The following is a 137,951-nucleotide window of genomic DNA, read 5'->3' on the forward strand; positions in this document are numbered from 1 at the left end:
AGCAGCCGGGACTTGAACTGGTGTCCATGTAGGATGCTGGCACTGCAGGCGGAGGCTTAGCCTACTACGCCAGAATGACGGATTTGTGTTGCCTCCCCTTCTAATTTCTTCCATCCTGAGCCTTTTGGTTCATTCTGGTACTGAGTTGAAGGGGGAGGGGGCCCTAGAAGCGGCCCTGGGCTTGCTCCCTCAAATCCAGGTGTCGGGTCGCTCTCCTGCCCAGAGCTGACCCCCGCCTGCCTCCCCACCGACAGGAGGTCCTGACCTCCACCCCCACACCCTGTCCTGCTCCTGCAGCCTCACCTCTGACCCTGCATCTGACGCCTGGTGGGCTTTGAGTCTAGTTTGAGGCGGGGCTCCTGGTATGCACTCAATAAATATGGAATAAACAAATGAGTGCAAAGGGCCTTGGACTGAGAGCTGGCGGTGAACGGCAGACATGGCCTCCCACCTCTGCTCTGACCCTGACCTTTAACCTCTCTGGCCTCAGTGTCTTCCTCTCTTATTATTTTTTAAATTTTTATTTATTTAATTTTTTAATTTTTATTTTGTTGACAGGCAGAGTGGACAGTGAGAGAGAGAGAGACAGAGAGAAAGGTCTTCCTTTTGCCGTTGGTTCACCCTCCAATGGCCGCTGCGGCCGGCGAGCAGGGGCTGGCGTATCATGCTGATCCGAAGGCAGGAGCCAGGTGCTTCTCCTGGTCTCCCATGGGGTGCAGGACCCAAGCACTTGGGCCATCCTCCACTGCACTCCCTGGCCACAGCAGAGAGCTGGCCTGGAAGAGGGGCAACCGGGACAGAATCCGGTACCCCGAGTGGGACTAGAACCCGGTGTGCCGGCGCCGCAGGCGGAGGATTAGCCTGTTGAGCCACGGCGCCGGCCAGTGTCCTCCTCTCTAACGGGGACTCTCCACGCTTGCACTGCCCACCTCACACACGGGTTGTGTGAACCCAAGGAGACCATGAGCTGTTACTGCCAAGCAGCGCAATTTGCTTGTGTTTTCAAGCAGGAGGAAGTGGTGCCCAAGGGACAAGGTGTGCACAGGTGGGGAGAAATCTAACATAAGTGGCTGCTTTGTACCTGCAGTGTGGAGCTGGAACCCAGCAGCTGAGCTGCCTTTGGAGCTTGGCCAGTGCGGCCAGCCAGAGGCCATCTGGGCCTTGACAGGGCAAGTGACTGGCTCAGCTCACCCACAAGGCCAGGGAAGAGCTGCAGGGGGGCCCACGTCTCCTGGTTGGAGGTCCAGGCCACCTTGCACTGGGAGGAGTGGCGCCCCGGGGAGCAGGGGAGGCAATGGCTGCTGGGTGGCCACCAGCTCATGTGATTTCTTGTGGACAGAGCCCAGGACTGGCCACAGCGATCACCACTCCCTAGACTCCCAAGGCTGAGACACAAGGGGTCCTATGCTGGCCCTGTGGCCCAGCCAGAAGTGCCCTGGGAAGATGTGAGTGAGGGGCAGGTGTGGGAGGCTCATGACGGGTGGCTGGGATGCCTGCAACTCCCCGCTGGCTCAGCCTCGCAGCCTCTGCCCAGGCTTCGACAGGCAGCCTTTCTGTCCCACTGATACTGCTGTGCCGTATCTCGCAGGACCCCAAACCCCTCCTGGGTGTTTGTGAGCAAGGGTTGAAGCTGGACCCATGTTTTGGGCCCGGAGCTGGCTGCTTTGCACACAATTTCAAATAGACAAGGATGGCATCTTCTACATTTCATTCCAAGACTTTTGCCATCATCACCTAACCCAAGAAACACACGAATAAAAGAGTATTTACTTGATACTTGGACTCGCTTCTTCAAAACAAAAACTTAATTCAAAAGGGAAACTTCATATCAATCCTGTAAATAAACACTGTCAATTACTTTAAAAATGCAAGAAGAAATAAAAATAAGAGGCTGATGTGGTACAGCAGGTTAAGCCACTGCCTGCAGTGCCGGCATCCTGTATGGGCACCCGTCCGAGTCCCAGCTGTTCCACTTTCAGTCCAGCTCCCTGCAAGGCCTGGGAAAGCAGCGAGGATGCCCAAGTCCTTGGGCCCCTGCACCCACGTGGGAAACCTGGATGCAACTCCTGGCTCCTGGCTTTGACCTGGCCCAGCCTTGGCTGCTGTGGTCATTTGGGGAGTGAACCAGTAGATGGAAGATCCTTCTCTCTCTCTGCCTCTCCTTTCTCTCTGTAACATTGCCTTTCAAATAAATAAATCTTTTTTAAAAAAAAAAAAAAGAAATAAAAATAAACACAAAGACATTCTTGGGGCCGGCGCCGTGGCTCAACAGGCTAATCCTCTGCCTTGCGGTGCCGGCACACCGGGTTCTAGTCCTGGTCGGGGCACCGGATTCTGTCCCAGTTCCCCTCTTCCAGGCCAGCTCTCTGCTATGGCCCGGGAAGGCAGTGGAGGATGGCCCAAGTGCTTGGGCCCTGCACCCGCATGGGAGACCAGGAGAAGCACCTGGCTCCTGCCTTCGGATCAGCGTGGTGTGCCGGCCGCGTCGGCCATTGGAGGGTGAACCAACGGTAAAGGAAGACCTTTCTCTCTGTCTCTCTCTCTCTCTCACTGTCCACTCCGCTTGTCAAAAAAAAAAAAAAAAAAAAAAAGACATTCTTGGTTTTCAGCTCTGGACCCGAGTTCTGGCTCCAGCCTAACAAGTCACGTGTGCTCTCTGCCTCAGTTTCCCCCTCTGTAAAACAGAGTTGTTGGGAGATAATGTATGCATGATGCCTGGCATGGAGTGCATAGAAAAGAGAATTCTAGAATTGGTTCTGTAGCCTGATCTCCTCCTCTCTGCTCTGGCCTGCACCTCCTCCTTCCAACCGTCAGGAAAACCGTGGCTATGAGACCGGGGCACAGGGCTTGGAGGAGCCCTCACTCCCAGTCCTCAGGTTTCTGCCTGGCTGGCGTGGTTTAGAAGCTCACATTGTCCAGGCAGCTCCGAGGGGCAGTTCCTCTTAGGAGGCAGTGCGCTCCCTGTCACGGGAGGCATTCAGGCAGAGCTGGGGGACTTCTTGGTTGTCACAGGAATTCAAACTCAGCCTGTTTCTCAGAGAAAAAGGGGTGGTTGTCCCATTGAGGTTGGTCCCTAGCGAGTGGGGCCATGGCCATGCACTCAGCATCACCTCCCCCCATTTATTTAGGATGTTAGGGTTTCCTGTGCACTTGGCGCTCTTACAGGACTCTTCCACCAAGTGGCAAGGGAGCCCACGGTGATGCACCTGCTTGCCTGTCCCCTGGGGGCCAGTGCGGTGACTTAGCCAAGATCACCAGAGAAGACCCTGGAACCCCGACTGTGGCTCCGCTACCCGGGCAGAGGCTGTCCCTTATCTGGCACCCAGGAGGCAAGTCCTGGGCTCTGGCTGGGCCCACTCCCCAGAGGGGGGGGAAGGGTCCCCGATTCCAGGAAGGTTTCCCTTCGGAGGCCGCCTCCCCCGGGCCTTCCTGTGGCATCTTCTGGCCAAGGCCCGGGAAGAGGAGATGGAGAGGAGACAGAGGCAGGGACACGTGGACGACATGGATGGAGGCTGAGGCAGAGACAGCCAGACGGGTAGCCAGACGGGTAGCCAGACGCAGGCGCTCAGACAGACGGCGAGAGGCAGGCAGCACACACGGGGGCCGGAGCTAAAGGCGAGCGGGGCACGCGCAGACAGCGGGCGGGGTGCGGGACGCGGGGTAGCGGCTCCGGTCCACCCCCAGCCTCGGCCGAGGGCCCGCGGAGCCCGGGAGTGTGCCCCCGCTGCCCGGCAGGGGGCGCCCTGGCCGCGTGGCGCTCGGGCCGGCGGGGCGCGGGGCTCGGGCCGGGGGCGGGGCGCAGCGGGGGCGGGGAGGGCGCCGGGCCGCGCCGGGGCCCCGCGGTCGCCTTTATAAACCCGCGGGGGAGGTGGCCCCGGCAGCGTCGCGCTCCCGCCACTGTGAGCCCTCGGCCCCAGCTCGCCGGCCCCGCGCCCCCCGTGCCGGGGCAGACCCTCGTCCGCGAGTTCCGCGCAGGTAAGGTCGTGGTCGATCCCCGGCGAGGCGGAAGCCCAAGTGTCTGGGCGGGGGTCCCCGCAGAGCCCTTGCAGGACCCGGGGCCCCTGCACGCGCCCGCGTGCTCGCGCGCATCCGAGGCGCTGCTCCAGCTGGAGGTTGGACGTGGCGCCCGCGGCGCCTGCGAGACGAGGGACGCGCTCGGGGCCGCCTTGTTCTCCTGCACTTTCCCACCTGCCGGGCTGCTGCGTGGGGCTCCAGCCTCGGTTAGACACCTGTCCCCGCTGCCCCCGTAACCCCCCGGCCCGTGCGCCCTCTCCTGCCCACCACTCAGCCACCACCGGGTTACCCCGGGGCTGACCGCAGCCACCAGGGGAAGCGGCTGCTCTGTCAGTGCGGGGTCTGGGAAGTTTAGGTCCGAGCTGGGAAGAGCAGAGGGAGGGAGCGTGGGGGAGGGAAAAAGAGCGAGATCCGCCTGTAGGTGTGTGTGTGGGAGGGGGGTGGCCCGGCAGCTCTGGGGCAAAGCTGTGGAGCCCATGACCCCACCCCCGGATGTGCACAGGTGAGGTGGGCTGCCCAGGGCTGGTCCCCCCCCACCCCGGTCTTGGCAAGAAAGGGTTAAACGCAGGAGAAAACCGTCTCCCACTCACATTGTCCCTTCCGATCCTTTTGCAACACATAATGGGGTGGGGGAGGGGGCCTCTACAAAGGCGGCTGAATGGAGGGGGGTGGCCCTTGAGATCAAAAGAGGGAGTGATTCAGGCCAGAAGGGGCCTATGGGCTGGGGGGAGGACTCAGACACCCCTCAGGGAGGCAGATGGGGAGGCAGGTGGGCGAAGCATCTCCCATGCATCATCACGTTTTACAGAACAGAGACTGAGCCTCAGAGAGTTTACAAAAGTGCTGTGGTCAGGATTTGAACCCAGGCTCTGAACTCCTGGTCCCACTCTGCTGCCCAAGGGATGAGACGCCAAGCCTGTTTTCCCCTCCGCCCTTCCTTGGTTCAGCGCTGCCTGCCTCCACCTGCCACCTGCGACCTGCGTGCTCCAAATCTTCCCACCTGGGGCTGCCCCCCCACCCCGCCCCGTGCTCATCCTGACCCTCTGCCTCCTTTTTCCTTCCTGAACTCTGCGCTTCCGAATTCCGGAGCAGAAGCCCGTGGACACGGGCTGCCCATGTGCCAAGTGATGGAGGGAGGCAGGGCTGTGGCTCCACCTGTGCAGAGGGGTACGCGCCTCTGGTGAGGAAGTGAGGCCGGAGGAAAGAATGCTGTCTTCATTCACCAAATATTTATGAAGCTTCCGTTTTGTGCCAGGCTCTGTTCTAGGTGCTAGGAATGAGGCCATAAATTAAAGAGACAAAAACCTTCTCGGTGGAGACTTGCAGAGCAGAACTTCTGCAGGCTCCGAAGCTGGGTGTCCAAACTGGGAGGTTCCCTGGGAAGCCGACTGCAGGTGCAGTAACCTGTCAGGTCGATGGCCTAACACTGGCTCTCCCTCACGGACGCCTGGCTGTGTGACAAGGGCTGAGTTCGGGCCCTCTCTGTGCCTTATCTCCTCTTTCAGCCATGGAGATCAGGTGACCCTTCGGTTAGTGAGCTGTGGAAATGATGATCACTTGCAAAAGTTTGAGCCCGTGCCCATGCCAGAGAGAGTCTTGGCCATCAGCAGCCCTCGCCTCAGCAGAAAATGCAGCCCTGCCTCTGGACCCTGTGCACCTGCCCCCCAGCTTTACTCAGCTCCTCCCCGTTGGCCTTCGGCTGTGCCTGTGGGATGCTGCAGTGCCCTCTTGCTCCCTTAGATGCCACTTCTCAGCCTTCTAGACACAGCCCGGGCCAGGAGCCCGGCACTGCACGCAGGGAACAGCCCTGGGACTGTGTCCGCAGAGCCTCCTGCCCTGTACCCACTCCCATGCCCACTGTGTCTGGCTCAGGCCCAGGCCCAGCCCTGCGCTGTCCTGTGACTTGCGTACTGCACGTCCTCTGCGAGCTGCAGGCCGTGCCTGGGAGAGGGGAAGGCGCTCTCCCCGGGACACCCAGATGCCCTTGGGGGGCTGGGGGCCGGCTGTGTAGAACCCCAGGTCTCACGATGCTCTCTGTGTTGTCTCACGGAGGGGTGGGATCCAGAGGCAGAGGCTAGAGGTCTCACCTTGAAGTCAGTCCGACTGGCCTTATTAATATAAAACCGGGAGCTCCAGGGGGGTGATGGGGAGAGTGAGCAGGCTGGGCCGAGGACCAGCACAGAAGTCCGCGTGGCCGCAAGAATGCTGACTCCGCTTCCCAGCGTGACAGCGTTGGCAGCTCCAGGCTACCTTTTCTTTTTTTTTTTTTTCCTTCTTCGTCTTCGGGAGCTGTCCTAACTTCTGGAAGGCAGCTGGGGGCAGCAGACGGCAGGTTCATTCCCAGTGTTGCTTTGTGACCCTGGGCAAGTCAGTTTCTCTCTCTGGGTCTCCGTCTCTTCATCTGTCACTTGGGTTAATAAGAAGCATTTTTGCAGGGTTGCTACGAGGGGCCAGCAGCAGCAGCAAGGATTTTCCAGCTTTGGGCTGGGCCAGCTGTGATTGCTCTTGACAAGTTAGCACTCACTGTGGGGCGACTTTCTTTGCCCCGCTCGGCCGTTCCGAGGGCCACAGGGAAGTTCCTAGTTTGGTCTCAGAGACCTGGACTGCAGGGAAAACAGTGGCCTGGGTCAGCATCTTGGATGCCTGGCCCCAGCTGTGTGCCTGAGTATCAAGTCCTCTTGGGTGCCATCATTCTGTGGTGCTCAGTGGCCAAAGAACATTCAAGAACACTCTCCATATTTTTCCACCTCCCAGAAAAACACACACACACACACACACCATGTTTCAAGTTTTCCATGCTTAAATTCGCAGCCTCACTGTGGCATGAAATCAATTGTTTGCATTTAATTTGACTTCTTAAATGAAGGGGTAACATTTGAGATGAGGGCAGGGGGCTGGAGGAGGAGAGGAGGAAGAAGTTAAACCAGATGTGTTTTTGTTCGCTGTAGGATGGTGGTTAAACTGCCCGCGTGTGAGCATCCTCCTCTCTGGATTCCAGTAACCCAGAGTCGGGTTTCGCTGAAAATTGTAGTGTTCTTTCCTGGCTGCCGCGGACTCGCCCTGCCGTTAGTATTATTATTATTACTATTTTGTGTTCGTTGGAGGCCGCAGAGCCCTGGCTGGAGAGGAGACCTCTAGCTGCGGGGTGTTCAGGGGCTGGCACCGGCCACTGCCCTTGGAGACCGGGGAGAGTGAGGCCCAGGCAGGAGGCAGGGCAAGGGGCTTGCCCCGGCGTCACCAGGCTGCTTAGGGCAGTGGACTGGGAACGAAGCCTCCCGGCTCTTAAGTGCCACGGCCTGTCCCCAGAGGCGCACCCTCCCCACCCCGTGTGGCATGAACCATTTCTACAGGTTGCCCTGGGTCTGTTTTTAGAATCGTGCGAGGGAGACCACAGAAGGTGTGGGTTAGTGGGCAAGGAGCTTATGCCCAGAGAGCAGAATCTGGGGTCCTTGGTGGAGGGGTAAAGGACCTGTGTGACCGTGGACAAGTCCCCCCCCCCCAGCCTCAGCTTCCTCCCGTGGAAAACCCAGGTGGCTGAGGAGTGGGCGGGATTTCCCTAAGGCTTAGAATGGGTCTGATTTCAGCAGTTGCTCCTGGGATATTTATGGCCTGTGGCGTGCAGGGTTGTGGTGAGTCAGTCCCAAAGTGGGCTCTCCAAGCTGCAGGGCGTGGGGGGGGTGGTGGTGGTTGTTGACTTCTGCAGTGATCTGAAAGCTTTAATTTAGTTGCTGGTGTTGTTAAGCCAGGCGATTTCGTTTTACATAAAAATAGGGGTTTCTGGCTTCGCTTGAAAGATCAGAAGATGTGGCCACACTGGGCTGTGTCCCTGGCTGGCCACAGTGGCTGGAACTGATTAGCAGCTGCTCTGTCCACTTCACCACAGTCTCCACCGCGCCCTGCTGCCTCACCCCGGCTCACATGCCTCACTGCCATTACCTGCTGGCTCACTGAGCTTGTAATTTCTGGGCTAGAAGCTGTGGGGCCATGTGAGGTTGGTGGAGGCTCAGACCTCATTCCAATGACTGTGGGAAGCTTGGGCCAGCTCTCTCAGGGGGCACAAGGTAGGATGTGGGACACACGGACGCCGGCCCCTCCTCCGTGGTCTGGCAGAGTCTCCAGAATGCGGATTTGGTCCTGCTTTGATGGTCCTCAGGAGGTCTGAAGGTGTGGGGCTTGGGGGTGACAGTCAGCCTGTCCAGGCTTAGTGAACTGACCCTGGGGTCTGCTCCCATGCAAACAGGCAGCCCTGGGTGCCACATCCCAATGATTGCCCAGCTCCCCCAGGAAGGGGGCTCTCTTGCCATCTGCTCCCAATAGCCCTGTGCTCAGTGCCCACCACCAGCCTTGCACACTGAGCCCATAGCTCCCCGGTTCTACCCTCTGCACTGGCAGCAAGGCCTGGGTCACGGGAGGCACCCAGGGGCTGCAGCATCTCAGAACTGCTGTGTCTGAACAGGGGCTGCGTGAGGGGCCCTGAAGCCTGATGGGTAGATCTGGGGGCTCTGGAGGCAGCTGCCCAGATGGGAGCTTCTGGAAGGTCCCTGTGAGGACATAGCACAGCGTCATCACCCTGCTTAGCAGGTCAGAGCTGGGCTGTGCAGGGACTCGGGGGAACAAGGGGAGCCCCACTCCCGATGGTGGCCACGGGGCCAGGCTTTGCACCTGCGGAGCAGCTCAGAAGCAGCCCCAGGAGAGAAGCAGTGCTCCGGGAGCACCGCCCCTGCCGCTTGGCAGGTGGTGAGACTGAGGCTCAGCCGGTGGGCGCTGGGCCCAGATTCCTCTCCCGGCCTCCGTCGCCCTGCCCTGGGCCGGGGAGAGGAGCAGAGGGAAGGTGGGGCTTGTGGCTGGAACTAAGGTCTCAGAGACCCTCTGGTGAGACTCCCTGAGCCCCGCTTCCTCACCCGGCCAGGTCTGCCAGCTGCCCGGCAGAGCCCAGAGAACAGCCTGTGTCCTTCCGAAAGTGTAGGGCTGGCAAACACTTGCCTTATTTGGCTTTTCAAAGGACCTCCTCGTGACTTGCTGCCCTCAAGGTCTGCCCTCTTGGGGCCGCCTTTCCCACAGAGGAAAGCAGTAGCACGGCCCCAGCTCCCAGGCGGAGCCCTCGGGGCCCATCGCCGGCATCCTCTAGGCCTCTGGTGGCCATCGCTGAGCTGTCTCCGGCTTGGCCTTTCTGAGTGTTGTCTCTCTTTTTTTAAAGATTTATTTATTTGAAAGACAAAGCTCAACAGGCTAATCCTCCGCCTTGCGGCGCCGGCACACCGGGTTCTAGTCCCGGTCGGGGCACCGATCCTGTCCCGGTTGCCCCTCTTCCAGGCCAGCTCTCTGCTGTGGCCAGGGAGTGCAGTGGAGGATAGCCCAAGTGTTTGGGCTCTGCACCCCATGGGAGACCAGGATAAGCACCTGGCTCCTGCCATCGGAGCAGCGCGGTGCGCCGGCCGCAGCGCGCTACCGCGGCGGCCATCGGAGGGTGATCCAACGGCAAAAAGGAAGACCTTTCTCTCTGTCTCTCTCTCACTGTCCACTCTGCCTGTCAAAAATAAAAAAAAAAAAAAAAAAAAAAAAAAAAGATTTATTTATTTGAAAGACAAAGTGACAGAGAAGGAGGGAGAGGGAAGGAAGGAGGGAGAAAGGGAGAGAGAGAGAGAGAGGGATCTTGCATCCATTGATTTACTCCCCAAGTGGCCACAACAGCTGGGGCTGGGCCCAGCAGAAGCCAGGAGCCAGGAGCTCCATCAGAGTCTCCCATGTGGGTGGCCGGGACTCAGGCACGTGAGCTGCCATCTGTGGCCTTCCCAGGCCCGTGAGTAGGAAGCTGGATCAGAAGCAGAGATGGGACTTGACCCCAGGCACTCAGATGTGGGATGTAGGTGACCAAGTGGTGGCTTAGCCGGCTGTGCCCCAGCGCCAGCCCCGGTGCTGTCCCACCAAGACTCACCTGCCTCTTAGCACGCAGTAGGTAATAGCATCATTTGCTACCATTCTGGTGCAGTGTCTCATTTGATCCTGAGTCCCGCTTCCCCTCCCCTGCCCCTTCTAGATCCTTCTGCAGCTGCTCGGTTTGCTCTGCCTCCCCTGTAGACTCTGACCGCTAACGTGGACAAGCCAGGCAAGGTGCCACCTGCACGTTACAGACGAGGAAACTGAGGCAGCCACTCCCCGACACGGGGAAGCGGGAGCGGGGCCGCTGGCGGCCTCCCATTGCCGGTCTGTTTCCTCCTCTGTGATGTGAGCCATGTGACCTGTTTTCCTGGAAGAGTCAGTTCCTTGTTTAGAAGTCGTCAGATGCCTCGGTGCGCATTTCAGATCAGGTTGCCGGAGTTCACCCTGGGCCTCTCACCTGAGCAGGTTTTGTGAAAATGGGATGTTTGGGTTTGTGTTTTCCCCTTGCCCCGTCCTTGTAATTGCCATGGAAGGGCTTACCCTGTGTCGGAAGCTGAGCTGATGCCTTCGAATGGCCTTGTTGTGCTCCGCTCTTAGTCTCTCCATGTACCAAGCAGGAGGCCGACGCTCAGAGAAGCTAGTAGCTTCCTCAGGTCCCCCACTGGGAAGTGGAAGGCAGACCCAGTCCCGGCCTGGCGCCCTCCTGCCCCATCGGAGTAGCATCCTGGTTCAGAGGCTTCTGTTTGGATACAGGTGCTCAGGGGACCTTGGTGTCTCCGGAGGGGGTGGCAGGTGGCGGAGGGAGGGGACCAGCACAGCACTCCTGGTGGGGCAGCAGCTTCTCTTTGCCCCTGGACACACCCAGGAGAAGGAAATGATAGTCCTAGCAGGAGGTTTCCATCCCAGCCCTGCCAGTTCAAGCTGTGTGACCTTGGCCAAGTCCCTTTCCCTCTTGGCTTCTGATTGCCCTGCCTGACACCCGTGGCTTCTGTGGGTAAGGTGAAGACTTGGGACTCTGCTAGTTCACGGGTGGTAGATGAGTGGCATGAGTGCCGCCACTCCCTGTCCTACACCCATGTCAGACATCATTAATCAATCACTGCTCTCTTTCCTTCTCAAGTTCCTTCTAAATATAGTATAATAACCAGTCATAGTGGGCGCTCACAACCAACTGTGAAGATGGGAGGTGGGGAGGGAGAGGCCCAGGTGGCCCCCGTTCAGTGTCTTCTCTCCCTTGTCCGGGAAAGTAGGAGGAACCTGAGCTGCTTGTCAGGGCTCACCTCTGGCCTGGGTGTGGGAGGGAGCCTTTTGGGGGGCACACAGCTGTGCCCCTTGTTCAGTGCTGAAAGGGCTTCAAGTCCCTGTGACAAGGAAGAGGCTGCTTAAAAACCTGATAAAGTGTTTCCTTTGTTTGCAAAAGGGGACAGGAGTTTCAGGATGTCAAATCGATTGCTAACCCGGCCGCCCTCAGGGCTCAGGTCTCGGGTCGGGAGTGTCAGGCTGAAGGCCGTTCCCTTCCCGCATCTTTGCCTGGGTACCTGCTGTCCCCTCCCCAGGGCGCCCTCTTGTGTTGTCAGCAGGCATCGTGACCGATTTTTTAGATCTTGCTCTCGATCCTGCACAAAATGCCTGGCTCCAGGTTCCTGGAAGGCAGGACCCCGTCTCTGAATCCCGGCCAGTCCCAGCATCCAGCCAGGGCGGGCGGTCAGTGACCTTGCCGTTCCTGAAAGGTGGCCACACCGGGCAGGGGTTTCCACGGCCCGGCCTGCTTGATCGTCATGGGGAAAGCAAACCCGTGAGGGCTGTCCCCTGGGGTGGACACGTGAGCCCTGGCCACCGTCCCACTCCGTCAGAGGCATCTCCTCCATCGGTGACAGTGGCTCACGCGTGGCTGGTTGGTGACTGGCAGCAGGACAAGCCAGTTTCTCCGAGTGACAGTTTCTCTGTTGGTGGAGCAAGCCTTTAGTCAGGCGTGAGTTCACTGGGTGTCATACTCGGGTCTGCCTTCTTGTCTGTGTGCTTCCCAGATATGTCCCCAGTCCCAAACAGCCTTAATGTCGTTAATAATAATAGTCATAGCCACCTTTTGCTGCATCTGTATGTGTCAAGCTGCCTTGGTACACAGTAGGCACTTAAAACACATACTTTCTGAATGAATGAATACTTGCAGGGATTAAGCTGTCTTGGGACAGAGTTGGGTGACTTCTGTGTGTCAACAGCTCCATAGACGGACTCAGAGGCGTGCCACATATATCAACATACGATTACGTTTTACAATTAAAAATTTATTTTCACTTTATTTGAAAGGTAGAGAGAGAGAGGGAGGGACAGACAGACAGACAGACAGACACACCCAGAGATCTCCTTTCCACCGGTTTAATCCCCAAAAGGCCACATTGGCTAGCACTGGGCCAGGTCACAGCCAGGAGCCCAGAACTCCAGCCAGGTCTCCTGAGTGGGTCCCGGGGCCCGGGGACTTGAGCCGTCACCTGCTGTCTCCCAAGCGGCACGTTAGCAGGAAGCTGGAATTAGAAGGGAGCCTGGACTCACACTGGACACTGCGATAGGGTGCAGGGGTTCCAAGCAGAGGCTCCACCGCTGAGCCAAATGCGAGTCCTGTGTTTAAGGTTTACATCCAGTGTACCGTGAACCCGGCGTGGTCCTAAGCTCCCCACATAGGTGTGTATTCACTTGGTCCTTGCAACTGGGGCTCAGAAAGATAACGGACATGTCACCCAGGTCGACAGTGTTGGCGAGGAGGCTCGTGTTCTAAGTAACAACATGGAAGCCAGTCCTCCTACCAAGTCCTTCCCTTAACGCAGACCCTGGGCCCAGATCCTAGGGGTGGGACAGAAGCAGGTGAGTGACGTGCTGCCTCCCGACTACGAATTCGCCTCTTCACAAGTGTGGAATGCCTGCTCCCGGGCCGAGCACACGGAAGGTCCTGCAGTGGGCCCCTGTGGGGCAGGTGGCCATCTTGCCGTCTGCAGAGGCCAGCAAGGGGGCAGACCGAGTGTGCCGGAGGCAACCAGGAGCGACTTCAGGGAAGCCTTCACACCGCAGCTGTGAGGCGGTGTAGCAGTGACGGCTCTTGGGAGTCGAGTGGCAGGACTGTTCAGGGGCGTTGGGGCCACTGGGTCCTTTCAGACCCCTGTCAGCCCTACTAGGAGGTGCTGCTGACGTCGGTCCTGCTCAGGGACGAGGGACCGGGCTCAGAAATGCGCTCGTTTACCCAATAAGTGGTTAGGAGCTGACGGCTCCGGAGCATGACATAGTCAAAATTCATCACTCACTCACTGACTGGTCCGTGCCGTGTGGCCCACAGGGTGCTTGACAAATGGGCCCTTTGTCATCGGCGTCTGAGCCTCCCCCAGCTGCAGGCACTCGGATCCCTGGGCTGACAGGTGAGGAAAGGAAGAGACCCATCCAAGGCCGTGCAGCTCCCAAGTGGTTAATCCAGAACTGGACCCCGGCAGCTTGGCCCCGGGCCGGGGCCATCGTCGCTTATAAATAATAGCTAGATCTCTGCAGGCCACGTGTGTAAACTCTTCCTGAACCTGTTGCTTCTTCCGGAGCCAGACTAGAGGAAGGACGGGTGCAAGGCCAGAGGTGAGCGAATGGCAGGAACACTGTGGGGGTGGACTGTGTGACGCTCGGGGCCGTCTGTCCCCTGTGTGATTCCTTGGGGAAGGTAGGGTTGGAGTGGGGGGCATAGCCAGGCAGCCCCATTGTCTCCAGCCAGGGTCAGGGGGAGGCCAGAGCAGTTAGGCTGGCCGCTGCTGCTGCTAAGTCACAACCCTCAGCGGGGATCTGCAGCCCTCGCCCCGAGCTCTGGCCCCAGACCTCACCCCCTGGGTTTCTGTCTCCGGCTTCCAGAATCTTCCTGGGGTGGGCAGCCTCCCTGCTGGCTTGCGCAAGAACTTTGCTCTGAGACTTCCCCCTGCCTGGGCTGCAGGAAATGGGTCCTTTCCTCTTGGGGAACTATGTGATTTGAATAATCAAGTGTTTCCCCGTGGCTCCCGGCCAGCGGAGCTCTGCGCCAGCCTCTGCTGGGGCTCCGCCGTGGGCCTGCAGCCTCTTCCCCTGCCACGCTCTCCTGCCCCCGGGCACGACAGGGAAGGCCCCTGTTTCTTTGGCTTTGCCAGACCAGGCCCCGCATGACTCCTGTGATGGGGCAGCGCCTGCCCTGGATGCCGCCCCTTCTTGCCTGGAGTGGCTGCGGGTTGGGGGGAGGAAAAGACTGTGCCCCAGGAAGTGCCTGCCCAGTGGCCTTTCTCCTCAGCTCACCTGGGTGCCTGGCAGGGAGGAGGGAGCAGGAAGGAGGAAAGATACGCCGCAGGAGGGCGCGCATTCATTCAACAAACCTTTCCTTAGCCCAGCTGTGTGCCAGGCCCAGGCCAGGTGCTGAGTTCACAGATGAATGTGGCCCAGTTCTTGCCGACAAGGAGCTTCCGGGATTGTGGGAGATGGTCAGGCCTGCGACCCCAGCAGGGTCCCAGGTGGCACAGGACACAGCCTTGGGCAGAGCGGCCACCAGGTGGGCCTGGAGCAGGCAGCGTCCGCTCGTTCTTCCCCAGCAGGTCCTCCCTGAGCACCTGTCAGGGCAGGTGTGGCTGTCGGTGCCGGGGAGGCTTGTGAAGGAGTAAGGCAGTGCATGGGCCGGCAGCACCCAGAGCTGGAGGGTGAGAAGGAGGGAGCCACCAGAAGACCTGGAGGAAGAATGTTCCAGGCAGGGCAACAGCAAAGGCAAAAATCCTTGGGCAGAGAGAGAGGAGCTCAGGTGTGAGTGGGGAGTGGGTGGGGCCAGGAGATGATGTCAGAAAGGTGGGCAGTGCCCAGGGTTTGCGGACGGGTGGGCAGAGAGCGGGACCGGGGGATGAACAGGGGTCTGCCCGGAGAAGTGAGCAGCTGGGGGACTTCCTGTTTGTTGAACGGCTCCTTAGAGGCGAGGTTGGCCTTGGGCACTTGCAGGTACACGGGGGACGTCAGAGGCCCAGAGAGGTCAATGCTCCTGCCAGGGTCCCAGAGGGAGGTGACAGGGACTGGATCTAGGTCCCCTCCCCCACACTGTCTCTTTCCAGTGTATACGGCCCTTCTGGATTCAGGTGGACATTTGTTAAGCACTTACTGTTTGCTGAGAAAGTTCTGTAGCTTGCCTGGCATGTCAGGAGGAAGGTGAGCCTCAGAGAGGCACAGTGACCTGGGCAGGGTCATTCAGATCTATGCCAATGACCTTGGCCAAGGGACTGAACTAAAAAAAGGGGACAGTCTTCTTGGCCCAGTAGAGTGTTGAGGATTGGCCGAGATAGGTTGCATCTGCTAGGGTGTTTGGCACAGTGTGAGTATTTTTAAGTTATTTGATGGACCCTGGGGTCTGTCCTTGGATTTACCATGAACTTTGTTTCAATCATCTCATTGTTAGTTTATAAATGACCTCTTGTCCATTTCATTATTAGAAATACATTTAGGGGCCGGCGCCCTGGCTCACTTGGTTAATCCTCTGCCTGTGGCGCCAGCATCCCAAGTGGGTACCGGGTTCTAGTCCCGGTTGCTCCTCTTCCAGTCCAGCTCTCTGCTGTGGCCCTGGAGGGCAGTGGAGGATGGCCCAAGTCTTTGGGCTCCTGTACCTGCATGGGAGACCAGGAGGAAGCGCCTGGCTCCTGGCTTCAGATCAGCGCAGTGCCGGCCATAGCGGCCATTTTGGGAATGAATCAATGGAAGGAAGACCTTTCTCTCTGTCTCTCCCTCCCATTGTCTATAACTCTACCTGTCAAATAAAAAAAAAAGAGAAATACATTTAAAACATTCAAGAACCAGTGCCCAATCACACCAGGACTAGAAACTGACAGTAATTCACCCCTCCCCACCCCACTTCCCAAATCAGAGCCTTCCCAACCCCTGCCTTTTTGGAGTTAGGTATTTTTTCATTGATTTTTGACTAATTTTTTTCTTAATGTATCATTTACATAGACCTATATCACATACAGTTGGGATTTCTCATTCCCCTTTTTGTAAGTATTTAAAATCATATGTACACACATTACTTATGTATAATCTGCATTTTTAACTTTATGAAGGGGTGTCATCATTTACTTAACAGCCTGGAGTTTGCTTATTTCCTCTCAATGTTCTTTGTGATAGAGAGGGAGAGACAGACAAAGAAAAAGATCTTCCATCCAGTGAGTGATTCACTTCCCAAGTGGCTACAATAGCAAGGCTGAAGCCAGGAGCCTGGAACTCCACCTGGGTCTCCCACATGGGTGGCAGGAACCCAAATACCTGGACCATCTTCTGCTGCTTTCTCAGGTGCATTAGCAGGGAGCTGGATCAGAAGTGGAGCAGCAGATGGGGCTGGTGATGTGGCATAGCGGGTAAAGCCGCCACCTGCAGTGCCGGTATCTCATATGAGCACCAGTTCAAGTCCTGGCTGCTCCACTTCCAATCCAGCTCTCTGCTATGGCCTGGTGGTCCAAGTCCTTGGGCCCCTGCACCTGCATGGGAGACCAGGAGGAAGCTCCTGGCTCCTGGCTTCAGACCGGCTCAGCTCCAGCCATTGCGGCCATTTGAGGAGTGAACCAGTGGATGGAAGATGTCAGGCAAAATGAAGAGCTAGATAAAGAGAAACAGATCCTCCATCTGTTGTTCCACTCCGCAAACGCCCACAACAGTTGGGACTGGGCCCGGCCAAAGCCAAGAGCTTATAACTCTATCCAGGTCCCCCACGTGGGTGGCAGGGGCCCATCTTCCACTGCTTTCCCAAGAGCATTAGCTGGGAGCATGGTCAGAAGCAGAGCGGCCAGGACTGGAACCAGTGCTCTGATACAGGATGCTGGCACTGCAGGTGGTGGCTTAAGCAGCCATGCCACAGCACTGGCCCCTCTGCAATAATTGTATTGTAGATTGTTATATATTGCTTTTATTTTCAGTCTAAGGAAACTTCAGTTCATAACTGAGGGCCTTTAAAAGATTTTTAAATTGCATTGAGTTGTATTAAAAAAGCATCTTGAAATAGTTTTTTTTCTTTCAATCTATGAGTGTAGTTTTCTTTTCTTTTTTTTTTTTTTTTTGACAGGCAGAGTTAGTGAGAGAGAGAGAGAGACAGAGAGAAAGGTCTTCCTTCCGTTGGTTCACCCCCAAATGGCTGCTGCGGCTGGCGCGCTGCACCACTCTGAAGCCAGGAGCCAGGTGCTTCCTCCTGGTCTCCCATGCAGGTGCAGGGCCCAAGCACTTGGGCCATCCTCCACTGCCTTCCCGGGCCATAGCAGAGAGCTAGCCTGGAAGAGGAGCAACCGGGACAGAATCCTGCACCCCAACCGGAACTAGTACCCGGGGTGCTGGCGCCGCAGGCGGAGGATTAGCCTAGTGAGCCGCGGTGCCAGCCTGAGTGTAGTTAGTTTTCTAATGTTAAACCATCCTTGCATTCCTAGGACAGCCCTAACCTGTTCACGATGTGTATGTTTGGTTATGCTCTGGTGATATCTCGTATAGAATTATTATATCAATTTTGTTTTCCTGGCTTTGGAATTGTAGATTTGATGGCCTCAGAATTAGAAAAATTGCTCGTCTACTGTTCTGACAAAGGTTTGGATAAATCGAGATAATTTGTTTCCTAAAGTTTGGTAGAACTCACCTGTTAAATCACCTTGTCTTACTTGCTTTTCTTTGTGGTTTTAATGTCTTCCTGTGTCTGTTTTGGTGTTGTATTTTCAGGAGCGTGTGCATGTAGTCTATATTTTCAAGCATATTGGCATAAGCTTGTTTATAGCATTTTCTTACTCTCCTTTTTTCCCCATAATGTCGTATTCCCTCCCTCCTTCTGACTCTGCCTCCTTATCTTTGATTAAAGTCACCATGGGTTTGTTGACCTTTTTAAAGGACCAACTTGTGGTTTTGACCTTCTCAATTGAATCTCTTGCTCTTTTGTTTGTTTGTTTTGTTCATTTCTGCTCTTCATAATCTCCATTTACTTTCTTTGGGTTTCTGTTTTTTCTAACTTCCTAAATTGGGTACTTAGCTCATTTAAAAAAAAAAAAGATTATTTATTTGAAAGGCAAAGTGACAGAAAGAAAGGGAGGGAGAGACACAAAGGGGAAGGGAGAGATACAAAGGGGGAAGGAGGGGGAGAGAGAGAGAGAGAGAGAGAGAGAGAGAGAGAGAGAGACCCCTTCCGTCCACTAATCATTTACTTTCGACCAGGGCTGGGCAGTCCAAATCCAGGAGCCTGGAACTCGGTCCAGATCTCCCATGTGAGTGACAGGGGCCCAGGTGTTTTCTCATTCCCATCAGCGGGCGGCTGGATGGGAAGTGGAGCAGCTGGGACTCAAACTGCTGCTCTGACGCAGGATGCTGGCGTGGCCAATGGCAGCTTAACCTGATTTACCGCACCACCAGCCCCGAGCTCATTGACTTTTAGCTTTTGCTGTGTTGCACAGTTTTTACTATGTAGTGGTTTTTTTGTTTTTTTTTTGACAGGCAGAGTGGACTGGACAGTGAGAGAGAGAGACAGAGAAAGGTCTTCCTTCCGTTGGTTCACCCCACAATAGCCACTGCGGCCGGCACGCTGCAGTCGGCGCACCACACTGATCTGAAGCCAGGAGCCAGGTGCTTCTCCTGGTCTCGCATGTGGGTGCAGGGCCCAAGGTCTTAGGCCATCCTCCACTGCCTTCCTGGGCCACAGCAGAGAGCTGGACAAGAAGAGGAGTGACTGGGACAGAATCTGGTGCCCCGACTAGGACTAGAACCCCGTGTGCCGGTGCCACAGGTGGAGGATTAGCCTATTGAGCCGAGGCGCCAGCCACAATGTAGTGTTTTTATCATCCAGTTCTTAGTAACTTTTTTTTAAATTTCTCCTCTGGCTTCTCTTTGATCCATGAGTTCTCTAGGGATGTTTTTAATTTCTAAGGGTATGAGTAATTATTTGTCCTAAGTTCTAACTGAATTGCACTGTGGCCACAGCATGTGGCTATGTGAAATCCTCATATTTGAAATGAGAGCCTTGCTTTATGGCTTGGTGTGGAAACAAATTTTAAAATGTTTGCGTGTTCCTGAAAAGAATGTGTGCGTGTGCACTGTGTTTATGCTGTGCTCCATTTTTATTTCAGACTTGTCCTGCTTTTTCTGCTGTAATTTGCTGTTTTATCGCCTTATTCCCACAGAGGCAGAACTGGCATTTTCTCATATCCCTTGGTCTGCTCTTCCGATCAGTTTCCGTACCCTTCCCCCACATGCCCTCTGGCTCCTGACATCATGGGAGTGATTGTCCAGATCTTTTAGTTCTGAGTTATTAGAGATACAGTCTACATACTACTTGTTCTTTTCTTTGATCTTGGAGTTACTTGCTCAATCTTCAGACATCTTTGTCTGTGGTCCTTGTTTATATTATGTTGTTCCTTCAAGAACAAATCATTTTGGAGCGAATGGAGGGTGTCTTTTTGTTCAAACCTGAATCTTTGAATGCTGTGACTTTTATTAGCCTTTAACATTTGAAGGTAAGTTTAGCTGGATATAAAATTCTTGCTTTAAGTTTTTTTTCCTTTTGGACAGGTCAATTCAATTTTTTAAAAGATTTATTGGTTTTTATTTGAAAGGCAGAGTTACAGAGAGAAAGGGGGAAAGAGAAAAGAGAGGGAGAGGGAGAGATGTTGATCTTCCATCTGCTGGTTCACTCCCCAAATGGGCACAACAGCCAGGGCTGGGCCAGGTCAATGCTAGGAGCCAGGAACTGTCCAGGGCTCCTACATGGACAGCTGAGACCCAAGCACTTGAGCCACCACCTGCTACCTCCCAGGATGTGCATTAGCAGGAAATGGAATTGAAAGGAGAGGAGCCAAGACTAGAACCAGGAGCCTGGAGCTCCATCTGGGTTTCCCACTTGGGTGTCAGAGGCCCAAGTACTTGGCCATCTTGTGCTGCGTTCCTAGGCACATTATCAGGGAGCTGGATCGGAGGTGGTGGTAGCCAGGACTTGAACTGGTGCCCACATGGGATGCTGGCACTTTGAAACTTAGTCCTTCTGCAAATGATTTGTTTTTCATTAGACTTTTAGAATTTTTTTTTTATATTTTGACATTCACATCAATGTATCTAAGTGTGAGTTTTTAATTTTCCTGTCCTGTTTGGTATATTTTCCACCCTTTCAAGCTGAGATCTTTCATTTTTGTTTAGTTCCAAAATTATTGTCATTATTTCTTCAAATATTGCCTCCCTTAATTTTTATCTTCTTGGTCTCCAATTTTTTAAAAAAGATTTATTTATTTGCAAGGCAGAGTTACAGAGAGAGAGAAGCAGAAGCAGAAAGCTAGGTCTTCCATCCACCAGTGGCTGCAATGGCCAAGGCTGTGCTGGGCTAAAACCAGGAGCCAAGGCCTCCATCCAGGTCTCTTGTCTGGGTGGCAGGGGCCTAAGTACTTGGAGCAACCTCTCCTGTTTTCCCAGGCACATTAGTGGAGCAGCTGGGACACGAACTGGGGCCCATGTGGGATGCCAGCCTTGCAGGCGGTGGCCTGACCCACTGCCCCACAACACCGGCCTCCTGGGATTCCTGTGATCTCCACATCGGCGTGTGGTTTTTGTTGTTGCTGTCTTTTTTTGGCTAAGGTATAATTTCAGACAGATCTTAAGTGTTCAATGCACTTTCACGAATGTTTGTATATCACCTTTGCCTCCCCCAAGTCAGGGCTCTCATATTTCTTCCCAGCCAATTTTGCCTCCCAAGAGTAACCATTATTCTGAATTTTTTTTGCCATAGATGAGATGATTTTTCTGTAGTTTCATATAGATGGAATCATGTAGCGTGAACTGTTTTATGTCCGGCTTCTCTCACAGAGCACATCTGTGTTTGCTGTGCTAGAAGTTCACTCCTTTTTGTCGCTGAGTTGTAGTCCATAGACCAGTAGTCACGACTGTGTGCTTATTCACCTGTCGCTGGTTATTCTAAATAAAAATCCTTTATTTCCATTTCATTTTAAAATGTATTAATTTAAACCGGAAAGGCAGAGAGACAGAAATAAGACCGAGATAGTCCATCTGCTGATTCCCTCCCTAAACGTCTGTGACAGCCAGGTGTGGATCACATTGGAGCCAGGAGCCCAGAACTCCATCTGGGTCTCCCGTGTGGGTGGCAGGGACCCAAGTACCTGAGCCGTCACCTGCTGCGTCCCAGGGTGTGCGTTAGCAGGAGACTGGCGTTTGAGCAGAGCCAGCCAGGTCTTGAACCCAGGCACTCTGATAGGAGAGGTGGGCATCCCGAGGGCCTTTTTAACCAGTGTGCCAAACGCCTGCCCATGTATTTGCATTTCTTTTGAGCGAGTACTTAGGATTAGAATTATTGTATCACACGAGTCTGTAAATGTTATCTTTATCAGAAACTGCTAAATTCCTTTCCAAAGTGGCTTTATTATTTTATACTCTCATGGCCGATTTAGGAGACTTCCAAGTTTTTCTGCATCTTGCTGTTTTGTCTTGCTCTTCTTTTGATGTATGTATGTGTGCATGTACGTATGTACGTATATTATTTGAGAGACAGAGACAACCAGGATCGCCTGTCTTCTGGCTTACTCCTCACATGCCTATAGTAGCCGGAGCTGGGCCAGGCTGAAGCCAGGAGCCAAGAAGCCCCTCAGGTCTCGCAGAGGGGTGGCCGGGATCCAGCCACTGGAGCCATCACCTGTTCCCTCCTCAGGGTGCAGTAGCAGGAAGCTGGAACTGGGAGTGGAGCCAGGGCTCTAACCCAGGCACTTGGGCACGGGATGTGGGTGTTCACCTCGGTCTCTTGATTGGATGCTGTCGTGCCGATGAGCGTGCGGTGGGTTTGATCTCCCTTTCCCTGGTAGGTGAGGATGCTGATCGCGTTTCCCGGCAGTCTGGGTCACGTGCGCGTTTTCTTTTTGGGGTCTTTTGCCCTCGGAAAGGGAGGAGTGTGCCTGACTCTGCTGTCACCCTAGGGAGCACTTTCTTTGCCGGGTGTGGGTCTTTGTGCGCTGTGAGCATTTGTGTCTTGCTGTGGGTCTGCTCTGTTCGGCTTCTTCATGGTCTCTCGAGGAGAAGCTGTGTCCAGCTTTGGTGCAGACCGGCTGAGCATCTTTGTCACCTGTGAAATGAGTACTGTGTGCCCTGAAGTCACACAGGTGCCCTTTTGTTTTGTTCTAGAACCTTCATGGTCGCGACTTTGACAGTGAGCCTGATGATCCTTGTCAAATTAATTAAGATTGAGCGAGACGTTCCATTCACTTTTCTTTCCTGCTTCCCGTTTCTCACCCGCCGCCTGCTCCCCCCCCAGAAGAGTTCCCCCAGCTGACGTCCGGCTTCCCTGTCGGGTTCTCCCACGGCTGCACCCACTCTGTGTTTTCTTCTCCCCCTTACTGCTGCTATTTCATTTATGGACGTATTTTTTTCATTTATTTTAGGACACTTGCACACTTTGTTGTCCTGGTGGCTGGTGCCTTCTTTTGCGTGTTCCTAATGCTTATTTGAAATTCTCAGTCCACCTGTTGTAAATCGGCCAAGCCCAGGGCCATCTCTGTCAGGCTGCTTTTCCCTAGAAGGAAACTCTGCTTTGTGAACTCCTCACTGTCTTGGCCATCACCCCTCCCCCTCTCCACTCTGCAGGCCTGGGCTTCCCTCTGGCACCCCAGGGGCAGACAGCTGGGGCCTGCGAGGAAAGTGGGGACAGAGCCCCCTGGAGACCCATCAGCCCCTCCTGATTCCTGCAACCCCACGTTTCCTGCGGAGCTGCCCAGATTCGGCCCCAGTGCGCGCTTGTGCCACCTGCCGGCCTGCGGATGTCCAAGTGAGGACCCTGGTCCCAGGGTGCCAGGACAGTGGGTATGCGCATAGGGCCGGGGAGGCGATGAAAGTGTCCAGACCCTGTTTTCTTTTCTCCACCCTGAGGGACAACGCCCCGCCTTCCCTCCCTGCTGCCCCGACACCAGTCTGAAACGCCCATTTCCCAGGGAAATGCTGTTTTCCTCACAAGTGCCTGGGTTTTGTGAGGTTTTCTATCATTACTCCAAGATTGATTTGAGTCTTCCCTCACTGTTGGTATTTTGTTTTTAAAGATTTTTTTTTTTTTTTTACTTGAAAGGCAGAGTGTGAGAGAGCGAGGGAGAGACAGAGAGAAATGCCTTCCAATATCTGGCTCACTTTCCAAATTCCTGCAAAAGCTAGGGCTGGGCCCGACAGAGACAGGAGCCAGGAACTCCACTCGGGTCGCCCATGTGGGTTACAGGGGTCCAAGTACTTGAACCATCATCACTGCCTCCCGGGGTGCACATTGGCAGGAAGCTGGATCGGAAGCCGAGCAGCTGGGATGCAAACTGGCACTCAGATGTGGGATGTCAGCATTGCAAGCGGCAGCTTAACCCGCTGCACCAGGGCACCACTGCTCGTTCTAAGGGCCAGGTGTGCACACCTCAGCCCATCACCAGCTGGACTTCAAAAGAACCACAGCCTGGGACCGGTACTGTGGCCTAATGGGTTAAGCTGCCGCCTGTAGCGCCGACATACCATTTGGGTGCTGGTTTGAGTCCTGGCTGCTCCACTTCTGATCCAGCTCCCTGCTAATGGCCTGGGAAAGCAGCAGAAGATGGCCCAAGTGCTTGGACCCCTGCAGCCATGTGGGAGACCTGGGAGAAGCTCCTGGCTGCTGGCAAGAACCCCAGCCTGGTTAGCGATGCACCCGAGTCAGCGGCCTTAGAAGAATTCTGGCCAAGGGTTTTAAATAAGTGTTTGAAATGGGCCAAAGAGGTTCACAGCACACAACGGGATAAAGAAGTGTCAGCAACAAAGCACGGGTGGAAATAGGTGAAAAGCGAGGCCCCTCCCCCAGCCTGTGCACACACCTGTGACTCACAGGGCTCCAACGAAGACTGCTGTGGCCTCCAGACCCTCGCATGCGCAGTTCCTTCTGCTTATACTGCCTTCCTCTGCTTCCTGCAGAGAGGTTTCCAGTACACCCAGAAGATCTGGGGGATACTCGGTGCTGACGTGGGTTTTGGAGCCAGAAAACCGGGGTGCTTGTCCCGATTCCTCAGCTCCAGGCTGTGTGGCTTTGGGCAGGTCTTGCTACCTCTCTGGACCACAGGCTCCTCCAGGGAAGAAAATGAGAGTGTTGTCCCTGGAGTCCCTCTGAGCTAGAAGAGTGGGCAAACTGACTCCGGACTGGGCCACCACCCCCTTCCCCTCCAGGGTCAGAGCTGCGTGGCTCGGTCACCGAGCCATGAGCTACCGAAACCTCCGTTGACTTGCCCTCGGCCACAGCAGTTGAGAGCTTGTACTTTGCAGCTTATCTGTTTGGACTCAGAATCCCAGCCCTGCTGCCAACCTGCTGTGTGGCCTCAGGCAAGCAGCTGAGCCTCTCTGTGCCTTTCTCCCTCCCCTGTCGGAATAGAGATGATAGTAAGCGTGCCTCCCTGTGAGGGGGGGAGCACATGACTGCAGTTGCTTCTCTTCCAGGCTCTGCTTTGAGTTTTTGCTGTAGCCGCACTCGATCTTACGACAACTCGGCAAGCAGCTAAGGTGACTGGACCTGTTTTACTGATCGGGAAGCTGTAGCTCCAGGCAGCCACTGTCCGAGGTCTGTGGCTGGGCGGGAACCCCGGGCCCATCTCCTCCAAGGCCAAGGTCTTCCTGCTGTGCCCAGTGTTCAGAAAGATGAGACTGCCGGTTGAGGGATTCTGGAACAAATCCAGATGGGAAGACACCCGGCCTCCGTGATGTGTCTCTTCCAGCTGTTGGCTGGGACCACACACGATGTCTTTTGTAGGTTTCCTGCAAATGTGGGTTTCCTAACGGCCAGGGGCTAATGGAGGAGGCTGAACCTGGGTGGGTGGGGCCAGCTGGGTCTCATGGTGACCTGGGAATGCCAGCCAGGGGTGCTGGAAAGGGAGGTGGATTCCGGCAGGACGTGGAGTTAGCCAAGAGGAGGACGGGATTTTCCCCAGCCCAGAGAAGGAGCTGGGGGGGTGGGGGGCTGGGTGACAGATGGGGGCCTAGGGCACTTGCAGAGGGCGGGCTGCAGCTTCCCACCCCGCCTACGCTGTCCGTCTGGGCGTGCTTCGCCTCCATGAGCCTGTTTTCTCACCTGCAAATGGGCTGCTAGGACCTTTCGGTCAGGGCTGGGGAGAGGGTACGTGGGAGACGGGGTGGGGGTGCGGCTGTGCAGCGGCTGCGGTGGCCCGTGCGGGGCTTGCGATTCATCCCAGCCCGTGGTCGTGTTCTTGGCTTCGGCGGGTGTTGCATGGTTGCGTGAGACGATTTCTTGGCAGGACCTTCTCTGGCCATTCGATTTGTATTTATTGTCATTTTATTTGAAAGACACACAGAGAAACATAAAAACAGCGAGATCTTCCATTTGCTTGTTCACTCCCCAAATGCCCACAATAGCTGGGGCTGGTCCAGGCCACACGCAGGAGCCCTGGAACTCCCTCTGGGCCTCCAAAGTGGGCAGCAGGGACCCAGGGACTTGCGCCATCACCTGCTTCCTCCCAGTAGCTGCCCAGTGAACAGGCGTCCGAGCACTGCTGGCTGAATGACTTCTGGGGCAGGGCCCAGGGCACGGAGGTTGTTCCATCCACCCCAGCTGGGAGGTAGGGCAGGGGCATGGGAGAGAGGCGGGCACAGGTCGCTTGGGTGACAGGGCTGCCCAAGAAAGCACTGGTGCCTAGAACTGGGGGGGGGGGGGTGTCCCAGACTCCTCTGCTGTGGCCTGCAAACAGTGAAGCCCTTGAGGAGAGCAAAGCTGGGTGGGCCGGAGCACGGGGGCTTCCTAGGAAGTCAGGACCCTCGGGCAAGCAGGAAGCCGTGGTTGGCTTTCCTGTTCTCTCTAGCTTGACATATGATTAATTTATTGACTTATTTTCCATTTTATTTGTAAGGCAGAGAGGCAGAGAGAGAGAGAGAGACCTTCCGTCTGTTGGCTCGTTCCCCAAATGGCCACAACAGCTAAGGCTGGGCCAGGCCAATGGAGCTCCCTCCAGGTCTCCCCCGTGGGTGGCGGGGACCAAGTGTCTGAGCCACCACCTGCTGCCTCCCAGGGTGTGCATTAGCGGGAAGCTGGATCGGGAGCAGAGGAGCCAAGACTGGAACCAAGTGTCCGGTAAGGGCTGTGGCCGTCCCAGCTGGTGACGTAACCACCCTACCAAATGCCTGCCCCCTCTTTAGCTTTTGAAACCACCCGGACTGGTCCTAAGCGGAACAGACTGTCTCAAAGAAATGGCAGGCTCAGCCCCATTCCTTCCACTCCAGCGGCCACGAGAGAAAGCGCTGGGCTCGGAGCCAGGCAGATCTGCGGCCTTGGCCTGGCCCTGCCCCTCTGTAGCCAAGAGACCTGGAGCAAATTGCTTCCCTCGCTGAGGGTCGGTTCCTGCCTCTGAAGTGGGGACAGAGATAACGCCTCCTCCACGCCGCCTCCTGGGGCTCTGTGCGGACCGGGAATGAGGACTGATCCGGGCTACACTGAAGGGCCTCCGAGACCCGGATGGAGTTCCAGGCTTTGGTCCTGGGGCTGTTGCAGCCATCTGGGGAGGGAACCAGTGCATGGAAGATCTCTCTCTCTCTCTCTCTCTCTCTTCTCTGTCACTTTGCCTTTCAAATAAATGAAAAACTCTTTTTTAAAAACAGACACTTGGAACCCATGGGTCGGAAGTTGAACTAAGCTGATGGTGGCCTGGCGGCAGGTGAGGGTCCGACCCCTCCCCCGGAGGCCCTCCTCTAAGCCACATGTTTATAGCGTCCAGGTGGAAGCCCACTTGCCTTGCCATGGACTCTTCGCACATTGCTGGAGTGCGTCAGCTCCCTTAGCTCGTTTGCAGGATTCGCCGTGGGGGCAGACACAGTTGAGGCTGAGTGACGGGGGTGGGGTGGGGGGGTGGGGTTGCTGGCAGTATAAGGGGCAGGGGAGAGCTGAGTTCAGTCTCTGTAATCAAGGAACAGAGACGCCAAGGCAAACGGTAAGAGGAGTTAGTGGGCTCGTGTAACCGGGATGCTCAGAGGCAGGCTTCAGGCATGGCTGCATCCAGGGGTCCAGGTGCTCTCACCCAAGGCTCAGAGTCCCTGTCTTTCTCCATCTGCCTTCCTCCTGTGGGGCCTGGACATTGGCCCTGCCCACCGAGTGTCAGGGTCGCCATGAATTTCAAATATAGTTGCAGCCAGTGGGCTGGCTGGGGAGCCCGCGCAGTGCCCCTCCCCACCACTTCACAGCCCACGACCGCACTGTCCAGGTGGAGGCTGTGTCTTGCATTTGTGTCGATTGGGAGCCACCTGGAGCTGGGGACAGGCCCAGGCCCAGTCCAGCCAGAAAGGGAGAGGTTGCTTCCCGAGCAACTATGGTACTGTCAGGCCGTGGATGGCCAACAGGGCAGCAGGTGTCACGGCAGTCATCAGAGAGGCACTGAGGACTTGGCCTTGAGAGCCCGCCCTGGAGGCCCAGCTCCAGCGAGGAGACAGCCCGGGGGTGTTAGACCTGGACTCGGACTTGTGACCCTGAACAGCCCCTACCTGTCTCACTCTGTGCAGAATCACAGCCCCGGGGAGCGGACCAGGGAGGGAGGGACTCACACACTCGCAGCCCCTCCCATTATGGAGCAAGTCAGAGGTCCCCAGGAGGCTGCAGTCACACGAAGGGACCTGTCCCAGGCAGCGGCGGCCTCGGTGTCCTGCAGCTCACCGCCCACACACGCACTCACACACACACGCTCACGCAGGCTGAGTGAGGGCCTGCGTGGTCCCGGGGGCGGGGGGGTGGCCGAGGTGCCGGGTCTGCGCCCATGCTGGAGGTTGTCCTGGCAGACGCTGGGATCAGGGTGGCAGAGACACTGGTGCGGACAGGCCTGGCTCCTGCGAGGCTGCGCGTGACCCTGAGCCGCTCTCCCGTCGGCTCCCTCTGACCTTAGTGGAGCAGCCCCTTCCACCCTGCACTGGGCTCTGGGAAGACCAGGCGAGCAGCTCCTAGCTCTTCCTTCCTCGTTGTGGCCTGGGGGTTGCTGTGTGACCGTGGCTGGGTTCCTTAACTGCTCGGCATGCCCGCAGGCATGATAGCCTTTACCCTGCAGTGACGTCATGTGGGCTGGGCCAATGAATGTGTCAGAAGCGCCGCTGGGCACTCCCCCGAGCCACTGCTACCGCCAACTGATGCTTCCTGTTGCACACCCCCCTGCCCGGGCCTTTCTCTCACCTTGTGCAACAGCGTCTTCTTGCAGTAGGACAGTGGCACAAGCACTGTTGGCCGTCACCCCCAGAGCAAACAGGTCCAGACAGGTGAGGCGTTGTGCCCGAGATCACATGGCCCATGAGCAATGGCTTCCTTGCGGGGAGCCCGCCGGGTGCCAGGGTCGCCATGGATTTCGAATGCAGTGGTGGCCAGGAGCCTGGTGGGCGGCTGGGGAGCCCACAGGAAGTGCGAAGGCTGCTGTGTTCAGGTGCGGCTGCACGGAGCCTTCTGGAAACATCTTCAGACTTCGTGCGCGCCCGTGAGCCCCCTGCCGGTACCACTAGAGGGTCAGCTTGTGTTGGCCTTGCCTGCAGGTTCCAAGTGCGCAGCCTCCTTGTCCAGGGCCTGTGCGGGGCCATCTGTGGCCTGGACGCATCCTCTCCTGGGGCAGGGGCGGGGTGGGGGCTGCCAGGAGGTCGGGGCAGGGAGTGGGCTGGGTCTGCTGGGCCAGTGTCCTGCCTTGAACTGAAGCAGGGGTTGGGAGAGGGGAGGCGCTTTACAGGGCCACGCCCCCGGCCAGGTGCCCTCCTCCCCCACTGCCCATCCCTGGAGGTTTGCCCTGCAGAGCGGCCTCTGGGCTAAGCACAGCGACTCAGACCCAGGCAGTTCTGGATGTGGCCCCCGGCCACTGGTCACTGTGTGACTCAGGCAGGTGGCCTCACCTCTGTTCCGTAAAGGGGGCGGAGAAGCCCTCCCCAGGGGCTGTGATAGAGACTGAGGGAGTGCCGTGGGCCTGAGCCCCAGAGCAGGTGTGTGGAACCCACTTCCCGACGTGTTCGACCACTGTGCGGACTGTGTGCAGGGTGCAGGGAGGGTCATCGCCAGTCCTGCCCGCTGCTGTAGGAGTCTACACTTGGTCCTGGGAGACAGAGACATCGGCTTGGCCTCATACATGCTCTGTGACCTTGGGTAAGTGCCTTAACCTCTCTGTGCCTCTGTTTTGTCATCCGTAACATGAAGACAGTCATAATGCCTGCCTCATAGGTTGTGGGGATTAAGTGAATTAGCCTGGCGCCGAGTGAGAGCTGGCAAAGGTTTGTTTTCTTCAGAAGCAATTTAGTGATTGTAAAGCAGGGATTTTTCTGGAAGAATTTCACATTGAGCTCTTCTCTTTAGTTGGTGCAAATCATCACCGTATAGAATTCCAGGCACTGGCATCCATGTTTTGCCTTACAGATGGCCTCAAACTTCCAGGAACTGCCCCCAAAATCCTTCACTGGTCACTGGGGAGATCTCTCTCTGCCTCTGCTGTGTGACCTTGGGGAGGTTGTGTACCCTCTCTGTGCTCTGCTTTGCATGTTCTCGAGTATGCGAGCAAGGGTGGATCAGCGGTGTCTCCTGGTACCGCAGAGGTTCCTACTGCTGGACGCTGGTGACACCATGAGTGGGGAGGGTGGCAGGTGCCTCAGAGACACCCGGCACCCGCTCCCTGCCAAGTCCTCTCTCACCAGCACCCTCCCACCCCCGCGGTCCTGCTCGGCTTCAGGCTCTGTCAGAGCCAGGTGCCCTGGGGCAGAACACGCACCCCTGCAGCATGGCATGGCTGAAGGTCTCTGGCCCCTCCCCGTGGGGCTGCCTCTCCTCCCACAGCCTGAACTTTGGCTGGCTTCAGGCCTCTGCCCACAGAGCTGCTCTGAGCTGGTCCTGGTGCCCCAGGGACTCAGAAAGGCCTGGACTCAGGAGCCCAGACCCTTAGGGTGGCTGACTCCGGCTCTGCTGTGTGGCCGTGGGCAGGTGGCAGCCCAGCTGTGCCTCCCTGTCCTTGCCTGTGATAGGGGGCTGGCAGTGAGGTGCGGGAGTGAGACGGGGTGAGCAGCTCGGGAACACAGCCCTCCTGGGGCACCCCACTGCCCTTCCTCCGTCTTCCTCCCGGACGCTGGCCTTTGCGCACCGGCGCCTTGCTGTCGGGAGCACCTGCTCGCTCTTCCGGTGCTCAGCCTGGCCTCCCCCCTGCTCCTCGGAACCCTCCTGGCTGCCCCTCCCTCTGAGAAGGAAAGAAAGCGTCGGACTGGTGGGTTGTTACTGGCTGCCCGTGTGCGTGTGCGTGTGTGCGAGGGAGACCTGGCGGCCCTTCTGGAAGACAGGCGAGATCTTGGTGTCCGGAGTCTTGGGCCCACCAGGGGTGAGCAGGCCTGGGGAGAGCCGGGGAGTCAAAGGCAGCTCGGCTGAGCGGGTCCGTTCCCAGCTCCAGCCCCTCTTCGGCCCTCGTCCCTGACTCCAGCCGCCCTATTTGCCCTTCCCCCGTAGCCATCACTCTTGGCCAACATCGACTCAGGGCGACCCCATGCTCTGCGTGGGCCTTGGCTCATAGGAACTCGTAACCCTTGCAGCAGCCCCGTGGTCCCTGTGAGTCTCCCACTTTGCCGGTGAGAGGCCCGAGTCCCTTGGGCTGAGTCCCTTGTCCTGACTGCGCAGCCAGTGAGAGGCGGAGGCAGCACCTGCACCCAGCACTGACGGAGCCAGCCTCCCACCGCCCGCCGCCCACCGCCTGCCACCCACCGTCCCTGCCCGCCTTGGGGCCGCTCCAGGAGCTCTCGCGGTGGTGAGGACTGGACAGCAGTGATCCTCAAAGCCTCAGGCCTTCAGGCCTCAGTTCTGGGACCTCGGGAGGGCTGGGCTGGAGGTGCGGGGCAGCCTGGCAGAGCTGAGGCCCCTGTGGAAGGCAAGGAATGTTCCAGACCAGGGAACGCTGTGTGCAGAGGTGTTGAGACCGGGGTGCTCGGGCACAGCGCGTGTCTTGGCCTCAAGCCTCCCGGGCACTCCCCCGTTTCCTGCGTGAACGGCGTGTCCCCCTCCGTGGGGGTCTGAGCTTTCCAGCATCCCTAGCACCTCCAGGGAAGTCCCTCCTTAAATCTAGCCTGGGGCCCACTCTGACCCCCGCGCATTCCTTTCTGAGAGGCAGCAGCAGCCAGCGGGTGGATCAAGCCCTGGCCTGCAAGGCTCTCCGGAGATGCTGGGCTTAGATGAGCGGGGGCGTGCATGTGACCCCCGCCACTGCCACCTTCCCGGGCCAGCCTCCAGCAGGCCCCCTCCCTCCCCGGGCAGCAGCTATGGCTCCCACCCCGTTCCCCAGGCTGGCCGGCTCAGGCGTCTCTCTGCGGCTACGGCACCTAGGAGCCGCGAAGGTGCACTGGGGACAGCCCTGGGGACACTGGGTGTTCCCTGTGCGCGTGGGAAGGAGGAGCTGGGAGACAGGAGATCTACTCCCAGTGCTGCTTCTCAGCAGGCAAGACGCTCCTCCTCTTTGGGCCTCAGCCTTTCGCTCTGGGAAATGGGTTGATTATTTTCCACACTAATGTGTTCCTGAGATGGCTTGTAAAATACAGGCTCCAGGCCCTGCCCTGGGGGATTCTGACCAAGGGGGTCTGGGGTGGGAGGGACAGAGGCTTCCTTGGGGAGTGTCATGTCTCTTTCACTGGCCTCACATCCCTCTATTAGACCTGTTTCTTTCCCAGCTCTTCCTATATTCAAATCTCAGTGCAGTGGTACAGATAGGGTGGTGGTGACCGCTCACGCACCTCGTCGGTCCTCCCAGGTCGGTGATAAGGACACTGCCGTGGGCCCAGAGTGTTCCCTCCTGCAGGCCTGCCCGCCGGGACCGCTGGTCTGTGCAGTGAGGATCAGCCCACAGACTGAGCCGCGGGCTGGACACTGGGCACTCCCTAAGGGCGAGTTCCACCAGGTCCAGGCTGGACGCAGGGTGACGGACATGCCGCCGGCCTCACGTCAACTCCCTGGGTTCGCTGGGTGGGGCCCCCGAGGGTGTCCTGGGAGCTGGGTAGGACAGAGAGTGTTCCTGGGTGAGCTGAGTGGAGAGCGCCCAGGGCGGAGTGGCCCTGGGGCTTGTGTGACCCCAGGCCGTCCTCACAGGCCCTGACCTGCAAAGGGGAGTGTGTGTCAGCTTTCGGTCCCTGTCACCTAACCTCCGAGGCAGCTACCCAGCCAGGAGAGAGGTTCACTTAGCTCAGGGTTCCGGCCGCAGGAGGCTGACTCTGGTGGGGGCCCCATGGCAGGTGGCGGGAGCGGGCACAGGAGGAAGAAGTCACACCTTGAAACAGGACGGCAGATTCGGGGCCCAGCGCAGGATTTTTAAATACTTTACAAATGCTCTTTAAGTACTTGCCACCCTGAGACTCACTCCGGCAGACCCGAATTCCCCGCTGAGGCCCGCACCCCTGTGAGTAAGGACCTCCCCTGGGGACCAAGCCCCCAATACAGGTTCCCCACTATGGGGGAAGCCCCTGCACACAGCAGCAGGTGACAGCACTGGTGGTCGGGGTGCTGACTGGGGGCGCTGCGCGGTGAGGTGTGTCAGCCTCTGTGCCCAGTGCTCCGTTGCCTGGGAAACGGTTGCAGAGGTGCGGGGCTGACCGCTGGCCACCGCCACACGCCATGGGGCTGAGGCTTGGGCCGGACTTGCTGGCTGTGTGATGGCCAGCCCACTGGCCCCGCTGCGAGGCCTCAGTTTCCCTGTCTGTCAGTGGTGCTGATCACCCCACCCTGCCCGCTGGGTCCCTACGAGAACCGGATGCAGCTCAGATTAAAGGAGCGGTGAGAAAGAAAAGAGGTGTGCTGAGGTCAGGAGCCTGGTTTCCTGCTGCCCTGGTGGGTGGGGTTGGTGGCCTTTCTGGGGTCAGGAAGGGATGCCCTCCCTTGGCACCCAGAGGGTGACCTTGGGTGCTTTGTGCCATGGGATCTGGGATGTATCAGGAGGCAGGAAACTTGACCACAGAAGGGCTGGCCTGAGAGGCACAGCTGTGTGTGTGTGTGTGTGTAGTGATGTCACCTCTCGGAGCCTGTTTCTGAATCTATGCAGTTGGGAACCATAATCGCCATCCTGACTTCATGGGATTCTGAGGGGGGCACCCAAAAGATACTGAGTATGGGGAGAGGGGGGGAGCAGCTTTGAAAGCGAGAAGTGTTCCTCCCTGAGGCGGCCGCCGTCCTCCTCCACTCTGTGGGTGCTGACTCTCGGGGGGCTGCTGGCCTCGGGCTGATGCCTGGCCGCACTGGCGTGACGTCTCCGGAGGCCGCCCTGCAGCCTGGTGCTGTCCCAGGTGCGAGGCCGTGCGAGGGCAGGGAGAGGCGCTCCAATCTGCAAACCAGGCTCTGAGCACGGCACTCAAGCGGAGCCTGCACACAACAGGTGCCCGATACGAACAGCTCAGCTCCTCCCCCGTGGGCCAGGGCTGCCGTGGCTCTGAGCACGGCACTCAAGCGGAGCCTGCACACAACAGGTGCCCGATACGAACAGCTCAGCTCCTCCCCCGTGGGCCAGGGCTGCCGTGGCTCTGAGCACGGCACTCAAGCGGAGCCTGCACACAACAGGTGCCCGATACGAACAGCTCAGCTCCTCCCCTGTGGGCCAGGGCTGCCGTGGCTCTGGCTCGTCCCTGGGCTGGGGCAGCGACTGCTGTTAGGGAGACACCTACGTGGCCCCGGCCAGGGCTTCTTCCTTGTGAGCACTTGCCCCCTGGTGCCTGGCAGGTGCTTTTCCGGGCTGGACGGCGCTCACCAAGCAGACACCGTGTCTGCCCTGTTTCTGCTTCCCTCATACTTGGAGCAGAGCCAGGTACACAGTAGGTGCTCAGTAAATGTTTGGAAGGGAGCAATGAATGAACAAAGTAGAATGAGAGCCTGTCGGGCCCTTCCTGGGGCTGACGTGGGGGAGGGGAGCTTTGGTCTCTGCACCCCCTCTCCCCCACCCCATTTCATCCCTTCTCACTGATCCGCCAGGCTTAACCCAGGGGATAAAGCCAGGTGACAGCCACTGACCCAGGGCTTAGGAGCCACAATCCACAGCCAGTTTGCCTGGGTGTGTCCAGGGTCGGTGGCCACTTCTGAGGGCCTTGCTTGCCCCAAGATGGCCCTCCTGTCTCGCACCCTGGACTTGGTCCTCACTTCAGTCCTCAGCTGCCTCCTCTTTGCGCTGGCCCTGGGCCTGCTTTGCTTCTTCACCTGCCGCCTGGCCAGGCCGCTCAGGTAGGGGTCCTCACCCTGGCTCCTTCCCTCCCCTGCCCGATGTCCTGCCCTCAACACATGCGACCTCTCTGTCTTCTGCGGGGTACAGAAAGGGCGGCCAGGAGCCCCTCTTCCTGTTGGTGGTGGGGAGGGTGAGGCCCAGGGAATCAGCCTGCTTTGGACCACTCTGGGTCACAGCCCAGCCGGGAGCACCTGTTCGGTTTCCTGAACTGTGAACCCGGGAGCAGGAACCTTGGTTGCTGTGACCCGGTGAGGTCGCGGGTGTAAATGCGCAGTCTGTCCTGCATGGGTGATTTGTGTCTGTCCTGTTACTTTGTTACTTGCCCTGGATCTTTCCAGACCCAGCCCAAGGTTAGCTTTTTGCTCCCTCCACTGCCTGCCAAGTGGCTGCTCTTTTTCCTAGGACCAGGGCCCCGCCAGACTTCTGCACACTTGTCATAAATAATCAGGCCACGTAGCTAGCAGCCTGGCAGAGAAGGTCCGGCTGCGAGGTGCGGGGGTGGCAACGGGGCTGGCACACACCCGGAGCCCTGTTCCAAGCCAGTAGCGCACAGGCAGAGGGCAGTGGGAGGCCGGGGCCCCTGCAGCCCCAGACTGGGCCCCGAAGAGTCCATCCCCCAGCGCCGCGAGAGGCCAATGTGGAGCCTCTGGAAGAATGGGGGAGGGCCCCAGAGGCAGGGCCAGCTTTGGAGGGGTTTCCCAGCTCCCTGCTCCCTGGCTGTCCTGGGCAGAGGCCATGGGAGAAGGCACCTGCCTCTGGGCTAAACCCATCTCACTGCAGGTTCCTGGGGACCAAAATTTAGAGCCTCCCTTCCAAACTGAGGGGCCTGGCATTGTGCAAGTATTTCACAGCGCTGCCGCTCTGCACGGGCCGGGCCTCAGAGCTGGGTAAGGAGATCGTCCCTGTCGCAGAGCTTCCTGGCATCAGGGAAGACAGATAATCAATCAGTGTCAAAGCAGCAGGCACAGCCGGAAGGGCTCTTGAGGTCTGCCAAGGCCACGTGTCACTTTTCTTGGTCCTTATTCGTCATTGCTCTTGGACCCCAGGTGCAGTCGATTGTATTTCTCAGTGTTAGACATGCTACCTCGAGCTCTCGGCTCTTGTTTTATTCATTCAGTTTCTGCTTCCTCCCAGCCCCAGCGCCCCGCTGTCATTCCCAGGCTCCCCAGAGGCCGATGAATTTTTTATCCTGTTCCTTTGTGGCCTCCTTGTACATGGTAGTTGCCCCACCCGGGTGTTCTCACATCCTCTGTTGTCCAGCTCCGTCTTCGCTGAGATTTTGACATCTGGTTTTGTTTGGTTTTGTTGAAAGATTTATTTCTTTCTTTGAAAGAGTTACCAAGGGGAAAGAGATAGAGATGTCTTCTGTCTGCTTGTCTATTCCCCAGATGGCCACAACGGCCAGGGCTAAGCCAGGCCCAAGCCAGGAGCCTGGAGCTTCATCTGGGTGGGTGGCAGGGGCCCAAGCACTTGGGCCATCTGCTGCTGCCTTTCCCAGATTCCCAGCAGGGAGCAGCCAGGACCAGAACCAGTGCCCACATGGAATGCTGGTGCTGCGGGCAGAGGCTTAGCCCACTGTGCCACAGCGCCGGCCCCTCAAGGGCTTTTGTTACACAGGTATCAGTGATGCTCCCGTTCTCCTGGAGTTCCAGCAAGGCTTTGGCCACCCCCTAGATGCTCAGGACTCCCGAGGTTAGCCCTCTAACCAGCACCTGTCTCCCGAGGTTAGCCCTCTAACCAGCACCTGTCTCCCGAGGTTAGCCCTCTAGCCAACACCTGTCTCCTGAGGTTTGTCCTCTAACCAACACCTGTCTCCCAAATGCCAGACTCGTGTATCCAACTGCTCCTTTGATGTCTCCACTGTAAGACATCTCAAGATGTCCAAAGCCAGGTTCCCAGTGTTCCCCACCAAACCGACTCCACCTTACACCTCAGAATGCCACCCCTAGCACCAAAAGGCTGGATGATTTTTCCTAAGGTCAGAAACAAGGCAAGGATGTCTACGCTTGCATCTCCTGTTCCACAAGGTGTAATCAGGCCAGAAAAATAAAGGTCAGACAGATTGGGAGGAAGATCTAAAACTATCCCTCTTTGTGAATGTCGTAACCGCCTACGTCCAGAACGCCGAGGGGTTCCCATGTTATAGATGCAGAATTCCCAGAATGTGTGAGTTTAGCAAAATCACACATTCACACAAAATTCCCGGGACCAAGGAAGTTTAGCAGGATCTCAGGATACCATTTGTACTTCTGTGCACGAGCAGTGAGCAATTTCAGAAACAGCGCCGTTTATAGTAGCAAAATACACAGGTGTAAATCTCAGAAAGCTCATCCAGGATCCAGATGTTAAAAGCTACAGCATGCTGATAAAGTCAAAAAACTAAATGAATATTCATGAATGAGAAACTCACCATTGCAGAAACACGAACCCGCCCCACGCCGATCAATACAATGCCCATCAGAGCTGTGCTGATGGAGAACGCATCAGGGGTCCCAGGTTTCAGAATGGGGCTCAGCGCAAGAATCGAGGGGGTGGTAGCACTGTCCTGGATCCTGACTGTGGCAGTGGGTAGGTGACTAACCATGCGTCAACGCCAGAAACTTCCTTTAATGCATGGTGAAACAGAAGCCCCGTGGGGGGTTTGGGATCACCTCACTACTAATCCTGAAATCAGAAGCCTTGTGGTCAGAGTTCTGTGCTGACACCTGCTCCGTGTGCAACCACCGGGAAGTCACGTCTCTTTCCGGATTCCTGGTTTCCCATCTGTCAAGAGACACAGGAAGTCCCTCTCTGTCTACTGCTGAGGTTTTTAGGGAGAAATCACGGTGAAAGGCTTTATAAACTGTTTCCATGTGGTCTGCGTCCTTGCCAGATTGTCGCATAGCTCCCAAAGAGTGGTTTTTATTATCGAAATGCACACATGTGCAGAAAAATGTCCGTGGCGCACATGGGCAGCCTGCTGGATTTTCACCCTGAACCCACCTGTAGATCAGGCACCCAGGCCTTCTCCACGTCCTCCAAAGCCCCTTTGGGCCTCCACACCTTGCCGAGGGGACCCTTAATCCTGACGGCTAACGCCTTAGCTTACTTTCTATGCTTTGTGTCACTGGAACCGCACCGTGCATGCTCTTGAGCCCAGCCTGCCTCGCCCAGCCTTCCTTTGTGAGCTCCATCCATGCTGCTGTGTGGACTTGGAGCAGTCACCCGTTCTCCCTGTTGTGTGTTCAGCCACCAGCGGCAGATAAGCATGGTTTGAAGCCGCTGTGGACAGGGCTGATGGGAATTTTCTGTTGGAGATAAATGGATCGTGGGACATGCAAGGGGGTCTTCGAAAGGTTCGTGAAGATGTGTATTATGACAAGACTGCCCAGATTTTAAAAATTTGGGACACTAAAAAAACTTTCAAAAAACAGATTTGTTTGAAAGGCAGAGTAACAGAGAGAGAGGGAGACAAAGAGAGAAAGCTCTTCCATCCACTGGTTCACTCCCCAAATGGCTGCAATGGCTGGGGCTTGGCCAGGCTGAAGCCAGGATCCTGGAACTCCATTTGGGTCTCCCACATGGGTGGCAGGGGCCCAGGTGGGAGACCCAAATGATGGCCCAGGCACATCAGTAGGGAGCTGGATCGGGAGTGGAGCAGCGGAGACTCGAATGGGATGGCAGCGTCGCAAGCAGTGGCTTAACCCACTGTGCCACAGTGCCAGCCCCAAAATAAACGCTTTTAATTCCATTTTCCCATGAACCTTTTGAAGTCTCCTCTCTTGTGTGAGGCGCTCAGCTTCGACAGGTGCCAGTTCTCCAAAGTGGTTGCACCTGTCAGCGCTCTGCCTGTGGCCCGTGGCTCTCCACTGCCCCACAGCCTCACCAACCCTGGGCCTTTCCTGCAAACACAGAGTGGTAGAGGGGAAGTTCTTCCTGTTCCCCAGCCTCCCTCTTTAGCTCGATTTCAAGTGATGTCAGTGTTGACTGTGCACCAGCGCTAGGAGTGCAGAGGCAAACAAAGCCAAGTGTTAGATGAGAGTGGAGAGGCTGGGCTGGAGCAGGGGAGCGCGAAGTGGCCCAGGGCTGAGGCGGCGACCTGCAGGAGGGCCTGGCTGCAGAGAGGGGACTTTGCTGTTGAAGGACTCTGAATAAGCCGCTGCTGCATCAGTATTTTATCTCAATTTAATTGCATGTATCTGATCTTAGGATTTGTCATAGAAACACTTGGAAACTAAAGTAGAATGAAAAAATTTAGCTGCTGTCTGGCATTCCCCCACTCAGAGTTCGGTGCTGTTAGAAGTTGGGTTAAGCTATTTGCTTTCAACTCCACCTTGCCCGCCAAGTTCCTCTCTTCCCCCTGCCCCCAGTCCCAGCCAGCCCTGGCCCCACTTACACGGTGGAGTCAAGATCCCTGGCTCCCAGGGTGGAGTGACTGCTTATCTAACGCAGCCCCTCCTGACGGCAGAGGGAGTCTCTCTGCCATTGCCCACAGCCAGCGGCATAATCATTTCCATCTTGGTTTGGGTTGAAGTAACATTATTTCCCAGTGAAACCGGCCACTGAAAATTACACATCTTCCAGTTACATTGGTGCACAGCGCGGCTAGGACGTCTCAGCTACCGGCGGAATCGTCCCCTGTGATCCCAGCAGGGTGACCACAGCCTAGAAACATTCTCACGCCCTCAATACACGCTCCTTTTCAACAACTTGGAAAATCCGAAAGAATTCAAAGAGGAAATAATTGTTCACAGTCCTACCGCCCAGGGAAAAGTACAGTTCATCTTTTGATGTGTTTCCTTCCAGTCTTTTAAAATGATATTTTAAAAAATGTATTTACTTATTTATTTGAGAGGAGGAGAGAGAGTGAGCGAGTGCTCCCATCCGCTGATTAACTCCCCAGATGCTTACAGTGGCGGAGGCTGGGCAAGGCTGAAGCCAGGAGCCAGCAAATCAATGCAGGTCTCCCAAGTGCTTGAGCCACCCCCTGCTGCCTCCCAAGGTACATGTTAGTGGGGAGCAGGATCTGGGAGCAGGGCCAGAACTCAAACACAGGCATTTTGATATGGGATGCAGGTGTCTGCCCTAATTAACATCTCATTAACATTGCTCCCAAATTCTCCTGGAGATTTGGGAAATGCAGAAAAGACCGTGTGGCCACCCAGGAACAGGCGCAGTCCCCAGCCAGGCTTTCCTGTGTGTTCCTCCTGCTGTTTCTATGCCTGAACGTCAGTGACAAGCTCCAGAAGCCAATGTAGCAGGTGCAGGTGTCCTGTGACAGCACTCGGCCAGCCAAGAAAGGCGGGGCTCCTCACCTGTGTCCTCGCAGTGCGGGCCAGGCTGGTAAATTGCAGGGCCTGACGACGTGTGTTTTGGAATGGTGTGTCTTAGGCTGCAGTCCCTGGGCTGGCAGCACCAGCATCACCTAGGAGCATGTTAGAAATGCACTCGGGGGGCAGGCGTCGGGCAGCAGGTTAAGCCACCACTTGGGATGCCTGCATCCCATATCAGAGTGCCTGGGATCGAATCCTGCCTCTTCTTTGGATCCAGCTTCCTGCTAATGTGCATGCTGGGGGTGGGGGCGGGGGGACAGCAGAAGATGGCTCAAGTTCCTAGGCTTCTATCACCTACATGGAGCTCCTGGCTCAGCCCTGGCTGTTTGGGGAATTTGCTGAATGAACCAGCAGGTGGAAGATTGCTCTCTCTGTCACACTTCCTTTGAAGTAAATAAATTTAAATTCTTAAAGATTGATTTTTAAAATGTTTTTAAAGATTTATTTATTTATTTGAAAGTGTCACAGAGAGGCAGAGAGAGAGAGAAAGAGGGGTGTTCTGTCTACTGGTTCACTCCCCAAATGGCTGCAATGGTCGGAGCTGGGCTGATCCAAAGCCAGGAACTAGGAGATTTTTCCAGGTCTCCCTTTTGGGTGCAAGGGCACAAGGACTTGGACCATCTTCTACTACTTTCCCAGGTCATAGCAGAGAGCTGGATTGGAAGAGGAGCAGCCAGGACTTGAACCAGCACGCATATGGGATGTTGGCACTGCAGGTGGTGGCTTTACCCGCTATGCCACAGTGCCAGCCCCTATTTATTTTTTTGAAAGTCAGAGTACAGAGAGATATTCCATCCACTGGTTTCACTCCCCAGATGGCTGCAAGGCCAAAGCCAGGAGCCAAGAGCTTCATTTGGGTCTCCCCCGTGGGTGGCGAGACCCGAACACTGGGGCCATCTTCTGCTGCCTGTCCGAGGACATTAGCATGGAGCTGGATTGGAAGTGGAGCCGCCTGGGCAAAATTCACAAACTGTAGCCCATATGGGATGCCAGCATTGCAGGCGGTGGGTGGCTTGACCGTCTCCATCTCCGAAATGCACTCGGAGCCTCTGCATGGGGCCTGGGAATGTGTGTTGGCAAACCCCAGGAGACTCCTGAGCACTCAGCACCTATTGTTAAATCAAGGGAATGAAGAGCTGAACTCTGTGCCCCACATGTCTGTGTTCTTTCTTGTCGTTTTCTAGGATTGGGACATCAGCCAACGGCTGACCTCCGCCAGCCCAGCCCTCCCACCGACGCCCACTGCACCGCAGCTCCGGAGAAGCAGCAGGTCCTGGTGCACCATGATTTCACCATTCTTAGTACTGGCCATTGGCGTCTGTCTTTCCAACGCCCTGGTGCCAGGTAGGATGGAGGGATGCACAAGGGGAGGAATGGGAAGACCTGGTGCAGGGGGCGCGGCCTGAGGGCAGTGTCTGTGGTCAAGGTCGGACAATCACCGAGGAATTTAAGAGATGGAAGCGAAGTGTCCTGGGTAGGAAAGCTCAGCTCTGCTCCTGTGTGCATCAGCATCGGGGTGCTCGTTCTTTTTGTAAGACCTATGTATTTATTTGAAAGGCAGAGGGATACAAAAAGGGAGAGACAGAGACAGAGATCTTCCATCTACTGGTTCACTTCCCAAATGGCTGCAATGGCTGGGGCTGGTCCACCCCAAAGCCAGGAGCCTGGAACTGCATCTGGGTCACCCATTTGGGTGGCAGGGACCCAAGCACTTGGGCCACCTTCTGCTGCTTTCCCAGGTGCACTAGCAAGGAGCTGGATCAGAAGTGGAGCAGCTGGGACTCGAACCAGCACTTCCATACGAGACGCCAGCACTGGAAGTGACGGCTTTCCCCACTGCACCATCACACCAGCTCTCCGGATTGCTCCTTCTTTTTCCCTTTATATTATTATGTTCTTGAGTTGGGATTTTTATTCTCTCTTTCCCTTCTAGTATTCTGAAATATACCTCATTCTATAGCTGCTTACAGGTCTGGCCCACGGACCCTCCTCTGGCTCTCTTTCGTGGTGTCAGTTTCCCTGCGTTTACCATTTTGTGTCTTGATTTTCTGCCGGGGACTCAGGTAGAAGTGTGTGATTCCTGGAGGGCGCTGGGGGTTTAGCTCATTCCAGGCAAGTCCGTAGGTTCATTCCTCCGTCCGTGCTTCTTGTTGCTGTGGAGTCAGTTCCCCTCTCAGACCCGGCTCGGACTCGGAGTGGAGTTCATGTTTCTCGTGAATGACCGTCCTTGTCCCTCCCTGCCATGGCTCCCAGGCAGACCTGTTCATTAACCCAGCTTCTGCCCTCACGTGCCCCTGTGCTGACACGCGGGGCTCCCCCGACACAGACCATGCCCGCTCCTCTGATCTGAATTCCCGCTGAAATCCCGCCCCCCGGGGATTTTCTTTCCTTTTCTTCCTGTTTTAAGCCAGCGCTTGTTTTGACTGTTAAATTTTTTCCAGCGTCTCGCAGCTCCACTGTGGCTGCGGAAGGCAGCTGTGCTCAGCTCTCTGTGTGGCTGGAAGTCCCCGTGGTCTCCCCTACGCCTCAGTTTTCCTATCCATCCATCCATCCATCCAGTAGACGTAATAATTCCTCCTCTTCCCATCCAGTGGGAATTACGGCGGCCACAGTCTGACAGGGACTGACGTCACTCAGGAGGGTGAAGAGACGCAGGTGCTGTCAGCAGCATGGCTGGGCCGCACCTGGCTGTGGGGTCCCCAGGCCCACGCTCCCTCTGAGAGCCAGTGATGCCTTGCTGTGTGTGACCCTGGGGACACAAGATCATGGGATGGGGTCCCTGCTTGCTTTTGTTGTTGTTGTTGTTGTTTAACATTTATTTTTATTTATTTGAAAGGCAGAAAGAGAGAGAGAAATCTTCCATCCACTGTTTCACTCCCCAGATGGCTGCAACAGCCAAGGCTCGCATGTGGGTGGCGGGGACCCAAGCACTTGGGCCGTCCTCTGCTGCTTCCCGGGTGCACTAACAGGGAGCTAGACTGGAAGCAGAGCAGCCTGGACTTGAGCTTGAGCTCTGATCCAGGCTGCCAGCATCCCGAGAGGCAGCTTAACCCACAGCACTACAATGCCAGCCTTCCCCCCCCCCCACGCCCAGTTCCTGCCTTCTTAGCTCTCACACCCACCTGGGTGAAAAAGAGAAAAAAGACAAAATGGAAAATCTTCAGATGTTCATTCATTTAATTCTTCGTATCTGTTTTATTTCAACCATTTTGATTGATGTGTAGTGGTACTACATTGCGTTTTCTTTTTAAATTTTTAAAAATTTACTTGAGGGGCTGGCGCTGCGTCATAGCAGGTAAAACTGCCACCTGCAGTGCCGGCATCCCATATGGGCACCGGTTTGAGTCCCGGCTACTCCAGTTTCGATCCAGCTCTCTGCTCTTTGGGCTCCTTGGGCCCCTGCACCCACATGGGAGACCCAGAAGAAGCTCCTGGCTCCTGGCTTCAGATCAGTGCAGTTCCGGCTTTTGTGGCCATCTGGGGAGTGAACCAGCAGATGGAAGACCCCTCTCTCTCTCTGCCTCTCCTTCTCTCTCTGTGTAACTCTGACTTTCAAATAAATCTTTAAAAAATTTCACTTGAAAGAATAGGACCAAGAGAGAAAGAGAGACAGGACAGAGACAGACTCCCGTCCACTGGGTCACTACCCAGATGTCCAAGAGTCAGGGCCGGGGCCAGGCTCGGAACTCCTCCTGGGTCTCCCACGTGGTGGCGGGGGCCCAACTTCTTGCTGCCTTCCAGGGTGTGCATTAGCAGGAAGCTGGCATCTGGAGCGGAGCCCAGACTTGAACCCAGGCGCTCCGGTGTGGGTTGGGGGCATCCCCAGTGACCAGACATGGTGCCAAATGCCCCTACATCGTGTTTCCTTTCTTCTCCTTTTTAAACTTAGGTTTGACTTACAGTAAATGGCCTGGACTTCGATGTGTACCGCGCGATGAAATGTACATGTATTTCTTCCCCTGTGGCCACCGTCTAGATCAAGAGAGTGCCTCTGTGCCCCTCCCATAGCAGAGGGCACGACCAGGCTTACCCCTGCCAAACTGGACACAGAATGCCGGTTTTGAACAGCGTGTGTGTGGCAGCTCACGGCGTGCACTGACCGTGCTCTCCCGGCCACCCTGTCTCTGCCCTGTCATTGCACAGTCCCCAGAAACAGTAGCTGCGGGGCACTCAGCTGTCCAAACTTTCGTTGCTTTAAACTGGTTCTGAGGAGGAGGTCAGCTTGTCCCCTCCTAAATCCTCCTCAGGGACAACCCTGGGTGGTTCTGGTGACAGAGACATGGGTTCTGCCCTTGCCCACCTCCCCGTCCAGCAGGGACAGAGGGGAGCTGACGTCCACCCAGCCCCGGGATGTGCCAGGCCACAGGTGGACAGCCGGCAGGGGTGGGGGGAGTGTGTGCCTTCTCCAGCTTGGTGGAGAGGGAGGCCGTGTGACCAAAGGCTTTGTGGTGTGGTGTGTTCGCGGAGGAAGGCAGGAACCGGGAGGGCCAGCCGAAGACGGGGGAGCCTCTGATCCAAACCACTGGCCTGGGACGCTGGCCTGCAGCCGCCTGCGGTTGCTACTGTTCCCCGGTTTCCCGGGGCAGACGCGGGGGTGAGAGGGACTTGCCTGAGGGCACCTGGCTGGACAGAATGGGAGGGGGGCCTCCAGGTTCCCAGCTGGAGACTCTGCCTGCGAGGTCTGGCCTGGGGGACCTCAGCAGACATCTGCGGACAGAGTTGGATCCTGGGCTGTCTGGTGAAGGTGCAGGTGATATGCGGAAGCTAGGTGGGGGGTTACATAGAAATACGTGAGCTGGAATGTTTGCCAGCCCTGCCTGGTGACTCACCTGTCAGTCTAATACAGCCATCTTTCCGGGATACACCTGGGTCTCCCCTGCACCAGGAGGGAGGAGATACCATGATGGCCACAAGGAAGTTAAACTCCATGTGGAGGGGCTGTAAAATCCCAGAAATCCACCATGCAAGCTAAGACCCTACCCCATTTGTTGAGTTAAGGCGCCACCCTGTATCTCATAAGAGACTGATAACAAGGAAGGGTCCTCTTTCGCCCATGACTGTGTGTGGGGACCCTTGTTGGGCCTCCTCTCCCTCTCTCTCCTCAGAGGCAACTCCCTGGCCCACTCATGATGGGCGTGTCCTGTGGAGTGCCCCACACTCACGCATGAATGTCCTTTCTCCTTTAAATAAATCCTGCCCTCGCATGTGTACTGAATGGATGCCTCTGCTTTGAATTCTTTTTTTTTTTATTATTATTTTTGACAGGCAGAGTGGACAGTGAGAGAGAGAGACAGAGAGAAAGGTCTTCCTTTACCGTTGGTTCACCCTCCAATGGCCGCCGCGGCCGGCGCACCGCGCTGATCCAAAGACAGGAGCCAAGCCCTTATCCTGGTCTCCCATGGGGTACAGGGCCCAAGCATTTGGGCCATCCTCCACTGCACTCCTGGGCCATAGCAGAGAGCTGGCCTGGAAGAGGGGCAACCGGGACAGAATCCGGCGCCCCAACCAGGTCTAGAACCCGGTGTGCCAGTGCCGCAGGTGGAGGATTAGCCTGTTGAGCCGCGCCTATTGAATTCTTATCTCTGTGGAGGCAACAACTTGGGATAAAGATCAAGATGCCGAGGCCCATAACAGAGGGACCGGGTGGGTGTGGCCTAAGGGGAGGCTTTGTGGGGCAGGGCCGTGGAGGGTGCCTGGCCCCCCTGGCTCCCCGGGGCAGGGGCATTGCTGCGTGGGCATGAGGGTCTCCAGTTCCCTGGGTCCCAGGTCGGTTCTTCCTCTCCTTTTTTTTTTTTTTTTTTTTTTTTTTTTTTTGACAGGCAGAGTGGATAGTGAGAGAGAGACAGAGAGAAAGGTCTTCCTTTTTGCCGTTGGTTCACCCTCCAATGGCCGCCGCGGCCAGCGCATCGCGCTGATCCGAAGCCAGGAGCCAGGTGCTTCTCCTGGTCTCCCATGCGGGTGCAGGGCCCAAGCACTTGGGCCATCCTCCACTGCCTTCCCGGGCCATAGCAGAGAGCTGGCCTGGAAGAGGGGCAACCGGGATAGAATCCGGCGCCCCGACCAGGACTAGAACCCGGTGTGCCGGCGCCGCAAGGCGGAGGATTAGCCTGTTGAGCCACGGCACCAGCCTCTTCCTCTCCTAATGTGGAGGCGGTGGTGGCACCACTCGCTCAGGCTGCTGGGAGGATGCACGGGGCTGGCGCTGCGTGAGAAGCAGAAACTGCGTGTGCGCAGAGGGAGCGCTGCTCTGCCCCCGTCCCAGGAAGCGAGCATGGGCCCCGGGGGAGCCAGAGGAGAGGGTTCTGGCCCCAGCTCTCAGCCCCCAGTGCCTCTCAGGGAGCTGACAACCACATGCCAGGGACTTGGCACAGCTGTGGTTTGGGGTTTTTCTTTAGATACTTTTTAAGTTACTGATTTATTTGAGAGGCAGAGAGATAGCGAGAGTGAGCTCCTATCAGCCGGTTCATTCCCCAGGTCTCCCATGTGGGGGGCAGGAACCCAAATACTGGAGCCGTCTCAGCTGGCTTCCGGGGTCTGGAGCCCAGCCTCAGAGGCAGGACTCGAACCCAGGCACCTTGGTGTGGGCCTTGATTGCTGAACGCATGCACGAGAGACAGGGAGAGAGCAGAGGACTTTGTAGTTCTCACTTGATCTCAGAACCACGGAGCACCGTGCAATGCTTGAGTGACAGGTGCTGGGCCAGGGGCGCAGCAGTGAGGCTGGGCAGTTATCTTAAACCCTGTTCATTAAACTGAAGGCAGGTCTTGCTGTCCCGCGCTGCTATTAACGCTGCCACCAACGAGGTTCCGGGTGAACGTCCTTTCATGAAAAGCCGAGCAGAGCGGATCGTGCCGGTGGAGGCATCTGGGGTCTCCTGCATCGGAAGGGGTTTGTTCCAGGAGGAGGTTGAGCATCACCTGTTCAGTGGCTGTCACAGCGGGGCTGCAAGGAGACGGCGTGGGCTTTGGAGGAAAGCTTGGTTTTGCCCACATCTGCCCGTGCTGTGCAGCCTTGGGCGAGTCCCTCAGTGTCTCTGAGCCTCATGAAACATGGGGAGGAGACGCTGGGTCCGCACGCTGGTCTGCGGGCGTTGACTGGCGTGTGTTTGCGGTCACGAGGTGTGTCTGAGGTGAGCCGCTGGCGCTCTCTCCTCCGAGTTCAGGCCTCCCGGCCCTCAGCAGTGAGATGTGGGGGATCTGCGACCCGGGGCTGGACTGATTCTGCCCCTCCCTCTGCACAGAGAAGGAGAAGGACCCCAAGTACTGGCGGGACCAAGCCCAGCAGACCCTGAAAAATGCCCTGGGGCTCCAGAAGCTCAACACCAAGGTGGCCAAGAACGTCATCATGTTCCTGGGAGACGGTGCGGCCTGGGGCCTGGGGAGGGGCCCAGGGAGGCAGGCTGGGGGAGGCGCTCTGGGCGAGGGGCGGTCAGGCTGCAGGCCCAAGAGGTCTGGGTCTGGGGAGGGGAGAGGGGGAAGGAGAGCCGTGCTCCAGTGCCCCCTGCCCCAGCCTGCCTTGGCACCAAACTGGGGAGCTCTGGGTGCCAGGAGGCTGAAGCCCCCACTGCCCGCCGCCCACAGGGATGGGTGTGTCCACGGTGACAGCCGCCCGCATCCTAAAGGGTCAGCTCCACCACAACCCTGGGGAGGAGACCAGGCTGGAGATGGACAAGTTCCCCTTCGTTGCCCTCTCCAAGGTGAGCTGCAGCCCCGAGCCCCCCGCCCCAGCCTGAGCCTCCCAGGGCTCACGTCGGCCCCGCTGGGTCCCCCGGCCACTGTGAAGGAAGCAGAGCAGTGGCACTTCTGGGGCTCTTAACTCTTGGAGGTCAAAAATCTGTTTATTGACGTGAAACGTACAGTTTAAAAAAAAAAAAAAAAAAAAAAGGATGTGCAAGCCGCGGCGGTAATTTCCCAAGCATCCAGGGCAAGCCATAGCACCTCTGCCGCCAGCAGAGGTCCCCTCGCCCTAGCCCCCTCCCCTTGCTGACCTCTGACCCCGCAGATTGGCTGCACCTGCTGTTGTGTCTGGTGGCAACAGAATCCTGCCGAGCGGTCTCTGCACGCAGTTCAGGTTCTCTCCCGGCGTGTTCGGCACCTTGTTACTGGCAGGGGTTACATAACGTCTCCCAGACACTGGGTCACAGCGACCGCGGGGCTTCCTGTGCCTTCCAGGAGTTCTCAGGCTGCTGGGGAAGGGGACGGGCAGATGGCTTCAAGGGCTCTGTGAGAGAGGCCCTCCCTCTCCTGCGCCCCCCCCCCCTTTCTCCAGGACTCACCTGCTGGCCCCGCTCTGTGTTGGCTCCTGCAGCCCCACAGCCTGAGAGAGGCCGCGCTGACCTGCTCTGACCCCCGCTCTGCCACCAAACACTTCTCCATATGTTGGAGAGTCAGACCCACCCTTCCTGCCGCCCGAACCAAGGCCTGGGTTATGGGTACAGGAAGCAGCAGCAGGGTTCAGCCAGGCCTGCAGGGGCCTCCCCGTGTGCCGTCCCCTTGGAGGTGAGCAGAGGGAGGGGTGAGGCCGGCCCTCTCCTGACCCTTGCTTCCCACCCGCAGACCTACAACACCAACGCGCAGGTCCCCGACAGTGCGGGCACCGCCACCGCCTACCTGTGTGGCGTGAAGGCCAATGAGGGCACCGTGGGGGTGAGCGCGGCGACCCAGCGCTCCCAGTGCAACACCACGCAGGGCAATGAGGTCACCTCCATCCTGCGCTGGGCCAAGGATGCCGGTGAGTGGCAGGAGCAGCTTGGCTGCCTACCCGTCTGACCTCAGCCTCTCCACCTGGATGGTGGGGAGAGGGTGGAGAAAGAAGCCCTCCCAGCTTCCAGCTCTGATGTGCCGGGCATCTGGGACACGGTCCTGGGATCCCCGCCACGCCAGGGGCGGCTCCTAGGCTCTGAGCTCAGGTCATGTCCCCGAGTCTCTCATCTTGACCGTGAGATGGCCATGAACATAACGTGGCTGCCCCACCCCCCACCCCCCACCCCAGAGCCCTGGAGGGGCCCCTGCGGAACGGGTTCTGTATGATCCCAGGTGGAAGGGAGGACTCCGGCCCGAGTGCTCACAGTTCTGGGTGTGGGGAGGGGCTCACGGCAGCAGCCACCCCCTGCCTTGTGCACACATGGGAAGGCCGAGGCCCAGGCGGTCAGCGGAACTGACAAAGGCCAGCAGTCAGCTGGGGTGGGAGAGAGAGCAGCCAGGCCACCCCATGGCATATGAAGCCAACCCCTCCCCGTCCTGAACCCCAGGGAAAGCCGTGGGCATTGTGACCACCACGAGAGTGAACCACGCCACTCCCAGTGCCGCCTATGCCCACTCAGCTGACCGGGACTGGTACTCGGACAACGAGATGCCCCCGGAGGCCCTGAGCCAGGGTTGCAAGGACATCGCCTATCAGCTCATGCACAACATCAGGAACATTGACGTGAGTGTGGTGCGGCCGGGGCGGGCGCGGGCGACGTGAGGTGGGGCCTGTGGTGGGCAGGAGACCTCAGGCCTAGGCTGGCCCGGCTCCCCACACACCTGGGAGGGCTCCCAGCCCATTAGGGGATTTGTGGTTGGGGCAGGCAGGCACTGGAGGGTTTCTCTGCGGTGTGGCTGTGGAGTGACCCCTCACGTGCCCACCGCACCCCAGAAACCGGGCGCCTGGGGATTATTCCATAAATTGGAACTTGGCGCTATGCCCCCCACCCCCCAGGAGATGGGCTGCACAGTGGCTGAGCAAGGGGAGTGCCTGCCCTGCGTGTTCACGCGTGCACAGAAAGGCATGCGTCTGTACGTTCAGCAGCAGGTTCAAAGAGAGCTGGCAGGTGCAGTGGTTAGCGCAGGCTCACTGGATGAAAATTCCTGGGTTCCTGCCCTCGCCCAGGCTTTTGCTAGCTGTGTGACCTCGGGTCAGCTGCTTAGCCTCTCTGAGTCCTCCCTCTGTGGACTGTGTCTCCCTCACAGAGCTCAGATTGCAAGAAGCAAATAAAGTAATCCCTGTAGGGAAGTGCCCAGAAAAACGGTAGCGTTTCCGTGTGAACTCCACGTCCTATGGCCCAGAACACGCACTTCCCCCTGAGCAGGCCTGGGGTGCAGACAGCACGTCTCTGTGCTCCTCAGTGAGAGCTCTGGCTTCTGTCATCTACTGGGGGGAGGGGCTGAGCCTGGGATGGGGGTTCAGCGAGGCTCAGAGAAAGCCCCCCGTCCCAGCCACCCTTCACCTGTTTCTCCTGGCTCCTGGACAGACTCACCTGTCTGCTGTCCCCCTGAGTTTCCAGGTGCCACTGGTGCCTCTGCGAACCCCTTTTCCAAGCAGTGGCCGCAGCACCCCACTTCAGGACAAGTGGACCTGCGGACCCTTCTTCGGGGGCAGCCACCAGCCTGGGGCCAGTCCCCTCCCTGGGCCTCGGTTTCCCCAGCTGCCTCGGCCCAGGCTGTTGGAGGCCGTGCTGAGGTCATGGATGGGGAAACATTTGTGCACACACAGTCTGTAATTACGGGCTGTGCTTGCCGAGCTTGGCGGGGCCAGCCCGAGACGGGGTCAGGCGCTTCAGGGACAGAGGGACCACAGTTCAGGCTGGGGGAGGGTGTCCACGGGGGGCGTGGGGAGCGCGAGCTGAGCAGGGAGAGGGTAGACCCGGGTGGGACCATCCCACTCCTCCCTGCTCTCTCTTCCTCTTCTCTCCCAGCTCCCTCTGCCTCTCCAGCCCACCGCCCCACAAGCCCCCAGCCCCCCAACTGTACATGAAAGAGAAATCTTGATGCCCCTAAAAATAAATATCTTTTGCTTAAAAAAAGAAGAAAGACACAAACCCAAAGCCCAAAGCCCGATGCCAGTCTGTTATTTGGAAGTTTAATGAGCCCGGGTGCAGGTCCTGCTAGGGGCGGGAAGCCTGGGGCCTTCGTTTTCCACTGGAAAATGCCCAGGGGTCAGGTTCTGTGGGAATGCTGGGAGACACGGTCCCGTGGCCTGGGGTCTCTCGCGCCTTCCCCTCACAGCCTGCCCCGCCCCCAGAGCGCCTGGTTGTGGCTGGGAGTGAGGCCTGGCAGCACGAGTACCGCCCCCTGGAAGCCTTCCCCGGGGGTGCTGGGGACCACGCTGGACCCTGCAGCGACTCCTGTGACAGGCCTGGCCTGGGGCAGGGGGAGGGGCAGCTCCCATTTTATAGATCAGAACATTGAGGTTCAGCATGGTTGGGTGACATGGCCTTGGCCAATGAGCACCGGAATCAGGACTCAAACCCATGTCTCATCTGTAAGGCTTCCCAGGGGCCCAGCGTCCAGGCTAGTGCTAAGGCACCTGCCGCCCCCCCGACCGTGGGCCTGGCCACCTGGCTCCCCATCTTCCCCATACAACCTAGGCTCCAAGAGAGCAAAGTAGAAAAGGGGTCTGGGAATGGAATGGGGAATCCGGGCCAGCCTCAGATGGGCTCTGCTTTCCCAAGGTGTCAGCCAGGGGCAGTGGCCTGGGCTGGCGCCCGCGGTGACAGAAGGACACCGGTGTGGTGCTCACCACGGGCGGCGTCTGTTATGCTCTTGGCCCCCATTTTAAAAATAGTCAGGACTTCAAACATGGGCTCCCAAGGAAAACAAACAGTCCCGCGTCCGTCTGCCGCACACAGCAGCCGCGCTGGGTAAAATTAGCCCGGCAGTGACTACACAGCCGTGGGGCCAGCCCCACTGTTTGCCCAGGCTGCGGCCGGCTGGCTCCCAGCTGGGCTGCCCCAGAGACCTCCCGGCTGGGGCCTCTCCCAGTGCATCCTGCCTTTCTCTGTGGGAGACGAGGCTCCTGGAGCCCCCGTCCTGGCACCTTGGATGCAGCAGGCCCTGGAGCCAGATTCCAAGTAGCCAAGGGCTCAGATGCTGGCTCTGCCCTCACTGACAGTGCAGCCTTGGGGGCATGAAGTCACGATTCTGTGTCATTTCTGTATCTGGGACCCACGTGGCACACATGGCCCTGTGGTTCCAGTACCAGGTCGCGTGGGCTCGTGCATCTTAAGTGCTCAGTGCCTGGCAGCCTCTAAGTGTCTTGTTCCTCTCCAGGGGGGACTTAGGGGTCAGGCTCCCAGAAAGCCAGGGAGGGCAGGTGAGCAGCAGCTTGGATGTTTCACCCAGAAGCCCTAGTCCACGGTCCCCTTAGACCCGATCTCACGTCCCCCAGCTGAACACTGGAGGCTGAGAGAGGCCTGAGCCCAGGACCCAGCCAGCTGGGACAGTATCCGTGGAGCACTCTGGGTGCCCAAGTCCAGGGGCCCAGGCTTCGGCCACCGAGCCAGAGGATGGCCTGGAACCCTGGTGTCCTGATGGCTCTGTCCCCTACAGGTGATCATGGGTGGCGGCCGCAAATATATGTATCCCAAAAATAGAACCGACGTGGAGTATGAGGTCGACGAGAAGGCCAGGGGCACGAGACTGGATGGCCTGGACCTCGTGGACATCTGGAGGAGCTTCAAGCCCAGGCACAAGGTAGCAGGCTCAGGTCCAGAGGTGGCCTGCAGTGCGGTGGGGCTGCGTGATGCTCTCTGGGCCTTCATGTTCCCCTCTGTCAAATGGGAGCCTTGAGTGGTCCAACAGAGGGATGAATGGCACCAGGTAGGGAATCCAGGAGTTCCCTACCCTGGGAGGCCGCTGGGCCCAGGAAGACCCTCGTGGAAACAGCCACACTGCGCGCCCACGTGTGTGGGCCCCAGGAGGGGCCTGCGGCACAAAGCATGAGTCAGATGGTCAAGGACCAGAGAACGCTACGGACTCGATGGTGGGAAACTTGGGACCTGCAGGCACCCAGAGGGGACAGACCACAGGGAGGGGCCGAAGAGCTCCCAGCTCCGAAGGAGTAGAGGAGGGCGTGGGGCGGCCACACGGAGGGGTCCCAGAAGGCCTGGGAGCAAAGGAGCCAGGTGAGAAGCCCCACAGGGCGTCCCCCTTGGCCTGGGGAAGCGAGAGGGCTGGGGATGAGAGGAGGGGGCTTGGGAAGGGCCCCAAGCTGTGGCTCTCTGGAGCAGCCTCTGGCCCTTTAAATCTGCGCTGCGGCCGGGCCCGGGGCCGCTGGGGTCTGGAAATGACTGTGGTCTGCTGAAGACAGTGGGGAGCAGCCTGGCAGCCACTTTGATGTCACTCTGGGCTTGGGTTTCTCAGGGTTCCAGGGCGGCCCCCCCCCCCCCCCCCAGGCCTTGTGGGATGAGGCTGGGCCAAGAGGGAGGCGGGGGCCGGGGTCGGGGGAGGCGTGGGACTGGGCGGCTCTGAACCCACTCCATTCCCTGTGAGTCAGCTCAGGCCAGCCCAGGGCCCCTTCCCGGCCTGGGCAGAGACAGTCCCTGCCCGGCCTCAGTTTCTCCTCGTGGAACGTGAGGCCAGAGCCTGGCCCTTTCTACCTAGGCAGGGTGCTTACCCTGGGAGTCAGGTCGGGAGAAGGGGCCCAGTCCACAGCCCTGAGCCGGCCAGGTGGTGTAGCGCCTTTGGGCCCACCTAGATCGCACATTCCTAGAAAAGGTGCCCCAAGAGTAGGATCTGGGGTCGGTTCCCTCTTTACCGCGTGGGAGTGGCTGTGCCTCACACGCGCCTCAGTGCCCTCATCTGTAAAATGGGCTGGGGAATAGGAAAGCTGCCTCAGGGAACCAGGGCTGGGGGTGGACCCCACTTGCTTAGCTCCCCCTGCCCCTTCTCCAGCAGCCCCTGATGTGTGTAAACCTCTGATGCCAAGGCCTTTGCCAGAGAGGACGAGGGGCTCCCTAGAGGACACACAGTTGGTTCATGGCAGTGCTGGGACCTGCAGTCCAGCGCCGGGCGGGATGGCCTGCCCGCCAGCCTCGCCCCTGATGGTCCTGCCTCGGGGGAAGCAGCTCCTCCTTTATCCCCCCTCCTAGATGGAGCCGCCAAGCCAGAGCTGGGGCTTTGCTCCTTCCCCGGCTCCCCACAGCCCGACTCACGGCTCGCACCCACAGCGGGCAGCCCTGGACACCTGCACCTGCCTCTTCGCCCCGCAGTCCACCTGCCTGGCACCCTCCTCCCTGACCCCGGGCAGCTCAGGCCCTGGCTGCGTTAGGCCTCGTAACTGCCCTTGTTTTTGTCATTTCTGAAGGTCAGGCATGTCGGCGGGAGTGGGGGGAGCATCTGAAATGGCAGGAGGAAACAGTCGAGCGCCCCAGCCTCGGAGTCCGCGGGGGCGGGTCCCCCGGCCCCTACAGGTGCTGACACAGGCCCTTCCTCCTAGCACTCCCACTTTGTCTGGAACCGCACCGAACTCCTGGCCCTTGACCCCTACACTGTGGACTACCTCTTGGGTAAGTGAAGGGGGTGGAGTGCCCAGTGGCCATGTAGGGGCCTTTGCTCTCAGACTCCAAGGGCCTGGGAAGGGCGAGGAGGGGGGTTCTGGTTCATGGGATGAGGCTGGCATGGGCCCCAGCCCCAGCCCAGCCCCATCAGGCACGAGGAGAAACCCAAGAACCGGAAGCTCAGAGGGGTGTGGCCTGCAGCTTGGGACACAGCCCAAAATGGCCTGACCCGGGCAAGCCTCACCCTGCCTGGGATCTGGGACTTACAGGCTCCTGTGCTATAGAGTGGGGACCTGGAGTCGGCTCTGCTGTGTGGCCCCCAGGCTGGAACCAGCTGGGTTGTCGCTATCAGTCCCAACAGGCGGTCGTCCCTCCTGGGGGAAGGTGAAGCAGGCAGGCCCCCAGACCAAGTCTGGACCCAGGAGGCTTGGTGGAGCAGGATCCTGAACGCTGCCACCAGGTGGAGGGCCAGGGCCTCTCCCACCTGCCACTGTGAGCAGAATCTGCCAAGGGCACAGCTCTGGGTCCTGGCGGGGTCAGTGGAGCAGGAGGGGACCCCCACACACACACACCCAGCTCTCTGCTCACCTGGGTGGCCTGGCGCACCCTCGGCACCAGCTGTGGGCCAAGTGGGGCTGTGCAGGTGCCCATGCAGCCCGAGTGCCACATGTGGGTCAGATGACCCAAGGCCGGGTTTGGTCCCGCTCGGCCACCCTACGCCATGTGACCTTGGGCAAGGGCCTCCCCTGCGGGTGCCTCAGTTTCTTCTTCTAGGAAGGGGGGTGACGTGTCTTATCAACGGGCGTGGTGGCAGCGTCTGCCTGGGGCTGTCGTGCCCATTCAGTGGTCCGTTATTAAGATCGCTGTGGAACGAGGCGTCTGGAAGCAGTTTAAGCAAGAGGAAATGTTTATCAGTCGGCGTTTCTCGGGTCAGGAGGTGGCTGGGTCTCACAAGGTCGCAATCATCTATAGACCTGCCCGGGGCTGCGGCTCGGCTGCTCCCGTGGCCAGCAGGGTGGCCTCTGTTGTTGGCTGGCTTCCCCCAGAGACCCCAGAGGGTGCCAGGCCCGAGCCAGAGCCCTGGCCCTGGAAACCTCCTGGCACCCTTCTGGGCCGTCTTCCCCAGGAGTAGCAGGGCTCCCCTCGCCCCTGTGGGCGTGACTTCCGGGAGGTGTGGCTATTGGTGCCGTCTTGGAGGCTGGCTCCTCGTGACTCCTGAGCGCTCAGGACTGTGCGTGGCCCTCTGTTTGCTGGAGCTGCTGTCTGGCTGCACGCCCACTCGCTCATGGGAGGGCGAGGTGTTCTGGGAAGATGCCCAGAGCCCGAAACACCGAGACACAGAGCTGATGACAGGGGCAGGGGCTACGTCGCTCTGCTATGCACGAGGGAGAAACCCGAGATCAGGAGGCAGAAGGGGCTTGACGCCAACCCCCGGCTGCTTCACCGTGCAGCCCGCCGTGCCCTCCAGCTGCAACCTGTGATGGTACACATGCCCCAGCTGCCCCGTGGAGTCCAGGCCACAGTGCCATGTCCTGGGCCCTCCATGCTCCAGGTATAGTCACGGACTTGAATCCTAATTAAGAATGGCAAGGTTATCGAGCCCTAAGGAGCCTCGGTTTTCCTGGTCTGAAAAATGGGCATAGTGATCCCCCTCCCCCATTGTGGTTCTGGTTGTGAAGATGAAAGGAATTGTGGGCCCCAAAGAGCCACCAGATAGGCCCCACTCCACCCCTGAGTTGGAGGTGGTGAACCTGTGTTCACGGGGGTGCCTCGGGGCCATCAGCAGGCCTGTCGCCTGGTGCCGCCCTCAGGTCTCTTTGAGCCGGGGGACATGCAGTACGAGCTGAACAGGAACAACGTCACCGACCCGTCGCTCTCCGAGATGGTGGAGGTGGCCATCAAGATCCTGAAGAAGAACCCCCGAGGCTTCTTCCTGCTGGTGGAAGGTAGGGCGCCCATGCTGGGAAGGAGCTTCGGGAAACCATCCCCTTGGAGAGGATGGGTTTGGGGGTTGGGGGAGGGCGCTGTGGCAGGTCAGCAATGCAGTCCAGGAAGGCTTCCTGAGAGAGGAGGCAGCTTCCTCCTTCCGGGGAGTCTCTGAGACCTCTCTCCTCAGAGGGTCCTGGCCTACCTGGCCTGCCCGGCACAGCCTGCATTCCCAGTTGTTCTCAGTGCTGTCTGGGCTTGCAGCCCGGCTTCCGTTCTTGTCCTGGTGCTGCCCCCTGCTGGCCGTGTGACCGTACCTGTACATTTCTGTAAAAAACGAGGCCAAAAATCATCCCCTCCCGGGGGAGGGCGATCAGCCTGCAGTGCGTTCAGAGACACGAAGTACTTGGACCAGGACCCAGCAGAGAATACATCCTCCGTGTTTCTCTGCTTATCATTCTTATGATTACACAATGGCCCGGCAGTCACAGGAAGGATGAGGAAGCCATCAGGGTTCTGAGTTGCAATGCCGGGCCTCCGTGGTCCCTCGTGCTGCCTTGCTGAGATCTGCGTGTACACGCACACATGTGGGCACACCTGCACATGCACCCTCACCGCGTGCACTTATGTACTTGGGCCCCTCCACCTTCCGGGGGCCAGCAGCCACCAGCCCAGCTTGGCTGCTTTCTTGCCAAACAAGCTGCGTGGTCTCGGCCTGGCCCTAAACAGGCCTGTGCTGCCGAGGAACCAGCCAGGAACCAGCGGCGGTGAGCATGGGCTCCCCTGGGAGCAGGGCCAGGCCGGGCCCACCAGGCCAGCTGCTCCCGCAGCCACAACAAAGGGAGGCCCCGCCCGGCCGGGCGGCCGTCGGCCAGACACAGGCTGGTGGGAAGACAGGCGGCCTGGCGCCCAGGCTCAGGACCCTTGGAGCTGGGCGTGTCCAGCCAGGCAGCATTCCCTAAGGTCACCCTGCCCCAGCCACTAGGCCAAGCTTGAAGCCAGGCCCCTGCCCTCACCACGGGGGAGGTGGCATGGCACTTGCAGAAGCCTGCAGACCCCACCCAGGCACTGAGGGCTCATGGAAAACCAGGGGCTTCCGAGGGAGTCACACCTGCCTTCCAGTCCGCCTCCCACGCGTGTGCTTTGGCCCTGACTGCTCCCTCTCTGGTCCCTGTGGCGGCTGTGTGGCTGCCGGAGGGTGGCAGGTGTGGGGCGGGCCCAGAGCAGCTCCTGGCAGAGGGTACCATCCTTCTCTGTCACAGAACGGTTAGCCCAGGGAGGGCCATGGGGCTGGGGGATGCACGGCTCCCCCTCCCCCGCTCACCGAGGCCTTGGTGTCCCAAGGAGGCAGGATTGACCACGGACACCATGAGGGCAAGGCCAAGCAGGCACTACATGAGGCCGTGGAGATGGACCGGGCCATCGGAAAGGCCGGCACCATGACCTCTCTGGAAGACACCCTGACCGTGGTCACCGCTGACCACTCCCACGTGTTCACCTTCGGAGGATACACGCCCCGTGGCAACTCCATCTTTGGTAAGCGGGCTTCCTTTGGCAGGGACACGGGGCATGCCCAGGGTCTCTGTCTGCCCATCTGGGTGCATGAGTGGGTGGGAGGAGCAAGCCCCAGGCACCTGCTCAGTAACAGAGCAGGGGGGGAAAGGTGCTGGCAATGGGTGGGTGGGAGGACACGGGATGAGGGATGGAGTGAGCTGTGTGCATGGGCGTGGGGGGCTGGCCCCATGGACAGTGGGTGGGAGAAGAGATGAGGGGTAGAGTGAGCTGTGGGCAGGGGGGGCTGGCTCCATGGACAGTGGGTGGGAGAAGAGATGAGGGATGGAGTGAGCTGTGGGCAGAGGGGGCTGGCTCCATGGACAGTGGGTGGGAGAAGAGATGAGGGGTAGAGTGAGCTGTGGGCAGAGGGGGCTGGCTCCATGGACAGTGGGTGGGAGGAAGAGAAGATAAGGGGATGAAGTGAGTGTGTGTGCAGGGGTGGGGGGCGGCTGGCTCAGTGGGTGGAAGAGAAGAGAAGAGGAGTGGGTGGTGGGAGGGAGGGGGAAGCACAGCGAGTGCCCAGGCTGGGGGCTGGGGCTGGATTCCCTGTGCTCCGTCCCTGTGCAGGCCTGGCCCCCATGGTGAGCGACACGGACAAGAAACCCTTCACTGCCATCCTGTATGGCAACGGGCCAGGCTACAAGGTGGTCGGCGGCGAGCGAGAGAACGTCTCCATGGTGGACTACGGTGAGAGCGCCCAGACCAGGGCTGGGAGGGGGCGGGCGCCCCTCGCGGAGGAGCCTGGGGTTAGAGTGTAAGCTACTGGTCAGCGGCCAGGACTTGGGTCCAAACAGCCACAACTGAACGTCACAGTGAGGGCACATAACGCTCAGCCCCTCCCGCCACCCCCACACGGGGCTCTGAGAGCTGCGCATGGTGCAGGCAGGTGCAGGTGCTGGGTGTGTTACACTGTGGCTGCTGCTGGCTGTATGCTGCTCCCACGGCTGAGGCTTCCCAGTTAGCCCAGTTCCATACTGGTGCACGCTCCTTTGTTCTGGATTCCTCCGTGGTGTTGCCAGTGGCCAGAGTCTCTCTGTCGGCTGACTCGCAGTTCGTTTTCACGCATGTTTTTCAGTGTGGGGGTAGAGAGTGTAGGCTGCTGTGTCGGGCAGACTCAGGTTTGAATCCCGCGGCCCTGGGGGAAATGCCTTCCCCGCACTGAGCCGCAGGCCCTTCTATCAAATGGGAGCACTGGGGCCGGCCAGGCAGGGGGACGGAGACCCTGGCAGGCTCTCAGCGCGTCTTCCTTCTGACCCCCAGCTCACAACAACTACCAGGCCCAGTCCGCTGTGCCCCTGCGCCATGAGACCCACGGCGGGGAGGATGTGGCCGTCTTCGCCAAGGGCCCCATGGCGCACCTGCTGCATGGTGTCCACGAGCAGAACTACATCCCTCACGTGATGGCTTACGCGGCCTGCATCGGCGCCAACCTGGACCACTGTGCCCGGGCCAGCTCTGCCGGCAGCCTTGCCCCGGGCGCCCTGCTCCTCCTGCTGACCCTCCTCCCCCTGAGCGTCCTGTTCTGAGGGCCCGAGGCCCGGGCACCCACAAGCCCAGGACAGTTGCAGCCTCCTCTCTCGGTGCTGCCCACTGCCCGACAGCCCACACCTCAGGGGGCGGGGAGGCCGAGGCCACTGCTGCCTCTGCACCTGCCAGAAAGGGGACCCAGGAACCAAAGTCTGCTGCCCAGCTCACTCCCTTCTGGAATCCTCTGCGGGGCCAGTGCCTGGCCTCCTGCCTCCCCTCCCTCTCCTCTGCCCTTTGGCCAACAGGGTAGGTTTCTCTTGGACAGGCAGAGAGCACAGACTGCAGAAATGCCCAAAGCATCTTATTTTTCTAGCAAATATACTTCTTCAGGCCCAGAAGCCCTGCGGCCTCCACGGAACATTCCGGATCCGACCTCCCACTCCCCTCTCCTTCCCTCTGGAACTCACCGGGCCCTGTCATGCTCATGGCCCTGTGCCCAAGCCCAGCCCCCGGCCCCGCAGGGGTGTCCAAGGCTCCCGCCAAGGCTGCCCAGGGCTCCCAGGAAACCGCCTCCTGGGACTGGCGTCCAACCCAGGGGGGCCAGGCTGGAAGAGCCACCCACTGGGGCACCCACGCCCAGCCGCAAACATACGGGCCAGCTCCTCTCTGAAGCGACTCTCCTGTTTGGAACGGCAAAAAAAAAAAAAAGAAAAAAAATTCTCTCTTTGGTGCTGGTTCAAAGGGAACAACAAAACATTTAAATAAAACTTTCCAAATATTTCTGAGGACAGAGCCGAGTCTTTGTGGTCAGGAAGAGACTGAAATAAGCTCATTTCTCTGGGAAGGAGTGGACGCCGGGCCCGGGGGGTGTAGGTCGGTTGGGCAGGGAGAGCCTACAACGCTCATTACCTGGGTGACTTTGGACAAACTGCTCTGTGTGTCGCCCACTCCTGGGTTGCTGTGAGGATTACAGAAGAATGCCCCCCCAGAGCCCCCAGCAGGGAGGACTTGAAGGGGGCCCGGGGTCCCCTCTGCTGCCTGGCACTCGCCAACAACACCACGGACCCTGGCCCCTTGCAGCTGCTCGGTCGGTCCAGTCACTCGTGTGCTAGGCACCGTGTGAGGCCTTGAGAACTTATGGCGAAGGAGCTTCCACAGAGCTTCCACGTCACCAGGCGGCTGCCATCTTTCTGCGCCCGGTGTTCACGCGTGGGGCCTGGGGACCTTCGGGAAATACAGGGTCGCCCCAAGTTCACTCCTCGTGCCTGGCTGGGATGGAAGTCCCTGAACTCCAATCACTTACGACAGGCCACGCTTTGGATCGCGCTGCGCCGATCCAAAGCCAGGAGCCAGGTGCTTCCTCCTGGTCTCCCATGTGGGCGCAGGGCCCCTGTACTTGGGCCATCCTCCACTGCCCTCCCGGGCCACAGCAGAGAGCTGGACTGGAAGAGGAGCAACCGGGACAGAATCCGGGGTGCCGGCACCGCAGGCGGAGGATTAGCCTAGTGAGCTGCGGCGCCGGCCGTCATTTAATTCTTACCAGCAGCCAGGGCCCCTCACCCAGGCGTAGAGATGAGGGCAACAAGGGCGTGGGAGGAGCACCCCCTTGGTCCCCCAAGGTGTGGCGCTGGGACTTGAGAGCGGGTCTGATTCCAGAGCTCCCACACTTAATGACAGCCTTGATGTGTTTACAATACATGACCAAACCTCTGCGCGCCAGGTCCTGCAGCAGCCCAAACAGATGACTTAGAACACATACCGGTCAAATCTGAGCTCGGACGAGGAAGCAGGCGTCGGGATGGAAAATGCAAACTGGGCAGCGTGCTCTCAGCTTCCGAGCAGTCCTGGCCAAGAGGCAGGCACACAGAGGCTGCAGGTGCACGCCCCTGCCAGGACAGAGATGCCCCGTCCCCAGCCTCGGGCGCTAAGCCCATCCCCGCCGACGCAATTTCTGCCGTATCTCTACATTATCATTTCTGGAACAATCCTTCCACGTTATATGTAAGCACACGACCGTTAACCGTTCACGGTACCACCCGAAGCCGATTCACAGGGCTCAGAGGCGTGCAAACCATACTCTGTATCTCAGACTGGGTTTCCCCAAAGACAGCCCCCGAGATGATCCTTTGAGTACAGACAGCGCGAGATGGGGAGGCCGGGGAGGGAAGGAGGCTGAGAAAGGGGGCGTCGTGAATCAGGTGGCCGTGGGGTAGGGGAAGCCCCCCAGGGGTGTGTATTCCTCACCTCTGCTCCCATTGGCTAAGGGCTACTGGGGACAACGAACACTGGAGCCCGAAGGCCTTGCCTGGTGCCGCAGCATCGGCAGAACGCCAGAAAACATGCGGACACACGGATGGGGCTGGAGGCTCGGGCTGGGATCCTCACCCCGGCTCCAACATCTCTTGGTTTTATGAACTTGGACAAACTGCCCGGCACCCCCTGCCAAAGCTCGGTGCCTGTTTGGTACCTACTGAGTGCTTAGGACCCTGCTGGGAGCAAGCAGCTCTTCCTGCCCTGACCTAGGCCAAGGGATGGCGGCGGTGTCGGAGGACCAGAGCCTTCCCAGGCTGCCCTCTCCCAGGCTGGGCCCGGGGCCTGGGTCATTCACAGCCTCGCAGCCCCACTGCTGGGCTCTGAGCCCTCATCCGAGCCGGGGATGCAGGCAGAGGTCTCAGCTCCGCCCACCGGCACCCACGGCCACCGGAGTAGTAGAGGCTGCCCTGACAGCACCCACGTGCACTGTCCCGGGAGGGACAACAGCCGGGAGCTGACAACGCCTCTTCCATCCACGGCGCCAGCCCTGCCAAACCCAGGAACCTCACTAACCTAACACGGTAAGGACCGGTTGCTGTCGCAAACGTCGGGTTGGGCCCCCAGCCAGGCGCCCCATGGGACCCAGCCCTTCTCCACTCCGTGGCTCTGCTGCCCCCTCCGCGTTCTGGACGCGCTTCCCGCACCTAGACCGGAGAACTCGCACCGCGGCCTAGCGGCCCCTTTTCCCGGAAGTGGACAGGGCACTTCCGTCCTCCGAGCGGGGAGAGCCGGCCCCGGGCCCGCCCCGCCGCAAAGGAGACTGGGAAATGTAGTTTTCGGCTGGGGGCTGCTCCCGGCGCCCGAGGCAGAGCAGGTGCTCACCGTGCCTGCGTCCGGCGTCCGGCGTGGGCCAGAGGCCCTGTGCTGGGGGCCCGAGCCACGCCTCGCAGGGGGTGCGGCAGCCTCCGGGGCCGCTCCTCCCTGGGTTTTTGTGAGCCACGTGGGACGCAGGCTCTGGTCGCCTCCGACTAGCACACGCCCCAGACCTCCGCACAGGCTCCCTTCCTTTCACTTTAAAGGCAGAGACAGAGATCTGCTAGATCACTCCCTAAATGCCCTCAACAGTCGAAGCTGGGCTGGGCTGGAGCCGGGAGTTGGGGACTCCATCCGGGTCTCCCACGTAGGTGGCAGGGACCCAAGTCCTTGAGTCATCACCGGCTGTCTCCCAGGGTGCGCAGGAGCAGGGAGCAGGAACTGGGGACAGAGCCGGGACTCAGACCTGGACACGCTGTCCAAGGACGCAGAAGGCCCGGGCAGTGTCCTACATCACCGTGCCAAATGTCCACCTTCCCACCACGCTCAGAAGACCGAGAGATTTCACAGAAGATCTGGAGTTCAGGCTTTTAAAGATCAATTTGTTTATTTGAAAGGCAGAGAGAGAGAGAATCTTGCATCCCCTAGTTCGGTCCCCAGGTGGCCCCGACCACTGCATCTGGGCCAAGCTGAAGCCAGAAATAGTAACTGCATCTGAGTCTCCCACGTGGCTAGCAGAGGCCAAGCACGCGGACCACCTTCCACTGCCTTCCCAGTTAGCAGGGACCTGGGTCAGAAGTGGAAGCATCAGGACTGGAGCCGGCACTCCGATATGGGACGCCAGCAGCACAAGCAGGGGCTTCACCTGCTGTGCCACGACGCCAGTTCCTCTTTATGGCTCTTTTGAAGCATCAGAAGCTCTGGCTAGCAGTGGACCCTGTTTCTCTCAAGGTCAGCCGAAGCTAAGGAGCGGGTAGAGCGCTCCTGTCTGGCCCGGCCCAGCATCCCCTATATTCTGACACTAAGCCCCTGCGGGCGAGGTGGAGCCGGACCTGTGACCCCTGCCACACCCTGTGCAGTGGGAGACAGAATGCTCACCCGTGGTCAGCTCACGTGTAGAGAAGCAAGGAGCTGGGGGGGCAGGGAGGGGTACTCGGCAGCTGGGCACAGAGGCAGAGAGGGCACCAAGTGTACTGGGGCTTAGCGAGGGCAGGGACACCCAGGGCGAACTGGTCCAGGGGAATTCAGGGAGCACCGAGAGCAGAGATGAGCTTGGAAAGGTCCCAAGAAGCCGGAGGTTGGGGCCGGCACTGTGGCACAGCAGGTTAAAGCCCTGGCCTGAAGCACCAGCATCCCATATGGGCGCCGGTTCAAGTCCTGACTGCTCTTTACTGCTCCTCTTCTGATCCAGCCCTCTGCTATGGCCTAGGAAAGCAGTAGAAGATGGCCCAAGTGCTTGGGCCCCTGCACCTGTGGAGACCTGGAAGAAGCTCCTGGCTCCTGGCTTTAGCCTGGCCCAGCCCTAGATGTTGTGACCATTTGAGGAGTGAACCAGTGAATGGAAGATCTCTTTCTTTCTCTCTCTGTAACTCTGCCTTTCAAATATATATATATATATATATATATATATATATATATATATATATAATATTTATTTATTTATGTGAAAGGCAGAGTTACAGAGAGAGGAAGAGACAGAGAGAGAAAGAGATCGTCCATCCCCTAGTTCACTCCCCAGGTGGCTGCAACGGCCAGGGCTGGGCCAGGATGAATCCAGGAGCCAGGAGCTTCATCTGGGTCTCCCATGTGGGTGGCAGGGGCCCAAATACTTGAGCCATCTTTCCACTGCTTTTCCGGGTCCATTAGCAGGAAGGTGGGTAGGAAGTGGAGCAGCTGGGACTTGAACTGGCGTCCATAGGGGATGCCAGTGTCACAGCTGGCGGCTTTACCTGCTCTGCCACAATGCTGATCCCCGAGCACCATTTCTGAAAGATCATCCTGGAAAACAGTTTTGAGGACACCTCAAGAAGAGGCCCTAGGGGCTGGGAGGCCAGCACGGAGTCCGCTGTCTTCGACCAGGCAGGAGGAGCTGGGGTCACTCAGATGGAGAGGGAGGACAAGCTCCCAACGTGGCCCTAAGAGTCCTGGCTCCAGTTAGGTGGAGCCAGACGAATGGCTGGATCATCAGCAACTGAATGCTGAGAGTGAGAGCCACAGACGCCACCAGATGCCCAAGACAGGAGCTGTCACCTTGAGAGCACATTGCCACACACCCCCCACCTCGTCTCCCTCCCCATTTTACGGATGTGAGAGTTGAGGCACAGAGGCCATTGGGGCCTGCTCCAGAGCCCATGGCTTGCAAGTGACAGCTGGAAGAGGAACCCAGCTCTGCCTGGTCCCCAGTCTGCGTTCTGCCCCTTGCAGATGCCAATCTCTCTCTTCAAGGGAAAAAGCTCCGCCCCCTGCCCCGCCCCAGCAGCAGGCCGGTGAGAGCACTGGGAAGGCAGCACTGTAATTAGCCCCACAGCTATGCTGAAGACCTCCCACCGTGATCTAGCCCTGGCCAGTGGGGGGTAGGGGGAGCGGGCATTAAGTTCTCCGAAGAGGAAGAGGATCTGGGCTTCCTCTGGGCCTCCTGGTGTTGCCAGGCCCCTTTCTGGCTCCTCCCGGTCCTGTGAGAACCTCGGGCCAGGGCGCAGGGCAGGCCAGGCCAGGGCCACCTCCGCTCCTGCCCACTGAGACACAGTGGGGGCGTTTTCAGGGTTCCCAGCCTAGGCCTGGCCCCTAAGTGCCTTCCAGCGCAAGTTCACGGCCCTGCTCCCAGCAGCCCTCGGGGCCCAGGGGCTGTCTTTACCCCCAATTCACAGTTGAAGGAACGGAAGCCAAGGAGTGAGCTAAGTTATCGGAAGCAACACGACTGCCAAGGGCCAGCGCCAGGACCTGAAGCCAGGCTGCCTGGCTCCAGAGAGCAAGGTTTTAATCACACAGTTGTAGCCTCCTGCAGCGGCGGCCAGGCCAGACTCGGGCGGGCTCGTCCCTTGGCCAACAGAGCTGGAGGCAAGTCCCTTCCCCTGGAAGTGGAGCTGTCACTCATCACCAGTGCCTGTAAGTGGGTCTCCTGCGCCCCCTCTCTGGTCCTGAGCTTGGGCACAGCCTGGCCACTGCCTCCCATTTGCTGGAGTCCACTGCCCTCATCTGTGGACTCCTTGACCTTGAAGCCACAGGGGGCTGGGCAGGGTGGAGGGAGGCGCTGAAATCCAAGCTCAGGAAAGTCGGTCTGCATAAGTCCCAGGTGGCGGGGGTCAACTCCAGGTGGGGCGGGCTGGGTGCGGAGGCCAAGAGCTGGTGGCCAGGAGCCTGTCCTCTTGCTGGAAGCCAGAGGCACGGCCCCAGCCCTTGTCCTGGTTGGGGGAGCCAGGGTGTCGGCCCCAGGTGTCCTGGGTTCTAGAGGTCAGCCTAGTATTGGGGACACTGGCTTTGGGCCTCCTGGCCCCTCAGGTGGCCTGGGTGGGAGAAATGACCATGATGAGGCCGAGACCCAAGGGCCCTGGCAGGGTCAGGGTGAAGGTGAGACCTGGAGTGCTTGGGATGGGGTCATTCAAACGCTCTGCTCCCCCGAGCCCTGGAAGAAGGCCTGAGCCACTGCTGCCTGCTCCTGGGGCCGGAGCAGCAAGGACTGTCCTGACACCACACCCACACCGAATGTCAGTGCCCAGTGGGCCCTTCATCTGCCCTGAGCATCACCACCATCTCACCCACCTCTCGAAGGCACCTCCTGGGGCTTAGGCCTCTTTCTTTTTTAAAATTTATTTGTTAACTTGAAAGACAGAGTTACAGAGAGAGAGAGGGAGAGACACAGAGAAAGGTCTTCCATCTGCTGGTTCACTCCCCAAATGGCCACAATGGCTGGAGCTGGGCCAATCCGAAGCCAGGAGCCAGGAGCTTCTTCCGGGTCTTCCATGTGTGTACAGGGGCCCAAGCACTTGGGCCAACCTCTACTGCTTTCCCAGGCCATCAACAGAGAGCTGGATGGGAAGTGGAGCAGCTGGGTCTCGAACCAGCATCCATATGGGATGCAGGCACTGCAGCCAGAAGTTTTACCCACTACAGCACAGCGCTGGCCCCTAGCCTCTTTCTACCATGCCCCAAACAAAGCTCAGAGCTGCAGTGAGCCTCCACTCTCTGGGGAGGAAGAGAGCCCAGAGAGGGTCAGACACCAAGTTGAAGTCACACAGTGAAATGGGCAGAGGGGCTCAGCTGCCACCTCAGCACAGGGGTCTCACGGCCAACTCAGGGGGGGCAGGCCTTGGGACTGCAGGTGGCAGGAAGGAGGGAGGGCTCGGAGGTTTCTGGTGCCTGCCTCACGCTCAGCCCCACCCCGTGCCGACGGTCTCTGCTCACCCTCTTAACAACATGGGAGGTCAGGCACTGGTGCTGGTCCCATTTTACAGATGCAAAAACCAAGGTCTAGAGAGTGGGACCACTACCATTGCTGGTTGCCAAGGAAGCCCTGCTGAGGGGGTGACACTTGAGCTGTTAGTAAGATGGCAGCTTTGCACAGAGCTGGACGAAAGACTGTTCTGAGCAGGGAACAGAGCAGGTGCAAAGGCCCAGAGGCAGGAATGAGCTTGATATGTTTGAGTGACAGAAGCAAGGTGATGCGGAGCCCAGAGAAAGGGGTGTCACGGGGGGAGCTGCACTATGGGGGAAATGAAAGGCACACAGGGGCAGCCACTGGTGGGTTGGACGCTGGGAGAGCCGTGATCATCATTTGCTTTGGAAAGATCACTCAGGCTACCATGCAGAGCAGGGCCCGGCAGCAGCTGGAGACGTCACAGCACGGCCTGGAGGCCTTTCCTTGTCGGAGCTGGAGCTGGCGGAGGTGGTGGTGGCTTGGACCCGGCAGAGTGTGGCAGTGGCGGGAAGGAGCTGGATCCCAGACGTGTTTGGGAGTTGAAGCCAGCGGGGGATGGAGGAAACAGCAGAATTGGGGCACCCACGCGTTTTTGGCCTGAGCCCCTGGGTGGACGGAGCTTTGGGGGAGGGCCGACTCAGGGAGAAAATGGAGTTGGACTTAGATACTGTTGGGGATGGCGATGCTGGGTGGGGAGCCAGGCAGAGCAGGCTGGAGTGCAGGGGAGCCTTCCAGCTGGGTCACAGTGGGGAGGGGGAGGAAGTGTCTTCCCCAGGGTCACAGGGAGTCCGCAGTCAGGAATTGAACTGGGATCCCCGGGACTGCTTTCCGCTCCAGCAGGTGTTCACCTCCGGGGAACAGAGAGCGTGCGGCAAGGACAAGCCCCTAAGGATGAACTTGGAAACAGCTGGGATCCCTCCAGCCGGGGCTGCCCCCGCCCAGTTGCCCCCCAGCTGGAGATGCCCATAGCCAGCAGGAAGGCCTGCCCATTGCCCATTGCAGAGATGGACAAACTGAGGTGCGGAGGAGGGCAGGGCTGGGGGCTGGTCTCCACGCCAACGCTGACTCTACCAGCCGTAAGGTGGGCTCCTGGCTGAGCCAGCTGGAAGCCTAAGGGGGATGGGGGTCCCTTGGGAGGCCCTTAGGACCCCCTCTGGGTCCCTGGCAGGGCAGCCCCGAGCCTGGCGCTGGTCACGGCTCCAGAGGCCATCCTGGCCCCCTCCCAGACCACCCAGCGCCAGGGCCTGGCGGAGCCCGGGAGGGCTGGCGGGCAGTGCTCCCGGCCTGGCCAGCCGCGGTCTGGCTCCGCCTGAGGGGCTGTGGCCTGGGAACCACTAGCTGTCTCCTCTGGGAAGCGGCCGGGATCTCCAGAACAAACAGGGAAACCGCAGGCTCCCCGCCCGCCCGCCCGCCCGAGCAGGGGCACTGCCTCTGGCCGCTCCACCAACACCCCGCTCTCCGGCCTCAGACCCCGCTTCTCAGGGCATGGGACGGGGCAGCAGCAGGCAGGCGCCGGGCCCAGGGCTGGAGGAGGGCGGGTGGCCAAGTGGGAAGTGCAGAAGGGAGCAGGGTCTTTGTGTCCAGTGGGGAAGGGGTCGCTGGCAGTGTCACGTGTGCACTGAGCCGGCTGCCACCAACCTGCGGGGCCTCCAGAGTCCCTGGGGGGAGGCTTGGGCTGAGCTGGGAGGGGCATTTCTCAGCCTCAAGCCAAGATGGAAGCCCTGGAGTCAGAGCTAGGTTCAAAGTCGGCCTCTGGCACACCCCAGCTGAGCAGCCTTGGGCAACTGACTTCCCCTCTCTGCGCTGTAGTGTCCTTTGAAACAGCGTCCCAGTGGTCTCTGCCTCCCAGAGCGGTGGCGAGGACCCTGGGTGAAGAGTGCCTGGCACAGAGCATGGCAGAGACAGGTCCCCAGGGCCCACCGCTGGCTCCCGGGGGGGGGGGGGGTGTCCCTTGGGCCTTGCAGGGCAGGTGGGGACAACCTCCCCGATTATGACCAGCTGGGGGCTGAGGGCGCTTCTGACTCCACCGAGAGCCACAGTGAGAGCCCAATTTAGAGAAACGCTGTGTTAGTTCATCCCCGGACACGTGTGATTATAGGCTCAGGGCTGAACTGTTACTAACAAGATGACACAGACAGGGGCCCCTGTCCAGGACGGCAGCACTTCCAGCCAGCCCCTGGCTGCACAGCTGGGGAAACCGAGGCCTGAGCAACGGGAGCGGGGGCAGGGGTAAGGATGGGGCAGACTCCACCCACACTGCAGGTGCAGAGGGGGCTGGGCTTGGAGCTGTGGGCCCACCCCTCACTCATCTCTGAAGGGTTTCCTGCAGCACCTAAAGCCCCCAGCCCCCACACCCCAACCCCGAAGCAGCCAAGGGTCCTGGAAAAGGAGGGATGGGGCTGAGATGCCTGAAGGCGGGTGTGGCCTTCCCAGAATGGCACCAGCGGGGCACAGACCATGGAGGCAGCCCGCTGCTTCCTGCCACCCAACCAGGGCCCCTGAACTCATCCTCCTCCTCCTCATAGCAACAGCAGCAGCTCCCGCCCCCAAGCCACTCCCTGGGGGCCGACACCATCCACGCATCCTGCAGGAGCCTATGGATGGCTGCTAGTGCTACCCCATTGTAGGGCTGGGGAAGCCAAGGTCCTGGACCACAGAGATTTGCCCTAGGTCACCCCGGAAGCCAGTGCTGGCCTTGGAACAGGTGGGATTGACACAGGGCCTCGGCGGGACACCTCAGTGGGTGGTGACAGCCAGTCAATGAGGAATGAGAGGAATGGTTAACTAAGGGCCCCTGCCCTGGGGGAAGGTGGGGAGTGGGGGTGGGAGGCAGCAGCAGGCCGGTCCCTACTGGTCTTCCGCCTCCAGAAGGACCCTTGAGATTGATGAGCCACAGGCCCAAATCTCACCCCCATAAATAAGGATCCCCAGCTTTCTGGGTCCCAGAAATCCCCCGGGTTTGTCGACATTCTCGCGGGGAGCACTGAGCAGTGCCTCTTTGGTTTGCCCCCCCAGCCCCCCTCATCTCTGCAGCGCTGGAGGCCAGTGGTCAGAGAGAGCCCTGCTCTGGTCTCCACCTGGCACCTGCACCCTTACCCAGGCGGGACGCTGGCATGGCACTGGGGCCTGGGAAATGACGGCACAGGGGAAGAGCTGGCCCCCTCCCACCCCACGGCCCCCTTGCTCCTCTGAGGCTCACTTTGGGGCACCCAGGGGGTGGGGGCGGTGCCATTCTCCTTGGCTCCAGGGAGCTTGGGAGGTAGGGAGCTGGGGCCCCCTGCTGGCCATGCAGCGCCACCCCTGGCCATGGGCTGGGGGATCCTTCATTCATTCAACAAACACTATGAAGCACCTATCATGTGTCAGGTGCTGGGCCCAGCAGAGCCTACACCCCCCCCCTCCCTTTCAAAGGCCATGGTTCCAGTGAGGAGGTATCAGGGCCCCCACCCCCAGGAAACTGAGAGTTCCCTGAAGGCAGGAGCTATGCCTCCTCCATCAGACTGGCATATGAAACCCCTGCTGTACCTGAGAAACCTCTCCCTTCCCCTGCCGGAGCCTCACTGGATTGGGGTGCCAAGTAAAATACCGGACACCCAGTTAAAACTGAATTTCAGATAAACAAGGAATCATTTTTCTGTATAAGTATGTCCCAAATATTGCACGAGGTATACTTAAACTAAAAATTATCCCTTGTTTATGTGACATTCAAATTTAACTGGGCACCGTGTGTTTCTGTTTGCTAAGTCTGGCAGCGCCACGGCCGAAGCTCCTTCCTCCCACTGGCACCTGGCCTGGCCAGATGGCCGAGGTCGTGCCTGGACCTGGCCCTGCCTGCAGCTACAGCTCCTGTCAGTTCCCAGGATGCCTGCACCGCCCCAGCAGCCCCACCTGCAACCCTGGCTCCCAGGTGGACGCCACCTCTCCCCCGACCTGGGGCGCGCGGCCCAGGCTGTGAGCTGTCAGGAATGCTGGATGTGGCCTCCTGCAGAGAGGCAGGGACACAGCGCTAAAGGGACACTGAGGCAGGGCAGAGAGGGACAGAGAGGAGAGGACAGCACAGAGCTGCAGAGGGAAGGCCCCCTGCCCAGATCTGCCTGGGGAGAGCAGGCAGAGGAGACGAGGCGGGGCCTTGGAGACAGGGACAGAGAGACAGGAGCTGGGCCCCTGAGCCCCAACCCTGGGCCCCAGACTGGCAGGGCCCAGGAGATAGCTTAGGGTCTCCAGCACCAGCAGGCTGCATTCGGAGCCCAGCCCCCATCCCTACCACTGTCCCCTGGTCCTGCCTCCCAGGGGCACACACAGGGACATTCAAGGCTTCCCAGAAGGGCCCAAGGGGCAGCCAGAGTGGCTTTTAAAATTAGCCTAGCTAACCAGATCTGGCTATTTCAGAGGCTCCCTCCTGGGCTGTCCCCTTGGCAGGACGGACAAGGGAGGGAGGGAGGGACCTGCACATTCCAGGGTCCCTGGCGGAGCACCCCCTGTGGCCTGGGCAGCGGAGGGTGGCCAGGACCCAGTCCCTTGGCACTGGGCCGGCCTGGGCCTGTGGCTGCCTCTTTGGCAAGGTTGTCCCAGGGTTGGCCACAGATGTCTAGGGACACCCCAGCTGGTGTGTGTGGGAGGACCCCTCTTACTGTGTCTGGGTTCCCTATCGGGCACTCCGCTAGGAGCCTGCAGACCAAGATGGCCTTTCCACGGTGGTAGGGAGGGGCCTTGATGTCACACAGGTGGCGAAACTGAGGCTGGGCGAGAAAGGTGGGTCCCAGCAGAGGCAGCGGCCGGGGGTGTCAGAGCGGAGTCTGGGGCAACCTCTGGCTGCTGCGTCAACGCTCGCGGCTATTTCTAGGCAGTCAGTGCTTCCCGGAGCCTGGCACCCCCCCACCCAAGCCCTAATTCCCCCCTTGGGTCAGTGTCCTGGCCCGCCCTCCCCACCCAGAACCCAGGGTGAGCCCGGAGCTGGCGCAGGCACAAGAGCAACAGTGCTAGACACTTTGATCCCGGAAGCCAGATTCGTCTTCAGCCTCCCCCGGCCCCACCTTGGAGCCCAGAGGGGTGGGGGCCTGGCCTGAACTCCCACCCTGAGGCCTTTCCTTCCCCCAGAGAGGGCCTGGCACAGTGTAGACCAGGAAGGAGCCGGGCAGATCCTGCTGGCCAAGCTGCCCACCTGCTCGGCCACCATAGCCCCTGGCTGCACTGTCTTGGCTCAGGATGGAGCCATGGGGGGTGGGCACACACGCGGGAGGTCGAGGGGCTGAGCTCTGTTCCGGGTGGAGGACACCATAGCATCCGTTCCCACGGCCTCCCATGTGGTATATGTGTTGGCCCCGCCGCGGCGGCGGCCACCACACCCATGGCCGAGCCTTTGCCCTCTGAAGTTTTTCTGATAGAGCTGACGGGCCTCCTCTCTGTCCGCTCTGGACAACTCAGGGAGCTTTAACCTTGGTGCTGCACGTGGCCACCCAGGGAGGGTGCGATGGGGCAGGCGCTGAGGCTGAGGCGGCGAGAGCTGCAGAGCTGGGGCCCCGGGGCCAGCGGAGGCCGACTGGGCCAGTGGGGTGGGCTGGCAGGGGCCCCGCTGAGCCCGGGGCTGCTTAAGGCCAAACCCAGGTGGGAGGGGCTGGCTTGGGCGTGACTCAGCCCTGGCTGGCCTGAGCCACCGGAGGGTCGCCAGGGCCTGTCAGGACAGCCCAGCGTGGTCCTGGGATGCGGTGGGAGCACTGGCAGGGAGGCCAGTGCATGGCTGATCCCAGGGCCCTGTGTGGTGCTCACCCCAAGCCCGTTGTTCCCCAACACACGGCCCAAATGTGAGGAGACTCATTGTTCCCCAAACTACCTTCCCACCCCAGAGGACCCCCCATTGCCCAACACCCGGGCTGGACCCCTGCGATTCTCCCCAGTTCGTTCCTCTGCTCCAGACCCCATCAGGGTCCCCGTCCAGCTGCTCAGGCCTTCCAGCACCCTGTCCCCAGCAACAGCTCCCTCCATCCTCTCCTCACTGCTGGCCCTGCCCGCTCCACCAGCACCCACTGCTGCCCGGCGCCCCGCTGCCCTGTGCAGTAAGCCCTAGCCCCGCCCACGTCCCAGGCCCCCCACTGGTACCATCCCCCCATTCAGAACCGGTCACTTCCTTCCCACCCCCAGGCGGTCTATACCCCCCACACCTTCTCCCAGGAACACTTCCCTAAGAGCAGTCCCTAGGATGGCTCCCTGCACTGCTCTCCCCCAGGCCCCTGCTCATGGGCACGCCCGGCCATCCCCGACCCCTGCCCCCGTTTTCCACTGTCCAGGGACCTTGGCTGACTCATCCCCACCTCCCGGTCCCCCAGCCCTATCTGTCCTGGGGCGCTATCCCTTGGCGCCCCCTGGTGGCCACATCAGGGGAAACGCTTGGAAACCCCTGGACAAGAACAAGGAGAAGCCATGGGCAATCAAGCACCTATTGTGTGCTGGGGGTTTGATACACAGCAAAGTCCTCACAGTAAACCCTCGGCAGAGGCACAGCTGTTCCTATTTTACAGAAGTGAAGACTGCGGCTCAGGGAAGCAAGTTTCTCAACACTACTCAGATAATAAGAGACGGGGCCAGGACTCAAACCTGTGTGGGGAAGGGGAACAGGGCGGAGGGAAGGGACCACCCTGGGGAAGATGGCCAGGTCCTGCTGGGTGGCCTTGGAGGTGTCCCCAGACCCAGCAGCTCTGTTGGGCACAGGCTTGGCCCCGTCCCCCGGGCACCACTGGGCACCTGTCACACACAAAGCCAGCCCTCACTCGGGGTACAATAGCGATAAATAGAATTTATTTTGTACAACTGTTACCGACGTACACACAGCCACGGGGGCTTCCAAAACGGGTGGTGGGGCCAGAGGCCTGGCCTTTGGCGCCTAAAAAGTGTGGACAGACACACACAAGGACAGGGACTCATGGTGGTGAGGACAGCCAAGGCCTGTGAGCCCTCGGGCCAGACTACCCGGGAGTGCGGGATGGCAGGGGTTAAGCTGGGTGCTGGCCGAGGAGCCAGCGACCCCTCTGCCATGAGGGGTCACTCATCTGTCACCTGTAGGCAGTGGACAGGGTGTGGGTGTCGGCAGATCTGTGGCAGAGCTTGGGGGTCCAGGAGGGGCAAGGGGCATGACAAGCTCCCTGTCCCCTCAGCCCACCAGGGGCCCGGGACCTGGAGAAGCAGCGGGCAGCGTGACGGGCAGCCCCAGGGAGGACGAGCCCTCTCCTGGGGCAGGTGCGCGGAATCACAGTTTTCAGGGAGCTCTGAAAGAATCTTGTCCGTTGGCGGCAGAGATGCCCAGAGAGGGAGAGCAACTCGCCCAGAGTCACACAGCAGAACCCAAATCAGAAGCCAGCCCACCCCACATCCTGCTGCCTCCGAGGTAGGCACACCCTCTCCCACCTCGCTCCCCTGAGTCCAGAGGTACCCGGGGCTGATGGAGGCCCTTGGGAGGGGTGAGCAGGCCTTGCCCCAGCCCAGACCCCCAGCCTGGGGGGTGGGGATGATGCCTGCAGCCTCTCCGCTCCCAGTCTGGATGGCTCCGCCCTGCAGAGACAGCCCAGATGGGTGGGCCCAGGGGAAGGTGGGGGGCCATGGGCGCAGAGGTCCCATCCGTCTGAACTTGACACAGCCTCTTCAGCTTGTGCTTCTGTGGCCTCATCTGCAGGACACAGGGAGGTGGAGGCCCAAGGAGCAGGGGACGGTGGCCTGGGAGGGGCCCACGCGTGGAGACATAGGCTCCAGGTCCTCCCGTTCCACGGGAACCCCAGACTCCTCTCCACCAGGTGGTCACCAAGTGTCTCTCCCGGTTCCCAACCCCGTCCTCCGGACAGACGGAGCCAGGCAGTTTTAGTGGCCCCATCGCACAAATAAACAGGCCCGGAGAGGGCCCGGCATTTGCCGGAGTCCCCGACAGACACATGGCTCACCCCAGACAAGCAACAGGAAGGAGCAGGAGCGGCCCAGCCTCCCCCAGTCCTGCCCCTCCCCAGCCAGTGATGGGGGAGGGGCTGACCCTCTCAGTCTCACCTGCAGGGGATGGCCTGGCTAACAGCCCTTCGGACAGACAGGCCAGGAGGCAGGTGGCAGGACAGGCGGAGATGTAGGGCAGGAGACACAGGGAGGCAGCAGTCACTGGCTATGCCCAGGCTGGACAAGTCCACCCATCCTGGCCCCAACTCCGGGTGCCCGCGCCCCCCGTGCCCGGCACGTACCAGCTGGGGCGTGTGTGGCTCAGACACTTCCAGCTGGATCTTGATCTCGGGACAGGCAGGGTCCCCCGGCTTGCTGGCATCTGGGTGGGGTGACCGCGAGGGGCCTGGGGAGGGGGGCAGGAGGGAGCCACCTCACTGGCCACGGGGAGGCACCAGGGAGACGGGGGCGTGGGTGGGTGGACGGTCGGCACTGGTGCTCCCCAGTCCTGCCAAGTCCCTCTCACGGGGACCCCTCCAGTTCTTGCCTCCCTGATTCCAGAAGCCACTGGCCCTGCCACCTGCCAGCTGACCCAGGCAGGGCACCGAGCCACGTGGGGCCTGCCGGGTCAGGGACAGTCGCGGCCCAGCCCCACCCTCCGTGGCTGCCCGACCTCCACCCCCACTCCAAGAGTGGACCCTCGGGGTGGTACCTGGGGAGCTGCCCCCACTGGCAGTGCTGGCGCTGTCTTCCAGCCACGTGCTGTAGATGAACGAGTCCCGCTTGTGCGGGGTCCCCGAGGACGAGACGCTCTCCTGGGGGCGGGGGGCATGGGGGAGGTGAGCCCCCGCCAGCCCCCTCCCTCGCTGCACCCCACACCCCCACCCCAGCCCCTGCAAGGATGGGCCCAGCAGTGCCTGCCCAGGGGAGGCCTCAGGAGGTAGAGTGGGGGCAGGCACAGCCCGGCGGCCACTGCCACCCACTGTTGAGCGTTCAATGATGTCCTCCTGGGCCAGCCGCTCGGACATCAGGTGTGGTCCCTGCCCTCAGGGAGGCCAGGCAGGCCGCGAAAAGCCAGTGACAGCCCTCAAACTGCTTCCGGGTCTTCTGGCCAAGATCCAGTGCAATTCTAGAACGCAGGCCCCAGCAGGTAGGGCACGTTCCCCCTCCCCCTGCTTCAACAGGCTCTCTGTGAGAGCGGAAAGGGGGAGGGAGGCTCCTAAACTGTCCCAGGACTGGGAGATCAAGGAAGGCTCTCGGGAGGAGGTGTAGGAGTGGGAGAGTCCCCAGGCAGGATGAGTAGGAGCTATCCAGGCGGAGGTGGGAGGAGGCAGCAGAGGCGCGTTCCAGGCAGAAGAGTCAGTGCGTCTGCAGTGGGGAGCATGGGGTGGCCACTCCTCCCATGGTCTCAGAGACTGGAGGGCACCGGGGAGCCATGGAAGGCTTGAGAGCAGGGCAGGGTTACTGCATGCTCCTTTGGGCTGGGGCCCTGATCCCATCTCAGCCACACCCAGACTCAGGCTTCTACCCAGAGCACCTGCAGACAGCAAAGAGCGCCCCGCACTGGGGAGCGCCCGCCCGCCCGCCTGCCCGGGCTGCTCACCAGGCCCGTGTCGTCCCCGTCCACGCCCTCCGTCTCCTCCACCACGCTGGCGAAGCTGCTGGCGCTGGACGAGGAGCGGGAGAAGTCCTTCAGCACCTCTGCCCTCTGTGCCGTGGTCTCCGCTCTGCCACACACAGCGGCGTCAGCCAGGGGCCCAGCCCCCACCCCTCACTGTCCCTGTGCCCCTTACAGTTCCCGGGGCCTCCCTCTGCGATCTGAACCACCCCCACCGGCCCTGACCGGATTCTGCTGCTCGGAGCCCTCCCGTGGCTCCCCCTGCCCGGGTAAAGCCCAGTCCCCTTGGCTGGGAGTCTGGTGACGCTGATGTCACTCAGGCCAAGGTTCTAAGTGCTCTCGCCTGCATGTTAGACCCATCTTACAGACGGGGGGTCACTGAGGCCCACAGGGAGTGGGCACGTGGCCCGAGCCCCGTGGGCTGGAGGTGCGGTCCAGGCGAGTCCACAGCCTGCTCTCTTACCCGCCTCACAATTTTATTTTATGCTCAGGGCTTTGCTGTCTCCTGCCTGGAGTCTCAATCCCTCTCTCAAATCCCCCAAGGGCTCCAGGAGGCCCTCCCTGACTCCCCCTGCCCGCCCTGGGTCCTGCAGGCCTTGCCTTTGCCAGTCCCTGTCACCCTTCCTGCTGGTGCTGGCCTGCCTGACCTGTCAGCCCCTAGCCAGCCCAGCACAGAGGGGGCCCGGCCTCTACCCACTGTGGGAGGAGCAGCTTCCCCGCTGGCCTCCCTGCCTCCGCTCCTACCTCACCCCAGCCCCTTCTCCATACAGCACCATCCCATGCTTAGCTGAAATCGCCCGAAAGCTCCCTGCCATACGCAGGATCCAGTTCAAAGTTCATCCATCCGGCCTCATTCCCATCACCTCCCAGCCCGACGCCCACCCAGGCCTGGCCCTGCATCGCCACCTGCGCCCTGCCCTTCCTTCCACCCCCAAGCTCACCTCAGAGCCTTGGCACCTGCCATACCCGATACCTGGAAGCTTCTCTCTGCCAGGCCAGGGCTGGTGGGGCTGAGCCTCACTGAACCCTCAAGGCCTGGGTGCTGTCTCCCCGAGGACCCATCCCACCCCACCCCCAAGCCATCCATCACCCCTCTCTGCTTCCCTCCCCTCCCCTCCACCATCTGGCCATGGCTTAGGGGCTTATCTTCTGCCTGCGAGCCAGCCCACGTGTTCAGTTCCCTGTGCAGCCCAGAGCTCGGCCGGGGGCCTGGCAGGCTCAGAGCGCCCAGCGGCTGTGTGCCACAGGCTCCTGGGAAGCAGTGGGCCAGGCGGTGGATGGAAAGAGTGAGGGACGCCCTGCTTCCCAGCCCCGGCCCCGCCCGGCTCCCAAGGCCTGGACTCGGATGCCCCAAGCGCCAACCTGTTCTTGGTTGTGGGCATCTCTGGGGAACTCTGTGTGGACGAGTTCTCTGACTTGGGCTCCTGGGAGACGTGCCCGCTGTCTGGGGTCTTCTGGCCAGCCGGGGGGCTCTCCCTGCGGGGCACAGGGGGCAGCGAGGGGATTCAGCCCTGGGCCTGGCACTGGGGGTAGAACGAGGCCCCGGAGGTGAGAGAGGTCACAGGCGCCTCCTGTCTTGAGCCCACACCTTGTGTTCCCAGCAGCCAGCCCCAGAGCCGCCCCTGGGGGCCAAGCACGGGGGCAGCACGAGTGGGGCCACATCCCCAAGTCCTCAACTGCACCGGAAGGGGGCGTGACGGTCTTGTGACGGAGAAGGACCCGGGCTTCCGAGATGGGAGGGAAGCAGCCCAGGGACACCCAGCTAGGACGCGGCAATGCTAAGACTCGAACCCAGGCTTCACAGCCTTCTGAGCTCTGGGGCAGCGAGGACGGGGCTGGAGCCGTCCTGGGTGCGTCCTTGGCACACGTGACCCCTGCTGCATGAGCTCTGCACCCCTCACAGCAGCCCCTCGCCGCTGGTGGTGTTCTTGTCCCTGTTTTTGAGATCGGGCCAGTGAGGCTCAGAGAAGTACAGTGATCTGGCCAAGGGCACACAGCCCCCGCATGCTGGAGCCAGCATCTGCTAACTTGGGCGCACTGCTTGCACACAGGCACTCACAGACCCCGGCCCCCCATGGCTCGCCCGGGAGCCAGCACTGGCTGCTCCCACACACAGGGCAGGCAGTGCACAGGGCCCCTCAGGCCTACAGCTTCTTCATGCGCAAGGTGCAGGCCCCCGAGGCCAGAGCTGCTGAGTGGGCGAAAGCGTCTCACGTTAGGCGAGGCGCTGGCCCCGCCCCCCACCCCACCACGCACACAGCAGGGACCCCACGGTGCGGGACAGCATGGCACAGGGGCAGGTGCACGCTGCTGGCGTGGCCGCTCGGCTGGGCTGCTGAGTGGGGTCCGGGAAGGCGCCACCCTGCCCCTGCCACCCACCTCTTCTCCTGCACCTCCTGAATGTTCTCAATGCCGATGGCGCTGCTGCGGCGCGAGCCGAACGGGCCCGACTTCTTCCTCGTGGGGCTCTTCCCGGGGACAATCAGCGACTGCAGGAGAGGCCCCGACTCAGTGCCCACCTGCCCTGGGAGCCCGGGTGCCCCCCATGCCCCGCCCCCCACCCCCCGGGGACCCTGCTCAGCCCTGAAGCAGAGGCCGTGGGCAAGAAAGGAGGAGGGAAAACGTGCACCTCTGGGATAGCCCTCCTGGCTCCTAGACGGGAAGGCAGGCCCAGCGAGGGCCAGGGCCTCTCCTGACATCACACAGCAGGGTCACACCCAGGACCTCAGGCCAGGAAAGGGGTCGGGGCCGAGGAGGTTGGGGCAGCCACTCTGGGATGGGAGGGGAGGCGGCCAAGTCCTCAGCATGGCTTCCCCGCCCGTCCTGGGCCTCCCAGGAGCCACAGTCTTAGGAAAGACGGGAGGTGAGAGCCCGCACAGCAGCCGAAGGTGCTGCTCCCGCCAGCCCTGCTCCTCTGGAAACTTCCATCTGGCTGGGGAAAACCACCATGCAAAACCCCCCATGGCTGTCTCCAAGCACATTCATGGTAGATGCCCCAGGTCCTGGGAGTGGGCTCCAGCTCTCGGGGGAGGCTGGATGGTGGGCCCCAAGGGGGCTCGGAGGGGTAGGACCCCAGGCCGGTCCATGGTGGGGAGGCGGAGTTAGAGCAGAGGGGAAGGTGGTACCCCATGCAGAGCCGGCCGAGACCAGGGCACGTGCAGCTGGGCACAGGGTCTTTGGGTACCAGATCCTGGCCGGGACTGGGCCAGGGTCCCAGAGAGGGTACCCGACCCGGAAGCAGGTGCTGAGTGCTCTCAGGGCAGCCAGCCCCCTCCCAGCCCCACCCATCCTGCATGGCTGTCCGGGGGGAGGGGCATCGTCCCCGATATGGCCTCCGTCCTGAGAGCGAGCAGAGAGCAGCGCGTGCAGGCAGCCTCCAGAGCCGGCAGCCCGCGGACGACAACCTCTTCCACGGTTCCTATGCCTATGGCACTGCCCCGGCGTCCGAATCTACTCGCGCTTTTCCCGGGAATAAGCAATGACTGGCAAGCGGCAAGGGCAGGGCAGAGAGGGAGATGGGAAAGGAGGGAGAGAGAGACAGAAACAAAGGAGAGAGGGGGGCAGGAGAGAGAGAGACACGGAGCCGGGAAGGAGGGAGGAGCGGGGAGAGATGGCCCCAAGACGGAGTGGTGGGCAGAAAGAGGGCCCGTGCGAGCCAGCGAGCCAGAGACGGCACGCAAGACAGAGGGGACACGGAGCGGGGCCCAGGCAGTGAGGGTCGGGGTCAGGGACACAGGCACAAAGGGGGACAAGGCAAGAATGCAGGAGTCAGAGGGAGGAGGACAGCGAAACAGGCGTGGGGGGGAGAAGGAATAGGGCAGGGAAGCAGAGGGGCCACAAGGGGGCCACAGGGGGGTCCAGGATGGGAGGGAAGAGAGCGGGTTGGGGGGGGCAGGAAGAGAGGAGAACAGCAGAAAAAGGGGGCGATATAGAGAGGGAGAGTTGTGCAAAAACAAAAACAGAAATGGGTCTGGTTACTGCCATGGTGGGTGCTGCTGGCCTGGCCCTGTCCCCGGGGCCCCTCTGCGGCCACCCACAGGAGCCTGGGCCTCTCCAGCAAATCTCAGTTGGGGGGAAGTTGGGCCTCCTCCTCCCATGACAGTGGGCACGGTGACTGCCGGACAGCAGAGACCCTGCCTTGCTCCCCTGGCCAGGCCAGACCATGGGCAGGGGTGGGGGGCTCCCTCCTGCCACATGACACAGCTTCACAGCACAGAGCGCAGGGCTTGGCATGCAACAGAAAGTCAATAAATGGTGAGTGGGCAGCTGAACAGAGGAATGAGCGGGATAGGGAGTGGATGGATGAATGAGTGGGTGGGTGAATGGGTAAATGGGTGGATGGATGAACGAAAGATGGCTGAGTAGATGGGTGGTTTGATGGATGGGTGTGTGGGTGAATAGATGGGTAGATGGGTGGGTTGGTAGGTGGGTGGATGGGTGGGTGGATGGATGGGTGGGTGGATGGGTGGATGGATGGATGGGTGGATGGGTGGGTGGGTAGGTGGATGGATGGATGGGTGGGTGGGTGGGTAGGTGAATAGATGGGTGGATGCGTGGATGGATAGGTGGGTGAATGGATGGTTGAGGGGGTGGATGGATAGGGAGAGCAGAGCAGTGGGTGCAGTGTCCCAGAGTGACCACTAGGCGGCGGCAAGCAGCCAGGCCCTTGGTTGCAGGCCTTACTCCCGTATGCCCAGCACGCCCAAGTGCGAGCAGCAGAATCCCACAGACACTGGCAGACAGAAGTCACTCAGGGGCGGCCCTGTTGGAAGCCTGGTTCCTGACACCAAAGGCAGCTACAACCACAGAGGCCCTGGCTGCTGCAGACATAGTCGGAGGTGCTCACAGAGGAGATGCCCACGCGACAGCTCACTTCCTGACACATAGTAGGTATCCACTGACATTGGCACACATTACGTGTTCACACAGAAGTCCATTTCCCGACACACAGCAGGTTCTCACAGTAGCCCAGGGATGGGCACACAGTAGGTGCTTACAGAGTACATATCCACATAGCTCCAAGAAACCCAAAGTTTGACAGCAGGTGCCCACACAGCAGTCCAGGCCCTGACACACAGTAGGTGCTGACAGGAACTTGGGCCAGGCCCACAGTAGGTGCTCACAGGGTGCATATCCACATAGCTCCCCAAAACCCAAGGTCTGACAGCAGGTGCCCACATAGCAGCCCAGGTCCCAGCACACGACGGACGTGACACAGAGGCTGCCTGAGAGCTGTAGGAAGCCACACCCAAAAAAGTAAGGGGCCGGGGTTGGGGGGAGGGCCACGGAGCAGAGAGGGGGCTGCAGCTCTTAGCACCCCAGCCTCCTGGCCTGGGCAAGTGCCCATGGCGAGCAGGGGCTACACGGAGGCTACAGCCCGGGCTGGGCTCGGGGATGGCAGGGCCATGGGCGGAAGGTGGGCCAGGCCCTAGGAGACAGGGGAGAGTTGAGGGCCCCGGGGAAGGGCAGAGGAGGGGGTACTCACTATTCCAGCAGCCTTGGCCAGGTCGGGGTTGTTGGGCGTGAAGCTCCCGCTGTGGCTGGTGGACACCGTGTTGGGCTTCTTGTTGCTCAGCCCCATGGCGTCCATGGACTGGCTGCGGCTCCGGATGACGCGCTGTGAAGGCAGGGGGCGGGGCAGCACGGGTTGCAGAAGGCCCCTCCCCCTCAGGGAAAGCCAGGGGCCCAGGCATCAGGTCCCTGGGCACCGGGGCCACTCTGGGGTAGGCCAGGAGCTCCCTGCCCTCATGTGGGGACTCAGTCTCCCCACATGCCACGTGAAAGGCAGGCACACGTGGTCCCTGTGGGTGCTCTGAGCCTTGGCTCTGCCACTCCCTTGCTGGGTGGCCCTGGCTGAGCCATTCTGAGCCACACAGGCTGCTGAGCCTTCATGTCACCGCGGAAAGGGCCACAGGAGACACTGGGGCATGATGGGAAACCTGTGTGTTTCCTTCTAGGACCTCTCGGCGCTGGCATTCCTTCCTTCCTCCCTCCCTCCCTCTCTCCCTTCCTCGTCGTCGACACAGGAGTACTTTTCGCTCTGTCACTTGATCTGCCTACGGTGGGGTTATCTATTATCACACCCCTCTTACGTGTGATGAAACCGAGGCAGAGGTGAGCCCAGGACGCCAAATCCACGCCCAAGACTGTGGATTCTGCTAATTCCTAACCCAGGGCCCGCGTTCAGTGGCGAGAGATGCGGGGTCCCTGGAGCCCTCCTCACAGACGACCCCAGACCTGGGCTCACCCCACCCCTCTGTCTCCCGGGGGCAGAGGCATGGCGCTTTGCACGCTTCTCTCAGAGGTCCAGGGCAGGCCTGGACAGCTGGACAGCTAATCCCCTTATGCAAACCCAGAGCTCCAGCTTGGTGGCCCACCCTGGGGTGAGGACGAGGCCAACCCTGCTGGGCTGGGCACCTGGGGGAGGGGCTGTTCTGCTCCTGTGGGGACAGAGAGGCCACCGCCTGGGGCCCTGCAGCCTGGGGGAGTCCAGGCCCCGGACAAGGGGGACCTCCCGCCTCCTTTGCCTCTTTGGATGACAGCCGCTGGGCCCGGGGCGGGGCAGGATTTGCTTTTTGACTCGCACGGCACTAACCTGATTGCTTTACAAGTCAAACACACGAGGTAAGTCGTCATTACCCTGCTCAACAGATGAGCGAACACACAGAGAATGCCCAAACTGCCGGGTGGCAGAGCTGAGACTGGACCCCAGGGAGTCTGGGCTCTTAGCACTAAGCTCAACCAGGGGCACCCAGGGTGGACCGCACAGGCCGGGGCCCTGTCTGAAGGCCGGTCAGTTCCCACACCACTTTGGGGGGCCTTTCTTCCTTGCCCGCTCTCAGGACAGAAGCCTCCTGCTCTCTCTGCCTGCTGGCCTGGAAGCTGCCACCCAGGCAGCAGAATTCCCAGGTGGGCTCAAGCCTAGACCCTTGCCGCTCCCCAGGCAGGGCCCCACCTCCCAGTACTCCCAGCCCCAAACTACCCAAGGCACAGTCCCATCCCCAAACGTAAGCTCATCCAGAGCCTAGGCGCATCCAGTCACCATCCCGCTCCCGACTCCACCTCCAACGCGAGCCAGCCTGTAGCCACACTATACCTTGTCCATTAGGCCTGCCCCAGACTCCACCCCCACTCACGCCCCGCCCCAGGCTCCACCCCAGCCACGCCCCTGTTCCCCCTCCAGGCCCCGATGGAGTTCGCCTCTAGCCATGGCTGCACCTCCAAGGCCGTGAGCCCGTATTCCACCTGAGACCCGCTGCGGCCCCGGCCCTTCACCTTGAAAGACTCAAAGAAGCCGCCGCCGCCGCCACCATTCTCCATCTTGTCCTCGTCGCCGCCCAGGCCCATCATGGACTGGCTGTGGATGTGCAGTTCCTCATAGAGGGTCTCCAGGAGGGCGGCCCGGGTCCGCTCCTGGGGGCCAGGGCGGGGTGGAAAGGAGGGGCCCTCGTGATCAGCCCCGCCCCACAACTGAGGGAGCCGGGGAGGGAACCAGACCACCCGCTTCGCTTCCCACGGGCCCCTCTGGGATGTGGATTCACACCCCAAACCGCCAGACGACCCCCTGCCCCCCTGCCCACCCGCTGTCCCGCACTGCCCTCCGGAATGCCCCCTCCCCAGGGGGCCCACATTCCCCTCCCCAGGCTGGGCGGTGGGGGAGGGGGTGGCTCAGCCCCAACAGCCCGGCCTCACCTCCAGTTTGGCAAACTTCTCTGCCTTGTAGCAGGCATATTCCGCATTGATCAGCTTTGTCAGCAGAAATTCCTGGAACTCAGGGCCCTGGGAGCCCCCAGTGTGGACATGGGGGGAGGGAGGGAGCTGGCTAAGTGGGGGGCTGGGGTCCTCCGCTTCAGTCCTCAGTCCAGGCAGTGCCTGTGCCCTTCATGCCCCCCCCTCGGGGGTGGGCTGGGGCCTGCTATGTCTGGCACAGTGCAGCTTCCCAGGGGTCAGCTGAGAGCCCCACCACCCCCACACTGAAGAGGAAAGAAGCCCCCCAGTGGTGGAAAAGCGAGAACGGGGAGAGGCCACAGAGCCTGCTACAGAAAATGGAAAACAGCAATGCAACGTGGTGAAAAGCCATGCCCCAGCCATGTGGTGAGCGGGGCTGGCCCGGCCCCTGCAGGATTCAGGACCGGGCCAGGCAGAACGTGTGGCCCTCAGCCCTGGGCGGGGTCTGGGGCAGCCTCTCACCTTCCGAAACACGGCAGGGTCCGGGAGAGGGGGTCCGAAGAAGGGCACGTCGTCTCTTGCGGTGACAGAGACCTGGAAGGGAGGCAGCTGTCCCTGTGGGAGCCGGGGCCTGTTCTGCCGCACAGGCGGCCAAAGACACCCTCCACCCCCACCCCGTCCCCTCCTGCCCTGCTCCACAGGTGACTGCTGGCTGGAGGCTCTATCCTCCATCCCCACCCAGAACCTGAGTGACAGGGTGGGTGTGGGATGGGAGAGCTCAGGGGTCCTGGGGTACAGTGAAGGTACAGGAGGCTACGGAGGTACAGGGGGCCTGGCCTTGGCCATACTGAGCGCTGATTCTAGTCCCAGCTGTTCCACTTCCGATCTAGCTCCCTCTGATGCTCCTGGGAAAGCAGCGGAGCATGGCCCAGGTACTTGGGCCCCTGTACCCACATGAGAGACCCAGATGGAATTCCCAGCTCCTAGCTTTGGTCTGGCCCAGCTCTGGCTGTTGCAGCCTTTTGGGGAGTGAACCACTGGGTTATTATTAAATCTTAGAAATAAAGAAAGAAAGGGGGTCGGTGCTGTGGTGTAGCAGGTAAAGCTGCCGCCTGCAGTGCCGGCATCCCATATGGGTACCAGTTTGAGACCCAGCTGTGCCACTTCCAATCCAGCTCTCTGCTATGGCCTGGGAAAGCAGTAAAAGATGGCCTAAGCCCTTGGGTCCCTGTACCCATGTGGGAGATCCGGAAGAAGCTCCTGACTTTGGGTGGGTGCAGCTCTGGCCGTTGCGGCCACTTGGGAAGTGAAACAACGGATGGAAGACCTCTCTCTCTCTCTCTCTCTCTCTCTGACTTTCTGTACCTCAAATAAATTAATAAATCTTAAAAAAAAAAAAAAAGAAAGAAAGTAGGAGGAGGAGCTAGCACACCAGCAGGAGGAGGGTGACTGGTGTCTTTGAGGGGCCGCACTCTGGGAAGCAGAGAGGCATGATGGGAATCCTCCACCAGCACTACCCTCCACGGTCCCCAGTTAGAAGCTGTGAGCCAGAGAGAGGCACCCCAGTGGGGCGGAGCCGGGGCTGGGGCCCCAGGGTCACCCACCTTGTAGAGGGGGCCGTCGGGGCCGCCGCCCTCGGCCTGCACCACCACGTAGGCATGCAGGAAGTTGGATGCGATCATGTCGGGCACGAAGGGCGTGTTCTCGTCCTGGAAGACCACGGCCACGATGTCGTTCCCGATGTGCCGCTTGCGCTGCAACTGAGCACAGGGCCACAGGCCTTCACAGCCTGGCCGGAGGGAGCCCCGGGGCGGGGTGGGGGGGGGCGCCCTCGGGGCTCTGGGGAGGCTTGAAACAGGCAGGACGGGTGGCTGGGCAACCGCGGTGAGTGCTCGCTTGTAAGTTACTTTAGTCTCCTTGGCCAGGGGAGAAGTGGCTTTCAGGTGGGGGCCTCCCCAGCCTCTCCTATGTAAACGCCCTCAACAGACAAGTTGTGCTCAGTGTGTACTCACGACGCGGACACGAATAGAGGCCCTCATTAAATAAAACACAGCTACTAAAAATAAGAAACTTCTTCTACCTTTGTCCCATTACCGCTTCTGTCAGCCTGGGCTGGGGGCCTGGGGCGAGGCGACAGCCCCATGGGAAGCTCAGGAGAAGATGCGGAGTTTCTGAGTGCGGTTCCCACAACGTGCCCTGCACCCTCCTCGACTCCAGGCCTTCGCAGGCCGAGAACATTTCCCCTGCTCGTCTGCAGCCCACAGGTCGCTCTGTCGCGGAAGCCGTCCCTGTTCCCCACCGCGACCGAGCCCAAGCGCCCCCAGTGACCGCATAACGTCCGCGGCTCCCCAGGAAATGACGGGCTCTCATCTGCTGAGCCCTCGCCCCTCATCCTCCTCCGTGCTCGCCGAGGGGCAGGAACCATCCCCACGTCTCACAAGTGGAAGCCGAGGCCTTCCCAGCGCGGCAGCAGCCTGGCTCCCCAGCTAGGACCCACTTTTGGCAGCACTGGGTCCCATCAGTGTCTGTACCCGGGGCCCAGCACTGGCTGGGTGTGATGGACGCTGAGCAGACAGGTAGATGGGGGGAGAGGCGGACAGGTGGGAAGCAGGTGGGTGAGTGCCCAGGCTACCTGCTGGGCGTCCCCTTCTGTGTAGGGCAGCTTGGTGGACACGTGAAACATGATCTCCTTGTTGCGGAAGTTGCAGTACACAGACTCGGTTCCCGTCTGCCCGTGGGTCACGTCCAGGCCTCCTCGGAACCTGCCCCCAGGCCCCCCAGGCCACGGCTCAGTCTCCATCCCCGGCCAGGCCTCCATGGGGCCAGGATGGGGAACTCCCTCCCTGCCCAGGGGCATGGGTCAGATCGCTCAGCTTAGCCCACCCTTGCGCTCACCCCTTGAAGTCCTGCAGTTTGACCTTCTGGCCAAGAAATTCCAGGAACTCCACGAAGGCGGGGCTCTCCTCATTGGTGCTGAAGAGTTCTTCCTCAGAGGTCTGGGGACCACACAGAGGCACCAAGGTCACCAAGCTGGAGCTCCTGAGCAGCCCCCGTCCCCACCCCCACCCCCACCCAGAGGGGCCCCCTTGACAGGTGCTCTGCCCTGCAGAGGTCTGAGGCCCCAGCTACAGAGCGGGGTAGGGCCGGGGGCGGGGAGGAGGAGAGCGCACCTGCCCCATCTTCTGATAAATGACTCCAAACTTGAAGTTATTGCTGATGACATGCTCATCAAAGGTGACAATGAGGCGGGAAGCCTGCGGGTGAGCACAGGGGGAGGCGACTGCGTTGGCCAGGCTGCCACCCACGGGCCAAGCGCTCTACATGCATACCGCGTGTGATCCCCAAAGAGGCCCCCGGGCAACACTCGGGCTGTCCCACACTGCACTGTGGTTTCAGAGAGCTCAAGCAGTGTGGCTGCGGTCTAGCTGGGGCTTGAATCCAGGCCTGCCAGGGTCCAGAGCCCAGGCTCCTGGCCTGGGAGTTTCACCACGAGCCCCCATCCTGCCCCTGCGGCACTCTGCAAACCCACCGCACCTTTCTAGAACAGCCAGGTCCCGCCAACGTGCTGCGGGACCTTGAGCAGGTTCTCCCCCTCACCGCGGACCTCTTCCCTTTCTGGGACCCACAGGTGGGACCTGACTCCTTCAGGGTGCTTTTCCTAGACAGTGCCAGCCCTCGCAGACCTCACTCTGAATTCAGCAGGGCCACAGGGCTTCCGTGGCTTTCAAGCAACCCCCTGGCTTGTCTCAGACAGAAGCCCCTGTCCCTGCCCCACACTGTCACAGCGCCTGGGACCATAGGGCCTCCCAGGAGAGCTGGCATGAAGCCATGTGGTTGGGGCAGTGGCGGGGGGTGGGGGTGGGGGTGCTGTGTTGATGGGCGTGTCTGCTGTTGGCGCTCCAGGCCCACTCTAGCTAGCATCAGAAGGCAGAGCCAGAGGACAAGAGAGCCTGCCGGGGAGTCTGGAGCACGCACAGGCTGCCCTCGGGAGAGCCCCAAGCAGCCAGGAGTCTCCAGACCCGGCCCTCACTTTAACTGCAGGTCCTCCTTACCCGCTGTGCATCCTTGGGCAAAACACAGGCCCTTTCTGTGGTTCCTCTCCTGCAAACAGTGGACTTTGCAGGGGTATTGTAAGGATTCAATGAGAGAACTTGGGAAAAGTACATGGTACACAGTAGGTGCCCAATAAACCTCCGTTCTCTGATTGCCCACCCCCGCCTCTGGGAGCAGGGTCCAGATCCCGCCATACCTTGGGGTAGAGCACAGGGTAAAATCGGTCCACATTGACGTCTTCACACACCAGCTGCAGGAGATGAGGGAGGGGCGTGAGGGTGGCTGGGGGGAGGGGTGGGGGCCTCCTGGACTCACTGGCCGAGACTGGGGAGGGGCCGTGCTGGGAACAACCAAGCCTGCAGCCAGACTGGAGCTCCCTGCTGCTCAGAATGGGGTGCAGAGAGCTGGAGTCCCTGGCATCTGAGGGTGCCAAAAAGAGGGCACGAAGGGATGAGCGTTGCAGCCCAGGAGTTAGGATGCCACTGGGGAGGCCTGCGTCCCCAGGAGGCAGCTGGTTTGGGTCCCAGCTCCTGTGTTTCTGATCCAGCTTCCTGTTAATGTGTACCCCGGGAGGTAGCAGATGATGGATCAAGTATTTGGGTCCCTGCCACCCATGTGAGAGACCCCTGATTGAATTCTGGGCTCAGCCCTGACTATTGTGGACACTTGGGGTGTGAACCAGTGGATGAAGATGTCTTTCTCTGTCTCTGTCTTCCTTTCAAATAAAATGAAGTGAAAACAAGTAAATAAAACTAAGAGTGCCAACAGCACCCAGGGCAGGAGCCCGGAGAGCCCAGGGAGGCACATGGACACGGTGGCAGTGGCACAGGCGGCACCAGAGAGAAGGGCTGTGGCAGAAGTGTGCTGGGCCGCACGCACCCAGCCCCACGCCCACCTGGGGGCTCTGGCACCGGAAGCTCGGGGAGCAGAGGCCTCACCTTTGCCATCTGGACGACGTTGGGGAACTCGGTGAGGCAAGAGATGGGGATGACATCGTGGTAGGTCCGGCATTTGGTCCTGGGAGGAGAGAACCGCACGGTGAGGGGCCAGGCGGTGGGAGAAGGGGCGGCAGCCTCTCCACCCCAGGACTGTGGATTGACCACTGGGAACACCAGTCAGCATGAGAGACACCAGGCCTGGCTCGGCCACCAACTTGCTGTGTGACCTCAGGCAAAGCCGCGCCTCTCTCTGGGCCTCCACTGGGAGAGTGGGTAAAATCTGAGCCCTCCCTGCTGTCCTGAGCCCCCCCCCCCCACCGCCCTACCTGAGCAGCAGCCGCAGGTGCTCTTGGTCCCCGATGACGTCATACTTGAGCGAGAAGACAAGGTGGCCAAGGGCAGTGTCCAGCGAGTAGTAATTGAAATGCTCCTAGGGTGGGAGGGGGAGGGCAGAGGAGTGGGTGAGCCAAGCCTGGGCTCCCCTACAGCCAGCTCCCGCACAGACAGCAGGTGTCACAGTCAAGGTCACACAATTGTGCCCCACCGGAAGGACCTACATTCAGATCCCTGCTCTGCCATTTACCGGCTGAGCAGCCTAAGGTGGTCACCTTACCTCTCTGTGCCTTGTTTTCCTGGCCTCTAAAGTGCCCGTGAGCCCACCTCTCTTGCAGGTGGCAGGGGATGAAAGAGACTTGAAAGTATTTGGCCGACACTTGGCCTTCCGTGACTGTCCGTCGTAACCACAATTCTCCGGCTTCTCACCCAAGTTGGGACCCTATCTGCACCTGCATACCCATTTCCCAGCCTCTGCTCCCCACAAGGCTGGGCACACAGTAGGTGCTCAATAAGAAAAAGCCGACCAGCTGATAGCCCGCAGTGTGGCTCTGTGGCCCCTGAAGCCAGGGCCGTGAGAAACAGGAAGTGAGACACATCACAGGGCGGCTCACTGGGCAGGTTCCCAACCTTCTGTACCACGTGGAGAAGCGGGCACCAGGCTGGGAGGAGACACCCAGAGGGCACGAGGAACAACAGTGTCAAGGACGGAAACCCCCAGACAGGAGCCCGGTGCCGCCACTCCAGGTGCAAAAGCCCCAAAGCCGAGGGCCAGGAATACAGGGAGCCGCCATCCTAGCCGGGCCCGGCTGCCCCTGCCAGCCCCAGCCCTGGGAGTGGAGCTGGCTCCTCAGCCACACCCGCCCCAGGAATCACCCTGGAAGTAAGTCCTGTTTAAACATGAACACCTGTGCTCAGAGGCCGGGCAGGGGACGAGGCGGGCTCGGGGGCCGAGTCCTGCAAAGCTGCAGTTCAGGGGCACCCTGGGCCGACCTTGGTCGGAAAGTGCCCGCAGCCCTGCCTCGGCCCAGGGTGACCTCCGCAGGGAGGGAGGACAGGCACTTGGCAAGGCCTGGTGGACCCCCTCGCCCCGCCCAGGCCCAGGGAAGCCCAAGGGACTCAGTGGGAAAATGGGCTCAGAGTCCCAGGAAGTCAACCCCAAAGTCACCCCCACCTCTCCCCTTGGCCAGCCCAGGGCCCAGGGCCCCGGCTCCAGGCTGCTTCCCCGGTCGCCCCTCCTGGAGTCAGGAGATGTGTCGCCATGGGCCTTCTGACCCCCGACCTGTACCTCTTCAAACACTGCTGAGCTCAAGGCCCCCAGCTCCATCTCTCGCGCCTCACTCCTCCAGCAAAACCCCCATGTGCCGGCTGTGTGAGGTCCACATGGTGCCCTGGGTCCCCCTGCCTGCAAGACCCTGCTGAGGCCTCTGCAGTGGGTGCCTGGGATGTGGGTCCCTCTCCAGCCACGGGGCTCAGCTGGGAGGTGGAATCCATGCCATGTCTACGTCTGTGCCCGAGCAATGGGCCCTGAACCCAGGCCCGCTGGTTTAGCCCCTGTTGAATGGATGTCCCCTAACTCTGCTTTTAGCTCTGGTATCTCCCAGGGCCAGGCCACACAGCTTCCCAACCCCCAAGGAGCCACGGCCCCCATCCCCGCCACGCAGGCAAAGGCCCGCCCTCTTCCAGGGGGTCTTAATGGAAGCACAGCCAGAGCTGGTTCAGTTCCAGGCTCAGAAACCGTGTGACCTTGACCAAGTCATTCCATCCTGTGAGCTTCAGACTCCTCTTCGGTAAAAACGGGAGAACCGTGACCGCACAAAGACTCATGAAGACGCAGGAGCAGCTAAGGCAGAGGACTCACTAGGTGCCAGGCACGGCTCTTTATGCTTCAGGTGCTCCTAAACCAAGTTCCGAAAGTTCATGGGAAATGGAGTAAGAAGATACGTTTAGAGTCCAGCATTGTGGTATAGAAGGTAGAGCTACCACCTGCAGTGCCGGCATCCCATATGGACACCAGTTCAAGTCCCAGCTGCTCAACTTCTGATCCAGGTCCTTGGTAATGGCCTGGGAAAGCAGTGGAAGAAGGCCTGGGTACTCGGGCCCCTGCCACCTAAGTGGGAGACCCAGCTGAAGTTCCTGGTTTCCAGCTTTGGCCTGGCCCAGCCCCGGCGGTTGCAGCCATTTGGGGAGTGAATCAGTGGATGGAAGATATCTCTGTGTGTACGTAATTATGACTTTCAAATAAATAAATATTTTTAAAAATAATAAATGAAATATAAATTTGGTAAAAACATTTTCTTTAAATCCATGCGTACTTGTGTTGTTACTATCCCCGTTTTTACCGACGGGGAAGGAGGCTCAAGAAGGTTATATAATTCACTTGTCCAAGGTCGCACCATCAGGAAACGGAAGGGCCGAGACCGTGAGCCCCCAGAGGCCACACACACTCCCTTCATTTTGGCTGCAAATTGGCTCAGACACAGTGCCTGGCTGTGGAATCTAACACACAAGGCCCGGCTCGAGCCTTCCCCACCTCCCGTAATTGACATTAGCTGAGCTGAGTCCCTGCAGCCCAGTGGAGCTGGGACACTCTCCCAGCCCCCACCCCAAGCTGCCCGAGGGCAGGGGCTGGGTCTGTGTACCTAGTACACAGAAGAGGGCCGGGCATACAGCTGGTGTTCCTTATGTGCTAACTCTGATGGAGTTTGTTCACACACTTTACAAGTGTGTGTTCACACACCTGACAAGTGCCGCAGGAGGTGGGTGTCATGACCATCACCGCTTTCACAGGTGAGGAAACCAAGGCACAGAGATGTTCAGCACCTGGCTGCATGCAGGTGGCACAGCCAGGACTCGGGACTTTAGCCATGCCACATACTGCTGCTCGCAATAAGTGGTTGTGGGATGAATGGGTGAATCCACCATGCGTGCTCCCCGAGACCCAGGGCTCTGGGACTGTCACCCAGCCCCCACACATGCCTTCTGCTCCCTCTGGGTCCCAGCCTCCCACCCCAGCCAGACCCCCACCCGCGGCAGACGCCCCACCCACCTTGCCGAGAAAGTGCTTCCGGTAGATGCGGGCCGTGGGGTTGCACTCGAGCTTGACCTTGGTCGTGGGCGACTGCAGCGGCTCGGTCTCGGGAATGCTGGTGATTTCGTGGTTGGTGCCTTCAATCCAGTAGCCCCCAAACTGGGGCAGCAGGATGAGGGGGAAGGGCCCTTCTCGCCCCAGGACCTGAGGGGACACTGGGCTGAGAGCCACCCCATACTGCGCCCTACTGGGAGCCCCAGGGCACCCTCCGAACTCAGACCCAGGGCCACGTCTGTCATGGCCAAGGGGGCCTGGGGGACACCCCAGAGCCTCTGTGGCCTCCATGGCTTGTGTCCACCCCCCTGGCAGTATCTGCCCCAGTCTCAGCCCAGGCTTGAGCCCTGGTCCCAATCTGAGGGTGGGGGTCCGGGGCAGCTAGTGCTAGGAGCATGACCCCGGCTCAAGAGGCCTAAGGATTCAAACAGGCTCTGAAGTCTTAGTTCTGTAAACCAGCCCCCAAGGCAAGGCCTGTGGTGGGGGAGGACCTGAGTGCCCCCATGCCCTGCCTGAGGGCTGCCAGCTCCAGCCGGGTACCTCATGGACGCTTGGGTAGGGAATGTAGTCCTCCTCCGTCTGCAAAACACAAGCAAGGCAGGGGTCCAGCTGGGGCGGGGTCCTCACCTCTGTGCTCCCAGCATCCCGAGAGCATGGTGTCTCACCCCCGGGCTCCTGCAGGGGCTGTGGCACAGCAGTTTCTGGGACAACCCGGGTGGACGGGGCCCAAGAGGTGGCACCGCTACTGCTGGGCTGGGGGCTGTGCTTTGGGAGCCCCTGTCTTGGACGAAGCATCAGCTTATCGCCCACAAACCCTCCCTGAACCCCGAGCCGCTGCCCTTGATCTGGATGCCGGTCTTTTTGGATTGCTGGGGTCCCCCATTACCAAGAACCACGTGTCCATCTGCACGGACTGGGTAGCTCCCTCCCTAAGGCAAATGCCCCGAACAAGAGTCTTTTATCAGGGCCCCCGGCTGTTCCCCGCCCTGTCCCAGGAGCTTCACGCAGCAGGAGCTCGTGGGCCACGCAGTCCTGGGTGACACTTCCTGCCCTGCTACTGTGTCAGCCTTCAGGGGAGACATTTGCCGGCCACTGGTTTCTGAAGGGCAAGGGCTTGCACTCTGGGGTGAGGCAAGCTGCAGAGGGTGCCTGGTGAGGGAGGGGCCAGGAGGACGGTCCCCAGCCCCATGGCAAGGCAGTCCTGCACATCACAGAACTGGAGGGCAGGGCTGGGTGTGCCCTGTTCACCTGCCCCCCGCCCCCAGCCAGCTCCTAGCACCCAGGGAGACTTCATGGAAAGGTGAGTGGATTCTGGCCTCCACGGTGATGGCAGCTGTGGCCGCATTTCCAGCCCCGACCCGGCCCCCGCGGCAGCTGGCCTGGCCCACCTACTTTGAGGGGTGGCGGGAAGGAGCACCGCTGTTCATCCATCCTGCTTCCCTGCGAGAGAAGGCAGCACCGTCACCCTGCCGTGCCCGGGCCAACGCGGGAAGCCCTTGCTCCGAGGGCTGTGCCTCTGCCCGGTTTCCCTGCACAGTGGCTGTCCTGGTGGCGACCTGGGACGGTGGAGGCTGCAGCAGCAGGGTGGGCTGGGGGCTCAGCACAGGAGTGCAATGCACACGTGTGCCCTGCCGCCGGGAGTGGGGGCGGGGGAGCTGCATGAGCCGGTGCGGGTGTTGGGGGAGCGGCTACCGCATCTACAGATATGTGGGGAGGAGGAAAGACGAGGGGCAGGAGAGAGGGCAGTGCGGGCTGAGCCGACATCAGGAAAGCTCCAAGATTTGTTCAAGCCACCTACCCCCAGTCACCCCCCTGCCCACCTCCTGACCATACCCAAGCGAAGAGCAGTCAAGGACCTGTGAGACCGGGTCAAGGCAGGGGTCAGGGGCCAGGGCAGGGCTGCACTCTGGCTGCCTGGCTCCCCTGGCATTTATCCCTCCATGGAGCCCATGCTGCCCCTTGGGGGGCAGGGTAGGGGTGTATGCAGAGGTGGGTAGGAGACATGCCCAGCGATGGGCGCTGGGAGCCTGGATGGGGGTTGGGCATTGCCAGTCTCCTCCCCCTGACTCCCAGAAAGAGGACTATGGACCTGAGCTGCTACCATCTTCTGACCAGACCTCGGCAGGTAGAGGGGTGGAGACAGAGCCAGGGCCCCCACGGTAGCCCCCAGGCTGGGCTGGAGAGCCCTCCTCACCTGCATCTTTTCAATCATTTCAAACAGATCTGTGTTCTGTAACAGAGACGGGGAGAGCCAGGTCAGTCCTAAGGGTGGCTGGAGGATCCTGACCAGCCCCCCTCCACCCCCGTCCCCACCCTCCCCCAACTCTGCCCAACCCCTGCGGCACATGTCCAAGCAGCAACAGGGAGCGCAGGGCCCTGCTGGGCAGGGGACCTGCAGAGCCTGACCCACTGCAAGTGTGGGGAAACCAGAGCTCAGAAATCGGGCCCCGGAGAGCCCACCCCATTCAGACCTTTCCCCTGGGACAGATGTCCCCATGTCACTGCAAGGTTGACAGGGCCAGGCTCAGAACGCAGACCTCAGGAGAGCCCCAGGGATGAGCCCAGCCAAGCTCCACAGGAGGGTCTGGGGTCCCACCCATCTCCCGGAAGAAGACCAGATGTGGTAAACCCCCACCACAGGCCACTGCTCAGGCAGCCCCCTCCCCCAGTAGTGTGGGCTGGGTTGGGGGGCTCCTTGGGGAAGGGGATGCTGGGATGTGCATCGGCCCAACACCTGCATGCGAGCCCACAGGCACCCTACCAGGCTGGAGGGAGCCAGTCCTGGGCGAGCGCAGGCACACACGGGGTTAATCTGGCGTCTGCCAGCTGCTGGCAGCACAGGCCAACTCCCTACCAGCCTTCCTGGAAGGCAGCATCCTTGCTGGCTGGGGCTGGGGGCTGGGCTGGAGAAGCCCCCAGAGTCTCCAGGATGGTGCCCCTCCCCCAGCATCTCCTCGGCTCCACTCAGGCAGTTCCTGCAGCCCAGTGGGGGCACTGCCTGAGCTGTGGAGTTGTGTACCAGGAAACACACACACTCTCTTTCTCCTTCCTGCTGGCAGACACACACACACAGAGGCCTGCACACTGATACTTAAACTATGCACACAGTTTTGTATCAAGAAAGCAATGCATGCACACACACACACCCATACACACACGAGGTCTGGGCACACTGATTCTGAGACTCAGAGCTACATGTTCACACACAAATACAGATGCTAGCATCCCGAGTTACACAAAAGCACACCCACCCACTCACACACACACACACACAGGTCCACGCACCATGAGACACACGTCAATGCCACACACAGGAAGCTACACCAGCAGCACACACTGTTACGTCAGGTGCTCCCAGGTACAGGCAGATGTGCAGAGGGAAGCTCAGACAGAGCCCCACTCACAGCCACGACCCCCCAGCCCCCGTGCCCAGGAGGGTCCCGCATGTGGTGCAACAGGCGTGGTGGGACCACCCCACCACGACAAGGGACTTCTGAGAAATGAGAAAAGGAAGAAGCATCCGGCAGCCGCACGAGTGGTGCATCATCTGCAAGGATCAGAGGCCCAGGCCCGACCTCACACCCCCCTCCCTCATCACGTACACAGACGGAGTGCTGGTAAACATCACGACACACAGACACCCCAGATGCGTGCTCTGAGGCCCGCCCACAGAGGCACAACTCCCCGTGAAATCCACCATGGGAGTCCCCGGGAGTCCCCTGTGGCCACACTCATCACCCCTGTGTTTGGAAAAGACAATTCCATAGGCAGCCGGAGCAGATGGCACAGACACACACCTGCGGTCCAGGTGGACCAACACACCTGTCAGCCAGCACACTGGATCACAGCAACCCTGACATGTGTTCCCGAGCCAGCCAGCCAGCCTCGGGCCCGCCGAGCCCCAGCACCACACGGAGATGGGGGCCTGATGATGGCCCCGAGGCACCCCATGCAGGCTGACCAAACATAGCCAGGAACAATGAAATCCTCCTTGTTGCTCGGGGAATCACAGTCACACAAACACTGACACATGGTACTGTCACTGAGACGACACACGGGCACAAGGAACACCCACAGTTAGGGAGCAGCAGACGCCCTGACACATGGTGAGGGCTGTGGGTGATGTGGCCCAGATGGGAGCACCCTACAAAGTTACTTTCTAACATTCAGACCCCACTGAGGGACAGGGAGAGGGGCACGGCGGTCCCCACGGCAGGGCACAGCTGGTGCCACTGTTGCCTGGCGCCTCAGTGTTCTGTGGGCAGCTGTAGGGAGAACCCCAAGGCCAGGACCCCAGGGCAGGGGTGCGCCCAGGGCCGCCGGGGCCGGGTGTCTGCCCAGGAGCTAACACACCCTCCACGACCGAGCCTTGCACACCCGTCCTGGCTCGGGCAGAGTCTGCTGGGCTCCAAGAAAGTCCAGCTGAGTCGCCCTCCGGGACTCCCTCGGCCAGGCCGCCCCCGCCCGGGTTCTCACCTGCCAGCCGGCCCCAACGGGCAATGAGCCCCTCCGCGGGCGTCCGGGGGGCGCTGGGGGCCGCGGCTGCGCCATCCCGACCGCAGCCCGGCCCCGGCCCCCGCCCCCGCGGCGCTTCAGCTGGCCCGGCAGGCTCCGGCCCGCGCGCGCCCCGGCTCGGGCCCCGCAGCGCCGAGCGCCGAGCTCCGAGCTCCCGGCTCCCGGCGGCGGCGGCGGCGATGCCTGCGCTGGGCTCGCCCGGCGGCCGGGCCCGGAGGGGGCGGGACGCCAGGTACGGGCGGCGCGGGGCCGGGGCGGGGCCTCGGTGTCCCCGCCCCCCGGGCGGCCCGGCCCGCGGCCCCCGGGCACTGCGCCTGCGCGTCCTGGCCGGCGCGCTGCGAGGCTTTTGGCCGGTTGGGCTCTCGGAGGGGTCCGCAGCCTTCCTTCTCTGTCTTCCCAGACTCCGGGTACCCCGCCTCGGGGCCTCGAGGACGTGGTTCTTGGGATAGACTGGGACTTTGGCAAGTCTCTTCATCTCGCCACAACCCGGGAGGTCCAAATGTCACCCTTTATACAGATGAGAAAACTGATTCCAAGAGGTGAAACAGCCTGCCCAGGGCTGCGCAGCTGGGAGAAGGCAGAACAGGGATCCGAGGAAGGGCCTGGAGCTGCTCTTCCCCTCCCTTCCCCCACCTCCAACACGTCCCCATGGCTGCCAGGGGCTGGCTCCTCCGGCCCTTTCTCCCCCATGCCCTAACTGCTGGGATCGGGGCCACGACCACGGAGCCTGGGGAGGACTGTCAACGCCCCGTGGCCTGGGTCCAGGTGGGCTCTCACTCTGGCCTTACTACCACTTGCTGAGTGGCCTTGAGTGTGTCCCTGCCACTGCTGTGGGCCTCTACTTACCTATCTGTGAAATGTAAGGCCCTCCCAGCCCTCTCTGCAGTGTGTCCCCTGCCCGGCCCTGCCCGGCCCAGCCAGCCCGGGTGCGGTTTGCAAGCCCAGGGCCGGCGCCTTGCCACCTGCTCAGGCAGATGTGGGGGAAACGGCCAAGGCTCCCTGAGCTGTGGCCAAGTCGCCACCGGCTGCTTTGGGCGCAGTGAGGCTGGGGCTGCGCTTCGGCCTCCCAAAGAGCTGCCAGCAGCTGTCCAGTGCTGTCAGCTCCCAGGGCCGAGGGTTCCTGGAAGGAAGCGCTGTACCTTCCTCCCCCCCAGGACCCGGCCCCAGGTCAGGTGGTCAGGTTTGGGCCTGGAGTGGCGGCAGGAACTCCAGGGATATATGTTCCAGACACGATGCAGCTTCGCTTTTAATAATTAACAGCGGTAAATATTGATTTACACAGCCACTTCCAGGCCCGAGCACTTCCGGACACCCACTGAAATGCAGCCAGAGAAACATCCCTTCCCACACTGCCTCTGGGGGAGGCGAGATCTGCTCGCAGCACAGGAGGTATGTGTGTGCCTGGTGGGCGGGGAGGTGTGCACGGGTGTGTGTGTGTGTGCGTGTGTGTGACTCCAAGACAGGAAGTGGCTGCACACCGGCATGCCGTGTATATGGCAATGCCTAGGTATGCGTGTTTGTGTGTGTGCGTGTGCATCTCATGCTTATGCACACGTGTAGGTTTGTGAATGTGTCTACACAGATGTGGGTAGGTGGGGCCTGGGTGGGGGTGCGGATTTCTGAGTCCAGAGTGGAAATGCCCTGTGGGCGTGGGTCGGAGGGCCCCAGTGGCTCAGGGTCTGGACAAAGGTGGTTTCCCAAAGAGCAAGGGACGTCCCCTCTGGGTGCACCATCCAGCCCTGGGAAGACAATGATGCTGACAACAGTTCAGCTTCCTAACTTCTACTTCCAAAGCAGTTTGTGACCACTGCCCACGGGCAAGCTGGCAAGGTGGGTAGGGAAGGCATTGCCGTCTTTGTGTTGCTGATGGGGAAACTGAGGCCTGGAGAGGGCAGAGACTTGCCAATCGGCCCAGGAAGGAAGAGGGTCGCTCCCCCCTCAGACTGGCTGGGGGAGGGGAGTGGAGTTTGTGTCCCAGGCCTGGGCTCCCTCAGGCCACCGCCGGCTCACTGGGGACCCAGGTGAGTCAGCCCTGTGTTCCTGTCACAGACACAGACTGTGTCTTGATCCCGGAGTGGGAGCGGGTTAGGAGCCTGCCGCCTGAGCTGTGCTGGCACAAACAGAGGCTTCGAGGCAGAGCCGCCCCCAGGCTGGCTGAGCGGCAATGGGCTGCTCCACTCTCCATTTCCTGACGGGAAGACTGAGGCCCGGGGAGAGGAAGCTGTGGTCCGAGGGCACACAGCCCCTGGGAGCACCCAGGCCTGCTCTTGGGAGGCTTTGTGGGAGGGAGAGGGCCTGGAGCCTCATGCACGGACTTGTTGCTCCAGTGAGCAGCTGCTCCAAGTGTCTTCCTTCCTGCAGGCCCTGGGACGCACAGGGCCCAGCCTCGAACTACTGCAGGCAAGGAAAGCAGGAGAGGGTCTCAGGAATCCCCTCCTGCTGCCGCCAGCACCCCCACGTGGGCATTCCTTGGAGGTGGTGGTCCCATATGTGGACATCATTCCCTGGCCACTGCCCTCCTGGCCTTGGAAAGGTGCCTGGCCCTGGTCCAGGCCAGAGCTCTGAGGGGAGAGCCTGGTAGGTCCTGCCTCTGCTATGTCCTGGCTGTGTGACCTTGGGAAACCCCTTCGCCTCTATGAGTATCCAAGTCCTCATCTGGAGAGTGCCTGCCACCCAAGGTTTGATGAGAGGACCAAGAGACATGACCAAACTGCAAAGTAGGGTCTGGCGCTGTGGTGTAGCGGGTTAAGCCAGCACCTGCGACATGGGGGATCCCATATGGGTACCGGTTCAAGTCCTGGCTGCTCCACATCTAATCCAGCACCCTACTAATGCATCTGAGAAAGCAGAGGAAGATGGCCAAAGTCCTTAGGTCCTGCCACTCATGGGGGAGACCCAGATGAAGCTCCAGGTTCCTGGCTTCAGTCTGGCCCAGTCTCAGCCATTGTGGCCATTTGGGGAGTGAACCAGCAGATGGAAGACCTCTCTCTCCTTCTCTCTTTAACTTTGCCTTTCAAATAAATAAATAAATAAATCTTAAAAAAAAAAAAAAAGAAGAAAAGAAATTGCAAAGTGTACTACAAAAGCAACTATGGGTTACAGGGTCAGAAGACCAGGCCCCTGGTCAGGCAGCTCCATCCATCTTGGCCCCACCGTGGTCAGCCTGCATGCCTCTGGGCAAGCGAGCTGACCTCTTTGGACCTCACTTTTCCCATCTGAAAAATGAGACTTAAAATAGCAGCCACAGCACAGTGCTCAGAGCAGGCGGAGGGACCAAGCTGCCGCTTGGAAAGCGCCGAGTACTCACCTGGCACGTGGCAAATCTCAATAAATTTGAAGTCTCACGGAAAATGCGCATTATGAAAAAACTACCCGTGGAGTTCCAAAAATGTTTTGCACCAAAATGAACTCACTTTTTAATCCTCTCCTTCCACAAACCTTTGCAAGCACCTTGCACTAGCACTCATGACCCGTACCTGACGCTCTGCATAAGCTCGGTTATTTCTCTCTCCTCTTCGGCTCCCGAGGGCAGGCTCGGGGCAGACTGACTTCCGGTCTTGGCCCCCAGCACAGGGTTTGGCACGGGGCAGCTGCTGGGCAAACACCTGATTCTGGTGATTACAGCCTTGTCCTCAGGGCTCTGACTCCTGCCAGGTCTCGGGTCTGGACTGCTTTATTGGCCCTTTTCCTATGCCATCCTCATACCTGACTGACAGGTGAGGGGACGGAGGGTGGTGCTGAGTGTGCAGATGACCATCAGCTGCGTGGCCAGTTTATCACCAGCTGCTTAGCTTAGGGTAGCCCCAAGTTCGGCCCCCAGCAGGTCCCCAGACCCTGGCTCAACCCCTCAGGGCCACCCAGGTGTCACAGCACCCCCACGGCATCTGCCTGAACATTCCGCCTTGCTCCACAGTCCCTGTGAGGCAACTCCCAGCCCTAGGGGAGGCCCCAGGTCAGGATGGTGGCAGGGCCGGGCCAGGGGGTCGCTTACCTTAGGGTAGGGTGAAGCGGCTGGCAAGGGAGCCAAGTCCCCCTGTGACAGGCCTAGTGCCTGAGGGAAGCGCTGGTTCTGTCCATCACTCTTCCTGGAAAAGAAAAAGAGTCTGAGGTCAGAGGGGGCCCCAAGGCGGGTGATTCGGGAACTCTGGGAGGAAGGTCACATCAGAGCTGGGCATGCGAGGGGACAATCTCCATGGAGGAGGGGGTCCTGGGTTCCCCGGGGGAGCTTCCTGAGCAAGGGCTGCCAAAGTGAGTCTCCTTCCCAGAGCGGGGGCAGGGTCTCTCTCCGTATCTCAGTTGAAAGGTAGAGAAAGACACAGAGATCTCCCCTCCGTTGGTTCATTCCCCAAGTGCCTGCAACAGCCAGAGCTGGGCCAGGCCAAGGCCAAGTTCTGGGAACTCAGTCTGGGCCTCCCACGTGGGTGGCAGGGACCCAAGTTCTTGGATCATCACCGGCTGCCTCCCAGGGTGCGCATTAGCAGGCAGCTGGATTGGAAGCCGAGCCTGGGCTCGAACCTAGAAACTGAGATACGGGATGTGGACATCCCACGCAGCGGACGACACACTGCACCAAACGCCGGCCCCCACCGCTGTCATTCCCAACAGAAACAACAGCTGAGCTCCTCAGGCTGGCTCCGTGCCAGGCCCCGCGCTGAGCCTCTTTCCAGGCCCCAGGGCACGTGCTCCTCACCACACTGGCATTCACTTTATGGACGAGGACCTGGTTACACAGAAGCCCCACAGCTGGTCAGCAGCCAGCAGCCGCGCGAGACCTGTGTGACTGCACACCCACGCCCCTCCCTGGGGAAGGCAGGCAGGTCTGGTGAGGGTGAAGTCAGCGCCGTCAGCCCAAGCGGGCCGGTCAAGGCCACCTCGAGGGTCAGGCGGAGCCAGTGCCTGGTGGAGCCTGGGATTGGGAGCCCAGGGCCAGGCGAGCAAGCCCGGCTTCTGGCCACCCTGACATAGGCTAGTCCCACGAGGTGAGTCACCCTGCAGGAGAGCCTCTGTGGCCGGTGGTGGTGGCAGCGGGCTTGAGTCAGGTAGAGCTGGGACCGCCACAGCCCACGATGGGGAGGGCTCAGGAGGGGGAGTGTGAGGAAGTTCTGAGCGCCCCCTTCTGCCTGCCTCCGGCCCAGAGGAACCACCCACAGCCCTGCTTCAGCCCCATAGGCCTCGCCTCCTCCCAGGGGCGCCGGAATCCTAACAGAGGGTCCGTGCTGGGAAGTGCTTGACCCCAAAGGATGACTCCTCTCAGCCTCAGTTTCCCCAAAAACTCCACCACAGAGCCTGGGCAGCTTGGAGGCGTTTGCTCAGAGAACACTTCCAAGTTCATTCACTCCTGGTGAACTCAACCTCCCAGTCAGGGTCCCCTTAAGCATCTGTCGAACGAATGAATGAACCAAGAGTGGCAGCAGGGAGTCACTGAAGGTTTGTGCGCGAGGGCCTGTCTCAGCACGGCTGCCTGCAGATTGCAAGGTGCACTGATGTGGGGCGAGACCGGCACCAAGGAGGGGCGAGGGGACTAGAGCAGCCCGTAGACACGTCCGTGCCGATTCCACAGCGGCTCCCGTGGGGACTCTTTGTTGATACCTACTGTGTGCTGGAGCTTGTCACAGTGCTAGGAGATTCATTTTATTTATTCCCTTTCTTATAGACAGAGAAACTGAGGCTCAGAGCTGAAGCCACTTCCCCTAGCAAGTGGGTGACTCCGCTGGAATTGGAAGCTCAGGCCTGGGACACCGGCATCCCACAAGGGCGCTGGTTCCTCTCTCAGCTGCTCCACTTCTGATCCAGCTCCTTGCTATGGCCTGGGAAAGCAGCAGAAGACGGCCCAAGTGCTTGGGCCCGTGCACCCATGTGGGAGACCCTGATGAACGGCCTGGCTCCTGGCTTCATGCTGGCCCAATGCTGGTTATTGTGGCCCTCTGGAGAGTGAACCAGCAGATGGAAGAGTGATTCTCTCCCCCCCCCCCCTTCTAACTCTTTCAAGTAAATAAAGAATTTAAAAGGAAAGAAAGCAATGTCATGCCCTTGACCTAGGAGGGACAGTGTCTGTGGGGTGCTGGAGCCAAAAAGTCCCAGGTTGAGGCCCACGTAGAGCAGGGCCTTAGCCGCTGTCTCGGCCAGCCTGGCTGCCCAGGTGGCTCTTGCCCACGATTGCCATGATAGGATAATGACTACTGCAGGTCGGCTGGCAGCAGCTCCCTACCACACTCACCTCCCAGAATTCCCTCCGCCTCAGTTTCCCCATGTCCATGTCACTCAAGACTGCTCAGACTGGGACAGGACTAGGGAGGCCTCACAAGGCGAGGGGTGGGGGTGGGGAGGGGTTAGCATCCATCCAGGACACTGACCCAGTACCCCAGGCACTCCACTTCCTGTTGGCCAGAGCCCTGCCCCTGCCAAGCCACTGCACCTGCAAAGCCAGGGCTGAGGGGCTGCAGGGCAGGGGAAGCCAGGAAACTGGAGGCTGCAGGCCCTGGATGGGCACAAGGACAGTAAGGACAACAGTGAGCCCACCTGTCCCTGGCAGGACCTTGTTTAATGGCCACAGCGCTCCAGCAAGGCCGGCACACAGAAGCCACAGCCTTATACACAACGAAATGGAGGCTCACCAAGGTCTGCTCTCTCGTCCAAGGTCACCCAGTCCACGAGGCAGAGCTGCGATCTGAACTCGCACTGGCCGACCCCAGAGCCACGACAGGAACTTCCTGCCCAACCCTACAGACCGGGGCACAGGGCCCGGCAAGCGGAGTGGGAGAGGTGACCACACCGGCGGCAGCAGCCACGGCAGGGCTGACCCAGCACAGCCTCTGTGCTCCCTGTGGACTTCACGAACTCCGTTACTCAGAGCGGGGAACGAAGGCACGGAGGGTCAGGTCACCTGTCCACGGCCACACAGGACCTGGACCTCAGACTGTCCGGGTCAGGTGCAGAGCTCTCACTGCTCCCCTGTGCTGCCTCTCAGTGCACAGGAGCTGTTCCGGAAGCCCCACCCCCTCCGCATCCCTCAGCCCTCCTCCTGGCCTTCTTCGCTGCCCACCCCCACCCCTTTCCAGCCCACCCTTCAAACAAACCCCTTGTGTCTCTGGCCTCTGCAAACCGCCTTCAATTTGGTCATTTTACTCCCTTTTCGTGAACTTAAACTTCTCTGTCCCTCTCTCCTTTGGTTTGGTTTCCATCATTCCATTCCTATGGGGACCCCCAGGCCTCTGCCCCACCCCTACTTCTCCAAAAGCCTTCCTCGCCCTCTACGGCCTAGTTCAGCTTCAAATGCTTGGCGGGGGCAGGCGACCGGTGCAGCTCAGGAGGCTTGCACCCCATGTCGGGTGGAGCGCCTGTCTCGAGTCCTGGCTCCTCTGCCTCTGACCCAGCTTCCCGCCAACGTGCGCCCTGGGAGGTGGCAGGTGGTGGATCAAATATCTGGGCCCTGCCACTCATGTGGGAGACCAGGATGGAGTTCCAGGCTCCTGGCTTCAGCCTGGCCCAACCCTGACTTGTGAGCATGTCAGGAACGAAACAACAGATGGAAGGTCTCTCTCTGTCTCGCAAATAAAAAATCAGCAAAACTTAAAAATTGCTTTGCATTCCTCCTACCCCTGCAACAGCTGGGGGGAGCCCAGAACACACTGGCCCAGAGCACACAGGGGGACCCTCCTCTCGTCTCTTCCTGCCGTGACCCTGGCCAGAGCTGTCCAGCACCCCACAACTTACTTGGGCATGGTCACATTCAGTCACCACAGCGACTGAGGTCGGACTTTTCTCCAGGGGAGAAAACAGGTTCAGAGAGCTTAGGTGACAATCCCCAGGTCACACACTAGGAGAGGGCAGAGTGGAGGTGCGACTCCAGCCCAGGTCCCCTCCGCCACCTACATCCCAGCTGCCCTGGGCTCTGTCCTCAGCCTCCTGCCCATCACAGCCCGACTCGTGCAGCCACCGCCAACATCGTCCCTGAGTCCAGCTCCAATCCCGCCCCGTCTGGCCTGGCCCGCTGCCCACTGCTCGCCTGACACACAAAGAGCCTGCTGCAGCCAGAAGAGCTGACTCGGCCAAGGTCACACGGCAAGGCAGAGCTGACCTGGAGTCTGGGCCAGGCACACTGTGGGGGGCAGGGGGCACCGTTGGCCCCAGCAGCTGTGCGGCCGCCAGCCAGCTGGGCCCATCTCTCTCTCTCTCGAAGCACCCATCCTTCTCAGGGAAAGGGCGAGGCAGGGTGGGGGGGAAGGGCCCCGCTCCTGAGTGGGATGGGCCAGGCCGGAAGCCGGTGCCGACAGCTCCCAGGTTTCCTGGCAACTGTCACTGCTCTGCCTCCCCCTCCCTTATCTCCGCATCAGGTAATGATCATCATCACACAGCAGGTGTTGGGAGTGCAGCTCTGTGTACTTCTCAAAAGCCTCTTTATCTGCTCTTGCCTGGGACTCTCCCCGGAACTGGAACTGGAGCAGGAGATAAGGCCAGGATCCCCAACTCCCAGCAGGGCAAACTGAGGCTTGACTGAGGTTAAACCACCAACGCCAGGTCAGCCAGGAAGCAGGGATGGGAAGGCCTTCTGCTGGCTTGGGACTCTGGATGCCATCGCTGGGGTCAGGTCCAGCATGGTGAGGGCAGCTCAGCAGATGCCTACCTGGGGTGCTTCCCACCCGTGGACCAGGTGGTGGAAAGATCCTGTCTCCCCCGAGCATACACCACAGAGGTGGTGCCGCTCCCGGGAGAACCCAGCCTGGCAGGGCACCAGGGGTGGCTCCGCTGTCCTGTGCATGGGGCTTGGTCCTTCCGTCATCCAGGGATAGCTGCCCTGGAGGGAGGCCCCCAGGGGGTCTGGTCCCTGCCACCCTCCCCTTCCTGTCCCACCCCGGTTGCCTGGTCATGGCTTCTGAGCTGGGGGCTGTTTTCCAGACAAGCCTGGCTGCTTTGCACAGCTGGTCCCTCGCTCCCTCTGCCTTCCTCTGTACCTGCTGAACCATGCAGGCACTCAAATTCCACTGAAACAGGTGTCTCCGGTGGCTGGGGCAGGCGACCTGTGACCACCAAGGTGGGGCGGTGAGAGAGAGCCGGGGGCTGGAGGGCTGGGGTCAAGCACACTCTGGCCGGGAGGGCAGAGGAGAGCTGCAGCAGTGAACACAGAGGCTTTGATGGGGGCTGGCCCAGGACAGGGGCCGCAGGGTTCAGGCTCCCTGGAGGTCAGGAGAGGGGGGCCCGGGGCCAGGTCCCCCGACAGATCCTACCCATCTGGCAAGTCACGGGGATGGGCAGAAACCTCAAAGTGAGAAGGGGGCTTGTGAGGCCCACTCCTAGCCTGCCCACCCCCAGGCTGCCACCATGGATGTCAGGTGTGAGGTCACTCATCCGAAACCAGAGCCCAGCAGTGGCCCCGGAACTGCCCCTCCCAGGGGGTCACAGAGGCCCATTGTTTCCTGAACTCACCCACCTGGCACCGGCCTTCCCCCTCGCTTGCCCCTGCCCCTGCCAAGGTGCCAGGGCAGGTGGCCAGGGGGAGCCAGGTGAGCAGGTTTCCAAACCGGGGCCTGGCTGCCTGGCCCCCTTCTCCCCAGGCCCACAGGGGTCCAGGCAGCCGGATACAGGCCTGGGCTGCTCCTGGTTCGGCACCTTTGGTACCTTCCAGGAGTCAGGGGGCACTTGCGAGGGGGTAGGGAGTGGAGCGTAGTGCTGTGACGTCACTAATCCTTACAACAACAGCCCGAGAGGGCAGCTGCTGCCTTCATCCCGTTTCAGACATGCAGAAGCCAAGGCTCAGTGGAGTTTCCAGATGGGGCAAGGTGCTCACGTCTACCAGGGGGCTGAGAGCTGGAGGGGTCCCCTTGGGTGCTGGGGAGCAGGGGGCCTCGGGCTCCACATTGGGCATGGGGTGGGGAAAGCAAGAAGGTGGCCTGTGGGGCCTGGCCCTGGCCCACGCTGGCCGAGTGCCGAGACACCCGGATCCCGGAGCTGGGCCAGGCAGCAGCCTCTTGAGCAAACAAGAAGCTGACAGCCCAGAGAGGACGCCGCAGGACGCACCCTGCCTGGGCGCAGCACCCACCTGCTGCCTGCCCCGTGCCTCCCCTGCCCAGGTGGCCCAAGTCTGACCTGACTGCACTGCCCACTCCTCGCCTGCACCCAGAGCTGGCGGAGTGAATCCGAGTGGGCCCAGCCCTGGGCCTCTGCCCGCCAGGGACCCTCGGCACAGAACTCTGCAGCTTCTTCACTACAGGCCCCTCACCAGCCACCCAAGGGGCAGGAGGCAGGCACATGCTCGCCGTCCCACCAGGAAGCGTCCACACAGACAGCAGCTGACCCGACGAGGTCCCGCCCCAAGGCTCAGCCCCAGCCGCCCCGTCCCTCTGCCGGGCGTGCCACGCGCTGCCCGCCCTCAGCACCCAGGGCCCACAGGCCACACGGGGGACAGGGACAACAGACACCTCCCTGACCTCTGCAGCCCAGGGGGTCCCCTTCTCTGGCGCCACACATTCCTCTGCTCACTCACTCACACAGTCCCCCGTCCCCGGGGCCCCCGCACCTGCCCTTCATTCCTACGCCCAGTCATTCATTCAGGACATGTCTCGCCGACGCCAGCCCCGGCCCGACCATGGTGCTGGGTGTTGGCGTCCGAGTGGGGGGCAGGCCAGGCTCACGGGGGCAGAGCCCAGTGACACTGCCCGGGATGCTCCTCTGGCCACACTGCCCAGACCTCGGAGTCTCCAGTGCTGGGCCCGGTTTCATGCAACCTGCCGGCTCTGACCGGGCCGCTGGGCAGAGCCCCTGCCTCTCAGGGCTCCCTGTGCGGGATGGCCACCCTGGCCCAGGCGAGACCCCCACAGCGAGGGCCAGGCCACCACCCCCTAACCGAAGCAAGTCCTGGCTCGGCCTCTAAATCTCTATGCATGCAGGATTAAGCTGCAGTTTCTCCACCGGAAATTGGGTCTCTGGCTGGATGGCCCTGAGGCCCAGCTCTGCCATCCCACGGAGGGCTGCTGGGAGGGAGGGAAACAGAACTCAGTCCACCGGAACTGGGTGAACGTGGACTGGAGGAGGGCTTTTCCCAGAGGAAGGGCCTGAGACTCCTCCAAGTCGCTGTCCTCCGAGCCTCAGTTTTGTTGTCGGTAAAATGGGATGGGAACACCTGCATTGCAGGGTTGTTGCATGGGATAAATTCGATAATACATGTACACTCTGACTAGCCCAGAGCTGAGTATCCAGTAGGTGCTCAGTAAGTCACAAGTTCCCGCCTGGAGAGACAGCCCTAAGGCAGTCAGGTGTGGCTTCTGGAGGGAGACTGAGCCTGAATCCTAACTCAGCTGCTTAAGAGCTGAGTGACTTGGGGCAAGTTAGCTAACCTTCCTCAGCCTCAGTTTTTTCATCCATAAAATGGGATCATTGCTAGCCTCTGGCCTAGTGTCATGATGCCCTCATTAGAGTGCCTCGGTTTGATACCCACTCTGGCTCCTGACCCCGGCTTCCTACTATTGCAGATCCTGGGAGGTAGCCGTGACAGCTCAAGTAGTGGGGTTCCTTCTCCCCACGTGGGACACTCTCTGGGTTCCCAGTGCTTGGCTTTATCATGGCTGAGAGCTGCTGAGGGGGTCTGGGGAACGACCCAGCAGGTGCAAGTGCTCATTCGTTTGCTCTCCAAAAAAAAAAGTGGGGGGGGGGGCCAACCGCGGCGCAGCCTGGCGAGGCTGTCGCGAGGATTAAATGAGTCCTATTACAAAGTGCACAGCAAACATTAACCACGGCAGTTTCCTGGCCTTGCCTTCCTTTCCTGCTCGGCCCTTCCTCCGTGGGCTCTGGAGGACCGAGCAGGGCGCATAAGTGGAGGTGCTGAGCAGGTGGACTTCAGTCCAACCCAGGAAACAGTGGGATCTGCAGAGCCGCCCAGGAGGAAACCCGGCAGCCCTGTCAGGTACTGAGCACCCCGTCAGGCAAAGGCAGGGCGAGCCTCCCGCCAGGCGTGCAGCCAGGGAGATCCCGAGGGACGGGGGCAGGGGCCGTGGCCAGGGGACCCCACATGGGGAATCCTGACAGCGCTAGGACCTCTGTGGCAGAGGTAGAGGCCGTGGGCAAATTCCCACGACTGTGAGGAAGTGGCCCTTCCCGGAGCCGCGGGTGGCAGGGACAGCACCAGGTCAGTAGGAGCCTTGCCACTCCTATTCCATATTAAAATGTGCACACGCTCTGGTCTGGCAGCTCCACTTCTAGGCATTTATCCTCCGGAAGTGCTTACACAAAGGCACAAAGAGGTGACCAAGGGCCGCGCACCGCAGCAGGATTTGCAATAGCTACAGTAGGGAAGCCACCTGGTGTTAGAGGCAGTTGATTGACTACGTGGAGGCACGTGTGGGCCGTGGATTATTAAACAGCAATGACAAAGAAGAGCTTCGTGGGACGCCAAAGGGGGCTTGGGGTGAATGGTGAAGCGGACAAAGCAAGGCGCAGCCAGCAAGCCTCCCTTGTACAACTTCAGCGCTGTGTATGAAAGTGCCCTTGGCCGCCTCTGGGAAGCAGGAACTTCTTTCCCTGGCACATGTTTTTCCTGCATACTTTGGACCTACATAATGAGCACTTATTATTTTTGTAATTTAAAAGTGTCGACGACTTTTAAACACCGAGCGCTCGCTCTGAGTCAGCGGCAAAGCCACCTCCTTGACCTTTTCTGTCACCGAAGCAGGTGTTAGTCACTCCTTGTTCCAGGGAGAAGAAGGTGGCCAGAGAGGCTTCCCCACTAGCGGGACAGAGCTGGGCTGACCCCCAGCCTCGGGGGCCCCCAGAGCCACATCGTTCCCCGTTAGGCATAAGCAACCAGCTCCAAGGGTCAGGGAAGAGCAAGGCAGGACGGAAGGGGCCCCGCAGTAGGGCACAGGGCCGCGCCCTGGCAGCTCAGTTGTCACGTCCTGGGAGCCAGGCCAGCTGGAGTTCACCGCACAGCACACAGCGCGCAGCGACAGGGCCATCTACCTCATTTGTAAATGCAAACGCAGGTGTGTTCCCAGCTCCAGCTTTGCCCTGAGCTGCCCCTGACTGGCAGGTGCCCAGGCCCCAGCACCGCCCTCGCCCTTGCGGCCTCAGGGTCACCAGCCAGGGGAGCGTGCGCTGGCCCAGGCCCTTCCCTGGAGCTCCGGTAACTTCCTGTGTTCATCAACCTGTTTCTGGGAGAATTGGGGCTTGAAGGTTGCTCGTCACCCTCTCAGTGAGAGCCTGGGGAGAGCTGGGGCGCACGCCTGTGTGGGTGCAGCGAGCAGGCCCTCACTGTGGGGCCTCAGCTTCCTCCCTAAGTGCTGTTGACAATTCCTCCCTGCGAGGCTCCTGGGGGACCGCAGTGAGATAAAGCACTCCCCAAGCTAGGCGCCACCTGGCACGTGCATGGGAGGGGCAGGCTCCTGCACATGCCTGCACGGGCGCACGTGTGTCTGCCGGTGTGGAGGGAGCCGGGGCAGGCCTGGCCGGGAGCAGGGTGGAGGGGGTGGTGGCTGGGGTGGGGGCGGGGCAGCGGCTGGGGGTGAGAATGTGGATGGGAGACCTGGCAGGAGCATGAAATGGATGTGGGAGAGCAAGCTCGTGTCTGGGGCGTGCGTGGGTTCGAGCGCGTGCGTGTTCGGATCTGATCACATCACCCACCTGCCTAATGGCTTCCCCCACCCTCTGCCTGCAGGGTGGGGCCGCAGCCGCCTCACGTGGCCCGCGAGGCCCTGCACCCACTGTCCCTGACCATACTGCATCCTCTCTCCTCCTCCCCGCTGCCCGCACCTGCAGTGCCCTGCCTGCTGCACGCCCAGCCTCCTGCCCCCCACCTGCCCAGAGCCCCTCAGGCGGCAGCGGCTGCCCCTGTCCTCAGCAGCTTCCGGGGCCGATCCTGGGCCTTCACGGGTTCCTCAGTTGGGCCTCGAAATGGAGCTCCCTCGGGTGGGGACTGGGTCCGGGGGCCTGGCACAGGCCACGACAGTGAAGACTCCCCGTGACTCCACGCTCATGCTGCCGCTGTGTGGGGGCCAAGCCTACGAGTGTGAGCAGGGAGATGCAGGTGAGCCCGCGCGTGTGCACAGCTCGCCTGTAAGAGGCCATCGCAAAGGCCCTCTGGCCGGGGGCCGGCGCTGTGGCACAGCGGGTTAAGATGCCACCTGCGACGCTGGTTCGAGTCCCGGCTGCTCTGCTCCCAATCCAGCTCCCTGCTAACGCACCTGGGAAGGCAGCAAAAGATGGCCCCAGTGCCTGGGCCCCTGCCAACCACATGGAATACCAGGATGGACTTTCTGGCTCCTGGCTTCAGCCTGGCCCAGTCTTGGCCATTTGGAGAGTGAACCAGCAGATGGAAGACCTCTGGCTCTGGCTCTCTCTCTCTCTCTCTCCCTCTCTCTCTGATGCTCTGCCTTTCAAATAAGTACATACGTCTTTAAAAAAGGGAAAAAAAAGCAGCAGCTCTGGCCCAGGAGTGGGCTGGGAGATGCCGAGGCCTTCTGGGGTCCGGGCCCTGGTGCTGGGTAGGAGGGGGAGTGGGCCTAGGTCTTTGCCTCCACTCCACACCCACCTAAAGCAGTGAGGCCCAGGTGTTGATGGCAGACCCAGCAGCCCCTCTGGGCAGTGGGGCCAGCCTGGTGAGCTCTGTCCACACCTGGCTGTGCCCTGCGTGGGCTCCACCCCTGCCTGCACCAACAGCTCGGAGGCCCAGGCTTCTGCTCACACCACCCAGCTCCCGTGAGGCCCAGCCCCAGCCTGGTCTCGCATGCCTGCCCACAACGGCCCCTACGCCAGGCCTGCCCCACGGGCAGCAAAGGCAGGCTTCCAACCCCCACCTTCTCAGCCACCTCCACCAGCTGCTGGGAGAATGTTCTGGAAAGTTCCAGGTTTACAGTGGAGGAAGGTATCCTATTCCTGCTCCAATCCTTGACACTAACTCTGGCTATGCCAGACTGCCCTTGCCCAAGCCAGCTCCTCCCCATTGGCCCAGCCCTGTCACTCTGCCCATCAGAAACTTTTGCAAGTGCTACCTGACTGCTGTGGCAGTCAGCTCCCTGCTCTACCCCCAGGTCTTGGCCCAGCACCTGGCCATGGTGGGTAAGTGCCTGCTGGATGGATGAACACATCAGGGGAGCCTTGAAGGGACCCTGTGGGGTCCCTTGTCCCAGTTTGCAGGCGAGGAGACTGAGGTTCAGAGAGGTGAAGTGTCTAGTCCCAGGTCACACAGCCAAGAGCAGGCCGCATCCAACATAGGGACAATCCGACTCTCCCAGACCCCCATGTCCTTAGGGGACATCCGGGCTGAACTTCCCACTTCATAGTTACATCGTGAGCCTCAGGGAGGGGGACCGACCTCACCTGAGTCATCCTAGCTCCCAGTGCTTTCTAAAACGCCAAGGCCGCCCCTTTAGAGGTGCCTCCTCCAGCCTCTCGCTCACCTGGGGTGGGAGCTGCTGATACCCTGCAGGCACGAGGGAGGAACCCAGGCTCGCAGGGCAAGGACTGCCCAAGGTCACCGTCCAGCCCGGGCAGCAGCCAGTGCCAAAGCGAGTGTCCCCAGGGCGAGTCAAGGCCAAGGCCGCAGCTGGGCGTGTGTGCAGGTGGAGGCTGGCCGCACCTCTGGGCAGGCCGCAGGGCCGCTGGGCACCCTGTGCAGGCCCGGCGTGCAGCAGGTGTTGGCGTCCGAGGGGCCCCGCTCTGGGTCAGGCCCTGGCAGCCTGGAGGTCATTTAATCCCCACAGCAGGCTCAGAGGCAGCAGGGTGTCTGCCCTCATTTTATAGGCGAGGACAGAGCACGCAGGGGCCTGACTCCCTCACCCACCAGCTGCGGCCGAGGCAGCACCGCGGCGCCGCGGCCGGGGCCGGGGCATCCCCGGGGCAGCACGGGCCTTGTGGATGCTGGGGCTCAGAGTCCACGTCACGGAGCAGCTCCTGGAGCCGGGAGGGGAAAGGCCGATTGGGGGCCCTCTCTGCCCGTGGTGGCTGGGGGTTCAGAGCTCTCCGGGGCTGGCAGGGACACGACTTGGTAACTGCTTCCCCTGCCAGGCCCAACTGAGCCCTGTGCCAGGCGTGTGCCACCACCTGCTTTCCTCCCCGACACGGCAAACCCGCGACCTCCTCTCCCTGGGAGTCTCCTGCACTGCACCTCCCTCCTTCACCTGCTCCCCCCCACTCCACTTGGTCCACTTCAGCTTCTGGATCACCTCCTCCAGGAAGCCCTCCCTGCCTTCCAGGTGTGAAGAGGACCTCAGCGACCCCCAGGTCTCCCCAGTCGGTACTCGCTGCCCTCTTTACAACCTCCTCTGAGTTCCCCTCTGGACTGAGAACCCCATGAGAGGAGAGGCCTGGTCTCCTATCCTCACCACACCCCAGAGCCCCCCTCAGGGGGCCTCCCCCCACTAGCCACCCACGATTAATTTCCTGAATGAGTGATGGTCTCGCGGAAGACCCTGAACGCAGACCTGGGACATTGGGAAGGTCCCCTCGTGGCCCCCTGAGGATCCTCTGTGGACGCACAAGACCTCTCAGAGGCAAGGACTCAGGGAGGGGCACCTGCTGAGGAGGCGCGCCCCCAGGTTACAGACAAGCGAGGCTCAGAGAGGTGCGGCAGCGTGGGAGGGTCACACAGCAGGTCAGCAAAAGGCAGACAGGGCCGGGAACTCAGGGCTCCTTCACCACAGCCCCCAAAGGTCCGGGACTCTGAGCACCATGGGGACGGAGAGGCCAGCAGAGCCACCTGCTCGGGGGGACAAGAAGTCTCTCTGTGGCAGCTGGGGAGCGGGGAGCAGGGTGTGTGAGTGAGACCGGGTCACTTTCCAAGGTCACACAGCCAACAGCACCAGTCCTGGCCCCAAGCCCACCGCGAGGGGGTTTCTCTTGTCTCCTGAAGCTACAGAAGACCCTCCCTGAAAGAGGGTCTCAGTCTAGGGCACGTCCCCAGAAGGGGATGTCGCTGGCCCCAGAGGAAGACAGGCGGGGACTATGAGGGGGGTGGGGATCTACTGGACAGAGGCGGGGTGGGGGAGGCCTGGCTATGCACGAGGTGTGGCCCAGGAATTGTAGAGCTGCAGGGATGCAGCCCGGGCCCTGGGGGAGGCACAGAGGGGGCACCTGGCTCAGGCAGCTGCTCCACGCAGGACGAGCTGTCCCCGGCTGCTCAGCACGAGATGGGCTACTTCCGAGGAGTGAGCCTCCCGTCCCTAGGAGTATGCAAGGAAGGCAAGCAGAGGTCACAGCACGATCCACCTAGGGAGGCCGAGCTTCCGGACACCCAGGAAGCCACTGAAAATGGGTGGACAACCCAAGGGCCTCCGGTACACACAGAGGGGGCGTGGGTTCTCGTGACCCTAGGACACGCCATTCCTACCCCAGAGTCTTTGCACCTGCTGCTCCCCTTGCCGGACACCCCTCCCCCCAGGCTACCAGCTCTTCCCAGGGCAGGCGTTGGTTCCAACACCACGTGCTCTGAAAGGCCATGGCGACTCCACTCTCCAGCTACCCGGGCAGGGTGACAGCAAACCAGAGGTTTGTTAAGAGACCGTAGCAGGGGACTCAGCCTCTCTCTGCCTCCTAAGCCAGGGATAACAACAGGGCCTGCCTCCTGGGGTTGGTGGAAGGCCAAGGTCATTGATACGTGCAAGGTGCTCTGGGACGCGGCCCAGCACGCAGCTCTCAGCAGCGAGCTCTCGTGAGCGCGTGACCTGCTCCAGACCCGAGCGCGGCCATCACAGCCTTTTTCTCGTCTACTTACTCAGAGTCTGTCTCCTCCGTCCCCATCTTACAGGTGGGCAATGGAGGCTCCGAGAGCTGAGGTCCTGGCCACACCGAGCTCTCTGGGGACAGGGGCTGAGCCTGCAGGGCCACAATCGTGCCTGGCATACAAGAGGCGCTCAGCGGTTCCTTGTGGCTGAGTGACTAAGCGACCACCGCTCTATAACGCCGAGGCCCTCGAGAGTCCGCCCCAGCCGCCTCTGCTGACCCTGCTCCCACATGGCTCCACCCCCAGCTCAACCGAAGGCCCGTGTCTCCCGGAAGTGGCTGCCAAGGACAGGCAGCCTCCTGAGCTGGGGACCAGCGGCCAGGCCCCGGCCTCAGTGGGACTCCCTCCGCCCCAGCTGGGCCAGGGGATGAGGCTGGCGGGGCTGCCTTGGCATTTGCCACAGGAGGTCCCTGCCCAGAGAGATGGCAGCAGGGGTGGGCACAGGAAGCAGCTGCGGGCTGCCCGCCCCCGGCCCATGCTCTGCCAGCTGCCCTCCGGGGGCCTGCCCACCAGATGCATTATAGATGAGGGGCCCAGCGGGTCATGCCTGCCTGGCATTTCAGAGCCACTAATGAGGCCAGCCTCGTGCTCCCCACTGCCGCACACAGCCCCCAGCGCCCCTGGGCCCTCGATCGCCGAGAGGCACAACCTGCGGACAGGGGCCCCAGTCCAAGCCCACCGCTAGGCACGAGCAGCATCCGGGAGAGGAAGGGCCAAGGGAATGGACTCTTGGCTCATCGTTCATTGACTGCATGCCCCTGGGCCGGCCACCTCCCCCCTCCAAGCCTCAGTTTCCTTATCTGTAAAATGGGGACAGTTAGAGTCTCAGCGCTGGAAAGCTGGACTGAATGGGAATGAAATAATTCAGGCGAAGCGCTTGGCCCATCTCTGACCAAAGTCCCCTCCACCACAGGACAAAGCGCTAGAATCAAATGCAGCCTCTGCAGCTGCTGTGACCTAGGGCCGGAGCCTTCCCAGCTCTGCCTTGGTTTTGACTTCTGCACTGGGGCATGAGGCCAGGAGCAGCACCGAGCCTGGGCTAAGGAGACGCTGTAGCAGGCTGGTGGCACCGTGTCCCCACCGGGTTCTCCCTGCAGCCTCCTGGTTTTCAGGCCAAGGTCAACTCCTCTACCCAGGGCCATTTTCAGAAGCCCCCGCCAAGCCACTCCCCCCAGCGACACCACTCCAAGTCCCGCCCCTCCGCACCTGAATCCATCTAAGGGGGGGGGGGGCTATCACGGCGCAGCGGGCTGAACCTGCAATGCCCCATCCTTATCAGAGTGCTGGTTCAAGTCCCAGCTGCTCCACTTCCAATCCAGCTCCCTGCTAATGCATCCGGGAAGCAGCGGAAGATGGCCCAAGCGGCTGGGCCCTGCACCCACATGGGAGACGGGGATGGACTTCCAGACTCCCCATTTCAGCTTGGCCCAGCCCTGGCCATTGTGAACCAGTAGATGGATTCTCTCTCTCTCTCTCTCTCTCTCTCTCTCTCTCTCTCTCTGTTACTCTGCCTTTCAAATACATTTTTTTTTTTTTTTTGACAGACAGAGTGGATAGTGAGAGAGAGAGAGAGACAGAAAGAAAGGTCTTCCTTTTTGCCATTGGTTCACCTCCAATGGCCGCTGCGGCCGGCGTACCATGCCGATCCGAAGCCAGGAGCCAGGTGCTTCTCCTGGTCTCCCATGCAGGTGCAGGGCCCAAGGACTTGGGCCATCCTCCACTGCCTTCCCGGGCCATAGCAGAGAGCTGGCCTGGAAGAGGGGCAACCGGGATAGAATCCGGCACCCCAAATGGGACTAGAACCCGGTGTGCCGGCACCGCTAGGTGGAGGATTAGCCTGTTGAGCCACAGCACCGGCTTCAAATACATTTTTTTTTACGATTATTTATTTTGGGTTCAGTGCTGTGGCGTAGAAAGTTAATCCTTTGCCTGCAATGCTGGCATCCATATGGGTGCCAGTTTGAGTCCTGGCTGCTCCACTTCAATCCAGCTCTCTGCTATGGCCTGGGAAAACAGTAGAAGATGGTCCAAATCCTTGGGCCCCTGCACCCATGTGGGAGACCAGAAGAAACTCCTGGCTCCTGGCTTTGGCCTGGCCCAGCCCTGGCTGTTGTGGCCAACTGGGGAGTGAACCAGCAGATAGAAGATCGATCTCTCTCTCTCTCTTTTTCTGTATCTTGTTCAAATATGTATTTACTTTTAAAAGATTTATTTATTTATTATATTTAATAAGGATTTATTTATTTGAAAGGCAGAATGACAGGGAGAGACACAGGGAGAGAGCTCTTCCGTCTGCTGGTTCACTCCCCAAATGGCTGCAACAGCTGGGGCTGGGCCAGGCTGAAGTCCAGTCCAGAACTCCAGCCAGGTCTCCCATGCAGGTGGCAGGGGCCAAGCACTGGGGTCCCATTCTATTGCCCCCCAGGAGCGTTAGCAGGGAGCTGAATCGGAAGTGGAGCCGCCGGGACTTGAACTGGTGCTGATACGAGATGCTGATGTCATAAGGGGCAGCTTCACCTGCTGGGCCGCCACGCCCACACTCTGAATCCATCTTAGAAGCTCAGCCCCGACTCGGGGACTTCCGGATCCCTGGGGGCAGCAGCACCAGAGTCACCCACTGTCCACTGCTCCCCCTCCCACTGGGCTCCCTCTTATACTCGCACACCTGCTCTGAGCTTCTCCACGGCAGACAACCATGGACAAAGGGCGGTGGGTAGGAGACACCAGCCATGACCGCATCTGGCCTCCACCAGGTCTCACTAATCCCTTGATCCTAGCCACCACCTCTTTGGCCTTTTACAGAAACAGGTGGGGAGGGGCCGTGCAGCGGGTTAAGTCGACGCTTGGGCCTGGACGCCAATATCCCCTGTAGGAGCGCCGGTTCAAGTCCTGGCTGCTCCTCTTTTGATTCTGCTCCCTGCTAATGAGCCTGGGCAGGCAGTGGAGGGTGGCCACAAGGGTTCAGGAAGCATTTACTAGGTATGGGTGGCTGAGGTCAGAGACACAGCAGAACAGCCTGGCCCTTGTGGGGCTCGTGCTAGGAAGTGGGGCTGAGCCAGGCGGCTTTGTGCTGCAGGGCCCTGAGGACTGGTTCCACTCCACTGAAGGCAGCTCACTAGAACCACATGCTGAACACGCAGTGGGGCCACCAGTGAGGACAAGGGACCTGTCCAAGGTCACACAGGCGGCAGAGGCAGATTCTAATCCAATGCAACAGACTCAGATGCATGCTGTTCCCAACAGCCCAGGAACCACCACTAACGTGTGCTCTACAGGCCCAGAAGGCAGCAGGGGAGGACAGGAAGATGGGATGTGGCGAAGCCAAGGGGAGCAGACACGCAGAGGGTGCTGACCGGGCCTGCTCCTGGTGGCCAGAAACGCAGGGCACAGGAGGAACCCACCCCAGGTTGGAGACGGAGGTGGAGCTAGGCCCCGAGTGCCAGGACGGTGTGGCCAACCATCAGAATGGCCTCCAGTGATTGAGTGCCCACACAGTGTTGGACACAGGCTGGGGCAAAGCAAGTGTCTCCCAGGGCCTGGGGAAGGAGGGTCGCCAGACAGCAGTGCCAGCAGGGCAAGGAGCTATGGGTAGTGGGGACCTGCCCAAAGTTGCACCGCTGGTCAGCCCTGCGTCCTTGTCGCTAACCTTTGGTTCAGGGCTCCGCCGACCCAGCCTCTCGTCTCCACGCCTTCCCCCAGTGCATCCTTTGCTCAGATTCTCCCTAGGCCTAGGGGCTTTGGGACAGGGAGTGAGATTCTGGGCTGTGCACGGAACCTGCTCTGCTGCTGTGTGTCTCTGGTAAGTCACTTGCCTCCTCTGGGCCTCATTGTGCTTGTCTGCAATTTGAGGTAGTAGCTTGTCCCTAACTCAGAGCCACGGTCAAGAGTCCATGAGACGACACAGGTCAAGCACCTCGGGACCTCCAGGGCTTGTGGATGCTTGGCAAGCGGGGCTGGCTGCGACGTGACTACTGAATCCTGCCTCTGCCTGGCCTGCCCGCTCTGCCCCCTGCCCTGGGCACGGCCCAGCACCTTCCAGCGGCCCCCGTGACAGTCAGACACAACCAACCCAAGTGCAGCCTGAGGCGAAGCTGCTGTGGCACGGGGTGGGAGCCTGGCGCAGTGGCTGGGATGCCAGGGACCCCTGCATCCCTGTCGGAGTACCTGGGTTCAAGTCCTGGCTCCTCTGCTCCTGGCGCCAGCTTCCTGCTAACGCACACCCTGGGAGGCAGCAGGGGATGGGCTCAAGCGCTACCCACGTGGGAGACCCGGATGGCGTTACAGGCTCCTAGCTTTGGCCTGGCACCAAATTATGGGAATCTGGGGAGTGAACCAGCAGGTGGGAGATCTCTCTGTTTGTCTCTGTCTCTCTGTGTTTGAAATAAATAAAATAAAATAAATAAAAATCCAAAGATCTCACAAGGGATAGACCTGCGTGCTCTTTTTCTAATACATGAATAACAAAACACCCCTTTTTCTTCTTCACTAAGTCAAAGTAAGATTGGTAAGTGTCACCTGTAGGAGTGATTCAAATGGACTGGGACAGGCAGCGGGGGAATTAACCAGAGAGGCAGGTGACGGGCTCCAGGTTGCACAGACAGCATCAAAGAGAAATAAAAGGCAGGCCCTGGAGCTCAGCCTGGGTAGCCCGTGAACTTCCTGTCCCAGGTGGGGCTTCCCAGGAGGGCCCTGTGGGGCCACGGTGCCAGACAGGAGTCGGCAGCAGAGGGGCGCTGCAGGGGTGCCCTCCACGGGCGCAGGAAGCAGCAGAACTGCTGGGGGCTTCCCTGTCGGAGGGGAAGGACAGCAGGGGCAGCCAGCTGGGCCCAGGGGATCTGGTCCCAGGGAAGCCAGGAGGCGGCCGCCTGCGGGGGCATCAGGGTGCCGCTGCACCTCCACCCACCGCCGTCAGTGCCGGGAGCCGCCTCCCTGCGCCTCCTGCAAAGACAGGGCAGCCTCAGACACACACGGGATCCGAGGGCTTGGCACGGGGTGTGACGGGGGGCTTGGGGGCAGTGGAAAGGCGAGGGCACCCTCAGCCCAGCCAGAGGCACCCTGAGGTGCGAAGGAATGCAGAGGGCGAAAGGGAGGGACTTGCGGCGAGCGCCTGCCACGTGCCAGGCCCAGTTCTGTCTGGTAGGTTGGGATTTTTTTAAAAAATATTTTTATTAATTTGTTGGGAAAAGCAGAATTGCAGAGAGAGAGAGAGAGAGAGAGAGAGAGAGAGAGAGAGAGAATCTTCTATCTGCTGGTTCATTCCCCCAAATGGCTGCAGTGGCCAGGACTGGGCCAGGCCAAAGCCAGGAGCCAGGAGCTTCATCTGGGTCTCCCATGTGGGTCCAGGGGCCCAAGTACCTGGGCCATCCTCCACAAAATTCCCAGGCACATTAGCAGGGAGCTGGATCGGAAGTGGAGCAGCTGGGACTTGGACCGGCGCCCATATGGGATGCGGGCACTGCAGGCAGCAGCTTTACCCACTATGCCACAGTACCAGCTCCGGTTGGGTTGCTTTTTGAAAAAACAACTTGGCACTCCAGGCATTTTAATCCCATTTCCCAGATGAGAAACCTGAGGTTCCGAGAGACTGGAGGATTTTCAAGGTCTCACAGGCAGCGGCAGCAGAGCTCAGCTACGACCCCGATTTGCCGACTCCCCAGCTGAGCTCTCGGGAGAACGTAGGGAAGAATGTGCGTGATCCGGGAAGGGGCTGCCCAGCACCCGGCCCACAGAGGACGGCTGCAGGGTTGCTGAGGCCTGGCCTGGTGGCAGAGGGGGTCAGCCCAGTACTCACCACACACTCCGACGAGGGGAGAAGGACTTGTCCACCCTGAAACACAGCAAGAGGGGCAGCCGGTGAGGGGCGTCCCCTTCCCCCAGCCTTGCCCAGCGTCGCACGCTCCCCCACCCCAGGCCAGTGTGCGGTCACTGTCTCCCTTGGGCCACGAGCCCCTAATGTCTGATTAAGGACTCGGGACACCGTGGGGGTTAAGGAGGGAAGAGAGGCAGGACTGGGGGCAGCGGGGTGTGGAGCATGGGCTGTGGGGTGTCGGCAGGGGTGGGGGCAGCAAGGGCATTCCTGGGACAGCTGGAGTTGGACAGGCCGAGGGTGGCCAAGCATGGCCGAGGCCAGCTTAGAGCATCTGCAGGCCGGATCTAGGGCGTGCTGGCTGGGTGCGGGTCAGAGGGCCCTGAAGGGCCCTGCTTCCGTCATCAACCCCGGAGCTGGGGCTCACTCCGGTCCACCCAGGGGACAGGGCCTGGGAATCCGGACTTCCTCCCCACCCCTCCCGCCCCTGCCCCCGAGTTTATGAGCCAAGCCCGGACTTTGTCTTCCGCAATCCCTGCAGGTCCAGCCTCTGGGCCAGTGCAGGACCAGTGCCCCCCTCCAAGTTCTTAGCCCCGCTGACTTCCGAGGGCACCTTGGGGCTGGGAGGAGCTGAGGGGGCTCGGCCCTCCTGCTCGGTGCGGGGCCCAGGGCCTGGGCAGCTGTTGAGACAACAAACACCTCCTGTGCCCTGTCTGGGGGCAGCAAGGCGCTGGAGAGGGGGCCAATCCGGGCCCCACCAGCTAGGGGCTGTCTTGGGGGCCCCCAGGGGGGCAGCTTAGGTGGAAAGTGAGGCCAGAGAGGACACGACTCACTCAAGGTCACACAACAGACCCTGGCCCCACCCCTCGGGCTGCCCCTCAGTGGCAGCTGAGCCCAGCCCAGGCTGACCGCAGGCAAGGCCCCAGACAGGGCAGCAGCCCTCCTGCCTCCCACCCTGCCAGCCCTCAGCTCGGTCCCTGGGGGGCTGAGCATCCAGGGAAGACAGGAGGATTGGACACAATCCCCAAGGCATGTACAAGCCTCAAGCGCTCCACACCCCAAAGGTGGGTCCTGGGGACCCTGCGATGGCCAGGACGTGGGGACTGGCGACAGCCATGGAGCCCTTCTCTGGCCAGCCCTCCTGTGCACCAAATTCCCACCTTCCAGAAGGACCACCCCCCATTCCGCCTCTGCACCCCCTCGGAGGGGACTCTCGAGGTCAGAAGGGACAGTGGCCCCTAAGACTGCCCAGCCGTCACTCTCAGCCGCCTCCCCGAGGGCCAGGCGCCCGAGTGGGACAGCCCAGTTGCTCAGGGGTGCCCAGGGTGGACCAGGGCCTGTTGAGGCTTCTAGGTAGCCTCCCCCAAAGCCCACAGCACTGTGGGCAGCAGGGCCTGCCCTGCCCCCACGTACCTGCCGGACACACACAAATGCCTTGAGCCCAGTGATGCCCTCCCCGCCAGTGCACATGGCCACCCAGGCGGAACACCCCGCACTGCACGCTGAAACACACCCAGATTCGCCGCCACCGCACGCCCTACACGCACTGGGGCCAACCACTCACCCCACACTCAAGCACAGATTCGCGGCCACAGAACCAGCGCAGCCTAAGGCGGCAGCGCGCACACGCACACACAGTGCATACACCTGCAGCGCACGGAGACACGCGCGCGCGCGCACACGCACACGCGCCGCACGAAGCCAAACGCGCGCACCTGCGCACCTACCCTCCGTAGGCTCCGAAAGTGAAGCTGCGCTTCCGGCCGCTCATGACGCCGCCGCCGCCGCCACCGCCACCGCCGCCGCCACCGCCACCACCGCGCGGTCCGCGCCCGCCCGGCCGCCCCGCCCCGCCCGGGTCACCTTGGCAACGCGGTGGCCCCGCCCCCCGCACAGCCCCGGGATTGTCTGCGCCCCCGCGGGCCGCCGTCCAGCTGCGGGGCAGCCGCGCAGAAAGGGCTGCTTGTTCGCGGCCGGCGGGGGCTTCGCTGGACTTTCCGAGCGGGGCCTCGACCGGGGGTGCGCAGACACCTCCACCCTGCCACCATCGGTCCAAGGAGGAGGCCTGACGTCGGGGACTGGGCTGCGGACACTGGTGGGAGCCACACCCTCTTCCATGCTCCGCCCCAGGCAGGATCCCACCACGGACCCAGAGGAAGCTAGGGTCAAAATGGTCTGCACCCTGGGCAAGCCTGGCCCTGCCTGTACCTCGATTTCCCCATCTGTGCAATGGGAGTCACTCCACCTGCCCTCCAGTCCTTGTGATGAGCAAGGAGTTAATGTTGCTCATGCCCATGCAGCCTTCAGCCCAGGGCCTGGCGCGCGGCCAGGGCTCAGCCAATGCCAGCACCGAGAGCCCGCGCAGTGGGTCACACGCTCTGCGCTTCGGGCCGACAGATGAGTGAGTGAAGGAACAGCCCCAGAAGCCCTTCCACTGCCAGTCTCCCTCCTTCTCCCAGGAGCCCCTCCTTCTCGCAGGAGCTGGGCTCTGCATCCTGCAGCCGCTCACGCAGTCGCCGCACACACGTTCAATCTCTCCTGCACGCAGCTTGCCCAGAGCTCACAGGCCCCATGCTGTGTCAGTGCCCACTGCCCACCCCTGAAACACCCCCTCTCCTTGCATAGAGAGAGGCAGGATTCTCCCGCCCCCTGCACCCAGGGAGGCCCCCAGGGCCTTGAGGTTTTCTGCTTAAAGGAACTGAGGGGAACAGGTGCCGTAGGGGACGGAGCAGGGGCATGGGACCACGCGCAGGGACTTCTCCGGCCGCCTTGGCGGAACGGGGCCGGCTCAGTCTGCTCCATCTTCGACTGGCCCTGGACTGGTCTGGGCACGGGGCTCCAGTTGGCCTCCTCCAGGCAGGTTTCCCCATTTCAGATAGGAGGAAACGGAGGCCCTGGTTCACAGAAATGACTTCTCTCTTGGGGAGCCGTCCCAACCCCCTCTCTGTCCCCACACACCCTCAGGAGCCCCCTGCAAAGCTCAGAGCCTGCGCAGAGCGAGCAGCATTTCCTCACCCCTGCAACCACCTGCTGCCTCGGTCTGCAGCCCTTGGAGGAAGGTCTGGCGGCCGCTGGCAGAGCACGCCAGTGCCGGGCGCTGGGGCCCCTCTGCTCAGGGCAGGCTGAAGAGTTCTGGGTGCAGGCACTGCCCGAGGGCAATGTGGGAAGCAGTGAGGTTCACTCGAGGAGAGAGGGCAGTCTGTCCGTCCTTCCTTCCTTCCCTCCCTTATTTCGAGGTAACAGGTGCACGGGCCCCAGAGAGGTGAGGGCAGGCCTAAGGTTCTAAGGGACCCAAGGAGCAAGGCTGGGGCCAAGTGTGGGATGCCCAATGCCAGCCCCACCAAGACTGCTGCACACCCTTGGACCTGGACGCAGCCTTGCCAGTCTGGCTTTTCAGTGGGGAGCACTCCCGAGGGGGTTCTGCGTGCCCAGTTGGCACGGTGGCCAAGGGGCCTCCAGCATGCCAAGTCTCCCAGCTGGGGCCTCGCGATGCCGGGACAGTGGGCCCTTGAGAAGAGCTGTGGGGGCTGCAGGGTTCCCACCGAAGACAAAGAGCCCAGTGTGGGCTCGGCCTCTGGGCTCTGACCAGCTGCAGCTGCCTCCATGGCAAGGATGGGGGTGGCGGGGGTGGGCAGTGGGGGTGCAGCAGGACACTTCTAGCCAGCTCCTCGTCCCCTGGGCAACAGCAGAATTTACATGCACCTTGTGGACCTGCAAGGCCCCTTCCGAGATTCTGCCCTCCCCATCACGGCGGGAGCTGCAGGTGATGGCCGAGCACAGGTGCAGCGAGATGTGTGCTCACCCACGTGGGCAGCCTCAGAACCTTCCCAGGTCTCCCTCTTGTCTGCTGGGTGCCCTTGGACAAAACTTAAACTTCTTGTGCCTTCACTCACTTCCTCACCCGCAAAGCGGGGTTGGTGAAAATAACAGTGCCTCCTTCGAAGGGCTTGGCTAAGAATTAAACATAATTGCTGATTAGGAAGCAGTAGGAACAGGATTGACACTCGGCATGTGCTTGTTAAGTAAAACATTTGCTGCGGCGGCGTCTGTATTCGGCGGAACTATAGGAAATTGCATTTTTATCAGGCTAGCAAAGACTTATTAGGGAGAAGCCCAAAACAAGCGAAATGGCCATCCAGAGATCATGGCTCATTTGTGTCATGCAATGTGGGGCAGGTTTTTATGTGGGCAGGTGGAACAACCTGCACCACACAGGCACACGCACACGCACACCCGCACCCACACATGTACACACACGCAGGCAGTGTCATGAGCAACCAGTGGCTGGAGCAGGCTCTGGCGACTCTGAGCCCCGTCCATGCAGCTTCAAAGACATCATTCCATTCCCCACAGGGATGGGGAGCCAGCTTCCTCCTCTGCGGTCAGCACACAATGGGTGCTCGGCCACCGGCACTGGGCAGCAGCTTCCTTCTTCCTCTGCCTCTGGTCTCTCACCTAGACAGGAGAGCCAGGCTGCCTTCCAGGGGCCGGGCCCTCTCTCTAGGAGAAAGCTTTGCCTCTGGGCTGCCCGGATTTGTACCCTGGTTGTTCAAACACGTGCCAGGCTGTGTGAGGGAGGAGAGGCTGCAGGGGTGGAGGGGCAGAGAGTTCTCTTCAAGTTCACCCTGCTTTGAACCCTGGGAGTTCCACCCACCTGCCTCCAGTTTTCCCTCCCAAGGAAATTTCCCTTGGCAGAGGAATTCAAGGGCAGACTCCTGGGAAGATCTCGGACCCGAGGTCCCGATGGGACTGCGAGGACCAACTCTTGCCAGGGTCCCCAGCAACCTGTCCCCGACCCTGCCCTCCCAGGGGTATCTGCCCGGGCCCCCTGGGCAGGACGCGGGGCTGTGCTCGGCCTCCTGCCCCAGGCCAGCAGCCTCCTGTGTGCCTCGCTCTCTGGGTCTCCATTTGCTCTGTGGGTCTCCATTTGCTCATCGGGTAAACACCCAGCCTCACTCTGCTGTGAAAGACATAACGATGGAAAAATGCATTTGCCGGGGAGAAGCCCACCAGCTCCCAAACCACCAGGAGTCTTACTTTGCCCAGGCCTTTCTGGCCTAGCCACACCCACCAACCCCAAGGAGCTGCAAGCCCTGATTTCCTGGAGGAGTTGAGGCAGGGGGCAGGGGGGTGGGGGAGTCCCAGGCCCTGGGGAGGGGGGGAGGAGTGGATATGATGTGGCTCACAGCCCCTCCCCCAGGCAGCATCCCAGTGTGGTCCGTGAGCCAGCTGTCCCCTGCCCTGGCTCTGAGATCCCTACCCTACACAAGGGTTCCTGAGACCTCTGTCTACTCAGTGTGCCCCATCAGGGTCCAGGATCATCTGGCCTGGCCGGCAGGGGCGGAGTACATGTCCCCACTGCGCATGGACCGTGAACCTCCAGGGTCTCTAGGAGCAAGCCCTTCTGGAGTCAAGGACGCACGGGTGCTCTCTCATTCATTCCCCTGCTCCTGCCTCCCCCTCCCCCTACCATTCAACAAATGCATATTGAACAACAACTGTATACACCACCAGAGCATACTGAGCACCGAGTGTACGCCTGACTGGTGATTACATCTGAACGGGACAAACAAGGTCTCGGGCAGACCTGCGAGCAGACCTGCACGCTCGCTCTCCCACGCGCCCTTGTGCTGTGCACGTGTGCGGAGACAGCTACCTCACGCCTGCAGATCAAATGCAAGATCAAGATCAAATGCATGCAAATGTGCTCACTCGAATGCCAACTCCTACGCGGCAACCCCACCTCCCCTGCCACACACACGTGTGCAAGGGTCCTCTCCAGCTCACGCCACAGGCCCCATGTCCGTGCCTGCTCACTGGCTGCCGCTGGCTGGGTTTGCACACACAACAAAGAACAGATCCTTGCACAGAAACCATGGGCCCGCAGGCCCTACTCAGACCCCAGTCTGCTCAGACGGCAGCCACACGGACACATCACACACACGCTCCAGTGCTCGGCTCACTACCGAGAAGAAACAGGCAGCAGAGGGGATGGTGCGGCGCGTGTTGAGGATCAGAGAAGATGGGTCAATGCCGCATCTCCGCGGTGAGCGGGGGACAGGCCACGGCCACTGTCACACACACGATGGCCTCCGATCCCCCCAGCCTCCCTCTCCTACCTGCCCTACTGAAGACATAGCTCTTCCAGCCCCATTTCAGGGGCAGCTGGACAGAGTCGGGCTTGATGCCCACAGCTCTGCCCAGGGCAGTGGGGCTGACTGAGCCCTAAGGGGTCAAGAGACCTGGGTGTGGCCGCGGCTTGGCCAGTCTCCCGGCACGTGTGTCCCAGCCGAAGCACCCTCTCGCATCTCACCTCTGCAGGTCTGGCTGTAAGATGATGGGGTGGGGGAGGGGTCCCTGCAGCTCCCTAAGATGCCTTCCCCCCTTCCCAGCCAGCCACCCTGGGAATCTGGAAGACCTCTTCATCCCCGCGAGGCCCCCACCTCGGCGGTGGTTCCCAGTGGTGGCTCTGCCCCCAAGAGGGCATCAGGGAATCAGTGTGGGTGGTTCTGGTGCCCAGGCCAAGCCTGCCTGGTCCACTCTGCAGCCTAATTGTCTCTCCCTGTGGCTTCAACCCATAATGGGTTTTCCAGACGTGCAACTACTACAGCTGTTCTAGAGGTCAGGTACGGCAGTAGGGTTTTCCGCTCTTAAAGCTAATGGTGTATTTTTTATAAAGAGGGGCATGCATAGCTCCTGAGGTGTGGTCATGCCACAGCACTCATAACAGGGACACAGGTCCTTCACTGCTCTTGTGGAAGTATTATCATCGGCTGTTGAAGTTTGGTGGGTAGGTGGGCTTATTATCCATCAATTTCATTAATGGAAAATAATGCATTTTAAAAAACGTGTTCCAAGACTGGCCTGGGGGTACGCCGCGGTCCCAGGCGCCCTCAACTGGCCGCTATGGGAACTGCAGGCGAGAGGACGGGCAAGCTCCAGGACCAGGGACAGCGCCTCGGGACGGCGCCCTAGGTGTCCCTCCACAAAAGAGTGGGGACCCCGAGTCGTCCGGAGAAGGCACCCGCTTCACTGCCGCGCCCTCACCACCCTCACTCTCTCTCACTTCGGTGCGGAGGCGGCCCCAGAGCCTCTCCTCTTCCGGCGCACAATGGCACACCTGCTGCCACAATGGTGACACTGTGACATCACCAACCATGTTCTCACCGCCTCTTCTCCCACGGGACCCATTCCCTCACAGCAGATCACGGAGCCACACCTACGCACCCTAGAATCTCTGCGATCCGGGCAGCCCCTAAGGCAGATCAGGCCTGGCTAACACACCTGCTCAGACTGCTGGGGGAACTGAGGCCTCACGCCAGGAGCCCATGCAGTACCTCTGACCACCTCCAACCACAGCACACACACCTGTCATTCTCCCGGGCCCTGCCTGAGCCAAGTACTTTCACCCAGTTCTCACATCCACCCAACCATCTTCCCATTGTCCAGGCCAGAAAACTAGGTTCTCAGGGGCTGAGTGCTTTGCCCAAAGATCAGTGGAGGTAGAAATGGCCATAGATGTAGCCGGCACTGTGGCATAGCGAGTAAAGTCACCACCTGCAGTGCCAGCATCCTATAGGTTCGAGTCCTGGCTACACCACTTCTAATCCATCTCCCTGCTGATGGCCTGGGAAAGCAGTAGAAGATGGCCCAAGTGCTTGGGTCCCTGCACTCACATGGGAGACCTGGAAGAAGCTCCTAGCTCCTGGCTTTGGATCAGCCTAGCTCTGGCCTTTGCGGCCATTTGGAAGTGAACCAATGGATTGCAGACACACACACCCCACTCCTTCTGCCTTTGTAACTCAACCTTTCAAATAAATAAATATTTAAAAAAGAAGAGAAGCGGCTGTAGAGACCCTCTGCAGCCTTCCCTATGTCGGAGTCCTGCTCAGAGACACTCCTGCCAGAAAGGAGTCCTCAGCCAGCTCACGTTTGACTGCCTCCTCCACTCAGGCCTGGTGGGGTGAGGCGTGCGGGGCCAAGAGGATCCCCATCTCCCCTTCCTCCCCAGCTTTAGTCTCAGAGCTTAATAGATACTTGCTGCTGGGTCAAAGCTCTGCCTTCCAGAGAGCTGGGTTCTAAACCTGTTACCACACAGCTGGGTGCTCTCTCAGTCTTTATATCTGGAACATGGACACAACGCTACCTCCTAGCTCATAGGCTGGTGGTGATGAACACAGACAACTGAACACAGTCTTGTGCCCATAAAAGGCTTGTGTGGTTGTTAATGTGTGGCCAGGAGGGTCCTCTTTGGGGTGAACAAAGCCCAGGAGGCCCAACTGAGCCCTCCTCCTTTCCCCCAGGGCCAGACCAGGTGCACCACGGGCAAGCATGAGGGGAGAGACAGAGGTTGCAAACGCAGTGTCAGGTCAGGACAGACTGGGAGGAGACTGTGGCCAGGTTCTGCCCCTCTGGGCCCCAGTTGCCTTCTACGTTTAAGGAGAGCTCTCCAAGGGCCCTTACTCCACCCAATTTTCTGGGGCAGCCCAGCCCCTGTGGGCACTGCAGGCAGGGAAGCTTCTTGGGATGGGGCAGTGTGGGGCTCAGTGTTGGGCTGGGCTCACACCTGCAGCTCCCTGTGCCCTAACCCTGAGACCCCATGCCCAGGCCCAGGCTGGGAGAAGAGGATGATTGGGAGAGGTTGGGCCAAGGTCTCCACGGACAATCCCGCAGCCCCTGGCTACTCAGGACCCCTACACCTAGGTGTCAGAGCTGGAGAGGGGCCCGCAGAGACCAGCCATTCCAACCCCCCATTCCACAGTGACAGTGAGCATGCCCAGACACAGCAGTTTATGGGGCGTTCCCACCTGGGTGGGCGATGTGTGCCAGGCCCTGGGCGCTGGCAGGTCTCTCGTGGCAGCCCCTGTTCCCTCCACATTTTGTGGCCAAGGAAACTAAAGTTCAAAGAGGTGAAGCGATGGACCTAGGGGCACACAGCTGACCTTGGTACCGGGCTCCAGACCCAGGCTCTTTCCCCAAGCCCACCGCCCTCTCAGGCCCCCATGCGATGTGGTTTTGGGGCTGCATCCTGTATCAGGGTGGGCGGGTTCTGAGAGGTCAGTGTGGGACACGGCAGGGAGCAGGCGAGGTTCTGGGGTGCCCAGTGATGGCGGCTTGGGAACCCCCATACTGGCAGTGACAGATGGATGTGTAGGGCAGGTGCAGTCAGACAGCCCAGAATTCAGACCTCAGGCCCCTCACCAGCTGAGGGCCCTGGGCAGCTGTTAGGCCTCTCTGAGCCTCCAATGCCTGCTGACAAGGGCTGTGCTGTGGAGTAAGAGAGATCAATCCCCTCGCACTAAGGGCTGCATCAATGCTCCCGCCTCCGTTTTATCACTTAGCCCCCTTCCCCTCTCCTCCCCGAGTTCTCCCAGAGTCCCTGAGCCAGCTCTGCAGTTCCCACGCTGACGGCCCCAGGGGGCAGGTTGGCCCACGGCCACCCATGCCTGTCCAGGACGGGAGGAGATGGGGACAGGTGAGGTCTCTGTCCCGGGGACTCTGCTCAGCCCTGATCCTGGGGGCGTGCACCCTTCTGCACCTCGCTCTCATGGAAGGCAGGTGAGGATGGGGGCAGGCCTACAGCCCCGGGACATCCTTAGCCTGCTGCCCGGGCTGGCACAAGGGCCAGCAGCTGCCTGCCAGGGCTGGGTGACTTCTCTCTGCACCTCCACGGTTGGGGAAGAGGCGGCAGGCAGGGTGGGAGACTTGCCCACCAGTCAGCCCTGGCCTCCTCCCGGCAGCCCCCGGGGGGTTCCTGACACGGCCAACTTGTGAGAACAGAGAAACTGGGCTGGCACTGAACTCACACACAGAGACATTTCCAAGGTGACTCTCCATCAGCCGCCTCCACCCCAGCCCCAGCGCTCGAACTCGGGGGCCGTGGAGAAGGTTGCTTTCCGAGCTGGGCACGAGGGTGTCCTTCTCCACAAAGACTTGGGGGCCACAACTCAGGAGCCGAACAGAGGGCCGGACTCACCTGTCTCACCTCCACCTGTCCCTGCTCCACCAGCAGCCTGTGTAGCAGGCGCAAGGCCGCTCTGGCCCCAAGAAAGTCACGCAGTCTATTGGGTGCCTTGGGCCCACCTCACTGGGCCCCACCCATACATCACCCGCAGCCCCCACTTCTCAGGGGAGCCCAAGGAACACTGCACCAAATGCGATGACTCCTGTAGAAACACTGCCTGCCCGAGGCTCACGGAATGTGCTCAGCAGGCATTTGGCTTTGCGGTTAAGTCTCTGCCTGGGACGCCCACAGCCCATATGGAGTCCCTGGGTTGGAGTCTTGGCTTCATTTCTGGCGCCGGCTTCCTGGTAATGTGCACCCTGGGAGACAGCAGGTGGTGGCCCGTGTTCTTGGGTCTCCACAACCCACGTGGGAGACCCAGATTGAGCTCCAAGCTCCTGGCTCCAGCCTGGTCCAGCCCCAGAGGTTGTGGGCATTTGGAGGAAATGAACCAGTGGATGGAAGATCTCTCCCTCTCTTTCAAATAAAATGAAAACAAAAAGTGAAGAAAAGAAATAAGTGCACACACTCATTCTGTGGCCACAAAGGAGGTCCAGGGAGGCTGGGAAGCCTTGGGGAGCTCACGCCCGGGGTGGGAACGCCAGGCTCCCGACCTGCTGCGCAGGGGCAGCCCTGGGGCCCTCTCTCAGCAACCCAGCTCCCTGGGGCCTTGCCGCCCCCGCTGGCTCTGCTGCGCACTCGGGGAAAACGAGACCCAAGGGAACAGGCGAGGGGGCCAGGCTCACACAGCAGAACAGGGATAGAGCCGCGCCAGGCTGGTGGGCATGGCTGGGGACCCTAGGTTGGCCCGAAGAAGGTGCCCACCTGGCTTCTGGGGAACCGTCCATGCTCAGCCTGGCATTCAAGGCCATTAAGACACCGACTCAGCTTTCACACGCCAGCCCTCACGGGGCGGGGTGGGGGGGCAGGTCCAGCCTTGCCTTCACTGGACAGCTCCTGCCCCCACGGAAGACCACGCTACCCCTGATGGACACCTGCTCTGTGCCAGGCAGGGACCCCTCCAGGGGCCAATCCCCCAGCTCAGGCGATGACAGTGACGCTGGCTGTCTGGGAAATGGGAACCCACGGGCAAACCCCTGCTAGCCCAGAACACAAAAGGAAAAGCTCGTGTTTTTCTTGTTTTAAAGACATTTTTGAAGTTTTTGTTTTGTTTTGTTTTGTTTTTTACAGGCAGAGTTAGTGAGAGAGAGAGAGACAGAAAGAAAGGTCTTCCTTTTTCATTGGTTCACCCCCCAAATGGCTGCCATGGCCGGTGCGCTGCGCCGATCCCAAGGCAGGAGCCAGGTGCTTCCTCCTGGTCTCCCATACAGGTGCAGGGCCCAAGCACTTGGGCCATCCTCCACTGCATTCCCGGGCCACAGCAGAGAGCTGGCCTGGAAGAGGAGCAACCGGGGCAGAACCGGTGCCCCAACCAGGAGTAGAACCCGGTGTGCCGGTGCTGCAGGTGGAGGATTAGCCTAGTGAGCCGCGGCACCGGCCCATTTTTGAAGTTTTTAGAAAAGATTCTTTTCCAGATTTTTCCGTGTGTGTTCTCCCTCTGGGTTTCTGTCTGCTTTCCTCTGAGGGTGGCGCTAAGTGTTTAAAGCAGCTCCCAGCCAGAATGGGAGACCCTCACGAACAACAGGTGAATGAGACCCCGCCATCCCTTCTCCAGAAGGCGAGGAGAAGGAAACAAGGCACAGAGATGGCAAGTGACTTCTCCACAGTCACACAGCAGGGATTCAACTTGGGTCCTGATGACTCCTAGCCCATGTCCTCTGAGACCCAGAACAATGCCCACAGTGAGCTGGGCACTGCTTGGGTGTTTGCCTACCTTACTCTTCTTAACCCATCAGGTCAGTCCCAGGAGCTTCTACAGACAGGAAGCAATGGCTCAGACAGGTGGAGTTGCCTGTCCCTGGTCGTGCAGCCAATCAGTGGCAAAGTCAAAGTCAACGGAGGTCTGCTTCCTCCAAGCAGGGCCCATGGGCAGGCAGCCTCGTGATGTCAGAGGCATTTTTTTAAAAAGGGTATTAATTTATGTATGTATGTATTTAAAGGCAGAGTGACTGAGAGAGGGAAAGACAGAGAGAGAGCTCTAGCGATATCTCCCATCTGCTGATTCACTCCCCAAATAGCCACAATGGCCAGGACGGGGCCAGGCCAAAGCCAGAAGCCAGGAGCTCCTTCCTGCTCTCCCACATGGGCTGCAGGGCCCCAAGCACTGGGGCCATCATCCATTGCTGCCCCAGGTGCACTAGCAGGGAGCTGGATGGCAGGCAGAGCAGCCAGGATACGGAAGCCAGCGTTGCAGGTGGCAGCTTACCCCACTGCCCACAACACTGCTCCCTGGCAGAGGTATTAACAGCAAAGCAGGCAGGGCCCCTCCTCCCCTGAGCCTTAGCTCCTTGTCTGAGATGTGACCACAGTAAAATCCGCCCCGCGCTGTGGTAGGAGCTGCGGGATGCCGCACTCTGTCCTCTGTCCCCAGTGTCTGTCACAGTCCCTGGGATACACTACGTGCTCATTAAATGCCTGGTGAGTGTACAAACGCGGGCTCTGTACTGAGCCAGCCCACGGTGGGAAGGGCGGGTTTTGTTTCCTTTCTTCCAGAAGGGAAGACGGGCCCCCGGGGGGACCCTCTGCTTGGGGGTGTCTCAGCACCCCTCCGCCTCTTCTCTCTTCTGCCTCCCTGAGTCACTGCCTACAAAGCGCCAGTTTTTAGCGCTAACAATACAGTGCATTTTGAGGGGTGAGCATATCCACAGCTGTAAACCATTACTGGCTCTGTGCAGCCACTCGCCCTCGGGGCTCCCCCTTGTGGGGCTGACCCCAGCGCGGCCGCCCCAGGAAGTCCCAGGCCCGGCACCCCCAGCACCCCCTGATTGATCTCGTGTGGTCTCCAAGCTGCACGAAGTCCTTAGCCACGGGCCCTGCCGAGCCCCACTTCCCACCCTAAACAGCACAGGGCTGCCACCTCTCGCCTCTCGCCCTCCTCACTCCCAGCTGGGCTCAGCAGCTTCCCAGAGCTGGAGCTCGGCCCAGAGAGAGAGATGACCCGCCTGGGCCACACAGCCAGCAAGAGGCAGGGCCCTGTGTTTGGGCCGGGAGTCAGCACGCTGGCCAGCCTGGCATGGAGTGCCCAGAGCCCTCCGCCGCCCTCGCTGGCATCAGCCGGCCCTGGAGGTCTCACCTCGAACTACAGAAGTGCATCTCAGCAGGGACTCCCCAGTGGTGCCACCAGGATGCCAGGGCCCAGCCTGGCAGAGGCTCTGCAGGTAAGGAGGTGAGTGCTGGGGACTCCTCTGTGCACACCAGCTGGCCCCAGCCTTGCGGGGGGAGAGGGGGTGGAGAGCAGAAACCAGGACTTGGCAAGGCCTTCGGCAATAGTGGCAAAGGGAGGGAAGCCCCACGGCTACCGGGAGCCTCTGCCAGGCCCGTCCTCAGAGGGAAGCCCGGGGACAGCTGGGGGGAGGCTCCTCTGAGGACCTGACAGGTGCGCGTGTTTGCAGAGTGGGGAGGGTGGCAGGCGAGGAGGGTCCACTGAGGCCGAAACACCAGGAAGTTTTCCAGTATCCTCAGGGCCAGCCGAGCAGAAAAACGGGAAGTGGGCACGGGTTTGCTGGGGCTGGTCCAAAGGGCCCTGGCCAGCCCAGAGTGACGGCGTGTTTGCATCCCGCACACAGGAAGCTGCTGGTAGGCATGAGCGCAGGCCCGGGCTGGCCTGGGTGTGGTGGGGGCACAGGCACGGCTCCCAGCTTCCTGATGTCCCTTCCTGCATGTGTGTGTGTCATATGTGTGCCCTAGAGGAGACACTGGAAGGCGGCGCCTCCCCTGCCTGCACCCCCATTTGTGTGCGCGCACACGTGCCAGGCGGGGGTGTCTCTCTGGGTGTGCCTGCGCGGTCCTGTGGGGGGGGGGGGGGGCTGGCGTCCTCGTGAGTCAGGACCGTGTCTGTGGCTGTGTCTGGCTGGGCACGGGTCTGACAGCAGCAGCCTCTGACAGCCAGGACAAAGCTCAGGCAGACAGGTGGCGTGGAAGGCAGACCTGACCAGCAGGCCTCCAGGGCCTCTTGTCCGCAGAACTGACAGCCGAGTGGAGTGGGGTGGGGAGCAGGGGCTGTGCAGACCCCGCTGGGGGGGCCTGGGCCTGAGCAGCAAAGCCCCCCCCCCAAGCCAAAGAAGGAGCCCCTGCATACTCCAAGGAGCCAAAGGAAGAGTCCTGCTTATATCCTCGGAGGGGGAGAGGGAGGGTGGTTAGGGCAAGGAGCGGGGTCTCCTGAGACCCCTGCCAAGCAGGCACCTTGCAGAGAAACGGGGGAAGGGCTTAGTCCAAGAGACACATGAGCTGGGAAGATCCCGCTGTGGCCGCGGGAAGGCCAGCAAAGCAAGCCTGACTCCGGACCCTGCCCTCAACCTGAGCCCCCTCCTGCCTCCAGCTGGGGACCCCTGGCCTGCAGGTAGCACAGGAGCACAGGTCATGGTGGACCCTGGCCCCCTCTACCCTGCCGCCGTGGTGACTCGCCCTGGAGCAGGAGCGGCCCCTCGGTGACCTCGGCAGTTTATTTAGCTTGTCCGAGCCTCAGTTTCCAAGTCCGTCAGTGCAAGGAAGACCTCAGCCCCTGCCTGGAAACAGCGCTGTGGCTGGACCGGGCTCTGCCACCTGAGGATTCATCGTGAGCCTGCAGCCCTGCCCAAGGCCGCCGAGGCACAGCAAACTGCAGCATGCAAGACTGAAGTCCCCGCACGGGGGGGGGGGGGCCCTTAGGCCACCCCCACCCCCACTTAGCTGCTGCCTAGACGCCCATTCGGCCACACCTCTGGCTGAAGTTCTCGCTGTTAGCCAGGAAACTTCTGCCCCTCACGTTCCTCCCTGAACCGGCCTCCAGGAGGGGTCACGGCCGGGCTGGGGGCTTGGGAGGTAAGGGTCCATCCGCCACCTTCCTGCTCGGCTTCCCACCCGACCCAGCTCCCATTCACTCCCTTCCCGCAGGCCCCCAGGAGTGCGGAAGTGGGGGCGACGCCACTGTGACCCCACCCTAGGCCTGGGCTGTGACCCCAACAAGGACTCGGGGGTCATGCACAGGTTGGGGTCGCTCACCTGTGTATACTTTCTTCCCCAAGCGCGGGGGCAGCCCAGCTCCCAGAGACCACCGTGCGAATTCCCACCCTGCTCACTTCCTGCGAGCCGAGGTCTGGCAGAGGGGCGCCCGACTGCGTGATGCGTGCGCCCTGCTCCGGGGCGGGTCAGGGACGGGGGCGGAGGACTGCGCTCTGCCCCTTGGGACGCAAGGACATCACCCCCTTCCGCTTGGGGTCGTTGGATCTGAGGACCCCCACTTCCCCTCTCCAAGGACCAGAGCGCCTTCCCTGGGGGTGGCGGTGTCAGGGCCGGGCCCCCTCCCCAGGTGCGGAGGAATCCTTCTCACATCTCCGCGGGACCCCTCTAAGCCTCAGGCGCCCCCCACCCCCCGACAGCGGAAAACGGGACTCCCCATCCACCCAGGGGGTGGGACCCGCGCCCCCGGTCTGCGGCCTGGACCAACCTCCACAGGCTCGGCCCAGGCCTCCCCGACGCCTGCGGCCGTGGTCAAGCGCCGGCCGTGCGCGCCAGGCCGCGCCGCCCCCTGCGCCCCCGGGTGCCCGCCCGCGCGTCCCTAGCCTCCCTCCCGGCCCGCCCCGGCGGGGTCCGGGCGCCGGCTGCGGAGCACCCCGGACGTCCGCGACCTCCCCTCCGCAGGGCCGCAGCCCGGGCGGGGCGCACTCACCCGCGGGCCCGGGCCGGGGGCGTCCTGGGCTTCGGCACTCCGGTGCCCGCGGCGGCCGCTGCTGCTCTGCTCGGACGCGATCGGCGCTCGCCGCCGCCGCCGCCGCCGCCGCCGCCGCAGTTCGGGGAGGGGGCGTCACGTGACCGCCGAGCGCTCCTTCCCGGCGCCGCTCCCCCCTCACTGCGGAGCCCGAGCCGCCGGCGCGGGTGCGGCGGCGTTCCGTGTCCCCATCCTACAGGTGGGGACATTAAGGGCCAGAGAGGGGCAGGGGCGGGCCCGGGGCACACACCTGGAGGGTGGCAGGACCCGGGCGAGACCCAGGGTCCCAGGGGGGAAGGAAACAACTTCTGGGGCAAGTAGGGATAAGGAGGGTCTGCTCTGGGGGCTGGGGAGGGGGGCGGCCCTGGCCAGCCCTGCCCCTCAGCGGCTTTGGGACACTCCCTGGACCCAGCACCTCGCCCAGGAACGTGGGGCGGGGGGCAGACAGCAGTGGCAATACCTGGGCTGCCTGGCGGGCACCCCCTTGGATGGACTGCAGAGCTGGACACTCCTTGTGCCCCCTCCAAGCGACCACCCTGCACCAAACAAGGACACAGCAGTGCGGCCGCGAAGCCACCGCTGTGGGTCCCAAGCGGCGTGGCCACGGCTGGTGGCTCCCAGCTCACGCCCAGGCCACGGCGCGGCCGTGTTGAGAGGGAGATTGGGTCCTGCTGGACCTCACCTTGTTCTAGTAACGGCAGAATCTGAGGCCAGAGAAGGGGCAGAGACAAACCTTCATCTCAGAACAAGGAGGCCAGAGAGCCCAGCAGACCCACGTCCAGAGCTCAGCGCGGGGACTGGGGTCACGTAAGTCTCATATTCACTGAGCACCTGCCGTGCGCTTAACACGATGACTGTCAGCTCCAAACCCCGCTATTTTCCCAGCTGCAGAGACTGCATTTCATTAGGGAAAAGATCTGAGGTCCTGAGCAGCTCTCACATCAGCCTCTGGAGGATCAGAGGCTTGCAGGGCCCCACGCTCAGTCCCGTAGGAGCTAGGGACCAGGGCCAGGTTTCCTGGCCAAGACTCTCACCCCAAGGGAGAAGAGATTAGCATAAGGGGGAGTAGCAGGAAATGCCCCCCCCCAGATGGGAGAAGGCAGAGGGGAAGGGGGGGGGGGTGAAGCACTGGCTCTTCCCAGTGCTTCTCTGACAGCTCCTCCAGCTCTGGGTGGGGAAGAGGCCCTGGCCCAGGGTTTCCCAAACTTCTAAGAGCACAGGGATGGCCTGTGGGTGCGGACTGCTTGGATTCCAAGCTCCCGGATCTCTGATCCGGCTTCAGCATTGCTAGTGTGGCCCGGCCTGGCATTTTGCTCTGAGGACAGACTGCTCCAGTACCACCTGCTCACCCAGAGCCCCCACTCCTGGCCACAGCCCTGGGGGGCCTTTGGTTTCCTGCCAACAAAAGCACCAAACTACATCACCAGTTGCAGGAGAGGGAAGTGGTGATGAGGTTGGCTAAGTCCTTCTGGGGGTGATGGCAGAAGGGACTGCCCCAGACAGCCCCGCCCTGCAGGGCACTGGTCCTGGGGGGCGCTGGGGGAGATGAAGCCTCCCTGGGAAACGACAGGTGTGTGTCTGTCCGAGGCTGCACACGCCAGGCTGGCTTGTCTCCAGCAGGGTCTGGCCTGGCAGAACTCAGAGGTGCACGTCCAGTACCCTCAAGACAGCATCCCTGCAGCACTGCCATAGCCTGAGCTGCCATGATCCAGGAGCCCAGTTACGAGCCAGTCCCAGTGTTTCTTCCTGCGACTTCCTCATGCATTCAGGAATCTGACCAGGAAATCACTGCTGATGCACGTTCCACACTGTGGAGGGGCCCAACTGGAGCCAGAGGCAGGGGCAGGAGGAGGCCAAAGCGGTGCAGAAATATACCAAGCCAGGGTTGGTGTTGTGGCTCAGTGGGCTAAGCCACTGCCAGAAACACAGGCCTCCCATAAGAGAGCACTGGTTCGAGTCCCAGCTGCACTAATTCCCATCCAGCTCCCTGCTAATGCACCTGGGAAAGCAAGGACGATGGTCCAAGTACTTAGGACGCTGCCACCTATGTGGGAGACCTGGACGGAGTGCCAGGCTGCTGGCTTCAGCCTGGTCCAGCCCTGACCATTGCAGTCATCTGGGGAGAGAACCAGAGGGACGGAAGAAGACCTCTGTTTCTCCCTTTCTCTTTGTAACTCTGCCTTTCAAATATAAGTAGTTGGGGGAGGGGAAGGGAAAAGCAAAGCACTAAGGTTCCACGTGTCCCCAGGTCTGGACCCACACACTCCACGGTTGCCAAGGACCTTGGAGTCTATTAGCAAACAGAGCCTATTAGCAAGGGGGTACTGAATGTGCCCAACCCTGGCTGTGCAGGCCAAAGCACGAAGGCTCTGTGTGCCAGGCCTATTTCTCCTTGATAACCAAGGAGCTTTTTAATCCCAGCAATGGGGGGGGGGG

At 60.5% G+C, this 137,951-nt stretch overlaps 2 protein-coding genes across 6 annotated transcripts; one reads left to right on the top strand and one right to left on the bottom strand.

The window, feature by feature from the left end:
• The first annotated feature begins 3,895 nt into the window (after positions 1–3,895).
• On the top strand, positions 3,896–59,378 carry ALPL (alkaline phosphatase, biomineralization associated). Of its 3 annotated transcripts, none has more exons than XM_062193142.1 (12): positions 3,896–3,975; positions 40,579–40,738; positions 46,635–46,754; positions 46,975–47,090; positions 47,950–48,124; positions 48,645–48,820; positions 51,703–51,846; positions 53,591–53,660; positions 55,463–55,597; positions 56,922–57,113; positions 57,699–57,818; positions 58,392–59,378. In XM_062193142.1, the coding sequence occupies exons 2-12, from the start codon at positions 40,678–40,680 to the stop codon at positions 58,655–58,657; spliced, it is 1,575 nt and encodes a 524-aa protein (XP_062049126.1). In that variant the 5' UTR covers positions 3,896–3,975; positions 40,579–40,677; the 3' UTR covers positions 58,658–59,378. The 3 variants fall into 3 exon arrangements, with proteins under 3 accessions (XP_062049126.1, XP_062049128.1, XP_062049129.1); XM_062193144.1 differs by lacking the exon at positions 3,896–3,975 and adding an exon at positions 13,422–13,503; XM_062193145.1 differs by lacking the exons at positions 3,896–3,975; positions 40,579–40,738; positions 46,975–47,090 and having other exon boundaries at positions 46,689–46,754.
• A 14,191-nt stretch (positions 59,379–73,569) lies between these two features.
• Positions 73,570–96,211, bottom strand: RAP1GAP (RAP1 GTPase activating protein). 3 transcript variants are annotated; one of them, XM_062193146.1, is made up of 24 exons: positions 96,158–96,211; positions 93,876–93,911; positions 93,074–93,121; positions 92,222–92,260; positions 91,646–91,831; positions 88,590–88,693; positions 88,264–88,342; positions 87,522–87,575; positions 86,443–86,526; positions 86,168–86,268; positions 85,905–86,034; positions 84,877–85,032; positions 83,795–83,866; positions 83,297–83,383; positions 82,880–83,017; positions 81,090–81,221; positions 79,009–79,086; positions 77,984–78,093; positions 76,967–77,080; positions 75,590–75,713; positions 74,699–74,801; positions 74,289–74,392; positions 74,104–74,130; positions 73,570–73,735 (listed from the first exon to the last, which is right to left on the bottom strand). In XM_062193146.1, exons 2-23 carry the CDS (start codon positions 93,891–93,893, stop codon positions 74,122–74,124), a joined length of 2,070 nt encoding a protein of 689 aa, XP_062049130.1. In that variant the 5' UTR covers positions 93,894–93,911; positions 96,158–96,211; the 3' UTR covers positions 73,570–73,735; positions 74,104–74,121. The 3 variants fall into 3 exon arrangements, with proteins under 3 accessions (XP_062049130.1, XP_062049132.1, XP_062049131.1); XM_062193148.1 differs by having other exon boundaries at positions 74,289–74,423; positions 96,158–96,190; XM_062193147.1 differs by lacking the exon at positions 79,009–79,086 and having other exon boundaries at positions 96,158–96,210.
• Positions 96,212–137,951: the final 41,740 nt, after the last annotated feature.

Source organism: Lepus europaeus, chromosome 5 (genome assembly GCF_033115175.1).
Source record: "Lepus europaeus isolate LE1 chromosome 5, mLepTim1.pri, whole genome shotgun sequence".
Classification (NCBI taxonomy): Eukaryota; Metazoa; Chordata; class Mammalia; order Lagomorpha; family Leporidae; genus Lepus; species Lepus europaeus.

Bases quoted from the DNA above. Each gene is read 5' to 3' on its own strand.
- ALPL (XM_062193142.1), top strand. From the start codon at position 40,678: ATGATTTCACCATTCTTAGTACTGGCCATTGGCGTCTGTCTTTCCAAC. The intron at 48,821-51,702 runs GTGAGTGTGGTG...TGTCCCCTACAG, and splicing joins ACAACATCAGGAACATTGAC to GTGATCATGGGTGGCGGCCG. The intron at 57,114-57,698 runs GTAAGCGGGCTT...GTCCCTGTGCAG, and splicing joins CCGTGGCAACTCCATCTTTG to GCCTGGCCCCCATGGTGAGC.
- RAP1GAP (XM_062193148.1), bottom strand. The intron at 88,343-88,589 runs GTAGGGCGGTGG...CTCTCCTCCCAG, and splicing joins CACCTGCGGCTGCTGCTCAG to GACCAAATGCCGGACCTACC. The intron at 86,269-86,442 runs GTGCGCTCTCCT...TGTGGTCCCCAG, and splicing joins TTTATCAGAAGATGGGGCAG to ACCTCTGAGGAAGAACTCTT.